Here is a 101,510-nt window from a genome sequence, read left to right on the forward strand (position 1 = left end):
GTCCATTACCAACTCCTGGAGTCCACCCAAACCCACATGTTCTGTCAATTCTTTCAGTCACGTTTCTCCCATTTGGTAGTCTATTTCCTTGGTAAGCAGGTGTAATTCATAATGAAGGAATGCGTCAGAAGGTTAAGATAGATTTTCTGTTTGAATTCCCATTACAACCAAACATGTTTGCAGATCAAAAAGATGTTTAAACTAGTGACACAGGTCAACATATAATTAAATTCCAACACAGGCCCATAGAGACAGTTCTTTGGAAATTGTTGTTAGGGAATCTGACGTGTTGGGTCATTCCTCTGAACTGTTCTCCAAACTATACTGTCCCCCAAACTTTCAGAGGTGTTTCAGCTATGAATAATTTGGAGTATCATTTCCATTAGCCATGGAATGATTAAAAAGGTCCTTAGACTGAAGATAGCTTAATAATTCATTTAAGGTTCTTTGCCTTTGTTATATATCAAAGAAGCTACTGAGCTCCCTAATTGAAGACACCATAATTTATTAGTCTGGGACCATCTGCTCTTACAAGTCTATTTCCCCACATAGGACTAGCACCAAAGTCCTAAGGAACTAAGGTAGAATGAGTATTAACTGATGCCAAGGGTTGGATTTTCCTGTTTCCACAGGATATCAGGTAATAAGATTCATGGCAGACAGAGTCAAGGAGTTAAACATAAATGTTACAAAATTACAGGAAATGCTCGTTTTAGTATAACTAGATCCTCTCCAAAGGGGAACTGTATATCTTGATATTTTCTCAATCCCCTCACTCTTAGGCTCTATTTTATTTACAATGAATAACTGCTCATTGTTACCGACTCTGATCAAGGAACATCTAAGGACTAGTATCTGAGGCCAGACTGGATTAAGGCTTGGACTCATGCCTTGTCTGAAGAATCCCTGTTTTTGTGAAATTCCACCCAGAAAACATTTTCAATGGCTCTTTTGTACTTAAAGAGGAATTAAAACACTTTGGTAAATAAATATGGCCATATTTGAAGTCAGTAGCAATGACGAAACCATAAAAGCACCTTCAAACAAACTCTTAATTGTTAACTTTCAAACTTAAAAAAAATCCTGTAACATGGAGGAAAGCAGTAAACGGCCTTTTAGCGCTTCTCTGCGAAAGGCCACATCCCAAGAGTAGTATCTTTGACTTTCATTTCATCACGCCGCAAGTATCACTTCACAGTTTCATTACATTATCTCTACAACTGAATACCAACATTGCATAGTACACCTGACTCAGGGCTTCTTGCCACAGTTCAGTTCTTTGAATAAAATCAATCAAAAATATAATTAACATCTGCATTCATTCAGTGTGAATAATATAGAAATTACACTAACAAACTTGTTAGAATTAACACACTCAAGTGAACATTGTTTCTTTAGAAAAGTCATCATGAGAACCTATATTTATACCAAAATTGGGAGCATGTGTTTGGAATGTGAGCCCCCAGTATTCTTGCCTGGAGAATCCCCATGGACAGAGGAGCCTGGCTGGCTACAGCCCATAGGGTCACAAAGAATCGGACATGACTGAAGCGACTTAGCATGCACACACAGTGGGGAGGAGAGAGGGAGAGAGAGAGAAACTGATTGCAAGGTGGGGGGAATACAAGCAACTGCCTGTCTTTGGATGTTGATTCTTGCCTATAATTTCCATACCTGGACATTCAGATAATTACTATGGTTCCCTGGTGGGGGCCACAAGTTCTCTAACTTCCCATTCCAAATCCTAATATGAATTCAACTTTGGAAGGAATTGCTTTGGGAAACTAACATGTTACCAAGATCTACAGCAGACAATTCCTCCCATGACTCAGAGCCCATCCCTGCCTTAGGAGTTCCTACCAGCTAAATAGGTCTCTGATGGCCTTTCTGTGGAAATGTCTTCTCTTACATCTAGCCCACTTTAACTCCTTTCTCTCCACCTGAAGATCTGCCCTCATGAAACAAGATTCAGACAACTTTATGAACACTTGGGATTTGGGGTTTAGGTTGATATTGTTATTCAGTTACACTGTGGACTAAGAGAAATTCTGAATTGACAATGAAGTGACATCACAATCACTACTTCAAATAACTTATTTTCCAAAGGTCAGTTGACCAAGGAGCCTACTGAAAATGAAGGATATCTGAATGTGTTGCATTCCTGCAGAGATGCAGTATTCAAAACAACTATGCTAACCTCAGAACAAACAGAAAAGTAAAGTAAGTGCCTTATCACTGAGTGAGCACTCTTGTTGGTCGAATGATTCATGTAGAGACCAAAGGGCTGTAAGTGAAACTACTGAACAATTGCTTTGATTTTCTTTTCTTTTCTGTCATTTCCAAACTAGGTAGCCTTTTTTTTTTTTTCCAATTTACTTATTTATTTTAATTGGAGGCTAATTACTTTACAATATTGTAATGGTTTTTGCCATACATTGACATGAATCAGCCATCAGCCCTGGGTTTTCTTTGAAGGAATGATGCTAAAGCTGAAACTCCAGTACTTTGGCCACCTCATGCAAAGAGTTGACTCATTGGAAAAGACTCTGATGCTGGGAGGGATTGGGGGCAAGAGGAGAAGGGGATGACAGAGGATGAGATGGCTGGATGGCATCACTGACTCGATGGACGTGAGTCTGAGTGAACTCTGGGAGTTGGTGATGGATAGGAATGCCTGGTGTGCTGCGATTCATGGGGTTGCAAAGAGTGGGACACAACTGAGCGACTGAACTGAACTGAGGACATGGAAGCAACCTAGATGTCCATTGGTAGACGAATAGATAAGAAAGCTGTGGTACATATACACAATGGAATATTACTCAGCTATTAAAAAGAATGCATTTGAATCAGTTCTAATGAGGTGGATGAAACTGGAGCCTATTATACAGAGTGAAGTAAGTCAGAAAGAAAAACACCAATTCAGTATATTAACACATATATATGGAATTTAGAAAGATGGTAACAATGACCCTATATGCGAGATAGCAAAAGAGACACAGATATAAACAACTAGGTAGCCTTTTAATGAAAAGAATTTAGAAACTGACTACCCTCTACTTTTGGGAACCACTGTTTACATGACGAGAGTTGACATTTTAACTCTGCTGACACTTTAAATTCAAAAATAAAAACAATTTAAGTGCAATGTACTTATCTCTACATCAACAAACAAAACATGGGGATTTAACTGAATCTTAGTGAATCGAGTTCATGATAATCAAGAGTATTAGGGGACACAGGGCATTGAAGTTCTAGTACCAGATTTTATCAACCAGTAGCTATTAACAAGGCCATGATTTCTCACATGTAACTTAATTGCCAAGATCCCTTCTAGTTTATATTCTATATTTTTAATAATAGTTATACAGCAATATGATATAGCACAACTTTAGGAAATTCAAAGGTTGGCAGGTCTTAATTTTCCCAATCTTAGCTGTTTTATGTGCCTTCACTAACCAATAAAAGGCACAAAATCTTGAATTTATGGATGGCATACTTTGGGGCTATAATTGGTACTTCTCTTTCTCCAGGATAATTCTTTTTGTTCTCTTTTGACACCATCCATGGGTTTTCTCCTTGCTGCCTTGTCAACATCCTAGCAACTGTCACTTTTTCCAGTATCTCCACCTTTTCCATTTTTGTCTTTTCAGCCAAAGAACACACATTTTCTGATTAAATCAACAGCTTCTGTAACATTTATTCTTTTGACTGTTTCTGTAAATGCTCCTACTCAGACTGTTTGGACAGTTTAACAGTTTAGAGTTCTACCAGTTTTCTGTAATTATGTAAGAAATAGTTTTTGACCATCTACATATGCCAGGCATCTGACAGTTCTTTATCAACCTGGCAAAGAATTCTTTCAATGTGTTCCATCATTAAAGTGGAGAAGCAGCAGATATGACACCAAAACCACAGGCAACAAAAACAAAAGTACACAAGTGGGACACACCAAACTAAGAAGCTGCTACACATCAAAGCAAACAACAGAATGGAAAAGCAACCTATGGTAGAAGAGAAAATATTTGCAAACCATGTGTAGATAAGAAACTCTTATAACTCAGTAGTAAAATAAACAACCTGATCAAAAAATGGGCTAAGCACTTTAACAGATATTTCTCTAAAGACGACATACAGATGGCCAGCAAGTATAGGAAAAAATGTTCACTCTCACTAATCATCAGGGAAATGCAAATCAAAACCACAATGATATATCATTTCACACCTGTCAGGCTGCTATTATAAAAAATGAAAGATGACAAAGTATTAACAAGGAGGTGGAGAAGCTAGAACCCTTGCCCACTCGAGGTGGGAATGTACAATGGTGCAACCATTATGGAAAGCAAAACTATCGTGTGATCCAGTAATCCCAATTCTGAGTATTTATCAAAAGGAACTGAAATCAGAATCTTGAAGAGATATTGGCACTTCCTTGTTCACTACAGCACTATTCACAAGTAACTGGAACACCTGTATATCCAAGATAAATGGATACACACACACACATGCATACACACTGGAATACTATTCAGCCTTAAAAAAAGAAGGAAATCCTGCAATGTGCTACAACATGGATGAACCTTCAGGACATTATACTAAATGAAGTATGCAAGTCACAGAAAGACAAATACTGATGAATCTACTTATATGAAGGAATGGCACTACTTCCTGAATGTGAATTTCTCTGGTTGCAGAACCAGAAATGATGACAAGTTTTTGCAACAGTGGATATATCGTTACCTTCCAGGCAGCTGCATGGATCGTAATACCCCTTATTGAATAACCTACTGAACATCTTTGCACTAATTTGTGACTCACCTTTAGCAAGTTTACAGGCCTTCATTAAAACTATTCATGTACTCATTACACTGCTGGTTCTCTTATTCTGTTACTAATATCAAATTCTTTTGCTTTTGTTCTAAAAATTTTTATTATTGACGTTTAATATCCTTTATTTTTATAAGCCATCTTAAATCATTTTTGAAAAATTGCTTAAAGTTGATTAAAAGGGGGAAGCGGTCAGCAAAATGTGGTGGCTGTATACATAAGTACTGAGCAAGACTTCTAAGTTCCAAATTTTGACTCCTCTAATTATGAGACATGTGACTCTTGGGCAAATTACAAGACACTGTTATGCCTGGTTCTACTGTAAAAATGGAGATATACAGATGTGGAAAACGAACTTATGGTTACAGGGGTAAGGGGGGAGAGAGATAAATTGGGAGACTGGGACTGACACATACACAGTATTATGTATAAAACAGCTAACTAATAAGTCCCTACTGTATAGAACAGGGAGCTCTACTCAATATTCTGTAATGACTTATATGGGGAAAAAGTGGATATGTATGAGTGGATCTGTGTGTGTGTGTGTGTGTGTGTGTGTGTGTGTGTATATATAAAAAACTGATTCATCTTGTTGTACAGCAGAAATACATCATTGTAAATCAAATATACTCCACAAAAAAAAAAAAAAAAAAAAAGACGATAGTTCCTATTTCCTAAGGTTGTTTTGAGTTTTAACAAACATCAATAAGATACTTAGAATGATGCATTTAGAACAGTGCTAGGCACACAGCAAATGCTCATATGTTAGCTGTGAGGTTTAACATACATAGCTGGGCTAACAATCTAACATCACTCTAAACAAACCAGTGTTTCCAACATAGCATCTAACAGGATGTTTGGACATAATATTTTACAATGATTACTAAAAAAACTCTTTTTATCTTCTTTACTGCACTTTCTGATAATATTATCAAATACAGACATATTTCCTTAAGGGAAGCTGGATATTAAAATCTGGACTTATAAAATAGGTTCAAGAATACTTTGTTTTCTGTTAATATTTAAATATTCAAATTAAAAAACAAAACACCACTGTGCTCTACCGGTGCCCGGAAGGATTTGAAGTAGCAAAACATTAAGCTTCAATAAAACTGAGAACCTTTTTTAAAAAAAAAGGCTAGAGCTAAGGACAAAGGTATATATGAATAAGGGAGAAAAACTGTATCAGAACATGCTGGCTAAAGGAAGCTACTGTGGTTGAAAACAGAACTGCGTTTCCTCAGAGGGCAGCCAAAGCAAAGACAGAGGTACCCCTACTCTCTGTTTTAATGAAAGGAAGCTGGCCCTTAACCAGGAGGAATACTTTGTTGTTTCTAAGCTAGCATGGGATACATGGGGATCACTGGTCATGATAATTAGGGACTCTTGACAGTAGTTCGAAAGACAAAAGCAGAGATGGTTTCAGTAAATATCTTAAGAGAAGCCTCCATTGAATGTCCCAGACTGAGTTCCACAACCAGTACCCCCTCCCACACAAACTGTTCTCTACTTCACTAACCGACAATTTAATCCTTCTAGTAGTTACTCATGCTAATTAAACCAAGTTGTCCTTGACTCCTATCCATTCTTTCATACCCCTTATCTGACCTGCCAGCAAATATTGAAAGCTCTGTCTTCAAAATATACCCAGATTCTGCTTACTTTTCAAACCAGCTCCATTGCATCCACTTTGACCTAAGTCACCATCATTTCCCCCCAGGATTACTGCAACAGTAATCCTAACTGGTTTCCCTGCTCCACTTCAGTCTTCTTGAATCCTATTAAAATCTAAGTGTGAGCATGTTATTCCCCTGCTCAAAATCCTCCCATGGGCCCCCATCTCATTCAGAATAAAAGCCAGAAGTCTCAGGAGGCACTCCGAGATCTAGTTCATCCCCAGGCCCCACTCCACCGTTGCTTTACCTCCTGGATCTAACCTGTTCCTCTTCTCCCCGTTCTTACCCACATGGTCACACTGGCCTCTTGCCTGTTACAGAATAACTTCAAGCAAGCTCCTGCGTCAGGACCCTTGCACTCGGTGTTCCTTCTGCCTAAACGCTCTTCTCCTAAGTAGCCACTTCAGATCTTAACTCAAATATTAACTTTCCAGTGGAGTTCTTGCCCTCCTATTTAATACTGTAAACACTCCACACACTCACACAAATCACACATGACATCTGTATCTCCCTTTTCTGCATTATTTGTCCCTTCAGCACTGCAATCTATCATACTGTAATTTTACATTATCTTGTTCTTTTCCATCTTTCTCACTAAAACACAAACCGCACGAAGGCAGGGTTTTGGTTTTTGTCTTTCCCTGCTATATCACCCAGTGTTAGAACAGGGCTTGGTGCACAGTGGATATTCAAATACCTGTTCTAAGAATGTGGGAGTAAAATTCTGAGGGCATGATCGTCGAGTATGCTTGTACAGGAGTAATTCTGAAAGTGGGAGTGGGAGATAGAATAATACAGTTGGGTTATGTAGTGTTTTAGGGATCCGATTTGCTACAGGGTTAATGCTTAGAACATAAAAACCAAAGAATGGATCACAGATCCTTCAGTTAACTTAAGATGATCATTTGGGATGAGGGGCCAACATGTTACATTTATTTTATAAAGTTTAAAGATAAATTACATTTATAAAGTTTAATTATGGATGGACTTCCACGGGTGCCCTCAGTCTGTGTCAGAAGGTCATGCATCACGCATGGTTTCTGGGGCACTCTTCTGAAGGAAGAGTGGAGTGGGAGTACTCATGTTAGATGTGATTCTATGTTTACATGAGTATTTATTTCTATCCTGCCTCACAAGTACTAGAAGATTTTTATATGATGAAAGTAAGCAATCACAGCTTGAAGAAGATAACCTGGTAGAGAACTCCTCTTTCTAGATATTTACCCTATCTTGCTTCATGACCCCAACATTTTAGATAAAGGGGAAATTTAATTCCCTGTATGGATTAAGGAGGGCTTCCCTGGTGGCCCAAAAGGTAAAGAATCTACCTGCCTGTAATGTAGGAGACTCAGATTCAATTCCTGGGTTGGGATGATCCCTTGGAGAAGGGAATGGCAACCCACTCCAGTAATCTTGCCCAGAAATCCCATGAACAGAGGGCGCCTGGTGGGCTACGGGCCACAGCATTGCAAAGAGTCAGACATAGTCAAGATTTAATCTTAATCAAACACAGATTTAGATATTAAGATCACTCTGATAAAAGAACTGAGCCATTCAGACTATCTTTCTTGAGAATGCATTTAGGACACCTAAACACAACTTTTTTCTTTTTGGTCAGAATACTGACATTCCCTTAATACAACTGAGTAAGTAAAAGTATTCCATTAGTCACTGGCAAAATGTCTAATAATTAAACTGCTTGAATAATTAAGATGCTTGAACAGAAAAACATATGACTAATGACTTAAATTATCTAAGTTTTCATAAGTTTAATTTGATAGAAAATGAACCAGATTTTTCCCAATTGATAGGAGGAAGTTCAGACACCTCAGGAAGAACATGAACCTTTTATGATTACTGAGGAACTGCTTAAACAGTCTAGTTATGCAACTTACTAAGAACTATCTCTCTAGCAGGGTTTAACTTAGAAAAAGGCCACAATTACTCAACCACTAAAGAAGCTCCTCTATTATCAGGGAAGAGATACTTTCCTAAGAGAACCAGAGAATAAAGAGTTACATGACATGCAAACTCCTCACCTATTTCAAGTGAATATTTTTGGAGTGTGCATTGGTTTTGTCCACAAGTTTTCATTTCTGGTTTCCCAGTCTAAGTTATGGAAAAATGAACTCACAGAAACAAATTCAAGTATCTATTTTGAAAAGTATTTACTTAGTTTGAATAAATTAATTGCAAATAAAAATTAGCTACAATATATAGCCTGAATAGAAATGACTAGAACAAATACAACACAGGACTTGATTTCCTTGCATTAGTCACAAAGCATGTGACAATCTAGAAAACTTCAAAATCAATTGTATTTCTTTGAAAAAGGAGTAACAGCAGTTACTGGTACATCACAACTAGTCAACTTATAATACAAGTTTCCTGACATGCATTTCCTGAGTGAACCCAAATGATCATTTTTTTAAAACAAGGAAATTTTGACAAGTTGAAGTAAAGTAAAATAGTTCATGGCTTCTAAGCAACAGGTTTTGTTTTTTAAAAACCAAAAGAAAATTCAGAACAGTATCATAACAGGATAAATTAAAGCTATGCTACCACATACAAAATCTTGCTATAGTCAATTAAATATAATACAACTTTTTGAACTAAAGGAAAGCAAATCAAAAGATTAAAAAAATGATTCTGTCTAACCTAAAAGTGTACTGATTTTGACAAGTGTCACAAAGGGTTTGCTGTAGTGCAGCTGTCTATACTTTCCTTGTGGGTATTAAAAAAAAAACAACGGGTGGGTGGGGGAAAGGGAGAGAAAATGTTTTCTTCATTCTGAAGCAAAGAACTTCCTGGAATTAGAGAATAAACTGACCATGCAAGTATGTCCCTCCATTTGGCTGTCACTGGTGCTCACCTGCCAACCAAATACTTCCTTGAGTCACACTGTGGCAAATGTCCTTTTAGGATTCAAACCCACAGTTAAGGCTGGTCTGTTAAAATTTAAAAAAAGAAAAACAAAGGAGCACTGTTGTCATTCAACCCTTCAAATCTTTCTACATTTCTTAACACCTGAATAAGTCCAAATACAGGATAGTTAATTCAGCATTCTTTTTCTAAAGGCAAATCAAGTCACTCTCCTTTCTTGTTAATTTATGCTTTTTCTCATGGGAATGATTTTTTTTCTAGAAACAGTGAACAGATGAACCACAGTTTATATCTAAAAAATAAACTTGCCAAATGTTGCTGATACTAAAAACAGATTGGTTATTGTGGGAGAAAAATAGATTATCTAGATTAAATTGCATTTTCAAAGGAGCATATAAAATGTTTCTTAGCATTAAGTTTTTGTTATAGTACTATACTCGGAAGAAACATTAAGGAAAAAATTCTTTCCCAATTATCTTTAATGTGGTTAAAAACAAACACCTCTTACGTAATGGTAATTAATATGAATTTGTTTTTACAAAGTATTCTAATTTACCAAATTTCATATTTAGATGGGGTGGGGAGAGAGTCTCTCCTGTCCTTCTTCCTAACTCTGCAAATCCTTGAGCTACGCTTGCTAAACTACCATTCCCACCAGGAGAGTGAGACCATCGTTACCATGCTACTCTATCAGGAACATTCTAAGATATTTTCTATAATAAAGATAAATAGAAAAAAGTTAATATACATGTTGCTGTATTTTACAATTTTGCAACAAACTGTAAACTAACATAGTTTGAACCAACAGTACCCTCAGTTATACAAAACAATTTTTCAACACTGAGGATGGGTGATTCAAAAACACTAAAAGGAAGGCATCAAATTAGACTATGTCTTTTTCTCCTCAAAATATATTTTCAAAACTCAGAAATCAGAAGTCTGGTACTTTCGAAAATTCCTTTGCTTGAGTTTCCCAGATTTTTGCTCAGAAATTGCTACTATTTATTACAAATGTTTAAAAAAATTCTTCATCTTAATGCAAACGACCAGAGCAGAAAAACTGTGACGTGGACAACAGGTTGGAAAGCCCAGATCACTTAGCTTATAAATGTGTAATGTAGTCCTGGAGGACAACTGTCTGTTAGTCTAGAGGTCCTTGGAAAATAAGTCTGATGTAGCCTTGTTCACCAGCCAACTGATGTGCACAGAAGGGACAGGCGGCATGAAAAGTGTGAGTACCGTGAGGAAGCGGGATCTGGGACCAATAGGCAGTTGTCTTTTCTGAACACACATGCCCACATGGGCTGAATGCATGGGTTGGAGGGCCGGCGTCCACATAAAATCCAGCTTCACATCCAAGCCACAGAGGGACATAGGGACCAACAGACCTACACATGGGACACTCCCGATCTTTTCCGTCACGTTCTTCCTTATTCCCCCAGTTATGATAGCCATGCACGTGGCCGCAGTGTAGGTACACCCACGGTTGTTTCTCATCAACGACGTCTTTTCTCTTCATGCTGGGAAATGCTAGTGTGTTGAACCCGACAGGGCACTGAGGTCGAGCTGCATTGATTTCCTGTCTTAAAGCTTCTAAATGCTTCACGGTAGGAGTGTGGGAAAGGCCTTCTGCAGTACGCCACAGCAATGTTGCGCCACAGAGATCAATTAATGAGCCATCTTGTAACTGATTGGTTTCAATTTCCACCTAGAGGAAACAAGAATCAAAAAACACACATTCACCAGGGAGTTTTGGATTTTTACTTCAGAGTTTTGGTTTTACAAGCTCCTTACTCAAGAATCGAGATTTCCTCTGGTTGTTTATTGAAGAAACTTGAATGGCAGTCATGAAAAATACAGGTTTCAAAATCAAGGATAAAATATTGAACAGTAACATATCTTTTCAGAGTTATAGTAAATAAAATTTATGATTAAACCATCTGACTAATCAGTTAGCTTAGTATTTCCAATTTGGTAAATATCTTGGTCAAAGATTTACAGATACAAGTAGAAAATACACAGAGTGTTGTTTAAATTGGGAAAGCTTAGGTTGTAAAATATATTAACAAAATATAAAAAAAATACATTTTTAGAATGTCTTCATTGAAAAACTAGGATACTACCCTCCTCGTATAGCATTTGGAACTCAGAGCTTGATAGCCACACTTTGTACTTTGTATCAGCAAAAGATTTAATAGTTTTGGGGAATATGTAATGCATTCAGTCCAACTCACCCCATGAAGTCTACTGTAATTAAGTAAGAAGTTTACATCTTAGTACTCACCATTTTCCCTCTCTGCTGAGCTGATCTGGTTTCACGCAGGCTGAACACATTTCCACACACTGATATTTCTCTCCATATTCCAGGTTTGGAGTCTTCTGTGAACCCATTGCGTGGATGCATAACAAGAACGCCATTAGTGGTCAGGCCATCCATCTGTCCATCTGATGTCTTCCATTTGGCAGCCTTCTCCTAGCAGGAAAAATAGCTTCTGTTTATTTGTAAACTGGGAAACTGAAGTGGTTGTGAAAGGCAACATTTAGGAAAAAAGCTTTTTACCCCAAGAAAGATGTTTTTTGATGAGTCAAATCCTGCAGCATAAATCCGTGCTGTAAAGGGAGGATTCCGTTCACATATGATTCTACAGGCAAATCTTGATATGGTGCTCTGCACTGACTGTGTATCAGAATTACTTTGACTTCCAGGAACTGTGTCAGTTACTACAAAATCAATGGGACTTTCAGTCGACCGGCCAATCTAAGAGAAAAAGAAATATCTATAAAACTATTGAAAGGAACACAGCGGAAAATTCACTCAAAGACTCAAAAAGTAAGGTGAAATCATCAAGCCTCTGAAATTTCTAAAGCCCAAACTTATTACACTTAACTCTGGGGGTATCTATACCCTTGAAAACCAATCTCTCAGATTTCCTCTGATGTAGTAATCACTTAGAGCATAGAATTAAGTAGGAACTTGCTACCCAGAATATAGGAAACCCTCAGAGAATGAAGAGTTTAGGATGGCTGAGATTTCTAAGTGGGTGCAGATTTTAATTTTAACCCCTTGGGATAGAAATATGTCTACCACATATTACTCTAGTTTCCTTAACAGAACATAATGAACATAAAAGTAAATCTTCTATGATGACTCCAGGACATTACACTATGAATACTGTTTATATTAAGCTGAAGTGCAGTGACGTCTTTGGGTGCTATAAAGGTGTAGAAGAACACTGATCCCTATGTTAAAACCTTACACAGCCGTGCTTGAGGTCTTATGTCTACTTCACAGATTTTCTCCTGTCTTTTCTGTCAGGCTGTCAACTCTCATTTCTTGCTGATGGGTATACTTGTTTCTGCAGCGTACTCCTCCTTGAACCAGCTACTCTGAATTCTGCTATGGGTTGAGAAATCAGATAACTGAACTTCAAAGAACAGTATTTCAAAAGGTTCTTGGTGATGGCCTAAGGGAGTCTCTAGGGAGTTAGAGAAAAGGAATTTCAGTACATGGACTCTGTGGCATTTATTTTATATGTCTAAATGTCTTTTCTGTTTTCTTCCTAGTTCTTGGCCATAGTTTAAAGACAAGTTTCCTTGAACAGAGTTCTGCTGGATGAGGTGTCAGTGAAGTAAAAACATCTTCAAATGTACTAGCTAGTAAATTAATTAATTTCATTTTGAAAGATGAAAGTTGAAAAAATGAAATTGGTGGAAAAGACGTCAAAAGTGACAATTATCACAGGGTATTAAACATTTAGAAATCAGTTCATTAATGTATTTGTTATAAAGTAGTATCATAGGACTTCCCTGGTGGTTCGGTGGTTAAGAACCCGCCTACCAATGCAGGGGACAGGTCTGACCCTTGGTCTGGGAGGATCCCACGTGTCATGGGACAACTAAGTCCAAGCACTGTAACTACTGAAGCCCCCGAGCCTAGAGCCTGTGATCTGTCAAAGAGAGGCCACCACAATGAGAAGCCTGCTCACTGTAACAGAGCTGCCCACACTCACTGCAACTAGAGAAAGCTTGCTCGCAGCAATGAACACCCAGCACAGCCAAAAATAAATAACACTGAATAAGTAGCATCATAAAAAATAAAGAAAGTTGATCTTGAGAAAAACTACTGACCCTTTACAAAGATGACAACTCTTACGTTGTTCTTTGCCTAGTTGAGCTTTAAGAATTCCTTTTATCAACACACTTTCAGATAAAACTCTAGTGTTTTTATCCTGCCACTAAGTACAAAGACTTATTTATTTAGTCTGGATAGTTTTAGGGGGAAATTTATTGATTAAAAAAATGTAACATTTGGATGTTCCTTTCTTTATTTCTAAGAATACGATATCTAAAAAATATTGTCTTAAACCTTTGGAACTAAAAATATTTCCACTATTCTAAAAAATTCAGCATTCCATTAAGAGGGTTGAGTGTAAAGTGACTTTAAAGAAATATTTTGTTACTGACTACAGCAAAGACATCTCCAGCCCTTTTTATCTTCATTTTATCTCATAAAGTTAAGAAAAACTGTAAAGTCATTGGGACAATAATTATAAGAACAACATTATTAGGCACTTTATAGCCCATTTAAGTTTGTTTCAAAAAAGCCCAAGGCTTTACAAAAACCCAATATTAAGAGAAACGATGTCATGAATATCAAGAATCTTGCTTATGTCTTTAAGGTTTGGCTTTTCTGTCACTGATTTATAAAACCATCAGTACTGGATTGGTACAAAGAATGAGAGAAATAAAAACTTACTATACCATTAGCTTTGAGCAAATATGTGCTGAGAAGAAAGTTTGACTTCACATATATGATATGAATAATTAGAAACTGTACTTTTAGTTGCCTAGAGAGGGAAAGTGAGAAGTAATAGCAAAAAAGATCATAAATGTGTATAAAATATCCCTTGGTTTCTTTTTTGGATAATTATTCTTACAGCTACCAATACTAGCAGCTAAGTGTTTACCAGGTACCTGGCACAGTTCTGAGTACTTCAGAGGGACTAACATATTTAAGCTTCCCAACAGTCATCTGAAGGAAGTTTTATTATCTCACTTTATAAGAGGAAACTGATGCAGAGAGTGGCTAAGTAATGTTTACCAGAAATTCTGATATCAGAGCCCATCTCTTACCCATGCTATGTGGACTTCTAGACATGGGGTTTAGAAATCAACATATATTTTAATGAAATGCATTAAGTGTGATAACCTTTAAGCTGACCACAGCGAAAGTCAATTACAACAGGTTTTTAACTTTTGTTTTTTAAGAAAAAAAGTTTAGATGTTATATATAATACCTGAAACATATCAGTGTTGCTGTCATGAGTATATTCAACCACTACTGTCTGTGCTCGAGACAAGGTGTATGATATGCTATGCTGGTCCTTATTGCTTATTGCCTAAGAAAAAAAAAGATTAATAGCAAAAATTAGCAGGTACATCAATCTAAATAGATAACCATAATAGATAATAGATAAACCTTTTTTTCAAAAAAAAAAAAAAAAAAAAGAGGGAGCTGTGCTCATTATACTATAACAATGTAATTGGAAAAAGAATCTGAGAAAGAAGAGATACATATAAATGTATAACTGAATCACCCTGTTGTGCACCCAACACTAACACACTGTATTGGAGTATATGTACTCCAACATAAAACAAAAGTTAAAAAAAAATACCACTATACTGCTTCAAGGGTAAGTCAACTATTTTATAATTACAAAAGAAAACATCTCATGTCACTGCTAGTATTCATTTCACCTATACACAGACATATAAAAATATACGTTAATACATAATCAAGGACATCATTGCTGCTATTTTGAATAAAATATGTTTGATCAATTGCAAATAAGAAAAATAGAGGTTTTTATTCTTTCGTTAAAAAACGGTAATCTGTTTATTACATATGTGACATATTTTCCCCCTGAAATTCAGAGATTAATAACTTGCATAACCTTTTGCTGTGACAGTGGTTTCTTAGAGTGAGTGGAATGTAGACGAATTCAGGCAGACCTCATTTTATTATGCTTCACAGATACTGAATTTTTTATAAATTGAAGATTTGTGGCAACCCTGCATTGTCAGATAATGGTTAGCATTTAGCATTAAAAGTACTTTAAAATTAAGGGCTTTCCTGGTGGCTCAATGGTGGGAAATTCCATGGAGAGGGGAGCGTAGTAGGCTACAGTTGATGAGGTCGCAAGAGTTGGACACAACTGAGTAACTTTCACGATGCTATTACTGCACACTTAGTGTGCTCAGTCACTCAGTCGTACCCAACTCTTTGTGACCGATGGACTGTAGCCCACCTGCTCCTCTATCCATGGGATTCTCCAGGCAAGAATACTGGAGTGGGTTGCCATTCCCTTCTTCTGGGGATCTTCCCGACCCAAGGATCGAACCCAGGTCTCCTATAATGCAGGTGGATTCTTTACCATATAAGCCACCAGGGAAGCCTGTACACTTAGGAGACCACAGCATAGTGCAAACATAACTTTTATATATATATTAGGAAATGAAACCAGTTGTGATTTGCTTTATTGTAGTGGTCTGAAACTGATCCCAAAATATATCTGAGGTCTATCTATGCACTGAAGCAATTACAGGGTAAAAACATAAGTTCACTGAATTAAAAAAATTGTAAAATCTGAGTCTCCATTATAAGTATTTCAAGTTATAAGATACTTAAAGGAGAAAATACAAAATCTTGCAAGATAAGAGGAATCTTCTTTAATAACTCAAAGAGGTTTAAAGTTAACAAATAAGCAGAGTTAACTGGTTTTCCTAGCCCCTCTGTGACTTTATAGATGGCAAGTATTTGCCATATGCTAGGCTAGATACAGAAAAATTCATAGAATGATTAAACATACCAAAAGAAATGGATATAATGCTTATGACTGTATTATTGACATATGCCAAACTAAAAACATTGCTAAAAAGAACTTCTCAGTTTTGTTTTCAGGCGTTTTCTATGCATATGAGTTGATGATAATATCAGAGGGGGAAAAACCTGCACAGAGGAAGTGGAAAAAGCTTGTGTAAAAGAAACACAGAAGACACAGAAGAATGATTATATGCAGCAAAGAGGCTAAATGAAAAAAAAACTTTCGTAATTAGAACTTTGGTATTATGAAATTTTACTTGGTTTCAATTGGTAGCTAACCTGTAATATAAAGTCTTCATAGTTTTAAGATAATTAAGACTGTGAAATTTTCAAATATACAAAAAGAATATATAAACACCTGGGTACTAACTACCCAACTTTTATCATTCTTACTAATACCATTTCTGCTTCTGATATTTTAAAAGAAATTGAACTGCAGATATAATGAAGGCTGCTTACATGTCCTTCCCTACTCCTGTCTCTGTAGAGGAACTGAACCTCAAGAGTACAGTTTAGGTCACTCCCACGCACTTTAACAGGCTTTACTACACACTGATGCATTCATAAACATGACAAAATGGTTTTAAAGATTTAAAAATCTGTAATTACTTTATCTCAACATTAAGCAGCTGACTTTTCAATCAAATAATTTTTTAGTACTTTGGCCATTAATTCTTAATGGCTAAAGGGATTTAAAAACACAGGTTTGTGTACTTTGAGATTATAAGCTGGTTTTTTTTTTTTAACTATGAGATCTACTCTGATTGAGAATACAGAGCTGTGTCAAGTTAAATTCTCACTGGATTGGAAGTCAGGGTTTAAGCACTCATCCCAGATGACTGCTAGACTAAACAGTTAGTTTTCTTCCTGACCTCATTACACACTCCTCCAAAATTGAAAAAGCAGAAAGTCAATCTTTGATCCCTAAGATTCTTGCTGCCTAGTAAAGATGAAAAGGAGCCAGCAATGAAACATGAGGAGTATGACAGTAAAAATATGAAGAGAAGTACACAACAGGAAATTACAGAAGTAAGACTTAGAAAGATTTTCCCTAGGATAGTAGTTCTTAACCAGAGGTGATGTCAGCTGTGTAAGGGGCGTTTGGTGGCTGTGTTTGCTGGCCATCACAATGATTTGAGGGCTGAAATGGCATTCAGTGGGAAGGGACCAAGAGTATTAGGTTGGTGCAAAAGTAATGGTTGTTCTGCATTGTTGAACTCTGCCTTTAATATTGGAATAAATTCCTAAATAAATGTGGCTATGTTATTATACATCATTTTAATGTGCATTTCTCACTTTATTTTTTTTGCTAATGACTTATTACTTGTTGTTTATATTTATTTTAGACTATAGAAATGATGCTAGATAAAAAGCAAATTTGAGCAATTTTTTATTCGAGTTCAAAACGGATCATTAGGTAGCAGAGACAACTTGTAACATCAACAATGCATCTGGCCCAGGAACTGCTAATGAACATACAGTGCAGTGGTGGTTCAAGAAGTTTTGCAAAGGAGACGAGCGCCTTGAAGATGAGGAGTGCAGTGGTTATCGGAAGTTGACAGTGACCAACTGAGAGCATCACTGAGGCTGATCCTCTTACAACTACACAAGAAATTGCCAAAGAATTCAACATCGACCATTCTATGGTCATTTGAAGCAAATTAGAAGGGTAAAAAATCTTGATAAGTGGGTGCCTAATGAGCTGACTGCAAATCAAAAAAATCATTTTGAAGTGACATCCTCTCTTATTCTACACAACAACAAACCATTTTTCAACCAGATTGTGACATGTGACGAAAAGTGGATTTTATACAACAACCGGCAATGATCAACTCAGTGGCTGGACTGAGAAGAAGCCCAGAGCACTTCTCAAAGCCAGACTTGCACCAAAAAAATGTCATGGTCACTGTTTGGTGGCCTGCTGCCCATCTGATCCACTATAGCTTTCAGAATTTCGGTGAAACCATTACCTCTGAGAAGTATGTTCAGCAAATCAATGAGATGCACCAAAAACTGCAACACCTGTAGCCGGCAATGGTCAACAGCAAGGGCCCAATTCCTCTCCATGACAATGCCCGACCACACACCGCACAAACAATACTTCAAAAGTTAAATGAATTGGGCTACGAAGTTTTGTCTCATCCACCATATTCATTTGATCTCTTGCCAACCAACTACCACTTCTTCAAGCATCTTGACAACTTTTTGCAGGGAAAACACTTTCACAACCAGGAGGCGGCAGAAAATGCTTTCCAAGAGTTCATGGAATCCTGAAGCACAGATTTTTATGCTACAGGAATAAACAAAATTATTTCTCATTGGCAAAAATGTGTTGACTGTAATAGTTCCTATTTTGATTAATATAAATATGTATTTGAGCGTACTTATAATGATTTAAAATGCACGGTCGGAAACTGTAATTACTTTTGCACCAAGTGGAGAGTGAAAAAGTTGGCTTAAAGCTCAACATTCAGAAAAGGAAGATCATGGCATCTGGTCCCATCACTTCATGGGAAATAGATGGGGAAACAGTGGAAACAGTGTCAGACTTTATTTTTTTGGGCTCTAAAATCACTGCAGAAGGTGACTGCAGCCATGAAATTAAAAGACGCTTACTCCTTGGAAGGAAAGTTATGTCCAACCTAGATAGCATATTCAAAAGCAGAGACATTACTTTGCCAACAAAGGTCCGTCTAGTCAAGGCTATGGTTTTTCCTGTGGTCATGTATGGATGTGAGAGTTGGACTGTGAAGAAAGCAGAGCACCGAAGAAGTGATGCTTTTGAACTGTGGTGTTGGAGAAGACTCTTGAGAGTCCCTTGGACTGCAAAGAGATCCAACCAGTCCATTCTGAAGGAGATCAGCCCTGGATTTCTTTGGAAGGAATGATGCTAAAGCTGAAACTCCAGTACTTTGGCCACCTCATGCGAAGAGTTGACTCATTGGAAAAGACTCTGATGCTGGGAGGGATTGGGGGCAGGAGGAGAAGGGGACGACAGAGGATGAGATGGCTGGATGGCATCATTGACTCGAAGGACGTGAGTCTGAGTGAACTCTGGGAGTTGGTGATGGACAGGGAGGCCTGTCGTGCTGCGATTCATGGGGTTGCAAAGAGTCGGACACGACTGAGTGACTGAACTGAACTGAATATTAAATATCCTGCAACGTGGGACAGTCCTGCATAAAGAAGAATTGGCACACCCAAAATGCCAAGAGCACTTCAGTGGGGAAATACTGGAAAGAAGTTCCTCAGATCAATAAACCTTTCACCCTACCACCTGCTTAGTATTTATCAGCACATCTCTTCTTTGCAAAAGAACAGAAGAAACACGTAAAAAAAACTGTCATTTTTCTACATTCTCTGGCTCTTAAGTAGTAAGAGAAGACTCCTTGAGGACTCTTGCTTAGACACCACACTGGATATAAAACAAAGCCAAAAGTCTAGGGACTGCAAATATAACTTAAAACAAGGCACTGTATACCAATTTCTCTCTCATTTATTTTTAACCTACAAAAATATACCTCAGATGGTGTAATATTAATGTACATTCTGGGGTTGCTTAAAGATATAGGTACTTCCAGATGTAAAGAACTCTTTGTAATGTTTATTCATTCACCACAGTATCAAATTTAATCTGTGTTATAAAACTGGAAGTAGAATACATAGGAAATTTAAGATCTGAAATGTCCCCTTATTGTCTATCACTCTAGGAAAAGCCCAAGTGTCCTGAAATGGTGGCCTAGCTTCTGGAAATTTTGGTTGGGAATAAAAACGAGGTTCAGTTCAGTTCAGTCGCTCAGTCGTGTCCAACTCTTTGCGACCCCATGAATCGCAGCACGCCAGGCCTCCCTGTCCATCACCAACTCCCAGAGTTCACCCAGCCTCACGTCCATCAAGTCAGCAGTGCCATCCAGCCATCTCATCCTCTGTCGTCCCCTTCTCCTCCTGCCCCCAATCCCTCCCAGCATCAGAGTCTTTTCCAATTAGTCAACTTTTCGCATGAGGTGAAGCATGAAATAGGCCAGGAGACTGAGAAGTTGTGTTACAGACACAATTGGGTATTTGCTTTCACAGCTTTGATTTGATTTAATAATTAATGAAGATCTACTGTATTTAAGGCACTATGCTACAAAGCTGTGGGGGTCATAAAATAAAAAATAAAAATAAGAGCATCCATAAAATCTTTGATAAAGACCACTTAGTTAAAAAAATGATCTCATCCAAACATGTTTCTAGGCCCTGAATACATATATTCTGTACCACGCTCCTTGCCCAGCTCAGGGAGGTCCCTCGAGTAATAGCGGGAACGCACTACATCTCAGGGCAGTTCCACAATTCCAAATTTTAGATGAAGCCCTGTCCCCCCTCCACCCCAACTTTTTTTTTTAATGACAAAAAAGGAATTATTTCCTTCTAATGGATTATTTCCTTCTCATGGATCCCAGTGTGTCATAAAAAAAAAAAGTCCTATGCCCTTTTAGACGGCATTTCTTTAGATATCCTATCTCCCAAGTGTCTTCTCCCATCCAAACAAAAGGAAACTTCTGGTATACAATGTGAAAGGTCTGCTAGAGAACATGAACAGCATATATAAGTCTTTCAATTTCTCCAAGTTAATTTACTTAGTTTTTGTTTGTGTTACCTTTGCAGCCTGAGGAGTACAAGCAACATGCACAGTGCTGGGCTTCACCCCATTTGCCTTAGGTCTTTTAAACAAAGCAAATCTACTTTTCCTCCTTCCTCTATCGCCGTTTGGAAGAGACCCATTATACCTGATGGGGGAGAAAAAAGTTTAGATGATCTCATGAAAGAACCACACAATTCTAAAACAAATGCTTTACTTTGTCTTAGAGGATCAGCCACTGATTAATTATCTATTAGTAGATTATAAGTGTCTGGAATTAACTTTTAGCGACTGCTGATCCCCAGACCAGCTGCCTGAGTGTGAAACAAAAAAGATTTTTTTCTGTTTACGTCTGAAGTCACAGAGAAGTACCTTTTGGATTACACACAGATTTAAATTACTTGTATTTTTCTTCCCTCTTTTATTTAAGATAATCAAGAGCTGATTAATGGCATATCTGACTTCTTATGACTCATTCTATTTTTTTTAAAGGTGAATGTTTGCATGTGGTAATACAACCTTTAAAAGTACATATTTAAACAAATATGACTTGTTTAAAATAGAATCTCCTTTAATTATGAACCAAACACTTTATAAATAACTGAACTTTTTAAATTAGGAATTTTTAGACTTGTTTGTTAGTCTCAGCTACTGGCTGGTACACATTCACGTTAAGTCAGTAAACCTGTCCAACTGAGCATAACTAACTGGCCGTTAAACACGTTTGTTGCTCACATCTTATGACCATTTCTCCATGATAACATAAACACGCTCTAAAGGTAAGCAAGTGAGCGAGGAGTGAACCAATAGGAAAAGGTTCAAAACAAACATCTGGGTGTTAACTATGTACTAGGCACTAGTGGGTTCTAGTTCACAAATCACTTATTTTATCCATTCTCTCATAAAAACTGCAAGACCAGTATCACTTGCCACTGTTATAGGTTAGGAATTAAGTTATTCTTCAGAGGAACTGAGTCCCTCCATTATTTTCTGAAGGTCACGCAAGTGACACTGGCAAAGCTAGAACTGGAATCTGGGTGCTTGCTGTGCTTTTTTTCATTCTTTACTGCTTCGCTGAGGCATGAACAGTAGCTTAATAATACTCTCTCCTCACGTACTGTCCCCTTATTGCACGACAAAAACCTTTGGTGTGATGGTTTCTTGTTTATAGCTGGTTAATCTGGGGGGAAACTGAGGCAAGGAACGGGTACAGTTTTGAGGGTGGAGGAGACTGTGCTTATAAAATGGCCTACACTAGTGGCTGACAAGGAAGGGAAGGGAGTTTACTCAAAGGCTGTCAGATAGAGAAATTACACTGAACAACCTTTATAAAATGTAAAACACACTGATTCTTCTGGCAAAAGCCCCTGCTAACCTTGCTAAAGGTTCATGGTAGTGTCCCTCAGCTAACACATATTGGATTTTGCTGCTTGGGATTGTGCTGCCCCCAGTCTCACACACTGAGGGCTCCTCACTGCCCCTTACTACTGTCTGCCAGAGCCCGCCTCCTTCCTCTTCTGGACATATGCTCTCTATTCCTACACTGTGTTCCTGTAGCTCAGAGCTCTTTTCCAAATAGCACCAGCACAAAACTGACCACCTTATCCAGCTTGATTTCTCCTTCTAAAATGCTGAGAAGCAGCATTGTTTGCATTTTAATACATCAAGTGCCAGGTACAGAGACAACCATTTTATAAGGTTAACTGAGAAACTGCTGGGCTAAAAGAGCCAGTTTAAACCATATACTAAATTTCAAATTCTAAGTCTTCAGATGACTCAAATTTCCTGCTGAAGAATTTAACTTTGAATAGCTTTGGTGGTTAAAAATCTGTTATTAACACATCAAAATCTATGTGATTTTAAATTGTAATATTGTAGTTCCTATATTAAGTTTATAATCTTTTAAATTGTTTTTGAGAAAACAACATTTTCTTTAATCTCAAGGAACCTTAGTTGATCTTGTTTGTCATTTTACAGAAGAGGAAACTAAGGCCCAAAATGGTTAAGTGACTTGCCTAAGGCCACACAGCTAGCAGTGTTGGAAAAAGTACTGGAATTCAGGATTCCTGGCTTCCAGTTAAGCTCAGTAACACCATATTATTTCCCCAGTTTTTCTTACTTTCTTATCTGAAACAATGGCCACAGTCTCAGTTAAAGAAGAATTTGCACCAACCTGATTCTAAAATATGTTGTAAATGTCTAGAATTGTTTTTCAGGCAGGACAGAAACAGTAGGGAGAAAGTAAATTTTACAACGTCTAGCTTCTGAGATCTCTAAGAAACAGACTAACATTGTGTCTCCATTTTGACACTGTGGCAAGTTTAGACTGGATAAACTGCAATAATGGAATCATTTATTCCTCAATCATAAGACTGTATGAGTTGAATGGATGAGATTACTTTTGAAGCAAACAAGTAGCAATGTCCTGGGCTTCAAAATCATCATATTGTCATGTCTATACAACTCTTTTAAGTACAGGACCAAAAGCACAAAGCAGCATCTGTCTCAGAGGGCAAAGGAACAAATAAACACTAACCTACATGAAATGACCTAAGCAGAGGGGAGATTGTGGGTACAGTCAGCTGAGGCAAATTTTCTAAAAGAAGGCATAGGGAAGACAAATGGACTGGCTATGTGACTTTAGACAAGTACATTTTTCACTTCATCTTTAAGAAGGTTTGTCCTTTCTAGGGGTGAGGGTGAGGCAGAGTTTATGGAGCATTTGAGTACTTACCAAGGATGACATAAAAATGAGAATTAAAAGAATTTCTTAATTTGGTAATATAACTCTGTAGCTTTAAATACTCTTTGGAAATAGGCAGGATATAAATTCTAAAAAAAAGTGCATTTAACCAAGATTTTCAAGTTACCATATATCATTCAATTTTATGCTCATCAGATGGAGAAGTCTTACCCTAAGACAATGAGTTCACCATATTTTACTGGTGCTTTGGATGGATGATTTTCTTGATCAGGAGAAAACATGAGCTTGGCTGTCTTTCTCAAATCTTTGTTCACTGGTCAGGAGCCTTGGGACACCTTTTGCATTATTTCCTAGAGGGGAAAAGTTTTCATTAATAATTTGAACAATGAATTTCAGTTTAAGTAAAGATGTTCTTTTCTAAAAGTCCTTGTGAGCACAATATTATGAAAATTATCACATAATATATAAAGTGTACGACATTTCCCCCAATAATGGTTGTAGAGTTGATATAACTGTTTAAACACATTAAAATGTAAATTTAGGAATGTTAACTTTACATTAAAAATGTAAATTCCAGTTCCAGGACGATGAGGAAGACATTATTTTCCCCATGATTTATGCTAATTATAACCCCAAACCCTGAACATTATATATAAAGCAGAAGACGACTCTAAAAAGTAGAGAGAAGGCAGAACAGCTAGGGGCCTTGGGGCCCATGGAACGACTTTGTGGCAAGTTCTTTGGGTTTTCTTTTTGCCTAATATCAATACATCCCAGATCTGAAGCTCAAGAATCTAGCAACCTGGAAATGCCAACTGGCAGAGAGAAAAACAAACACCTGACAAAATGCTGCTCTCTCTGGTGAAAAGAACAAGAAAACACAGCCTTAGCAAGACAGAAAACTTTTGACAATAACTGCTCCACTGCAGCCAGCACCACAGAAAACACTGTGACCCCACCATCGCACTCACCTGCAAGAGCTGAGCGGTGAGCCCGGACATCCACCTCAGGAGGCCATAATGAGGCGGCCCGACCTCCCCCTGGGCCTACCCTTGCCAGAAGCAGTGTCAGAACAGGCCAAGTAGGGAGCCAGCACAACCACCCTGTTGGCTGGCAACATGCCCCCTCCTCTGCCCGAGTGGTGTCAGTGGAGAGCGCAGGGAGCCTGGGGTTCCATCCCAGTTCGGCAGGATCTTCTTCCGTCAGGGGTCAGTGGAGGCCGAGCAGGGAACCTGGACTTCTATGTCCACCTAGTAGCAGTAAGAAGGCTCCCCGTACTCCCCTGACAGAGCAATGTGAGGAAAAGTCGGTGAAAATAGAAGGTCTGGATGATATTCAGAGTGTCCGAACATACAACGAAAATGTCCAGCTTTCAAAAGAAAGCCACTTACTATATAAAGTACAAGACAGAATTAAAACAATGCAAACAGATAATCAACAGATGCCAGAAGTTTAGATGACAGAGACGTGAGAATTATCTAACAAAGATTTTAAATCATTCATGATAAAAAATTTCAGTAATCAATTACAAACAAGTTTGCGGCAAAGAGACAAACGAAAAATAGTCTCCACAAAGAAAGAGAAGATATGTAAAGTTCACTGGATGGGCTCAACCCAGAATGGAAGGTATGTAGGAAAGGAATGAGCTGGAAGACAGAAAGTACCCAGTCTGAACACAGACAGGAAATTAGACTGGAAAAAAACAGGAAGGAGCCTCATGGACCTGTGGGGCTACAAAACGGCCCATTTAATAACATTAGGATCACTGGAGTTCAGAATGAAAGGAGAAAGAACGGAGCTGAAAAAGCACTCAAACAATGACTGAAATGCAACAAATGTGAAAAGGGGAACAAAACCACAGATTCAGGAAGCTGAACAAACTCCACATACGATACAACCAAAGAAATCTATGCCAAGACACATGGTAATTAAACTTCTGACTTAAAGGCAAAGAAATTTTCTTGAAAGCAGCCAGAGAAGAACTAAACCTTACCTATAGGGGGAAAACAATGAATTTCTCACCAGAAACTACAGAAGACAGAAGCAAGTGGCCTATTTTTTTCAGGTGCTGAAAGAAAGTAACTATCAACCAGATTCCAGCAAGAATGGAAAGAAAAATTAAGACATTCTCAGGTGAGGAAAAATTAAGAGAATCTGTCACCAGCAGAACTACTCTAATAGAATGGCTAGCAGGAATTCCCTAAACAGAAAATACATTTTTTAAAAAATAGTAACTTGGAACACCAGAAAAGAACAAAGAACGTGGTAGTAAAATCAAGACTTATGTTCACACAAACCTGTACATAAATGTTTATAGCAGCTTTATGCGTAGTAGCCAAAACCTTGAATTAATCCAGATGTTCTCTACTGAGTGGATGATTAACCTGTGGTACATCCATACTACGGAATAGTTCTCAGCAATAAAAAGGAATAAACTACTGGTACATGAAACATCATGGACAAATCTTTAGAGAATTATGCTGAATATAAAAATCTAAGCTCAAAAGGTTACATATATGATTTCTTTTATATAACGCTCTTGAAATGACAAAATTACAGGAACAGAAATCAGATAAGTGGCTCTGCCAAAGGTTAAACTGGGGGTGGGAGCAGGGGGGAAGTGAATGCGACTACAAAAAAGCAACAGGAAGGCACCACAGTGGTGATGGAAATGGGCTGTAGCCTTATCAGTGTCAGTATTCTATAAAACCGGAATATTGTGATATTGTGCTCCAGTTTCACAACTATAGTTGCATATAACAAGATCATCTGATCTACACTATGTCGTATATCAATATATGAATGTCTATTCCCTTTACTTCTCCCCTAAAGAAGCATTCCACTTTAAAAAGCTTAGATTTAACCAGGGGTTTTAAATGAACTCTTCTTAGACAATTAACGTACTGCCATCTAAACATGAAAACACTGCTGTGGCACACTTCTGACCAAGAACAGTAAGAATTAAAACTTCAATAACATGAATTAATTAAATTTAAAATTTAAATTAAGTTTTAATAACACTGTCCTGATTCAGATTCCTTTTTAGAGTTACTTTCTATTTTTAGGAAGTGGGGGTTTTTCATTTATAGCAGCAAAACATTTCCTTAAAAAGAACTTATTTAAAGAAGTCAATTTCAACAGTATTAAATAGGATTAGTAAGCACATAGATATGGCAAAAATCTGAAAATGATACATAAATGCCCATATTTGGCTGACACTAATTTTTAGCATGGCTAACAAGTATTAACCTATGTTATAGTTCTAGTTCTCTTTGAATAAACCAATCTGTTTCCTCATCTCTAAAAATGAAGGGACTAAAGTAAAATGAAGAGAACGTTGGAGGTGAAAATACATGAGAAACCATCTGGTCCTAACATAAGAATTTACAAGTAATGTGCATACAGCACTATAGATTTAGTCCTATTGCCCCTATAGCAAAACAAGAACTAATTCTAGCTTTGACAAGGAATAAGAGTAGGGCTGGCATATACTCACCATTCTTTATTTTCTAGAGCCTCTGGCCAAATTAGCCAAGAAAAACAATATGTTCCCAATTATTCTTATTTTGGTTAGATTTCTTAGAGGGTCTAATTTGAGATATTTATCAGATATCAAAATTTCAATCACAGGAACACATTGAAACTTGGTTTCTATTTCTGTATCTAACAATCAAAATCTCTAATAAGATACTTTAGTAGTAATGGTTATTTACGATCTTAAACAAAGCCCAGCAGCTAGATAGCAACTCTTGCATTCACTCTGTGTAGATAATCTGTGTTTTAAAAATCTGAATAATACACAGAATTCTTCGAAATCAATTCCTGAAGTCATACTCCTGAGAACACGACATGCGTATGTACGGAAGTGTATTCTAATACCTCAATCACAGACAGCACCTGGTGGTTTTAAGTTACGTTAGCTGGTCTGACCCCATATATTCAGTCCCATCCCAAAGTGACCTAGCAAAAAAAATAAGAAATAGCACCATTAAGTCTATATGAGACTGGAAAAAATGATAGAGAAAATCTTGCTAAGACAACAAGGCTGTTTCCTATAATAGCTATTACTTTGAAGTCTGCTTGATCTGTGAAAATGAAGCATGCTGTTCTCATCAGCGGAGACCTTTCTAAGCTGAACAAAATTTAAAAGAAATACATTCTGGAACGCTATTTGTGTGTGGGGGGGGGAGGGCAGGAAAAGATGAATAATTCGCCATAAAATACGTTTCTTAAGAGTCTTATTAATTTGACTGATAAAACATTCTAATCATTTGTTCTTTAAAGGCCAGTGAAATACAATTGTTTTCTTATCAAGTGTTTGCAAAGGAAAACACTTTCTAATATGTAATCGTCAGTTTTACCTTAAGAAGGAAAACTGGGGAACCAATCTTGGTCCAAATTGCTCCTTTAACATAACATTTTTCTTTTTCACACTGCACACAGCCTTTTTGCTTTCTACCTACTAAACACAAGTACAAAATTCCTGTCCTGAAAAATAAAAAGAAGCAAAACAAACACTAAGCGAGGGACAAAACAGACCTTAGGAATGTGTTTACATAATCTTTTGAACACTCCTATTTTGGTGGGCAAGAGAGTAGGCATAAGGGATGCTGGGTGGAGGGGAGGAGGGAGGAAAATGTTTTAAAACATGAAAATGTTATAATTTTTTTATGGTGAAAAATATAATGTGGATTGCATATGTTATCTCTGATGAAACAGAATTCCATCTACACCAGCGTTCCCCTGTGGTTGATTTCAAAAGGATGATTCAAACAAAAGGAACTCTTTTCTTATGCTTGTGGTGGAGCCATTTTGTGAAAACAAATTAGCTGATGATTGGAGGGTGGTAAACTTGCAGCAGTTTCTTGCTAAGAGTGAAAAGCTAATCATCATCTTCCTTCTTTTACCATCAGCAGGATTAATAAGCAGCATTTTTCCATAAATGGAGAAAGGAGATAGGCAAAATAATGGTGTCAGCTGTAGGAGGATGAGGTTACTACTTTTCTTTCTGTTGGTGTCTTTTGGCTTCTCAGTAGAGCACTCAAAGAAGTGAAGGCCATGCTCCCCTTCTCAAGATACAGGGCACTTCTGGACAAACTCCCAGCCCTGCTTTTTAGGGTGGCCAAATGACATGCTGATAGTCTATCAGCTACAGTGATAACATATTTTCATCCTGATGGGAAAGCAATTAACATCTTTCCCACAGATAGTGACTGTTCCCCTAAACTCGGGTTTCTCAACCCTGGCACTACTGACATTTTGACATGGGGAGTGGAGCGGGGAGATGGCCTGCACATTGTCAGAGGTTCAGAAGCACCCCTGAGAATGTCTCACCTTCCCACACTCCATCCCCCAACTTCCTTCCCACCCTTCGCCCTCAGAACCACTGAGAACAAACTGGAGATAACAATTTTTTTTAGGAGGAATTTCCCCTATTTTTGTCATAGTACTTAGTACACAGTAAGGTATTTAATAAACATTTGCTTACTACCATAATCATACTGATGTCTTAAAATTTTTTTATTTTTTTGGGCCACACCTCACAGCACGCAGGATCTTAGTCCCCTGACCAGGGATCAAACCCATGTCTCCTGCATTGGGAGTGTGAGTCTTAACCACCTGTCTTAAAGAGTTATTACTAAGCCTTGTAATAGGGAGAGCAATGGCTTTGAAGCTGCCGTTTCAGTATTTCATTAGACTTGATAAGAGTGGCTGGAATGAGAATGGGAGAACTATCATCTTATCTTGATGGCGATTAATTATTAATATTTCTGTGCATTAAAATATTTAATATTTAGCAACCTCTCTCAACCTTCCTTCTTTCTTGACGGAAAGAAACTGGAGTTGGGGTAGCCAAAGAAGTAGCTATAAGGCCAGTGCTTGGTAGCCTGACATTTTGTTGTTGCTTAGTTGCTCAGTTGTGTCTGACTCTGCAACCCCATGGACTGCAGCCTGCCAGGCTCCTCTGTCCATGGGATTTCCCAGGCAAGGATACTGGAGTGGGTTGCCATTTCCTTCTCCAGGGGATCTTCTCAACCCAAGAATCAAACTCATACCTCCTGCATTGGCAGATGGATTCTTTACCACTAAACCACCAGGGAAGCCCAGCCTGAGGTTTAGAGAAAGGCTAATCTGTGGAGGCCAGATAAGGAAATATCTTCTTGACCTAGGGGACCCAAACTCAGAGAAACTAAAAGCAGGCTTTGAAAAGCATAGGGGAATGCTTTTAAATCAAAAGGCATATCAATATCAATTGGAATCAAACTTAGATTAAGGTCTATCTTGCACTTGCACAGAAAGTTAATCAGCAAAGTGCTTTCTCACAGGATTAGGTTATTTGATCCTCACAACAGCCCTGTGAATTAGAGATGTCTTATTAACTCCATTTTCCAGACAGGGAACAGAAGTTGTCAGTCAGAAAGGCCAGTGACTGGTTCAAGACCAAACAGGTACTATGTGACAGAGCTAGAACTGAAACCTGTATATTAAACAAACACACATTAACTAATCTAATTTCTATCACAACTGTATCAAGTATAGTTATTTATCTCCACTTGATAAATGAGAAGACTGATGCTCCTAGAAGTTAAGCAGTAGTTCAGGTTTTTTGATACCACTGATCACACCCCAAACAAGGCTGGGTAGGGTTGATTCCTAAATATTAATAAGAGTAAGAGGCCATTAGGGGGCCATTTAGGAAAAGAGACTGTAAAGTAAAATAAACTCTAGACAAGTTACACTCCAGCAGAGACTAATAGCAACTATGCAATTATGACTAGGGCTTTTGGACATTATTTGAAATTTTGTCACTTCCTCAAAGCTCACTGTATTTGTCAACCCTGTTGCCTGGTAGTGACCAACAATAAAAACATCAGTAAATAAAGTGGACTTTGCTTTTTTAAAAAAATGAGGAGGGGAGAAAGGAATCAAAGGGGAAAAGCATGGTATTACACTAAGACAAATTCCTGGCACCATGAGGAAGAAAAACACATATATGAGAAGACAGCCCAGGGGCAGGTTTCATGCACTCCCAGAAAAGTGACAGCCAAGAGAAAACTGCAGGGCAGTATTCCTGACGGGGGTGGGGGTTTAAATACAACCTGTCCACCCCACCCCAAAATGATCACTTAACTCCCCACGTCTAGAAAATGTATTGTAAAGGACACAACTAAGGACTCTTTTTTTTTTTTTTTTTTTTTTTTTAAATTGTGTCTGCCCATGCTTGGCCTGTATTCAACTCTTTTAGCTTACCAAAGTGCCTAAAATGATAATATGCTTCTCAGGAAAGCAAGACCAGAAATTCCCCTAGATTTCACCACTAAAGTCTTGAAGAAAATTTTGCAGAATGCAGCAAATTCAGTGGGATTAGACAGTAATTCAGAACAAAAAACATCTGATACAATTATACTCATTGTAAACGCTATAGTTTCTTCAAGTCAGCAGGCAACCCATGCCTCTGCTACCCTTTTTTCTTAGTGTCCAACACTTTCCGGGTTCTGTGCCAAGCACTGTTCTACATACTTTACATAAAACAACTGATTTAATCCCAGAACAACCTTGTGAGGTTCAACAGATAAGAAAACCAAGGTTACAATTCAAACTCAAACCAGTACTCTGGATCAGCTGAAACAACTGAGTTTAAAATGAAAAGTAAATGGGGGGTGGGGAGGAGAGAACTGCACTGGGAAACTAAACAAGCAAGAAAACCCTCCAACTCTTCCCCTATAATGTATTTAATAGTGAGAGTTTATATAAATGCTACTGCTCTAATACAGGACAAACTTCTATAATATTGACCAACCATCTGAAGTTTCTAGTAATTCAATCATTTTAAAGCTGAGTTCAAAAGTCCCTTGGATAAAATTTAAACTTGAAAAAAAAAAATGAATGAATGGATTTTTCTCAATCACTTTAAATCTATACCATCCTATGAAATTAAAAAATGGAATATGGAGTCCATGTTCCACAAAAAGCATTGTGTAATGATTATTTTGGACAGTTAGATTGCTCCCAGAAATAGAATAACCTCGGTTTTCTCTAGTCCTTGTTTTTATTAAAACACTGACCAAATTACACACATTTTAAAAAGGCCAATAACAGTCTCAAGTATCTCCTCCAAGATACTTATTGATTATGAAGTAGAAAACAGTAACTTACAGTGGGCGAAACCTGGCAGACACCAGCTTAACTAACTGATCAAGGTTAACATCTGCAATAAAATGTTTCGATATTGTGTATTCCCTGATTATGATGTATGAAAGCCACATCACTTTTGTGCTATGTTGCCAGAAAATGTGTAACCTCGATCTAATCAGGAGAACATATCAGACCAACCCAAACTGACAGTCTACAAAATAACTCTCAGCACTCTCAGTGCTAAGATCATGAAAGACAAGGAAAGGCTGCGAAACTCCCAGGTTGGAGATGAAGGAGATGAAGCAACTACACAGGATCAAGAATTGGATCCTGGAACAGAAAAAAGGACAGTGGAAAACTGAAATTTGAATATGGCCTATAGTTTAGTGAATAGGGATATTTTATTAATGTCAGTTTCCTGGTCTTGATAAATATACTCTGGTTATACAGATTGCTAACACTGTAAAAGACCCTGATGCTGGGAGGGATTGGGGGCAGGAGGAGAAGGGGGCGACAGAGGATGAGATGGCTGGATGGCATCACTGACTTGATGGATGTGAGTTTAAATGAACTCCAGGAGTTGGCGATGGACAGGGAGGCCTGACGTGCTGTGATTCATGGGGTCACAAAGAGTCGGACACAACTGAGCAACTGAACTGAACATTAGAGGAAATAAAGGGTGTATGTAAACTCACTGAATTATTTTTCCGATTTTTCTCAAAGGCTAGATTTCAAAATAAAAAGTAAAAAAAGAGAAGACAATAAAAATGGAAAACAAAATGTAATAAAAATTTTAAAACAAAAAATTTAATATACAAATGAATTCAAGATTTAAAGTTTGCTTTCTTTCAGCCCTCTCACAACCTAAATGTGTTAAGAGTTTCACTTATGCTGGGCCTGTCAAGTCACAGCGTCTGGTATCCCGTCCTATCTCTGATGTGAAGCTGCCCCATTCACAGCCTCTTTAGCGAGGAAAGTTGTTACTACCAAGTGTGGCCATTCATTGGACTGAGTGATAATAACTGAACCTCAGTGATGTATCCACACACTGATCTAAATTTGGCAGAATCATGCTTTATGGTTTTTTTTTTTTTCAAAGTTATGACATAAGAGCAACTTTACTACTGAATGCTCTAGGAGGTTTCATTAGAAAACACTTTGTATATGGAATTATATCATAGCTTTTGATTTAATGCTATACTATACAATGACCTTAAACAGGATTTTAGTTTGAGTTCTGAAGAATTTATAAAAGGGAATAGAAAGAAGGATGGGAGAAAGAAGAGTTAGGAAGCAGCAGCCCTGGGTGATTTTTGACACATTTCATTTAGAATAAAATCCTGAAAAGCCAGAAAGTCAAATACTTTCCTAAATTATTCATTAATTATTTCATTGTGGATACTATTCTCTTCCAACAAGAGGAGGCACTTGCAAAGGACTAAGCTATGACAGGCTTCTCTAAGGCCAGCCCTAAGAACTCTGGCCCTTGATAGTCATGAGGGCTGGACCCAGGGTCTTCCATGAATTCTCAAAACTACAAACCAGTCCTGTAACATACAATTCCCCAAAATGGGGACAACATTTTCCTCACCGCATAGGATTTGTCACCGGATCTAAATGAGAACAAAGCCGCATTGGGATTTGTTCTGTTGGGTCATCTCCTTGATTCACTCAAGTCACAGAATTTTGAGTCTCTTAAAATTAGTCACACTGTGAGAGTTAAACCAGCGATTTTCAAGGTCTTAATGTAATGTTAAAAAAAAAAATCAAGTATTTGTAAAATGTATTCAGTTAGGCTAGATAATACTTGGTAATCTAAATAATATATCTAATAATATAAAGTTGGCCTTGATAATACTTAATTTAAGGTAATGCTGCCTTATCACTTAATATTTGTTTTCTGAGATGCATCTTTATTTCTCAGTATTTAAACATGTTTATGGTCTGCTCTTTGTTGATAACTCTGATACCATATATAAAGTTCTAGTTTTCTACTGCTCATAACACATAACAGGCCCTGAAATTAAAAATCTCAAAGATCATAAACATTTGTTTAGATACTGAGAAATAAAGATGCATCTCTGAGAAAACAAATATTAAGTGATAAGGCAGCATTACCATAAATTATTATCAAGGCCAACTTTGTATTATTAGTTTTAAGGTTGAATGCTATATAAATGTTTTGCTTCTCAGTAGTGGAAAAAACTACATCTAAATCAAATTAGATTTAGTGTATGTACTTCCTGCTTTTGATGCTTTCGAATTACGGTGCTGGAGAAGACTTCTAAGAATCCTTTGGACAGCAAGCAGACCAAACCAGTCAATCCTAAAGGAAAATCAACCCTGAATATTCATTGGAGGACTGATGCTGAAGCTGAAGCTCCAGTGTTTTGGTCACCTGTTGTGAAGAGCTGACACACTGGAAAATACTCTGATGCTGGGAAAGACTGAGGGCAGAAGAAGGGCGTGACAGGGGAGAAAATGGTTGGATGGCATCACTAACTCAATGGACATAAGAGTTCGAGCAAACTCTGGGAGATAGTGAAGGACAGGGAAGCCTGGAGTGTTGCAGTCCATGGGGTCGCAAAGAGCAGGACAAAACCTAGTGAATGAACAACAACAATTTCCTGCTCTTACAGGGAGTTGACTTTAACTCTTTTATAGTTTCACAATTTCATTATAAGCTCTATTAAAAAGGAATGGGAAAAGAAAATGTGGTTGAAAATTCAAATAACAACTAAATCTCCAATATTTCTTCTAACAGTAAAGTCAGCTACCCACAGAGAGAAGTCATTATTAAAAGATGATGACTATTATAATCTCACTAATGAACAAAAATTTCATCTTATGATTTCTCTGTGGTTCATGAAAAGTTCTCAAAAGTAACAGCATCTGATCTTTCTTTGACCAAACCATGTTTTCCCCATAACTTTTTATAGCAGTAAGTTAGAGACACTGTGTGTGGGAGGCTAAGAACATCTATTTTTTAGCAGAGTGAATATTTTAAATAACCCGGTATGGTGTTCCTAATTCTTTTCATTAGAAAAATAATACATACATGTAGCCGGGATATTTCTACAAATTTCCTCTTTCCACTCTGATTACCCAAGTAGGTAACTTATTAAGATCAATTTTTCTTCCTAATCTGCAACTTTTTTCTTGTCTTCTGCTGTATACATACCCAAGAGAGTGTATACTCCCCTCTCACAGATTAGAAAATCTGATAAAAAATGAACACACACTTCTAGGCAGCATGTTGGTATTCTAGCAAACATTCAGTTTTTAACAAAATTAAAAAAAGAAAATCTTGGTTATACCTTTTCTTTAAAAGAAAATAAAATGCTTCCCAAAAGAACACTGCTGGGAACTTAAAACTGTTCATTTTTTAGCAGGAGCCTCACCCCCTCTTAATCAGTCAGCAGATCTAGAATTATTAAATCTCCTCCTACCACATTATAGAACAATAACAAAGCATTCAGGTAGAAACATTATCTAAAATTCTTATAAAGCAAAACTCTCAATATTTAAAAAAATCCTATAAATTTCCCCTGCTGCTGCTGCTAAGTCACTTCAGTCGTGTCCGACTCTGTGCGACCCCATAGACGGCAGCGCACCAGGCTCCCCCATCCCTGGGATTCTCCAGGCAAGAACACTGGAGTGGGTTGCCATTTCCTTCTCCAATGCATGAAAGTGAAAAGTGAAAGTGAAGTCGCTCAGACATTGTCTGACTCGTAGAGACCCCACGGACTGCAGCCCACCAGGCTCCTTCATCCATGGGATTCTCCAGGCAAGAGTACTGAAGTGGGGTGCCATTGCCTTCTCCGAAATTTCCCCTACCTTGTAAAAATGTTTAAATAGTAAATTGTAGTTATCTCAAAGGCCTAATCTCTTTGAGAGGACCTCGGGAGGCTTACGGTGAAAAAGCTAAATTCTGGATAAGCATTAAACAGCTAACCAAAGTACGATGACAGTGCCATCATTCTGGCTACCAAACAATTCCCTTCATAGAGCAATGTAATTCTCAAATTTAATAGTTCAAAAGAAAACAATGAACAACACTGAATTCCAAAGTATGTTAAAAACTAAATACTGTAGCTTCAAAGAAAAAAACTAAATACTGTAGCCTGGATTGGAAAAACACTGCAAATGAAGAATTTTTAGTTTTCTGCTGACCAATAGTCAACAGGTAGTAAATCTCTGTAGTTATTTCTCTAAGAGTAATGAGAGGTTAAAATTAATAGCATAAACCTCCCTAAAAACACAAAATTCTTGGAGCCTGATATTTATTCAACCTTTTTCCCAAGAGGGAAGAAAATATAATTTATACATATTTCTAAAATCAAATGTGAAAAAATTAAGTATAAACCATCTGATGATTCCAATCATTCCTTTTGCAACCCTACCTTTAATCTGAAGCACTGACAATGTGACACTTAAAATTAAGCCATAGAACATCTACGTCTTTCTTCCTTTGCTATCACCACAAGCTAGATAAACAACCTTCTCACCAGATGATAAAAGCCAGATAGTACTAAAGCATCCTCCAGTTACCCTTGGAATCACACACATAAAAGCAGTCTGTTCAGTGTTCTTTCACTTAAGCACCTCATAATGTGTGTGGGTGGCCCTGTGTTAGGGAAAACAGGTAAACACTATGTAATTCTAGATTCTATTGGCTGAGTTGAGAATTCACTTCTCCCCTCTCCTCCGTAAGGAAGTCTGTATCCCCAAAGAGAAGAAACGGAAGTAGAGGAAAGCACTCAACAATTTTTAACACAGACTGAATTTCAAGTTATGGAACATGGTACTTCAAAAGGGAGCATTCTATTTTTTAAAAGGCTAACTGAATTGACTACCTAAAGGCTCTCTAAAAATGTTGGAGATATAAAATTTTGAACTATCTTTTCATAATAAAGTAATAGCCTATTTTAACGGATTTAGTATAATACTTAATCTGTTAAGAAACACTCTACTTAAAAAAACAGAAGAATCAATACCATTCATATGCAAAGAAAGATGGCTCTTTTAGAACTATCCAACGAAGCAGATTTTTTTGGTTTTGTTACAAAAAACTACATTATCCCAGGCATAAGAACAGGTGAGCATTCAATCACATTTCCAATTGATGATGCATATTTCCAGATTTATACTTTAAAAATAGATTCACTGGGTGCTCATGATCATGGAGAAATGATACCAGTACTCAGAGCAAGTTGGGGTTGTGTAAGTTTCACCAAACAGGCACCTTACTTACTGACTTCAGCAGCTTTTAGATCCTCCTTGTAAGCTTTATTTGAAGAGTTACTGCCTGCTTGTCCAAATTTCCCTGCATCTTTTCTTAAGAAATGTGTTTTCTTATGGTGAAGGGTTATACATGGAACCTGTTATTCCTCTATACAGCCAAAAATAAACCCGCTCTGTGCTTAATTACATTTCAGGTTGTTTTTTTTAAGCATGCTAAATTAAGTTACAAGAGCAAATTATGGTCCATACCTGTTCAATAAGCTGCACGTGCAAACTATCTATACTCTCACCCATTAAATTGTTGTTCAGCTTGAGTCTAGGGAGCAAATACTCTTATAGAAAAATATTTGGTAGCCCTAATATCTACCAAATAATAGATACCCTAGTATCTACCAAATAGTAGTAAATCAGTATATCTAATATCTACCTAATATCTACCATCTACCTAATATCTACCAAATAATATGTTGTCACAAAATGAACTCTCTTCTAGCTTATAGCTACAAGTCTACTTCTGTTGCTACCCAGCATTCCATAACTGTGCCATATCCCCTGCAGCTATTCTTGAGCAAATCTGCATAATGTTTATTTTGCTCATTATGCTGGCAGCAGGCCCACTTAGGTTACTGTGAACGTAAATCTGCTCAGGTAGTCTGCTTTTGTCTAAGGTAGACACATGCTCAGTCCAGGAAACCTATTTGTCAAAGTAATCTGGGCATACTCTAACATTTTGCTGTTTGGTGACCCTGCCACGTCATGTGATTCCAGGCTGATGAAACTGCTCAAGAAGCCGGACGTGGCCGGTCCAATGCTCATACTAAACAGAACGTAGTTGTGACTGACTATGCCTTAAACTTGATGCCACAACAAAACTTGAGGATCTGCCATTCTTCAGACCAGTATACTGACTCTCTTATTAACCTGGGGAGTGTATTTCTTGCTCACCTCCTAAGGCAATCAAATATATCAATAGCTCATACACTGTCATCATGACTTATCTTATAATGATTAAAAACAGACCATCAGGAGTATAAAAATTCCTTACGTATTTCAAGCTCAGTGTTTATACCAAATAATCTGAAGGGATATATTTTTCTTAAAGAGCTCCAAGAAAACACTGAAGACAAAACCTCCTATTTATTGAGAATGAGCAGTTTTAAAATGGGACAAAGACCCATATTCATAAGGGAAAAGGGCTAGAATTAAATTTTTAAGCTTTTCTTTCCCAATCTGAATTGACTAGTTACTTGGGTTTGCTTTTTTTTCAAGAACTTTTTTTGCTTTTCACATGTGGTTTATTTTTTATTTACAATGATGTCTGATTCAGTAATATCTCGTTGTTTGTTGTTTAGTTGCTAAGTCGTGTCTGACCCCTGCAACCCCATGGACTGTAGGCCTGCCAGGCTCCTGTGTCCATGGGATTTTCCAGGCAAGAATACTGGAGTGGGTTGCCATTTCCTTCTGCAGGGGATCTTTCTGACCCAGGGACTGAATTCGCAACTCCTCATTGCAGGCGGATTCTTTCATTATTGAACCACTGGGGAAGCCCAGTCAAATACAAAAACAAAACATTAAGTAGTTTTGCTAACTGGTAGGAATCAAAGTTACCAAACTCTGGCAAATGGACCTTAACCGCAATAACCTTTCCCCACCCTTCTTCCGAATCTGCCTTGGCTTACAGGTGTCAAACTTCCTTGTCTTCACCTGTAATATCTGAACTTCTGGGACTTATCTCAGTTGGGCTGGGGTTTTGTTTTTTTTTTTTGAGACCAATGATAAACTTTCAGTACCCTGAAAACTTAAAAATTAATCCAAAAGAAAAATAAACAAAACAAAGTGCACTTACCTCACAACATCTATGCCTTTTCAGATGTTTCTTTTCTTATGTCTTATTTTTCTTATCTGTTGTAGTTTAGGTTTTTATTCCACCTTTGAACACGACTTCCTTCTGAGAGCCTGTTGATCCTCTAATGGTCTCTGAATACTTCTGAGGATGCAGTCAAGGACTCTTTCCTCCTAGGTCCTTTACCTCTAGCCACACCCACAGCAAGTGCGTAAACTATTTCATCCTTTAGTTCCACCTCACTGGTGACACGTATGTCCTGTTCCTCTAACCCATAAGGCAAATTCACATAGATGGCCTTGGCTAGTCCACAGTAAGCTTTTACCGAATATCTACATGTGCCCAGGTTTTTACTTGCCGAATGCACCTAACTCTAATCCTTTTGAAGAAAAGGTATTTGAGGTCTAAGATTTTTCAACAAGGCATAATTCTTCATTGTTAGGGACAAGAAGAAGAAGACAATAACAAAAATATCACTGGTATTACTATATCATATAACCACACTGTAAAGCTGGAAAGAACCTTAAAGAATATCCTATCAGCTTATTCAATATTCAATTCCCTCATTTTACAGATGAGAAAAATCTGTATCTAGAGAGGGTAAGGTATTTGATTAAGTCACAGTACTGGGAAATAGATGGGAAAACAGTGGAAACAGTGTCAGACTTTATTTTGGGGGGCTCCAAAATCACTACAGATGGTGACTGCAGCCATGAAATTAAAAGACGCTTACTCCTTGGAAGGAAAGTTATGACCAACCTAGATAGCATATTCAAAAGCAGAGACATTACTTTGCCAACAAAGGTCCGTCTAGTCAAGGCTATGGTTTTCCCAGTAGTCATGTATGGATGTGAGAGTTGGACTGTGAAGAAGGCTAAGCCCTGAAGAATTGATGCTTCTGAACTGTGGTGTTGGAGAAGACCCTTGAGAGTTCCTTAGACTGCAAGGAGATCCAATCAGTCCATTCTAAAGGAGATCAGTCCTGGGTGTTTTTTGGAAGGAATGACGCTGAAGCTGAAACTCCAGTACTTTGGCCACCTCATGCGAAGAGTTGACTCATTGGAAAAGACTCTGATGCTGGGAGGGACTGGGGGCAGGAGGAGAAGGTGACGACAGAGGATGAGATGGCTGGATGGCATCACTGACTCGATGGACATGAGTTTGAGTGAACTCCAGGAGTTGGTGATGGACAGGGAGGCCTGGCGTGCTGCGATTCATGGGGTCGCAAAGAGTCAGACACAACTGAGGGACTGAACTGAACTGAACTAAGTAGTGGAGCCAGTTAATAGATCTTTTCACTTCTACTAGGTTGTTTCATTAGTTTTGGAGGCAATACCACAATACTAAAGAAAAGAGCAGTCAGCTGACAAGTGACTCATACCCTGTACCATAGTATTATCTATCGTGTGAGATGGCCAAATATTGACCTTTAGCTCTATTCTTTTCTGTGTGCTGTTACTTTATACCATAAAGAAAAAGCTGAAAATTAGACAAATAAAAGTTTGATGATATGCGTACCATGGAGATTTCTTTAAAAAACATATAAATGATCAATAATTACATACAAAAAAATGCTCAATATCAACAGCCATTCAGTCAGTTCAGTCGCTCAGTCGTGTCCAACTCCTTGCGACCCCATGAATCGCAGCACGCCAGGCCTCCCTGTCCGTCACCAACTCCCGGGGTTCACTCAGACTCACGTCCATCGAGTCAGTGATGCCATCCAGCCATCTCATCCTCTGTCGTCACCTTCTCCTCCTGCCCCCAATCCCTCCCAGCATCAGAGTCTTTTCCAATGCGTCAACTCTTCACATGAGGTGGCCAAAGTACTGGAGTTTCAGCTTCAGCATCATTCCTTCCAAAGAAATCCCAGGGCTGATCTCCTTCAGAATGGACTGGCTGGATCTCCTTGCAGTCCAAGGAACTCTCAAGAGTCTTCTCCAACACCACAGCCATTAGGGAAAGGTAAATCAAAATCTGAATAATGAGACATTTCACACCCACTAGGATGGCTGTAATCAAAAAGAAATATTGTCAAGGATGTGGAAAATTCAAAATTCCCAACCACTGCTGGTATGAAAGTAAAATAGGGCAGTCACTTTGGAAAACAGTCTGTCAGCTCCTTAAAAGATTAAACACAAAGTTACCATTTGACCCAGGAATTCCACTCCTGGTATATATTCAAAAGAAATGAAAACACATATTCAAACAAAGATCTGTGCACAAATGTTCACAGTAGTATTGTCCATAATAGCCAAAAAGTGGAAATAAGCCAGATGTCCATCAACTGACAAATGGATAAATAAAATGTGGCACATCCATACAATTGATTGTTATTTGGCAATAAAAAGGAATAAAATACTGATACATGCCACAACATAGGTGACCTCTGAAAACCCTATGCTAAGTGAAAGAAGCCAACCAGAAAGGATCACATATTATATAATTCCATTTATTTGAAATGTCCAGAGTAGGCAAATCCAGAAATAGAACTATGATTAGTGGTTGCCTAGGGCTGGGATGGGGACCGGCAGAGGGGGGGTTGGGAATGGGAACTTGAGGGGGCAATGGTTAAATGCCATGAGGTTTCTTTTTCAGGTGATAAAAATCTTCTAAAATTGTAATAATGGTTATACAACTCTATGACTACACTAAAAAACCACTGAAGTATACACTTTACATTTCAAATGCATGGTATATAAATTATATCTCAATTAAACTATTATATTATTAAAGAAACAAAGCATTTCCACATCCAAAAAAAAAAATGCCATAGACTCTAGATCACTGGATGCTGGCATGCATGTGGAATTCAAGTACTAATCTTGAACTTACTACTTCTTGAACCAAAGACACTGAGGGAAACAATCATTTGAACATTCTACAAGATATATAGGTTTTCACAAACAGAGCTGAAGACTTTCCCAAACCAATTGATTTTTCTACAAAAATCACAAAATTCACAGTCAGGCTTGGAATTTTTAATTTTATATCATTTCAATCTACCTTTTACTGTAGACATTTTTGTTTGGTTTTGCTGACATCTTATATCACCTTGAATAAATACGAGTGAAGGGTGTTCCCCTAAGACCAACTCATCAATTCTCTGATAAAAACTGAGTGTCCAAGAATTCAATTCAATTCTGACACTATCCACCTGGAGGAGTTAGCACAAATCCCACAAGTTAAAGGACTCAGTCCCATAAAAGAGCCCCACTTCAGCACTTACAATGCCAGCTGCAAATCTCAGGCAACCATTTAATTCTGCCATAAATCGGGGGTTCCCATGACTACCTCTTCATGTTCCCTAACTTACTAGTATGGCTCACGCAACTCAGGAGAAAATTTAACTTACATTTACCAGTTTATTATAAAGGGAAGTGTTATTTAAATATTTTGAGTATTAAATAGCTTATAGTCTCATTTGGCTAAATAGCTGAAAACAGAAAACTAATAAGATCTAGGTTACCAGATGATGGTATCTCTCCACAGCAGGATTATAAAGAGCCACCCTTCTCCCAATCCTCTAGATTCCACTAAATACCTATTAATGATTTCCTCTACTAACAACAGCAATTGTGGGCTTCCCTGCACTTTAATTAGCTTAGATGTTTGAGTAATTTTTAAACTGAGGCCTATGGTCTCCTTACTTTTAATTTTATACATCTGGAATCACATCTAGAGTCCAATAATACAATTACAATCCCAACAAATAGTATTGAGCATCTACTATCATGCCAGAAGCAATAAGAATATTCAAACTAATGCAAAAGGTATGATTCCCTATACCACTACTCATTTACTCACAGTTTGGAGGGGAAAAGGTGTAAATCAATCAGTTCAACCCCAAACAGGTACCATATTAAAGCAAAAGGAAATAGATAATGTAACACTTCAAGGAAAAGTATTACCATGTTGGTGGAAGAGCACCCAGGGAAAGGTTCATAGAAGGAGAGGTACTTGAGTTGGGCCCCGAGAGACAGACTAGATTTTGCTAAGTGGGGAAAAATCATTTCTGGTGGAAGAAACAATGAGCATCAAGATTTAAAAAAAAAAAACAAAAACACACCTTTCCTGAGTACTGTGTGCTCAGGAAAGGTTAGGTTCCCAGGAACTGAAAGGTCAAGAAGAGCCTGATACAGCAGGCCTTAAGAGTCTGGGTAAAGAGATTGAACTTTTCTCTGGTGTTAGTCAAAAGTCTTTAAGGAAGGCTTTCAGAAAGGGAAGAAAACAACTTTATGTATTACCTACTATATAGCAGATAAGAATTTTACATGTGTTAAACCCAATCTTTATAACTGTCTATGACAGATGAGGAAATTAGGCTAAATTATGTGCTCATGGTCATTCAGAAACTAAGCGGCAAAAGTTGAGATCTGAATTTAAACATACATCCTACCACTCTATCTGGCAAAATTCAATCAATCAAGCCAGGGCCAAAAGATGCCTGGCCACAATGTCCATGATCAAATTTGATATTATGTCAAATTAGTTTTTTAGTCTGCTTATTACTACATTATGGTAAATGGGTTTTTGCCAAATTTGAGTAGACTGATGGGATAGCTTGATCTAAAAATATAGGCTGGAGTAGACACATAAAGGGCTTACCAGGTGGTGCTAGTGGCAAAGAACCTGCCTGCCACTGTTCGAGATGTAAGAGACAGATGCGGGTCTGATCCCCAGATCAGGAAGATCTCCTGGAGAAAGGAATGCCTACCCACTCCAGTATTCATGCCTAGAGAATCCCATGGACAGAGGAGCCTGGTGGGGCATAGCCCATAGGATCACAGAGAGTCAGACACGACTGAAGCTACTTAGCATGAGACACATCATTTTGGGGATTCCTGAGAAGTCATCTTGAAGAAAGAGTTATCTTTCTAACAGATTAAACTAATTAAGAGATCTGAAGACGAAGAGGGAAATATATGCCAACGCATTATGACGAAATGGATGACATAAGCCATAGAAAGCCCACAAAGACACAAGCCGCATGGCTCCTTATTCTAGTTACCGAGTCTCTTCACATTTGTTTTGATAATTTTTTACTCTTTATTTATGAAAATCTATATTGATGAATACAGAAGGCTGGTGGGCTCCCTGAGCATTTGTGTATGTTACTATTCAATTTCTCCCAGGTGAACGGTCTTCCCTAAGGAAGGGGAAAGACCCTGGGATCACCATACAGGAATGGGTTTGTACCTGTCCTTTTCCTCAGGTCCATGGGTCAAGAACAAACCAGCACCGTGCAAATGTGAGATCATTTGCATACATGTTTCTGGAAGACACATATGTAAATAAAAATCTGTATATAAAGCTGACAGTTATTGGGGTTATAAAGAATCAGACACAACTAAAGTGACTTAGCCAGCATATACAGCTGAAGGATGCTTATTAAGCTATTTAAAACTAGCCAGGCCAAAACTGATCAAAAAGAATGTCTGATGTTGGATAGGGTTTTCATATTTTTAGGTTACTGAGAACCAGGACAACCTGACTACGGTTGAGCTTACCTATGAGGATGAGGAGCTGGGTTGGGTAAGATTGGAAGGAAGCTAAAGAAATCACTTGTCAGTTACGATCTTTAATATTTGTGCAATAAAATATAAAACCTCAGTATAAAAAATTCAGTTTCTGCATAAAGAAAAAGTATGACAATTATTACTGATTCCACTTTACATCTTGACAACAAAGAAAATCTCTTCACACTGTATTTTTTCAATCATGGATAGATTACCAAGACCAGAAAAAAACATTCTCTTAAAGCATATTGCAAAAGCCCAGGCTGTGACACAACCCCTGCTTATATTTATTAAACAGTAACAACAAAACATGGGAAGACAAAAGCATAAAACTCATCCAAGCCCAAGCCATTAGGAGCTGGTTTGAAAAGTTTTCAAAGACCATGATTCTGTATAAACTTGTTGGGAGACTATGTTTTAGTAGATTATGGCCATCACAGCAATGTTTCCTAAACAATGCTAAGTAAGTCAGGTTATTAACACTGCTGAATTGGAAGCAGATGCCTTCTGGAACTTTGTTGTGTTAAAAGTATATTCATAGAGCACCAGGCTGAGCTCCCTGCACTACACAGCAACTTCCCCCCAGCTGTCTGTTTTACATGTGGTAATGTAAGGCAACGGCACCCCACACCAGTGCTCTTGCCTGGAGAATCCCATGGACGGAGGAGCCTGGAAGGCTGCAGTCCATGGGGTCGCTGAGGGTTGGACACGACTGAGCGGCTTCACTTTCCCTTTTCTGCATTGGAGAAGGAAACGGCAACCCACTCCAGTGTTCTTGCCTGGAGAATCCCAGGGACGGGGGAGCCTGGTGGGCTGCCGTCTATGGGGTCGCACAGAGTGGGACATGACGAAGTGACTTAGTAGTAGTAATGTATGTATTTCGATGCCACTCTCTCAATTTTTCCCACCCTCTCCTTCCCAGCTCAGCCTGGTGCTCAGTGACAACCCAGAGTGGGGAATGGGGTGGGATGTGGGAGGGAGGTTCAAGAGGAAAGGGACATGGGTACACCTACGCTGATTCATGTTGATGTTCGGCAGAAACCAACACAACATTGTAAAGCAATTACCCTCTAATTAAAAATAAGTTTAAAAAACTTAAAACAACATTGAACTCTTTCTTAAAAAAAAAAAAAAGATTTATTTATTTTTAACTGCGCTGAGTCTTCGTTGCTGTGGGCTTTGTCTAGTTGCAGAGACTGGGCAACTCCTTGCTGTGGTGCCCAGGCTTCTCACAGTGAGGGCTTCTCTCGCTGCTGAGCACAGGCTTCCGTAGTTGTGGCGCCATGTAGCATCTTCCCAGATCAGGGATCAAACCTGTGGCCCCTGCAGTGGCAGGAGGACTCTTAACCATTGTACCACCAGGGAAGTCTCCTAACTATCTTTCTTGAACTTTATTTCCAATCAGATTTTGACTGCAACAATTGCAGTTTTGCTAACCATAGTTCTTTTCCTTGTTGTCAAAGGCATTTTGTACCCGAAACTGAAACTAACCCGGAAAATCAAGGTTGTTGCCTCAGCTAACCATTTGAAAGTCAGAATTTAGCTTCCTTTTTAACTACATTCGTTAGGAATGACCACTAGACAAGAAGAAATCTATTTCTCAAACCAGTTCTCCACCTTAGTTTACTGACTTTTTTCCAACCAGTCATCTCAGATAAAACCAGATTCTTTCCAACCATATCATTTAGAATCCATATTCTATATATATCAGACACCTGAAAAGAAGGAATGCTGTTAAATTGAGTTCCCTTTTAAGTAATTTCAGTTCAAGCTAAGACTGTATAGATGAAAAATATCCGTTTTCTTTACATTCAAAAACTGAAAACCTATTTGTATCAAAACTGAGATACAAAGGTGTGTGCCTTATGGTAGGTGGTGGTGGGGAGAGTATTGTTTTAAAGCCCAGCAAAATAATACTGTCTTATATGGATATTTCTAAAACTGCAATTAGTTCAGTTTATGAAGTGCCTACTATGGGTTGGGTACTGTAAGATAAATTATAGATACAAAGACAATTGAGAAATATTTTAAAGAAGTCCTTAAAATTAGGGAAAACTCCTTTTCCCCCTAGAATTCTTCTGAGATTTCCTACTTTTAACCATTTAATGGTCTTACAAGCAAATAAACCTATACACGATACACTTCTGTGCATTTCAGGCTAAGTGATCAGATTCCAAATGTACTTTTTAAAAGTACTGTATACATTTTAATTGCCACCAACACTTCTTTATCTTTCTTCTCCCAATACAGAGTATCTTTTTATCGGACCTCAAAAATTTCCTACAATTTTACCTTTTAGTCTTTATCTAAAATTTCCTAAAACTTAACCTTTTCAACCTTTTAACCTAAAATTTACAGGCTGAGTTGAATATGATATCTATAATGAGTTTTTAAAAAATTCTTAATTTGCTTCTGCTGTTATCTTTGCTTGTCCTCATTATGCTTCCTGCCCTTATTGGAGTTTTATTGTAGAGTATATATATTTAAATTTCCACACATATCTTTGAATTTCATACAGTTCACTATTCTTAAGGAGAAGCTTCACTACTGATATTTTCACATATTAACACTGGTCAAAACATTGAGTTTTATGTACATTAACATGATTATTTGTCATAATAGAAGTACTGCTCTTTCTCTTAGAAAGCCGTGACACAGACATAAAATTTGCTCTTTGGATCTATACATTTGGAGGGCTTTAAGTGTTTTTGGTTTTGTTTTTACCTTAGACCATGCAGCATTTGGTCTATCACTGTGTTTACTGAGCCAAGTAACTACAAAGACAAATAGCAAAGCTTCCTATTCATTTCACTAAATCAATCAGGTTATTCACACATTTATTGAACACTCGCCAAAAAGCTCTTTTTTTAGTATCAATAAAAAGTAACCTTATAATAAAGGTTTATTTTGTTTTGGGGGAAAAAAAAGCCAGGGTTCTCAAATTCACTGTTACTTTGCAACTCTTGATTCACTTGCCTTCAATATTGTGTAGGTGGAGGAAGGAAATCAAGACATTCAGAACAAAATGTGAAGTCAAGGGAAATTTTTAGACAGCAAATAAATTGTGAAAATGACTTAAACTTACTATCAGAACAATCTTTTGTAGAGAAACATAAATGCAGGCACTTTAATATATACCCCTGACATTCAGTGAAAAAAATACTAGGTTCAGAAGACCATAAATTCTGATCTTATTTGTTTAAACTACTCTGGGCTTTTTCTCATATAATTCAATAAATGCAATTAAAATCATAATCGAACTGGCTTTGTCTAATAGCTCATGAAATATATTATTCCCTTTTTTGTTATTATGAAAATGTTCTTCAGTAAATATTTAGACTATTTACAAATTTTCTAAGACCACTCATTTAATGTCACACTGTACTGTGGAAAATCTACCTTAAATGTACCATCCTATATTTGTGAAATGCACTATTATCTATATAAAAACCAAGTAAATAGATACACTGCTGATTCTATAAGATATAGAATACAGTCTACAACTGCTAATATTGGTGATCCATATAGTCACAGGGATTTCTTTAATAATGACTCTAATGTTAGATTAATTTGTAGCTCAGAGGATAAAGCATCTGCCTGCAATGCAGGAGACCCGGGTTTGATCCCTGGGTTGGGAAGATCCCCTGAAGGAAATGGCAACCCACTCCAGTATTCTTGCCTGGAGAATCCCATGGACAGAGGAGCCTGGCAGGCTACAGTCCACGGGGTCAGATAGAGTCGGACACGACTGAGTGACTTCACTTCAAAGCAATATAAGTACTATTTTTTTTTTAATTGAAGGATAATTGCTTTATAGAATTTTGTTGTTTTCTGTCATGTACTATTAAGTTTTGATTCAAATCATTGATTATCTACAGAGAAACAATGTAATTTTTGTGAGAAATGATTCTCAAATTTTTATTTACACTAGGAAGAGCTATTGTGGTGGCTGAAACAGAAAGGTCCCCAAACTGATGTGTCCCAATAAGCTCCATTACTTCAATTTTTAAGTTTTAAACCCTGTGTCTTCTGAATTCACTGTACTTCAAATTCTTTCCAACTTCTTCCAGATATAAAGTGCCGTGGCTGTCCCTTTCTATGTCACATATACCACATATTTTTGACAAAAATGAAACTGAATATATGACAAATGCTCAGTAAACAGTAACTGCTTTAATGTTTTCACTATTTAGTTGAAAAGAAATTCTGTTAATGGTTCAAGACCCATTTTGATATTCCTTTTCCAATCACGGAACTTTTCCTTATCCCCTGAACTCTTATTCTTATAAAACCTTTGCATTATAGGTATGTATGAGCTTATGCTATCTCCTATTAAAGCTGAAAACTCCCAAGATAAAAAATGTTTTGCTCATTCTGCAGCACTTAATAATAAAGCACAAGATGATGTTAAATATACGTTTACGTTAGATCCTTTGGAGTCTTCCTTTTATTTTGGTGGATAAAACATAAATATTTCTATGATGTCAAGAAATTTAAAAGAAAAAACTAATATTTCCTAGAGACTACAGAATATTAAAGCTCTATGGGGATGGATATATTCATTCATATACATATTAATGTAACATAAGAACTAGAAGCAGTATCTAAATGATTGTATTAGAGACTGAAATGTAAATACCACTTCATATTTTTACTTCATTATTTTACCACTTCATATTTTTGATGTTAAAAAGCAAGAGTAATCCTACAATATCATTTTTTCAATAAGAATCTAGTTTTCATTTTCAGACTAAAATCAGTCATAGAAATCAGTATGTGATGCTTTTACTAGTGTCCCTTATAACCCCTTACTCCTCCCTCCTCTCTCTAAGGCCCTCAGTGTCCAGGAGAATCTTTGATTTTATGGTTCTTTATGAACTTCTTGGTCCAAGAGCCCAGTCTGCTTAAGGCATTCTTCTTCTTCTTCTTCTTCTGAAGTTGCTCAGTCGTGTCCGACTTTTTGTGACCCCACGGACTGTAGCCCACCAGGCTTCTCCGTCCATGGGATTCTCCAGGCAAGAATACTGGAGTGGGTTGCCATTTCCTTCTCCAGGGGATATTCCCAACCCAGGGATCCAACCCAGGTCTCCTGCATTGGAGGCAGACGCTTTAACCTCTGAGCCACCAGGAAGTGTTAACCTAGAAAAAGATGTTAATCCATAAAGACAATGCATTATCTCACAAGAACTAGCTATCAACAAATTGGATTAATACAGCTAATAGGAAAATTAGTAGTATGGTATTTGTTATAACAGCACCAAATTTTAAATTTTGATACATTCTCAAAGCTCTTCGAGGTGAAAATTCCAGCAATTCCCATTTACATACTGCTTTAAAATAGTAATTTAGAAGTGAAATCACACAAATTTCAAATTAGCACTAAATATTATATTAAAAAATAATCAAACTGATCTTTGCTAGTTGAGTGCTAACTCTTAAAATGGGAAAGATACTACAAAGTACATCTATTTTCCACTGCCCAACAATCAATCAATCACCCTTCAGGTGGTATAATGATATCTTCATTCCCCTTTTGTAAATACATATAGTTTATGTGTGTCTGATGTAGCTGACTAACCCTCAAACTCAAAAGCTGGGTACATGGCTCTGCCCCAGACAATCTGAACTTCACATTCCCTTGGCCACAAGGGCAGTGGACGAGTATGAATCCATGAGATACAGTAAGACTTTTGCTGGGACTTCTAGGGAAAAAAGATAGTTAATTTTTTCAGATTAAGGATTTAGGGGCTGAATGGACTAAAGTTATCTTTTGCTCATGCATGGCTGGAGAATAAAGTTAACACTGAGGAAGCAATACTAAGAAACATATAGAAACTGAGTCTTGATGACTTTGAGCCATGGGTGGAGCTATTCTTGATGCTACACCTATCCTGGACCAGTTTACATAAACCCTTATAAATTATCCCCCCAGCTGGCCCCCACTTAAGCCAGTTTCAATGGAGTTTTCTGTCACAATAGAGTCTTAGCTGATATTATAACCATTTTAAGTATTTCCCCAAAGTAAATACACTAGGTCATAGAATTCAGTTCCCCAAACAAGTAAAAACAGACTCTTCCCCATAGATGATTCTGATTTTTCAAAGTCTACTCCTTTTCAAGAACCTCCTACCCTACCTCCCTATTAAGTTCAAAGGCTATGAAAGACTCTGTATCTTCTGCCTTTATACTGTCTAAAAACAAAGTTAAAAAAAAAATTACTGCAAAGGAATAAAAATAAAAAATCAACAGTGGGAAAAAGGAAATAAGTAATGGTGGGGACGGGGGTACAAATCCACTATAGAAACTGTAAATAATAACCAGATAACTAAATCTAGAATATAATATAAAGATATCATCCTGCTAAAATCAAAGTTCTTATTCAAAAAGCAGCTGATAAAATTCAAAGGAAAATTCTTTGGGAAATTGAAGTATCTTAGACATCTGAAAACAAACAAATCACTACATAATTTCAAGAGGTTAATCAAAATCATAGAAAGTATTAATTTTAAGCATACTATGTGGATACAACATGTTACTGAGCCTCCAAATCATTCTGAAAATTTCAGCTAGAGAGAATTTAACAGAATAAGTAAAAGACAACTAAAGTCACTTAAGAGTAATACAGAATTAGGACTTCCACTTTCTAGGGATTTTGGTGACTTAACTGCTAACAAGAAAAGGGAAAAAACAAAAATACACATGAAATAAAATGGAATCAAGATGTATATCCTTGTGTTTCTCATATCTTGGTGGTGGATTAGTCACTAAGTTATGTCCGACTCTTGCCTACATAGACTGTAGCCCACAAGGCTTCTAAGTCCGTGGGATTCTCCAGGCAAGAATACTGGAGTGGGTTGCCATTTCCTTCTCCAAGAGATGTTCCTGACCCAGGGATCGAACTTGGATCTCCTGCATTGCAGGCAGATTCTTTACTGATTGAGCTACCAGGGAAGCTCTCTCATATCTTACTGAAGTGAAATTTTACCTGCATATTTTAGATCTTCTATATTTCAAACACCAGGTGTGAGTGTTGAAGTGAATTATAATTCTCTTATGATCACAATGAGACCATTAATTTAGAGTCTGTGTGCAAAAGGATGAGATAAATTCTTATTGGTTGAGATGAAGTGAAACAGAGTGGTTAAGAGAGTTCTGGAGTCAGACTGTCTATGCTGATGCCTGACACTGTCATTTAATAGGTGTGAGACTTGAACCAACTCCACTGAGGCTCAGTTTATTCTCCTGTAAACCTAAGATAACTAATAAGTAATAATCTTAACATGTATGCAGTGCTTATCATAAGTACCAGGCATATTTTTCAAAGACTTTTATATATTAATTCTTTAATTACTTCTTAAGAGATGTTAATGTTCTTAAGAGACAAATAATAATATCATCTCTGTTTCACAGAGAAGGAAACTGAGACCCAGATCAGTAAATTACTTATAAATAATACAGTGTATTAACTTTTAATCTAACATTACCTATATTACCTATATTACTTCAATGAGTTGTTATGAGAAAGAAACAAAGTGCCTAGTACAAAGCAGCAGCTCAATAAAGGTTTACTGTTACAGTTCTGATTGTCAACTTCTATTTACTTTAATATTTATTTTGTCAATTATTTTAAAATGATTATTTTAGTACACAAACTATTTCCTGCTAAAGAGAACTTCGGGGGAAATTGGCTGGAAATTAACTTTTTTGAAGGGTAATAACTCATTCTTCAAAAACTTCTACAGTCTAGTATTCTTCAGGTTCCCATTAGTTTGAGCACGAGAATCTGAGTTACATTTGAGACATCAATGGAAAACAACTGTATATATAAGTCTGGAGCTTGGGATGGAAATAAAGACCTGGAAATCTTCAACATACAAAAGCAATTACCTAGGAAGAGTACAGAATAAGAGAAGAAAACCTAATCTAAGACTAAGCCTTGTGGAATTCAAAATTTAGGATTCTACAAGATCAGCAGCAGCTTCTGAAAGACATTAAAAAAGCAACAGCATTCAGTGCTAGCGTAAGGTACATGGTGTCCCGGAAGTGAAGAGAATGTTTCAAAAAGCAGGAAGTATCAACAATATCAAATGCTGCTGAGAAGTCAGGTTAGATAAACGGTGGAGAAGTGTCACTGGATTTAGCAATCCAGAGATGGTAAGTGATCTCCACAGCTTTTTTCTCCTCTACAAAACCAAATCAGGATGCCAATAAGAAAAAACACAGCTTCTGAGTTTTGAGCACCTACTGAACACTTAACACTGTGCTGAGGGCTTTACATATAATTTCTACTCCTTTCAACAACCCTATCTGGAAGGTATTCCAAGCTTTGAGAGGTAAACCGAGTCAACTACATAAGGCTGCTAATCAGTGAGGCAGGAATTTGAATCCAATTTTCTTCAAATCAAAGCCTCTTTCTGTTCTATTACATTACCATACTAACTTGAATGACTGACCACCTATGAAGTTGGTTCTGGAAAAAGAAAAACAGCAAAACTAAAGAAGCTGTTAGCCTGAGAAAACAGGGAATGAGTCTAGGAAAACAAGAGGGTTCAAAAAAAACAAGTTTAATGGATGATGTGAAACAGGTGGAAAGAAAGAAGTAAAAATTTAAAGATCCAGCGCAAAGAGCCTCATACCATCACAGCACTTTCATAAACCAAACTCAGGTCCTTGGCATACAGTAGTAGCACATCTGGGAGACTGTTAAAAATGCAAAATCTCAAGGTCCATCCAGACTTACTAAATCAGGATATGCACTTAATTATGACCCCTAGATAATTCACACACTGTATTAATGCCCAAGAAGCCCTGTTCTGTTATCATTACATAGATGAAGATACTAACCAGGTTAAAAAGTTTGCAGAGCTAGAACTCAGGCCTCTTCTCTCTCAATTTAGGATATGTTCTGCTTCGTTACGTGCCCTCCAAACAGACACAACATTTCTATGAACTTCACTAACCTGAGGTTTTTGCCACAGAAACACTTAGGAGTTAAAATGACTCAATCAAGTTATCATTGACCATTGTGACTTGTTCCACTTCACTTGGAAATTTAAGTGTACCTGTGAATTTTCTCCAATCATTTTTTCTTAATAGTGTAACATACCTTAGTCCATTCGGGTTGCTATAACAGAATACCATAGACTGGATGGCTTATCAACAACAGAGATTTATTTCTCACAGTTCTGGAGACAAAGAAGTACAAGACTAAAGCACTGGCAGATCTGATGTCAGGTGAGGGCCCACCTGACATTTCCTCATTCACAAATCTTTTTGCTCTGTCCTCACATGATAGAAGGAGAAGGCGATGGCACCCCACTCCAGTACTCTTGCCTGGAAAATCCCATGGATGGAGGAGCCTGGTAGGCTGCAGTCCATGGGGTCACTAAGAGTCAGACACAACTGAGCGACTTCACTTTCACTTTTCACTTTCATGCACTGGAGAAGGAAATGGCAACCCACTCCAGTGTCCTTGCCTGGAGAATCCCAGGGATGGTGGAGCCTGTTGGGCTGCTGGTCTGTGGGGTCGCACAGAGTCAGACACCACTGAAGCGACTTAGCAGGAGCAGCAGCAGCAGCACATGATAGAAGGAGCGAGAAATCCCTCCAGGGTCATTTACAATGTACCGATCTCACTCAGGAGGGCTCTGCCCTCATGACCTAAATACATCCCAAGGGCCCTACCTCCAAACACTGTCATATTGTGGATGAGGTCTCTACACATGCATTTTGGGCAGGTATAAACATCAGTCTACAGTCCTGTGTGAAATCTACACATGCTATCCCTGACTACAAAGAATAAGAATGCTTCAATGTACCTAGTGAGTTTCAACCCTGACGCTCATGTGAAAAAAGACAGTACAGACTGGGAGAGGGAGATGGCCTATGGGAAGTCATGGAATCATGGAGTTAGAAGGGACCTTATAAGGCTGAGATGACAGATTTCATCTAGAATGCCAACCATATAGGTGCTGACAGTGCTGTACCAAAAAGGAGTCTAGGGCCATTTGGGGGTTAGCTATCAGCTTTATCTGCCATGGGTTGGTTCCAAAGAGGGCTCTCATCGAGTTCCTGACCTTCCTTGTAAAGAAAAGGAAGCCAAGACATTAAGTGAAATACGTGAGGTACATCCCAAATAAATGGACCAGAACTCTACGTCTCTTGACTCCTGAATTAAGAGACGTTCTTATCCTGAACCATACTGCTTCTCCTTTTGGATACATTTATTAAAAATAGTAAATCATTTTCATGTAGTAGATAATAAAAATCAAACCAATTAAAAGTTAACTGGGAATAAACAAGTCCTTGAAATTTACAAGTCCTATGATAAAGACTTAGATGAAAGTACATTCAAAGATTTAAATGAAGCCCACAACCTCTAAGTTGTATCACTGTGATCCATGAATGATCTCTGACTCAGATTGTTTTCTGACAATTTTACTTCATGGTGAGTGTTTCCATGTGACAATTCTTCTTTAGAATTTAGCCATGATGACTCAGGGCACCTAGGTGCTATGAAGGCGCTTTCAATTTAAGAGGTAGGAGGAGAATGAGGGGGCATACTGAATTGTTAACAGCCTACTCAGCTTGGAAAAGTAGCAAATCCTTTTTGGAAGCCATTTAAAAGACAGCCTCAGGAGGCAAATTCTGGTGAAAGCCTTAAAAAGACTGGTCTTTAAGAGCTCAACTATCTGCAGATAAACTAGTGTGCCATTTTTAAAAGTGATACAATCAAGAAGCTTCAGAAAATGGGATTTACTTTCTGTTGAGGAAGTGTCCATGACAAATTTAAAAAGATCTGGGACCACTGACATCACAGATCTGCTCTCTGCCGATCAGTTTAAGAGTCTACCTCAAAATTCACAGCCTTTTAGTAACCTGACAGGACTAATTCAGAGACTGAATCTTCCTACTTTAAACAAAAATTACAGTAAAGCAGTAAGTAAATTTGAAAAGCTTTCAGATACATGAAGTCTGTCTATAGGACGGTGGTTTCTAATTAGCAGCTCGTACTTTATAAAAGACACACAATTCACACATTTTCTCATGAATGATAAACTTAACTAGTTTTGTAATTTGGGTGTTTTAGTTCTTTGGTACATTTAAAGTATGCTGGTGAGAGACAATCTGAAGAAAAATCCATTATGTTAACTGTAGTCTAAAATTAAAGAAAATAAGCTTTCAGTGTTTCCAGTACATGCAGTTCATTAAATCTGGTGTAAACCCACAGGAACACTAAGTACTGTGGATAGTATCTGCCAAGAACCAGGAGTACAACTCTAAGGTTCTGAAGAACCACACACCTCCAATTGTTTTCGCTTATCATTAAAAAGTAAAATTAAACTGAACTGTGCCTTCTGAAGATTAAGGCAACTGATAGATACCTTGAACACTACAACTAGCAGAAAAATCAGGGCCAGTCACCTTATAATTCACTCTATGGATGGAAGAAGTTTTAAAGGACTTCATCACATTACTGATCTTTTTCTCCTTTCCTCTCCACTGTCAAAAAACAGCTCAACAGAAGTCCAGACAGTTTTTCCCCAAGGCTTATTTATGATTAACTATTATTACAGTGAAGTTCTTGATTGATTGACATTTTCAGAAAAGACAACAACATACACCAAAAGCTGAAAACAGCTTTTGAAAATCCACTAGGCTAGCTGAGGTATAGATTGTGGATGGATGCAGGATTAACTCATGAGGCTGAGTTTATTACTATTTCCTACATTACTCAGTTCAAAAAGTATTCCATCCTATTAGGTTAGTTATCTCTGAGTGCCAGCTGATACAACATACTATCTCTCCATTAGAACACACACCATAAAAATGGCCAAAAAAAGATAAAAAGAAGCTAACTAGGTGACACACAGGAAAAGTACTACACTTGCTATCTACATGTCACTTCTTTTAGGCCCTTAATTCATTCCAAATCTACTTTATAAGTATAAAAAATGGCAGAAAAAAAATGTGGAAGAGCAATGGGTTCTACTAAAGCTAGCGAAGGAAGAAAAACAGAGCCAGCCAGTGGCAGAGTGGAGAGATCAGCGTGAAACAGAGATGAAGTCAGAGATGGAATATGAGTATTTGCAAAGCACAAGGTGAATAGAATAACCTGGAACCTGATGCTGCAACCATCAACAGAGCTTAAGTAATAGACTGAATTTTCATACAACTCTATAAACTATTGTTAATCACCATCATCATTATTCACTCCAAATGAAATATAGGCTTTATCATGGTCATAATGTTCAAGTCAATGTGAAATATAACATGGCCCTTTTGCAAAGCAACTTTTTTCCTTAAAAGAGAAGCTGTATTCTTATCACTACTCTCTACTGCATTTATAAGTTTGAATCTTAGCTCATTAGGTCACGGACACTTAAGTAGATCCAAGTTACTAGGGCTTTCTGGTCATGGTTACTATTTTCTGAGACATGATTTTTTTCTTTCCTTCTTTCTCCTGCTCTCTCCCTTTTCCCTCTTTCTCTTTCTCCTCCTTCATAAGTTATTTATTCCACAAAAAATGGAAATGAGAAAACAGCTTCATAATCCTACCACCAAATCAAAAGACTACCTGTTAATAGTCACCTCTTAGAATTTCAAAGTCCTTTCCGAAAAACTACCACCACTTTTATTTCATAGGTGAATCAAAGACAGTTTGTTAAAGACTTCCAGAGTTAGTGGAAAGCCCCAAAATTAAACATGGCCTATGTTCCATGCTCAAAGAATAGTGTTTAAAACACATTAAATAATCCAGCCAAGCAGCTTAATCCTAATAGTATGTGCAGTATATGAAGAAAGGATCTGGCTATCTACCTATCTATCCACCAAAAGGACAAAAACTCTTGAGTGAATTAAAGAACTAGATACCTAACAATTTTCTGAAAAACAGGAATCTTGGTTAAAGTATTTCTTATACAGTTACGTATTTATGTGCTTAGTGGTCACTGTTAGTAATCTACTATATAATAAAATTTCATAATTTCTACTTAATTCCATTAATTTCTATGTTTGTTGCTATTGTTCAGTTGCTAAGTCATGTCTGACTCTTTGCGAACCAATGGACTGTAGCACACCGGGTTTCCCTGTCCGTATCTCATGGAGTTTGCTCAAACTTATATCCATTGAGTTTGGTGATGCTATCTAGCCATCTTATCCTCTGCCACCCTCTTCTCCATTTGCCTTCACTCTTTCCCAGCATGGGGGTCTCTTCCAATGAGTCGGCTCTTCCCGTCAGATGGTCAAAGTATTGGAGCCTCAGCTTCAGCTTCATTCCTTCAGGGTTGATTTCCTTTGGGATTGACTAGTTTGACCTCCTTGCAGAGATCTACATATCATATTTTTGGTTAAAGAAAGTATTGTGCCTTCTTATTATGCATAATTGACTGGAAAAAGGATGTTTTCTTTATTCAATGTTACTAAAAAGCATTCAAATGTTAAGTTTCTCAGGTTGAAAAACATTCCTATTAAAAAAAATGAACTAGTATAAAAATTTTCAAAACTAATAATCTTTACATCTACATTGTCCTATAAGTAGATAACTAAAAAAACTCCTATTGATGGAGTTTTTTTTGAGGGAAGGGGAGCTTTCAAATACTTGGAGGATAGGGGGGGTCTGATTTTTCTGTAATTTTAATAAAGATTTAAAAAGAGCTCTTCGTGGGAAATCAGCATGTTCTTAAAACATCTACTAATCTGAGATTTGAAACATGAACGTAAGAAGACCTGAAAGCCAGATTCCTAACACTAAATGCATGCTAGTCTTTCAATTCCAAATGTATGCCATAGCAACAAGAAAGTTATACAGTTTCATTATGATGATAAATGCCATCTCTTCCATTTTGGATCAATGACACAAAACTTACCAGCAATGACTGTTTCAAATACTTAAGTATTAAGAAATATGCATGGTCTTGTGTGTATATGTTATGTGTTTTCATGTATGAGACAGAACTTAAATATCCAAATGAGTATAGTCTCTTCCATGTTAGTCATTCTCACAGGTTATATCCTTATTCTAAATGATGCTACAACTGTCTAGGACATTATTAAAACTCCTCTTCAGTCTATGAGTAGATCTGATTTTCAGAAACAATCATGGCCTTCTCAGAGTAGATCTAATATTCACAAATAGCCTGAAGTTATTTCCTATTTTCTTTCTGTTAAAATCCTTTCTGAGTCATATCTGATAAATAAAATGAGATACCATGTAGCTAATACCCCCTTTTTCCTTAAAAACAAGGAGTAAATAGAAAGTTATGAGCTATTTTCATGTGTGGCTCTTAAACTGGCTTAGAAGGCAATTTTTTTAAAGTTCCAAAAATATTTGAGTAATGCTAGTATTGTTGATGGAGAAGGAAATGGCAACCCACTCCAGTACTCCAGTACTCTTACCTAGAGTGTCCTGTGGATGGAGGAGCATGGTGGGCTGCCATCTATGGGGTTGCAGAGAGTCAGACACAACTGAAGCAACTTAGCATGCATGCATACTTTGGAGAAGGAAATGGCAACCCACTCCAATATTCTTGCCTGGAGAATCTCAGGGACGAAGGAGCCTGGTGGGCTGCCATCTACAGGGTCGCAGAGTTGGACATGACTGAAGTGACTTAGCAGCAGCAGCAGCAGTATTGTTGAAATAAGTGCAGAGCTTCCAGGGTGGCTAAAGACTTATTTTAGATAAGTGTATAAAATAAATATCCTTACTCTAAAGGAAGGATGGACAACCAAGTCCTATACTAGTTGGTCTCCTTTACCCTCCATTTACATTTCTGACTGCTGCTGCTGCTGCTAAGTTGCTTCAGTCGTGCCTGACTCTTTGCCACCCTAAAGACTATAGCCCACCAGACACTTCTGTCCATGGGATTCTCTAGGCAAGAATATTGAAGTGGGTTGCCATGCCCTCCTCCAGGGCATCTCCCTGACCCAGGGACTGAAACCATGTCTCTTAAGTCTCCTGCATTGGCAGGTGGGTTCTTTACCACTAGGGCCACCTGGGAAGCCCCGTATTTCTGACTATCCCCTGCTATTCTCTCTCACTCTAACCCAGAAACACTAGTTTTCTTGTAATTTCTTGCCTTCCAATCAAACTTCAACCTCAGGGTCACTATAATTGCTCTTCCCTCCACCTGGAATGTCCTGCCCCAAAGTTAGCTCCAAGGCTTTTGCTCTCAACTCCTTCAGGTTTTTACTCAGATAATTACTACCTCCACACTCCCATCCCATATATCCCCTCTTCTCCCTTTCTGCTTTGTGTGTGTGTGTGTAAAACTGTTAATTACAGAAATTTTCAAACATACACGAAGTAGAAAGTAAGAAATCTCATGTATCCATTATCCAGTTTCAACAACTTTCAATACGTGGCCAATACAGTTTCATCTATGCTCCTCTCCCTTTCCAATTATTTTAAAGTAAAAACTTCGGATATCATTTTAATTCAGAAGTATATATCTCCAAAAGGTAAGGCTCTTGTTTTAAAACTACATTACATGTTCAATACTTTATACCCTAAAAACTAACAATTCCTTTTTATCAAATATCCCAATGTCCAAATTTCCCAAATTTTTCATCAATGTCTTTTACAGTTAGTTTGCTCAAAGCCGGATCTAAGGACCATACAATGCATTTGATGGATATGACCCTTGAGTTGCTTTTAAAGTTATATTACCCCTCCCTCTCTGATTTCTTGCTATTTATTTCTTAAAAGAATCCAGGTCATTTGTCATTAAAACACAAAATATTTTACTTGTTTATTTTATTGTCTGTGTCCCTACTAAAATGTAAACACCATAAGGCAGAGATTTTAGTTTGTGTGCTATTAGCATTTAGACCAATGCCTGACACATAAAAGGCATCCAAAAAACACTAAATGAATGTTTGGCATTCATGCCAAAAGTGCACAGCAGAAATTGCTAATCACAGCACTCTGTCCTGCTGAGCCTGAACCAGGACTCCATGTTTTCTACATGGCACTCTAGGCAGTCACCACCAGGCAATCAGATTTGGTACCCAAGTTGAAATCTACTAGCTATATCCGCCACCTTTAAAGTAAGTAAATTTCTTATTTCCAAAATAGATTCAACGAACCTTGTATTTTGAAATTTAGCTGAAGCTTAGCATAATAAATTACTGACTGTATTTCTTGTCAAGTATGTTTCAATATTTCTTAGCTCATTTTAGACAATTTAGAAGGAAAAGCAAATTGTAGCCAAAAAATTAATAGGAAAAACGGCAGAACATGGTGGGAAACTAAGCGGGGGTACTACATATTTTTAGAAGTAGCAACATCCCGAGAGGTACATTATAAAATAAAAGATCAGCAATAAACACCTCAAAAAGGAAGGAAGGAAGTAAATTACACGTGTATTCAATTAAAAACTTTTTTTTTTTAACTACATGGATGGTCACGATTAACTGGGGGATGACAAATGTCAGGATTTTCTCATAGGCACCAGCAACATATTCTATTTTCTGTAAATGGTATTTTGAAGTGCAAAAAAGTATTACAGGGGTGATACAAGGAGTAATTGTAGGACTCTATTTCTCTGAAATGGAGTTTATCGTAGCAAAATATCTAAAACATGTACAACATTCTGAAAAAAATAACCAGGTCTTCTTAGACTCATTTGCAATTCAGTTCTTTTAAAGTACCTGATGAAGCTCTTTCCCTTTGAGTTTATTTCTGAAGAAAGCTATGCTAATTGAAGGGCTTCAATCAGATGTTCATGTTTCAATTAGTTACCTCTATTCAAAATGAAATAAATTCTTTGACTCAAGAAATCTTGTGCTTTCTCTTTATCTCGCAAATTCATTCAGCAAAAACAAAAACTATGTAAGACCTACTACGTGCAATTATTTTCAACCTCTGGAACGAACAATTATTAGAATTGCTCTTTTGAGAGAATATATATATATATATCTAAAAGCTAGTGGTACAACCTGAAATTATATCTAGTTCTTTCAGTGTCCAGTATTTCTTGCATTGAGGTTCCTACACATTAGTCTGGGGGAAACTGTTCTCTAACAGAGGTCGAACTCCAACAAAGAAAAACAATAAACCCCCCTTACCATGTGTGTAAAAAAAAAAAAACAAAACCTCCCAACAACTCAAATCCCTTGAAGGAATGATTTCTATTTACATTTCCTATGTGATATATTTAGAGAGAATCTGGAAAACAAGGCTAGTGATCTATAAACAGAAAGTGCTAAGTGGAATTCACTGTTTACTGACTTTAGCTAGAATTTTGTCCCTTACATACTGTTGCCGGGAATCTGTATTATTGTACTCTTTAAAAATATCTTCATCAGGTTTCCTTCATTCTACCGATTTTCTTTCTTCTTTCTACTGGCTTTTAAATTTTTTTATTCTCCTCAATTAAAAGACACAAATGCAACTTCATGGAACAGCATGATTTTTCCAAAGAAACTTCTAGCACCACCTCTCAGTGCCATCATGTGCTTGTCATTATGTTTTCATATATACAATTACAACAGATGTAACAAAATAATCCATATAAGTTTTCCTGATTCAATAAATATGAGAAAAGGTCTCTACTGATGTGCCATGATAAGGCATATTATGTGAGAATGTTAGTTTTCAAAGTCTTCCAGATTAAAATCTCTTCTTAGCTACAGAAGCTTCTGTCTGTAAACAGTTCTTCACAGAGCATGACTACTACAGTCCTTATCATCTGACCTACTGGACAACCACAATAAGCATATTCTGAATTCACAGAACTCTTCATATAGAAGTGACATTTTGACAACCTGAAAGGAAGCTGAAACAAAGACGGATGGAAGCACATTTCCGCCTCCCCGTGAAACTTGGCTCAGCAGCAGTTAGCATACTAGACTCAGTTCCCTGCCCTGTACTTTTTCAGTCATTTCCTTTAAGGGGTTCCAAAGAAACTAGGAAAACCTGCAATGCCCGACTTTTGACAGTCAACACTAACTGCTGCCTTTGGACTCCAGTGACTGAGCAGACATTGTGTTAGTAGCTTTCTTAAAGTATAAATAAATGCCTTTGGTAAATCTGGGTTGTAAATGCTGCAGAAAAAGTTCAACTTAACCAACTGTAAGGTCACTTCAATGAAAATATTAAGGAGAGCACAGATTTCTCCCTGCCCCCAAATCTTCCACAAAGAGACAATTCCCAGGATCTCTTTTTCTTTTTTAAAGTCAATAAATACCACTATTATATGACAGCACTTTGGTATTATTAATAAAAATCTAGGTGACAGTTTTCTCTTTAAAAGTCTTAAATTTATTAGATTTAGTATTATAACCACTACACTACATGCATCTTTCCATACACTTAACTGTTCTATTTTCCAACTGTTTTAAAGTCAAGATCTCTTTCAAGATACTACAGAAAGAGAACAGGTTAGAAGACTGGGGGAAAATATCAAAATAAGAACATCTTTCCCTTTTCTGATGGAATCACCAGAATCTAAAATCTAGGGGAAACTATAAAATACAAAATTAAATTGAAAAGAGTTGCAGATAAGAAAAAGTCTTGTTACTACAGTTCTGATCATTATTCACCTCAGAAATAATGCTTGATTTAAATTTGCAGTACCTTCTAGTTTGGGTCAACTACCAAAATAAACTTGTCCTCAGAATTATCTTCCTCCACAAGAGGTTGTTGGTGCGAGTGAAAAACATAAGGAATTTGTATGCTGTATTTGTACAAGAAGGACAATGTTTTGAAAGATATAAATCTGATCACTCTGAGAAAACATTTTCTCTTTGTTAGTTACAAAGAAAACGCCATAAATTGAAACAAGAACCGGAGAAACTGAACCTTCTCCACAATTCAAAAATTTAAATTCACACTACTATGCAAAGTAAATAACAACAAAAACACTCTAACCTTGCTGCTCAATTATGAAGGTAACACATACACAATGTAGAAAAAGACAAAGCCAGTTCTTAAACAAAAGATCAGCTGCTATGAAAACAAAATAACATTCTGCAGACTAAGAGAAGTACACCGTCTTTGAACCAAAACAAATAGATGACCTTTTCGTATATTTAAACCTTCAGTTCTTAGCACAACCAGCACCTTATGGATAAAGCGCTCACTCAATTATCTGATGACTAAACGATGGGAAGGCTGTTGGTGCTATTAAAACCAAGACACATTTCCTTGTGTGCAGTGATTAAAATCTGTGAAGCCTACGTTGAAAAGTCTCTGTCCTCCCACCCCCATCACTGCTCGTCTGCCTTGTAAGAAATCTACATGTACAAAAAATAAAAGTAGATGGGTGAGGTGAGTTTATGATGACAGTATTTTCCCCACTCCGGGCATTTTTCAAGAGACTTTTGAGGTTTTAAAATTCAAATACTATGTAAGAAGAGTTATTGTTTGAACTAACTAACAAGTACCTCGACCTCTTTTAGACTTTAGTTAGCCTGTAAGTAAAAGGAACATCTTTAACTTTTCCACGGGGCATTGGAGAACGAGTTCTTACTCATAAATGCTTTCAGGTCTTCAGACACCAGGTGCGCTGGAGGAGCACGCGTATCCAGCAATTAGAGAGCTCTTCTGAACCTCAGTTTACCCACTTACAGAAACGGGCTTATTAACTTGTTTCGTCGGGGCCCCGGAGGTGTAATTAATTAATGTTTTTAAGTGCTCTGAGATCCAAAGATGAAAGGAAACGCAAGGGACACGCAGAGATGATGACAATAATCATAATAAAAAGAATGACTAACTTGGAAGTCTGTGTTATGTAAGGAGAGGAAAAAGAAGTTACCAGTTTCGCACAAACAAAAGAAAAGCCCACCACCCCTTTTGTTTCCCTTTGGTTTCGGTCTCGCTCCCAGCCCCCGCGGAGCTCCCCTCCGGCAGCTGGCGACCCTGCGCCGGGCGCGGGGCTCGGACTTGGCCACCCTCGCGCCCGCTCCCAGGCAGAGGGGGAGGGCGCGCCGGGCAGGCTCCTGACAAAGGCGCTTCCTCCTGCGAGGGCGCGGGATGCCGGCGCCGCAAACTCCGCTCCCGGCCGCCTCCGGCGCGGGGGCGCGCAGGCGGGCGGGGAGAGCCCGCTGCCGGCCGGCCGCCCCGGTAAGCCGCTGAGGAAGTTGCGCGCCTACCTGGCCCGCACCCCTCGGCGGCCCCGCCGCGACCCCTCCTGCGGCCACACTCACCGGACAATTGCTGGTGGCCGGAATCCCAGCACGACCCCGAGACCCGGAGCGAGGGGGGAGAAGTGTGCGTGCGCGGGCAGCGCGAGCAGACAGCCCGGCGTTCCGCCGCCGCCTTGCTCGCCAGCCGGCCGAGCCCAGCGAGGGGAAGTTGGCCGCGGAGCCGAACGCTGGAGAAGCCGCGGGCGGAGGAAGAGCCACGGGATCCGCCTTGTGATGCGCTCCGGGAGGGCTCGAGGCAAATCCGAACGCGCGGCGAGGCTGGTCCTGCTGCTGGAGGCGGCGGCGCCCCCCGACGGTTCCACCGCCTCTGGGTCTCTGACCCACGCTCGGAGGGAGGGGAGGGGACTAGCGGGAGGGCGGGACTGGAGGGAGGGGACAGGGCCGGGCCACAGCGGGAGGCGGTGCGGCGGCGCCGAGCGGTCTCTTGGGAGTTGTAGTTCTCTTCAAGAAAAAAGATGTACATTGTTGTTGAGGACGCGTCTGCGTTCGCTCTGCACTGCGCATGCTCGGGAGGGAGGCTCGGCCCTACTGTTACTATGGTCACCGACACACTAAGGAAGGGAACGTGTTAAGCGAGGCTGCTGACTGAACAAGGCCCTCCTTGTATTATGGTACTGTTAGGGATCCCACTTTTGGCTAGTCCTTTTACTTCGCTCCACCCCCAGCTTCTAGCCTCATCACGCCAAGTGCCCAGTGAAATCTGACTTCCTTACCATATCTCCTTGGTCTTCCCTGCTGCTTAATTTTATCCCATAAATTCGGGATCACAAATACCCATTTCCCTCCCCTCCCGCAAATGTAGACTCTCTGCCTTAAATTTAAGGTTCTTTGTTTGTTTGTTTTTTAACCTAAGACTTGTAGAAAGGTGTTAGTCATTCAGTCATGTCGGATTCCTTGTGACCCCAAGGACTGTAGCCCCTCAGGCTCCTTGGCATTCTCCAGGCAAGAATACTGGATTGGGTAGCCTGTCCCTTCTCCAGGGGATCTTCCTGACCCAGAGGTGGAATCCAGGGCTTCTGCATTACAGATTCTTTACCATCTGAGCCACCAGTTGCTTCCGATATCTTAATTAATTAGGTTATAAAAGGGTTAGGAACATCACCACTGTCAAGAGTCCCATCATTTCTTCACGCAGTCACATCCAACTTTAAGGCCAGCAAAGGTAAAGCTCAAGGTTAAGATCACTATATCTTACTTCATCCATGTTAAAAAATTTCTTAAATTTTAAGGCCTACAATTTTCAAGAAATACAAATTTTATAAAGTAGAAGTTCAAAAGATAAGTGGAAAGTTGAAAATTGTTTGCTGTATGTACATTGACCAACTTTCATTTGGCAATAAGAGAAGTCTGAACCAAGGTCTGAGTATGCTTTTGGGCTGGTCAGCTAAGTCTATGCCCATGTGGGACAGCCAGGTGTGAAGAGATGGTGGAGGAGGTCAGTGCAAAGGCAGGACATGTTACTGGATTCCAGAGAACTAAAGGCAACCTGTCCCAAGATCTTTTGTTTTCCTTCTCTGCCTACCTAGAACCCCATACTCTGGAAGAAAAGGACTAATGTTTAGAAATCAGAAACACAGGAAAAGCTGCGGTTTTCAGGTAGAGAGTTTCAAGGTCAAGGATCCTTGTGTTTGCAGACCCCATAATTAATATTCAAAAAACAGTTATTGAGTATAGTATGTCTCAGGTACTTCTTCAGTTCCCAGAAATAGAGATACAGGAGTGTAAAAGAAATATTTATTGTTTTCAAAGTGCTTACTGTGCAGAGGAAAAGCCAGGTAAATAAACAAACTGCAATAAATACCTTAGTAGAAAAGTTTACCAGATGATTTGGTACACACCTACCCCAGACTCAGATAAGGTCAGGAAATGCTTCAAAGAACATTTAAACTTGAGGATGACTAGGAGTCAGTGTGTCTGTGTTCTTTGGTGGAGGAAGGAAAAGGGAGAAGTAAGTGAGAGCATTGTGGGCAGGGTTAGGGCAGCAAGAGTAAAATGCTAGAAGTGTGAGATCAAAGAATATTTTGGTCCAGTAAAGAATTCATCATAGCTGGTGGTAGGATGGGGTTAAAGAGAATGGCTAGAGAAGAGAGGAAAAGGTAAAGGAGACAGATTGTGACGAATCTCGTATAATATGCAAAGAATGCAGGCTTTTCTAGAAGCAATGGAAAGTTGTGCCAGGATTGGAAGCAAATTTTAGTAAGATGTACATTTTATAAATGCATTTTATTCATTTAAAAAAAGATGAGAGCCTGAACTGGCACTGGCAGTGGCAGGAGACAGAACTGAGGGAAATCAGACACTATTTAAGTAAAAGAATTACTAGAACCTAGTGAGTAAATTACCTGTGATAGGGAGTGAAGGATGAAGAAAAGTTATCAGTTATGATGCTTTGGATTGCAAGCAGCAAAAATTCCAACTCTAACTAGCTTAACCAATAAACCAACAGTCATTTGTCTAGATATGAGGTCCAGTGAAAAGATGGGCTACAGGGCTGAATGATCCAACAGCTCAGTGATGTCATTAAGGACATGCTTCTTTCTTGTTTCATTGTTCTTCCTTAGTAATGGCACCCCACTCCAGTACTCTTGCCTGGAAAATCCCATGGACGGAGGATCCTGGAGGGCTGTAGTCCATGGGGTCGCTAAGAGTCGGACACGACTGAGCAACTTCACTTTCACTTTTCACTTTCATACATTGGAGGAGGAAATGGCAACCCACTCCAGTGTTCTTGCCTGGAGAATCCCAGGGACGGGGGAGCCTGGTGGGCTGCCGTCTATGGGGTCACACAGAGTCCGACACAACTGAAGCGACTTAGCAGCAGCAGCAGCAGCAGCAGTGTTGGCTTTATAGTTGCCAACAATTCTTGTGGCTGTGAGTTTCACCATCTAGGTCCAAAAAGAGAAGATTAGGAAGTCATTTTTGTAAACTCTTTCTAAAACTCTTTTAGAAAGGAGAGAAAGCTCCTTTCTTAGAAGTCTCACCAATTGATTCATGGTGACCAGGGGATGCATGAGTCTAGTTATCTTAGGATAGAGAAATATATCCTGCCTCTAGATCCAAAGCTGTGATGAGAAGGTGTGGATATCCCAATGAAAATTGAGGTGATAACCTAGAAAAAACACCTACTACATGGAAGGAAAAGGATAATGACTCCCAGATGTTTGGCTTGTATGACTATGAGCAAGTAATGCCATTCATTGAGTTAGGGAATATAAGACATTGAGCAGCTTTTGAGGGGGAATTTGATGAGTTTCATTTGGGGTATACTGAGTTTGAGATGGCTCTGAATCTAGGTGGAGAAGTGGAGTGGGCAGTTATATACATGATTCTACTGCCCTGAAGAGATATCTGGACAGTAGAAGATCAAATTGGAGTATACCATCATATAGATGGTAACTGAAATTTTAGAAGTGGGTGAGATCCACTTCCAGGGAGAGAGGCCAGGGAGAGAATGCACAGCAGAAAAGAAGTCACTAATAGCATCCAGGAGTCTCAGAGCCAATAATAGCATAAAGGCAGCTTCATGCTCTTCTTGCCTACTTTTTAAGTGCTGGGAACATCAGCACTTAAGATGCCTGGGAACTAGCGAGAACACTAAGTCATACAAAGTAGGAAAACATAATCTATAAGCAGGAAAAAAGTCAGTCAATAAACAAATCTAGAAATTACAGAGATGGCAGAATTAGCAGTAAAAATATTAAAACAATTATTGCAAATATGTTTTATATGCTGATACAGAGAAATTAAAGGTATAAAAATGGAATTTCTAGAGAAACAGCAATTAAGAAAAGTAAAACAGAGAGCCTCAATGATCTGTGGGATAATATCAAGTATTCTAGTATACATATATATAGATGAGAGGAGGGTGAGAAGGGTGATAGAAAAATTATTTGAAGTAATATAACTGATATTATTTTTGTATTTGATGAAAATTACGAGACAAGAAGCTCAGTGAGCCCTCAGCAGGATAAACACACACATTCCCACGTACTCACAAAAACCACTGCAAAAGACACCATTAAATTGTTGAAAACTTGTGATAAGAAAATATTAAAAGCAGCCAGTGGGGGATAAAAGATTATGTATAGAAAAAAAATTTCAGTAAACTTCTAATTAAAAACTATGCAAGTCAGAAGACAATGAAAGGGCGTTTTTAAAGTGCTGAAAGAAAAAAGTCTGTCACATAGAATCCTATATTTAGAGAAGATATCTTTCATAAATGAAGGCTAAAGAAAACAAATGCTGAGAAAATGTTGCCAGCAGAACTGCATTATAAAAAATGTTAAAGCAAATTCTTTGGCATAGAAAAATAGTACTATATAGAAACTTGGATTTATACTAAAGAATGAAAAGTGTCAGAAATGGAAACTATATGCGTTAGTATAAAAGATTTTTCCCTTCACTTAAAAAAATTCTAAAAGATAATAGACTATTTAAAGCAAAATTTATATAACATAACATAACATATATGGAAGTAAAATGTTTGACCACAATAACTATTTGAATTCAAAGGGTGGAAGCAGGAAATGGAATTACATTGTTAGAATTTACATCATATGTAAAGTGTTATACTATTACTTGAAGGTGTGTGCTTAGCGCTTCAGTCATGTCCAACTCTCTATGACCCTATGGACCATGGCCTGCGAGGCTCCTCTGTCCATGGGATTCTCCAGGCAAGAATACTGGAGTGGGTTGCCATTTCCTTCTCCAAATCTGATGTGAGACAAGCCAAAACGACCACCACAATTTAATTGAAGGCAAATTGTGATAAATTAAAACTGTATATTCTAAACCTTAGAACAGCCATAAAAAAAAAAAAACCAGGTATAGCTAATAAGCCAATAGTAAGCAGGTAATAAATAATAACAGTATAGCTAATAGAAACAAAAATATAAATGAAACCTGTGTCCCTAAGGACCATGGAAAAGACATGCAGCTCTGGACTTTCTACCTCTTGACTTCTTTTAAGTGAGAGAAATAAACTTCTGTTTTCTTTAAAGGCATAGTTTTTTGTAGTCTGCGCTATGTACAGCTGAAGCTAATCAGAACAGCCACAAGCCTAAAGTAATTTCATCAAGTAAAGTGTGTTTCCCAGAATCAGGCAGACCCACATATTGCTCAGAATTTGGCCGCATGGCCAATAAATTCAACATATGTTTTGGGGTCATGTATTTGTCACTAGAATTCCAAGGACAGTTCATCTCTTGTATGAGTATCATTTATTACTATCAATTCAATCAGTTTATTCTTGAAGGAAAAGATACATGTAAATTGCTTAGTGTAGTCCTTGGAATACAGTAAATGCTCAGTAAATATCTGTTACTTTGAAACAGAGCCACAATAACAAGGTAGATGTACCACCACTTAGACCCATGTGGGGTTTGTGCTCCAATGCCAGATGTAGAAAATCGAGGTGGCATTCATTTATTTGTCAAAATCTCTGAATCTCTTTTTGAAATTTACCCACCACAGTTCTATTGTGTTCTTCAAAATCTGAAGTCCTTTGAGTAGAGGACATTTGAGTCACGGAAGATGCGTTCACCTCCAACTGCCACCTACTTGGTCCAATTATCTAGTCTAATACATACATTTCCTTGACCAAAGCAGCTATCCTTTGGTTGAAAATCTACAGTTCCAAATTTGTTATATTCAGATATCTAGTCATTTTAGTGAATCCTAAGAAACTAATAGGGCTTCCCTGGTAGCTCAGCTGGTAAAGAATCCATCTGCAATGCAAAGGAGACCTGGTTCAATTCTTGGGATTGGGAGGATCCCCTGGAGAAGGAATAGGCTACCCACTCCAGTATTCTTGCCCGAAGAATCCCATAGACAGAGGAGCCTGGTGGGCAATAGTCCATAGGGTCACAAAGAGCTGGACACGACTGAGCAACTAAGCATATACAAGGGACTAATAAGTTATATTACTGGGATCCCTTGAATTCTAAAAAGTTTTTCATCTTGGAAAATTGCTTAGTAAATTTCAATATTTCCTCTACCTTATGACTATACGAAAGTCAGCTAAAACTATGTTTCTACTCTCCCCCAGGCAAATATAAAAATGGTATTTAGGATGTGAACATAAGGAAAAATCACATTATTGGCACCTGTCTCTAAAACATCATGCAATAAACCTAATTTACTAGTAAATGATGCAGAGGAAATTAGACACACTCAGCTTTTCTTATGACTTGAAATATTACAAGCTTATATTTCTCCTTACATTGGAAATTTTTCATTTCCTGCAAATGAATATATCTTTTTATGTTTAATCCAAATTTCTCATATTTTATACTGATAAATGATTACATACTGTTAGTTCACATACACTAAAAGTTATTTTTTGTTTCTAAAAATTTAGGCAAACTTCCCTTTAGGATCAGGAAAACCCTAGACTGCATATTTAACTCTTGCTGAGGTTCTTGGATTTGAGAGTAATAACGTATGTGTGTGTGCGTGTATGTATGTGTGTTCATTTCAATATTCAGATAATAAATAAGTTCTCTCTCAAAACTCCTACCTTCTAACATTTCTCCCCCAAATAAAATTATTCTCTTCTAATGTCCTCAAAAATCTCCAAATAGCTCATAGTCAACATGGAACATGTTCCTATTTTAAACCCGTGAATGACACACAATTTGAAGGCCTGGGCTTTCACTCAAAAGATTTGTAGGCCCCAAATGTTGGTTCTGACATTTTAGATATATGTGGAAAATGTCAAAGACAAGCTAGTTAAGATTTTAATGTTTTAAAGGAGTATGTTTGTACATCAAAGAATGCAGTCTATATATTAGTATTAGTCCAACCAACATGTATGCCAGCAGTTACTTTGGGACTGTAAAAATTACTGAATAATGAAAGGAGTGGAAAACTCATGAAGGGAAGATTTAGATTGTGTTTCCATCCATATTAATTTATTTAATCATGGAATAATTACTTGTATTGATATCTTCATACCTCAAATTTCATGCATTTATTCTTTCACCACATATTTATTGAGCATCTACTATGGTGCCAGGCTATGGACACAAAGATTAATTAGCATTTTATCAACCCTCAAAAAGCTTTTAATCAAGTGTATAGATAAGTGCAATGAGATTTTATAGGCACTTTTTTAGAAGGATGTTTAGGAAGTAGTGAGACTATAGATAGGGAATAATTTCTCATGAGAATGCAGTCAGAAAACACTTCAAAGAAGAGGTGGTAGTTGGGTTGAGTCCTGATAAATGAGTAGGTGCTTATCAGATAAGCAAGGACATTTCAGTATAACTGATACTCTAGAAAAGATATGGAAAAATGAAATAGCAGGTCTCTGAGTTTGAGTCCCCCCTTCCCCTGACACAGCGGTTTGTTTGTTTGTTTTTTTCTGGCAGCAGGAATTCCTCTTTATTTCTCTCAAGTTCAGCTATGTATTTCATTTTTTGCTTCTGTTATACTTATGTAGAATGTCTATGTATTTGTATCAGAAAAGGTGGCTCCAATTAGCTGTCTGTAATGATGTAGGAACTTATTTTTCATTCTTTTAGAAAACTATTTTAAACACTTAGCCATATCCCAAAACTTTTAAGAACACATCTGTCTTTCTAAAATACCATTTCATTAGTGTTCAAAGTGTCTTCCCTGGTGGTTCAGAGGGTGAAGCATCTGCCTGCAATGTGGGAGACCTGGGTTCGATCCCCTGGTGGGGAAGATCCCCTGGAGAAGGAAATAGCAACCCACTCCAGTACTCTGGAAAACCCCATGGACAGAGAAGCCTGGTAGGCTACAGTCCATGGAGTCGCAAAGAGTCGGACATGACTGAGCGACTTCACTTCACTTCTTCAGTGTTCAAAGTGGTTCAGCGGCTAAGATTCCATGCTCCCAACACAGGGGGCCTGGGGTTCCATCCCTGTTCAGGAAACTAGATCCCACATGCTGCAACTAAGACCAGCACAACCAAATAAATAAAACAAATTTTTTTTTTTTTTAAGAAACATGTTGACTTTTAAACATTACAGTCTTGAGTAGTAGAATAGAAAGTCTTAGGAGGCCATGGGAGGGTGGGGAGAAGGTTCTGGGTAAACATATTTAAATTTGCTAAGTTATAAAACTGTAAACTCATGATACTTGCTTCAACACTCCCTATTTCATCCTCCCAACTAGGTAGATGCCCCATAACCCAATCTTCCCTGTTTACTTCATCTAGTTCTCTGAGCTACTTTAATAAATAAAATAGGAAGTTACTCCCTAAACTCCTCAGTTTTTTGTTTTCTGTTTGTCTGTCTTTATCTCTTTGTAGGCCTAAATACAGGAATGGTGAACTTTGCCAATAGAAATTTTCTACTTGAGTTCTGCCTCTCTGAGAATTGATTTCTTACAACTACCTTTCTTGAACTGGTACCCCCTTAATATTTCCTCAAGTAGTTCCTCCATGCAGTTTCACATCCTGCTTTAATCATCTGTGTCTCCTCCTGCTTGTCCTGCCTCCATAGTTACCTCTCAGAGATCAGTTTCTTCACAACCCCACTTCACTGTGTCACTGTGCAAAACTGCCAGCCTCCCAATCTGAGTCACCCGATGCCCCTTTCTAGTGTTACCAGCCCAGGCTCCTGTCCCCAGCCTGCCCCGTCTCTTCTCAGGTAGAATCAGCATCACACGTTAGTAGAGATCCAGTTCCACCCATTTGACTAGACTTAGCCAGCCTGGAGTTTTTCAATTTGTGAGAGTACTTATAAAAAATGTATTATTTGAAAATCTTTTTATTACAGAAAATTTCAAGTATACAGAATGGCAGAGAATAGTCTGATGAACCCCATGTATCTATCCAACATCCAGGTTCAACAATTTTCAACTCCTGGTCAAACCCGTTTTATCTCTACCTCTACTATACTAGTTTATTTCAAAACAACCCCCAGATGACATATAATTTCATTTGTATCCCTCTTACAAAGTATCTTTACTTTAAGAACATAACTATAATGCAATTATTACCTGAAAATACCATCCCTCAGATACTTCCCTAACCTCCTCAAACACCCAGACAGTTTTTATGAATTGAGATTTAAAAAAGAATATATGTGCTATTGGTTGCTATATCTCTTAAGTCTCTCTTCATAGAAAAAAAACAAAAACTTGTATTTTGAAAATTTCCAAACATATGCAAAATAAGCAGAAAAATATAAGTACTCAACACCCAGCTTCAATAATGATCAACAGTCTGTCATTCTTGTACCACCTATACCTCCATCCACTCTCCAATTTCCATTCAATCGTTTGAGGTAAAATGTCTATATATTTAAATATACAAATCCTAGTGGTACAATTTTGACAAATGGATATACGAATATACCCAACACCTCTGTCATTACTACACGCTTGTGCTCAGCCATGCCTGACTGCAACCCCGTGGACTGTAGCCATGGCTCCTCTGTTCATGCGATTTCCCAGGCAAAATGACTGGAGTGGGTTGCCGTTTCCTACTCTGGGGGATCTTCCCGACACAGAGATCAAATCCTCATCTCCTGCATGTCCTGCATTGGCAGGCAGATTCTTTACCACTAGTGCCACCTGGGAAGCGCTTATCATCACACAGGACATTTCTGTCTCCCTAGATGGTTCTCTTTTGCTTCTTACTTCTTCACTAGCAACAACTTCGATTTTTTTTAAAAAAAATCTTAGATTAAAGAGTCAGGCCCTAGTGAGGACAAGATTCCAGCCCTAGTGAGGACCAGAGTCAGGACATAGTGAGGCCCATAGTCAGGTTGTCTTGAGGACAAGAATCAGGGCCCAGTGAGGACCAGTCAGGCCCTAATGAGGATGACAATCAGGTCCCAGTGAGGCAAAGAGTCCGGCCGTAGTGAGGTCCAGAGTCAGGTTTCAGAGAAGACCAGAGTCAGGCCATAGAGAGGACCAGAGTCAGGGCACAGTGAGGCACAATGTCAGTTTCCAGTGAGGACAAGAGTCAGGCCCCAGTGAGGCACGGAGTCAGCCATAGTATGGCAAAGAGTCAGGCCCTAGAGGACAGAGTCAGACCGTGATCTAGATGAGAGTCAGGCTGTGGTGAGGATGAGAATCAGGCCAAAGTGAGGACTAGAGTCAGGCCCTTGTGAAGACCAAAGTCAAGATATAGTGAGGACCGTAGTCAGGCCATAGTGGTGACTAGAGTCAGAGCCCAGTGAAGACCAGAGTTAGGTCCCAGTGAGGCAAAGAGTCAGGCAGACTCTTTGTTGTGAGGCAAAGAGTCAAGAGTTAGGTCCCAGTGAGGCAAAGAGTCAGGCCATTGTGAGGCAAAGAGAGGACCAGATTCGGTCTATAGTGAGGACCAGAGTCAGGCTATAGTGACTTATAATAGTCTTGGAAAATTATATTATTTTATGTTCAGCATCTTCTCGGTATAATGTCTATGAAATTCATCCTTATTATTGGATTAGTTTGTTATAATTGCTCTTATTGTCACACATGTTTATCTTTTCTCTTGTTGGACATATGGTGAATGCAAGGTTTTAGCTATGGAGAATAAAGCTGCTAAGAACATTCTTACATAAAACTACCAATGGTTAAGTCTTAAGTAGCATGTCTCTTATAAAGTTGCTGTGAACAGTAAACTAGCAAATACTGAATGATTACTCTGAAAGGAAACACAAGGTAAGTTTCTGAGAGTGTCTGGTCCCAACATTTTAGTCAACTGATCAGTACATAACCATGTTTTATGTGCACTTCTTCTTAAAGACACCTTATTTAATATGTACTGTTGATCCATTAACATTGAACTCACAGTCAACAGCACTATAACTCAAGCCAAATGAAGCTTCAGTTCAGTTCAGTCACTCAGTCATGTCTGACTCTAACCCCATGGAAAGCAGCACTCCAGGCTTCCCTGTCCATCAGCAACTCCCAGCATTTGCTCAAACTCATGTCCATCAACTTGGTGATGCCATCCAACTATCTTATCCTCTGTCTTCCTCTTCTCCTCCTGCCTTCAATCTTTCCCAGTATCAGGGTCTTTTCAAATGAGTCAGTTCTTTGCATCAGGTGGCCAAAGTATTGGAGTTTCAGCTTCAGCATCAGTCCTTCCAATGAATATTCAGGACTGATTTCCTTTAGGATGGACTGGGCTGGATCTCCTTGCAGTCCAAGGGACTCTCAAGAGTCTTCTGCAACACCACAGTTCAAAACCATCAATTCTTCGGCACTCAGGTTTTTTTATAGTCCAACTCTCACATCCATACATGGCTACTGGAAAAACCATAGCTTTGACTAGACGGACCTTTGTTGACATTAATGAAGCTTACCTAACACATATTTTCTCCAAAGAAAACATCACAATTTTCTTGTGCTTAGGAACATTAGACAGCACCTCAGTACTACATTTGTGGGCCATTTTAAACAAAATCACCAATGAAAAGCACAAAAATGTGAACAATTTGGCACTAAATGGACCACAAAAAGGACACTGATTGACAGTGTGAGAGTTGAAAGAAGAAGGCAGAGCATTGCCTCACTCAGTCGTAGCTAGGAATGTGAGCACTTAGTGACTCAAATTTTGCCTGCTTTTCATATGGTCACAAATGATCTGCAAAGTCACTATGAGTATTGATCTGAGGGTTCAAGTAAATTTTAGCAAGTAGATAAATTCATAAATATGTACTCCACAAATAATAAGGATCGACTGGATGTGTAAAACAGGGTTCTCATCTCTTCCCAATGCCTAGAATTGGGGCAAAAAAAAAAAAAAGAAAAAGAAGTGGTGCTGGAAAAATATTATGTATTTTTAAGGAAAGCAACTTGGCTAATAAGATTATCATTACTATAGACATCTACATTTTAGTTTCTGACTGGACAGATTTCATAATATTTAGGAAAACTGTGAACAGTAATTCTTACCTCTTAGAAGATTAGAATTCAAGAAAGTGCTGTCACTCAGAAGTAGTTTTACTGATTGAAGAGAAAGGTAAAAGGATTTCAGTAAAAGGAGTCAGTAAAAAAAAATCTTGTCTGTACACATAAAATAGTAGGATTGATATAAAATAAGATAATAAGCCCTTGTAACTGCAGGTTCATTTGAACTTTTATTTACTCCTTTTCTAATTTTCATTGTTCAGTTAGAACAGTTATGAGATGATTTTACTATCCAGAGCAATTTGTTGCTATTCACTCCTCAACCGTAGCTATCTACCCTCATCTTTTACTGTCCAATTCCAAATCCCAACAGATAGTAATACACTGGAGGTTTAGACTGGGCTAGGGGTTGCAGACAACTAGATGATACATAATAAGAAAATCAGAACAGGTCAAGTTACTCTGAGGACAAATCCTCATATAAAGCCATGAGAGTCACAAGTGGTCTGATTAGTGACCCTCTGTAATGTTAAATTTGGAGTCAGACCTGAGATTTGGGAATGGTCTTCAATGAATCATTGTTGCGTCTCACCTTCCCCCTTAGAAAAATACCTGCTATGTTGCAATCACTGAGCATTTGCCAAATGCTTTCTGGGATGCTCTAATCCTTCTAGGAATACCCCCTCCTTCAAGCTCTTATCTGCTCTGTAGGAAAGTTTTTGAATTTCCAGACTCCAGCCTGTTGCCCCTAGATCCTGGCCAACCAACCTAACAAGTGTGTGGTTCAAGTGGTCCCCTCAATCACATGGATAACCAAATATGTCCAGGGAACAGAAGAGAATTATCACGTTAGTAATAACATGTGCCTGATTAGAGCTTGTGTGTAACTTCACACAGAGGGAAGAAACTAGCATTAGAATTCTACTGATGTTATGATCAATGTCAAATAGTGTCTTGATTGATAAGCATAAAAAGGAACACAGGAAAAACCTTGTTTTATAGGTACAGAGTAGTGAGATTGAGTAATAGAAATAATCAATAGTAGTGAGATTGAAAATAAGCGACTTAGCAGCAGCAAGTATAAAAAAATTTCTACTAATAAAGATTATGAGCTTTAGTATAATTTTTAAACCTTTCCCCCTCCTTTCTTTTTAAAGCCACTTAGAAATTTTACACTTACCTCTGGGTGAGTGGGTCCTATTTTGATTGCTGAATAAATGATCTCAAGATAATTGGAATTTTTGTCTTTTAAGTCTTTGAGATAACCTATCTTTTTTTTCTTACTGTTATTTTAATCCATTTTCTCTGTTTTATTTACAGTGATAGATTTGACGTTTCATATAAGTTAACCAGTTTGTATGTGTTCTCACGTATAAATGTTTGCCTTTTATTCGTGCGTGACCAATCGTGTCAATAGCCAAGGTGACAATTCAGCATGTCATTAGTAAAAATTCACAGCAGTTGTATTTCTAAATCTTAACACCAAACTAGTTTAAATATCGAATAGAACAGTCAAATATTTACATTACGTATTCCATTTCTTTGTGTTTAAGTATCATCTATTTGTCTTCAACTCTGTTTTGTCTAATCTTCCAGTTGAATAATTCATTGTAATTTGGAAGTGGTGATAAAAAATGAGGGTAGATGCCTATTGCTAAGGAGTGAAGAGCAACCAATTGTTTAGAAGAGCAAAAGAAATCACTTATGTGGTATACACAGATGGTTCAATTAACTCTGCTGCTGCTGCTAAGTCACTTCAGTCGCGTCCGACTCTGTGCGACCCCATAGACGGCAGCCCACCAGGCTCCCCCTTCCCTGGGATTCTCCAGGCAAGAACACTGGAGTGGGTTGCCATTTCCTTCTCCAATATATGAAAGTGGAAAGTGAAAGTGAAGTCGCTCAGTCGTATCTGACTCTTAGCGACCCCATGGACTGCAGCCTTCCAGGCTCCATGGGATTTTCCAGGCAAGAGTGTTGGAGTGGGGTGCCATAACTTGATTATTTCATTTCCGGGGGCACAGAACATTAGAAACAGTAAGTTTTTGCCCCAGTCTTTACAGACCTTAACATATATTGTGTATTTACCATGGGTGAGGGATAGTTATAGAAATAGCTAATTTCTATTAGCTATTAAAATTTCCAAGTGGCTTTAAAAAGAAAGGATCCTAGGTGGTATGTATTATTAGAATCTGCCTGCAATGCAGGAGACCGGGGTTCAATTTCTGGGTCGGGAAGCCCCTGGAGAAGGAACTGGCAACCCACTCCAGTATTCTTGCCTAGAGAATCCCCATGGACAGAGGAAGCTGGCAGGCTACAGTCCACGGGGTCGCAAGAGTTGGACATGACTTAGCGACTAAACCACCACCACCACCATGTATTATGAGTCCCCTCATTTCACAGACAAGAAACAGTTGGAGAGAAGTTGATAAACTTGCCCAGAATCACACAATAGAAACAGATAGGGTCAGAATTCAAAGACAAGTGTTGTTTTACCAGAGACCACACTGTCACAGTTCTTGGGGCAGGCATACAGTGATGAACAGGTCTGAGGAAGTTCCTGCTGTCACAATCTACGGGGACAAGCCCATGTAAGAGAAGAAAGCTGGGAGGAGCAAGAAACTGACACACAGCAGGACAAGGAAGGAGGCTGAGGACTGGGGACCACCAGACCCTTTACAGTTATGATGTAACTCTCTCTTTGCAACCATTCTGCAAGTTAGAGTAAGTACTTTGCAGATGGAGAAATTGAAACTGTAAATAGCTAAACAAATTTCCCCCAATTGTATAATTCATTAATAGTGGACCTGGGATTGGAATCCATGTCTGCATGACATGAAAGCTTAATTCCTTGCTCCTACACATCACTTGTTGTTGTTGCTGCTGTTCAGTTGTTCAGTCACGTCCAACTCTTTGCAAGTATGCCAGGCTTGTCACTACTCTAACAAAACACTGCAAGCCCAGGAGCACAGACACCATTCAGTCTAGTCCACTTCGTACAAAAGGAGACAGTCCTGTACATACTACACCAGGCTGTGAGGGACTTGTGCGAGGCGTAAAATGGTTAAACGTAAAAGTGGGACAATAATGAATGTGTAAAATTGATACCTGAACAATCAAGAACCAGTTACATTATGCTGATTACTCTGTTTAAGAAAATGTATAGCATATTTTTTAAAATCTAAAAATAGACATGGTGAAAATAAATTTGTAGATTTAAAGAGATGAACTTGAGTGTCTGGAAAGTTTTTGGAATACTTCTTTTCTAATGAAATCAGATAAATAAAGTTTTCTATGTTGGGAAACAGTACAAATAGACAGATGAAATAAAGGTTAACACAATTTTGTCTCACAGGGTCCAACAAAAATAGTCCCAACACTTTAATACCAAGTTGGATTATGTGTTAACACTGAATGATTCAGCATCTAAAAAGTGTTTCTACAAGTTAAATGAGAGATTATAATTAAGGGAATTAAAGCTTTTAGAAAAGTAAAATAATTGGATTTCCCCTCAACCATACTTTCATGAGAAAAAAGGACATTGGGTATTCTTCAAAGACTTCTGAATTTAAAATTCAGGTATTCAGCGCCAAGTAAATAGGGGATTTACATTAGAGAACAATATTCATGGCATGTATTAATGCAATCTTTAACTCTGTTTCCTACACTGTCCCATGTATGGCGCTGTATTGATGATTGTCTTGTAATGATAATGTACGTTCTGAACTACAAAAAGGCAAAAAAGTTAAAAACTATAATCAGTGTAATTTGGGAGTAATACATTTGCTTCTGTCTTTTAAAAGTTAGCCAACTGTTGCTTAACTAATACATTTCCGATAACACAAATATTAGAAGATTTTATTCTCAGGCCTATTCAAGGGAGCATTTGAAAAAAAATTATAGAAAGTAGTTCTAGAAATATAAAAAATTATAATTTTTCCATGGCATATTAGTTGTATTGACCTGAATGCTCTTTTAAAGTCCTATGTCCTGCTTAGGTGTTTGATGTATTTTTTATGAAAAAAATTTAATAATTTAAAAATAGCTACGAAGAATTTTTCAGTTGGCTAATGATCATAGACAACACTCAAACGAACAAAAATACTACTTGTTACTGAGTAGCTTTAACATTTTACTGCGTTGCAAGAAAACAATGTGTGGGAGATAATTACTTAATTTCGACCTATATATTTGTGTGCTCAAAAGTGCACTTCAAAAACATAATCACAAATAAGGGTTATGTTTTGTTCAAGCCCTCTTGCTAATTGTGGGGGATTTTCCAAAAAGATCAAAGAAATGGATTTAGTTTAAAGTACAAGAGAAAGAAAAACATTTTCTTCCTGTGCTTTCACATGGTGGAAGGAAGATGTGTAGCTACAACTACTTTCTGTAAAATTTCCAAGACAGTTCCAGTGTTAACATTCCCTTTTGAAACTATGCTAAGCCATTCACTTTGATTTTTGTTTCAAAATATTTGGACACCATAGAGGGTAAGGTCTAATATTTTTAGGAAAATCTTACTTTTACTTTGATTCCTAATAATATTTATGAATAGCAAAGAGTTTGTAAATATAGGTCCTACACTCATTTAGATACTTAGAACATTTAATTAATAAAAAAATTAATGATTTTGAGTAGGTCTTTCTTTTGATGGACTTCTGAAATTTTATGAAATATGATTTGAGTTTATAACAACAAAGAGAGATCTACTTATAACTTTCTCATGTCAAAAATGCTCTGAAAGGTCTTTCTTCCAGCCTTGGTATAAATATATATATAGTGCATATATACTAATTAATCTGTATGTTAGAAAGTGTCCATTGTCTATTATTAGGACAGCATTTCAACATGTAAGATGATATATTTCTCAAACATTTACTATAATTATATCTTCCAGGGAATTATTTAAATGTTGAATGGACTGCAAGGAGATCCAACCAGTCCATCCTAAAGGAGATCAGTCCTGAGTGTTCATTGGAAGGACTGATGTTGAAGCTGAAACTCCAATACTTAGGCCACTTGATACGAAGAACTGACTCACTTGAAAAGACCCTGTTGCTGGGAAAGATTGAAGGCAGGAGGAGAAGGGGACAAAAGAGGATGAGATAGTTGGATAGCATCACTGATTCAATGGACATGAGTTTGAGTAAACTCTGGGAGCTGGTGACGAACAAGGAGGCCTGGCGAGCTGCAGTCCATGGGGTTGCAAAAGAGTCGGACATGACTGAGCAACTGAACTGAACTGAACTGATGATAGACTTTGTCAAAGCAACAATTGAGCAATTGGCCCAGAATGATACTTCACACACTTAGAAGAGGCTCTGAGAGTAGTTCAAAAAAATAAAATCAGCCACTGTTTTCACTGTTTCCCCAACTATTTGCCATAAAGTGATGGGACCAGATGCCATGATCTTAGTTTTCTGAATGTCAAGCTTTAAAGCCAACTTTTTCACTCTCCTCTTTTACTTTCATCAACAGGCTCTTTAGTTCTTCTTCACTTTCTGCCAGAGTAGAGACTCATTAAAAGAATGTGATGTCCTATTTTCTTCCCCTTTAAAGGAAAGGGAGCATTTTAGCAGAAATATAAAGGCAGAGCATACCTATTTCTTGTTTATTAAAGATAAGGTTGAAAGGGAAGCTTACCTCCACCTGCTTGACATCTTCTCAGAAAAGACTCATCTTTACTTTCCTTTCATTTTTCTCCTCACAGTTTTTAGTTGGTTCACATGTTCCAGACCTCAGGAGACAATGTCATCTTTCATTTTTAATGTGGCATGTCCTCAATTTCCTAATGACCATGCACACATAATGGGTGTAATATTTGTGGCTCCTAAGACACACCTGTCTTTGTGTCATACTTATTACATATATCTTGTGTAACAATTATGACATACTTTTCACATCTCAAATAAAGATTTAAAAAATTTTTTGAGATAATCCATATGGATGTCTCTTAAAAATTATACATATATATATATGCATGTATATACACAGAAATTTATGTATTAGTGTCATTATTATGACTCATAGTATGACCCCAAAGGTATTTTTTAATGACAAAATCATACACATGTAGCAAAGAAGGAAGCTCTTAAACCATCTACATAATCACATAGAATGGATCTAAAAGCTGCCACAGAAACCTCAGGACTCAACTCAAGACTGAGGACTGGAAATGAGAGAGCATTTCTGTTTATATTTGATTTCCTGGCTCCATGTCTTTATATAACTAAGAAATGATATGAATTCACATAATCATGGCCAAAAGCCAAATCTTCTACAAGCACTGGTGAATGTATGTTTATGTTCATGAATAGATATATTAAAGATTTCTATCTTTTTAATTCATAAACTTTTGTGTCTAAACAGAAAAAAATACAACACAATGTTTGACTAAAAATATGTGGATTAAATGTGGTGCTTCTAAACAGAAGCCCTGTCTTTTTCACTCTGGAGAAAATTTGTTCTTTTCCTTAACTAATTTTTCCCCTTTGATTCAAGGGACACTGTGACTTGACAATATTTTCCTTGTAGGCATTTTAAATAATACTATAAAATAACATATGCTGCTGCTACTCCTAAGTTGTTTTAGTCGTGGCCAACTCTGTGCAACCCCAGAGATGGCAGCCCACCAGGCTCCCCTGTCCCTGGGATTCTCCAGGCAAGAACACTGGAGTGGGTTGCCATTTCCTTCTCCAATGCATGAGAGTGAAAAGTGAAAGTAAAGTCGCTCAGTCGTGTCCGAAATTAATTAAATAGGGAAATATTTAAGAATAAAACTTTTAGATTATGCTCTTGAAATTTAGATAATACTCGTCCTTGAAATTTTAATGAGCTTCAAAATTTGTAAATGTTTTGCCCTTTCTTAAATATCATCCAACATGTAATTGAAAAATAAAAACTTATATATTACAATATTATTGTGTCTATTCATCATATATGATGCACTACTCTACGTGATTGACCAATTTAATCTGAAAGTGATATGAGGCCACTAGTATCTGCTTATGACAGTTACAGCAAGATGGATGCAACTAGAGATTATCATACTAAGTGAAGTAGGTCAGAAAGAGAAAGACAAATGCCATATGATATTGCATTTGTGGAATCTAAAATATGACACAAATGAATCTATGAAACAGAAACAGAATCAGAGACATAGAGAATAGACTGGCGGCTACCAAGCGGGAAGGAGATGGGAGAGGGTTGGATTGGGAGTTGAGGATTAGTAGATGCAAACTGTATATATAGAGTGGGATAAACAGTACAGTCCTACTGTATAGCACAGGGAACTATATTCAATCAGTTCAGTTCAGTCGCTCAGTCATGTCCAACTCTTTGCGACCCCATGGACTGCAGCACACCAAGCCTCCCTGTCCATCACCAGCTCCTGGAGTTTACTCAAACTCATGTCCATTGAGTCAGTGATGCCATCCAACCATCTCATCCTCTGTCATCCCCTTCACCTCCCGCCTTTAATCTTTCCCAGCATCAGGGTCTTTTCCAATGAGTCAGTTCTTTGCATCAGGTGGCCAAAGGATTGGAGTTTCAGCTTCAGCATCAGTCCTTCCAATAAATATTCAGGACTGATTTCCTTTAGGATGGACTGGTTGGATCTCCTTGCAGTCCAAGGGACTCTCAAGAGTCTTCTCCAATACCACAGTTCAAAAGCATCAATTCTTCGGCACTTAGCTTTCTTTATAGTCCAACTCTCACATCCATACACGACTACTGGAAAAACCATAGCTTTGACTAGACAGACCTTTGTTGGCAAAGTAATGTCTCTGCTTTTTATATGCTATCTAGGTTGGTCATAAGTTTCCTTTCAAGGAGTAAGCGTCTTTTAATTTCATGGCTGCAGTCACCATCTGCAGTGATTTTGGAGCCCCCCAAAATAAAGTCTGACACTGTTTCCACTGTTTCCCCATCTATTTCCCATGAAGTGATGGGACCAGATGCCATGATCTTTGTTTTCTGAATGTTGAGTTTTAAGCCAACTTTTTCACTCTCCTTTTTCACTTTTGTCAAGAGGCTCTTTAGTTCTTCTTCACTTTCTGCCATAAGGGTGGTGTCATCTGCATAACTGAGGTTATTGATATTTCTCCTGGCAATCTTGATTCCAGCGTGTGCTTCATCCAGCCCAATATCCTGTGATAAACCACAAAGGAAAAGAATATGAAAAAAAAAGTATATATATGTATATGTATGTATAACTGAGTAACTTTCAGTTTGGTCACTCTGTCGTGTCCAACTCTTTGTGACCCCATGGACTGCAGCATGCCAGGCCTCCCAGTCCATTTGCCTCCTGCTAACTCCCGGTGTTTACTCAAACTCATGTCCATTGAGTGGGTGATGCCATCCAGCCATCTCATCCTCTGTCGTCCCCTTCTCCTCCTGCCTTCAATCTTTCCCAACATCAGGGTCTTATCAAATGAGTCAGTTCTTCACATCAGGTGGCCAAAGTGTTGGCGTTTCAGCTTCAGCATCAGTCCTTCCAATGAATATTCAGGACTGATTTCCTTTAGGATGGACTGGTTGGAAATACTTAACACATATTGTAATTCAACTATACTTCAATGAAAAATATTAATAAATTTAAAAAATAAAGACAGTCACAACTTAGCACATTGGTGGTTTACTAAATTTTCCCAACGTAAGTTAATTATCTGGGCAGAGTAAGACCTTTGGCCACCCTTCAGGGTCAAAATTCCCTCTCTAGTTATGTCATTCAACCTCCCTCAGTATTCACCAGTAAGAGTCAGCAGCAGCTTACATAGCCCCTATTTCACCATAATTCGGTCTTGCTAAGCTCACAGCACAGCTTCTCTTTGCTGTATCTTTGAAATCTCCAGAATGCCTCTCTACTGGCTCTCACCTAAAAATGCCTCCCCCATCCACAACTCTCCTTTAACTCTCACCCTCTCTCCTTTTCTTCCCTTTCAGGCTTCCTGAGAGAGGGTTACATTCAGTCCCTCCACTTTCTCATCTCTCATTCCCTCCTTTATTCTCACTCCCTTTTACTTTTAGTAAAATACACATAACATAAAATTTGCCATTTTAACTATTTCCAGTGCACAGTTCCATGGCATTAAGTACATTCATATTATTATACCACCATCATCACTATTGTCTCCAGAACTTTTTCATCTTTCCAAACTAAAACTCTATACCCACTAAATAATAATTCTCTATTCCCCCTCCTCTACCATGAGCTCCTGGCAACCGGCATTCCACTTGCTCTTTGTTGAGTTTGACAGCTCTGGGTACCTCACACAAGGGGAGTCATACAGTATTTGTACTTTGGTGGCTGATATTTCACTTGGCATAACGTCTTCAAGGTTCAGCCCTGTTTCCCTTTGTCTTTTTTCCGATCCTATCTTCTTCATATCATCAAAATGTTCCTTGCCGACGTCACCAGCAATCCCCTCTTTACTGTTCTGGAAAATTGTGTGTCTTAACTATTCAAAAGCATTCAGCTGCCCTTGGCATTTCTTAAAACTCTCCTCTCTTTTCACTTCTAAGACATTCCTCTCTCCTGTGACATTTCTAGCATTTATTTGTAAGTTCCCTTCCATTTTAAACACTGTTTTTCTTTTGTGTGTACATTTAGAGCAGGTACATGTACATGTACATTTTACAGCGTCCTCACTGGGTGATCTCACCCATTCCCGTGGCTTCTGCTGCCATCCACATGGATCCATCCACATGTGGATTCTGACTCTATCTCCAGCCTGGATTTCTCTCCTGAGCTCTGGAGGTGTGCAAACTTCTGTAGCTGGAGCCTGCCCCATGAAGGCACCATGGACAATATGTTCAAAACTGAACTTAGCACTTTTACCTCCAGATTTATAGCAACAAATGGATGGAAGCATCCTCCAAGACATTCTTGACTTTTTAATTTTCCCTACCCATATCATTTCAGTTCAAGAAATCATTGATGTCTTACAGTTTCCTCAGTTTTGTTCACTGACAATTTCTGGAATATCCATTCTCACTGCTACTGTTACTAGTCAGTTCAAGTATTCTTCTCTCTCGGTTCACCATCACAGTGCCCTGCTTCACTTCCTTCGGTTTCTTCCTCATCTAATACATTCACCTGTTGCCAGAATGATATCTTTACAAAGCAAATCTGATTATATCACTCTCGGAATAAAAATTTTCAATACCTTTCCATTGTCTTCAGGAAGGAGTCCATACTCCTTAGCACAACACGTCATGTTCTACGTTTGAACCTCAGCATTTATGACTTTCCTTAGACTTTTGTAGAAATGAATCTTCATTTATACAGACATGACAAACCACCCTGAATGCGCTCTTCCCAGGCTGCTATGTCTTTGTACCTGCCCTTCCCCTGGACAACAATTGCTGTCCTTAAAGACTCAGCTCCAGGGTCACCTCCAGAAAACCTTCCCTGGAGGTTGTTGTAGGGATGAAATAGTGTGCCACTTGGATTCCTCTGCCTCCTCAGGACAAAAGCACTCACGCTTCTAACTGCTGAGAGTGTTAGTAGCAGTTCAGATCCCTGCTATATTTCATTTTGGAGATTACCTTGAGTTGAAGAGCTACTTACTAAAGGTCATGCCTTCCTTCCTTGGGGCAGCCCATTTGCAATGACTAGTCACAGAAGTAGACAGAGGCATAAAGGCCTGGTCCCACTGCCCCCATTGGGACAGTGCTGTGGGCCATTTCAGCCCCATAGTCCTCTCTTGGAAAGACTGAGGACTTTGTCACAAATGTATCACAGCTCAATTTATTCTTTCCCCCAGTTCACCTTCTTTCACTTCTTCCTACAGGTGTCAATCATGACTGCAAGTCTTCTGCACATAAATCTCCATCGTTGACTCTGCTTCACAGGAAACCGCATGGTAGCACTGGGTTACGGCTCTCGACACCACTTGCTTATTTCTAGTGTGACTCTTATCCCATCATTGTTTACTTGTGGAGCTATGCCTAAATATAGTCAGCAGCTTGAGAACAGGGATTTTCAATCTTGTCTTTTCATCCTCACTTCCTTTTTCTCCTCAGTCATTAAATCTTTTTGAATAAGTGAATGCATAAATGAATGCATGAGGTCATCATCTTGAAAAGCCTTGGGGGCTTTCCTAAAATCAATTCAATCCTTCCCGTGTCTTATTTCTTCTAGGAATAGCCCCAGAAAATCTGGAACATTTCTCCTAGAATGTATTTTAAGTTTGCTGCTGCTTCTGCTTCATGAAATTGTGAAAGCATAGATTTGGAAATCTGGATTTAGAAGCCTGGATTGAATTCTCAGTTATCATAGCTGTGTGACTTTGGGAAAATCATATAACCTCTTCATATAACTGCTTGTAAAATTATATAACCTCTTCTTCTTGGTTTTGCCAGCTGGAAGACAGTAATAGCTGTCCACTGATATGGGGTTTTGGTAAATAAATGAGATAATGTCTGTGTGAAGTGATGGACATAGTAGATACTCAGGAAAATTTAAGCCTCTTTTTCTTTTTAGATTGAACTTACTCTTTTTACAATAATTTGCAAAGAAATAAATTACAGCCATTTATTTCTGAGATGATCTCATTAGCTATCATTATCTTTTCCCTCCCCCTTACTACATGGCAAAAATCCATCATCCTCTGCTCCTATTCTTATTTTGGAAGGAAAAAAAAAGCTGCTGAAAGCATCTACTCAACAGTCCAAGTCCCTGCTTGCTGTAAGTTTTGCTATTTATCATGAGGCATCAAATTTGCTAGTGGCAGGAGGTGTGGCTAGGTGCATTGAGAGTGAATCAAAGGTGAGTAAATGACATGAACATAACACTGCTTGATGGGTTTCAGTGAAGCAAAGGAGGAGCTAAAATGATTAAGGCACCAAGGAAAGACTATAGGTTTGGTACAAGGTATCCTATATTTAAGTACCCAATTTACCCATGTTTCCATTTTTCTTCTCAGTACTTGGAAAATCCCATTTGTCAGCTTCCTTGAAGTTGAATGGATCATGTGATAAGCTCTGGCCAATAGATGTTAGCAGAAGCAATAGATCATATGTAAGAAGAAGAATTTAAAAACGAGGGATTAGTTTTCAGCTAGAAGTCTGGAATGTTGAAGGACTTATGCTCTAGACATAAGCATAGAGCTTATGCTTACGTCTCCTAAAATCTGGAGCAGATTCTGTACAAAGTGAAATAATTTGTTATGTTAAACTACTGAGATGCTCCTGTTCCTTGTTACCACCACTAAACTCAGCCAATTCTGACAAATGTACTGCAGTGCAGGAAAACTCAGGATAAACCCAAATAAGCAAAACATCTCAGGAAAAACAGGAACCATGGCCAGCTGCCTCAGAAAATAGAACTGGGAGGTTATTTAGTATCCTTGTCAATCTTTGCTGTTCCACCACTGACTTAGCTTCTCCCTTTGAATCTGCTCCTCCTTTCTGTGTCCATCTCCTTCTCCCACTTCCAATTGACAGCTGTCTTTCTTGGCATCAGTGCATCTCTGCATCATTTGTCCTTCAAAGAGATAGAACTCTCAGTTGCTCCAATCTGGACATGGATCAGGAAGTGCTTCCCCGGTAGCTCAGTGGTAAAGAGTCCACCTGCGAGAAGACACAAAATCAATCCCTGAACTGGAAATATCCTATGTGCCACGGAGCAACTAAGCCTGGGTGCCACAATTATTGAGCCTGTGCTCTAGAGCCTGGGAACCGCAACTAAGCCATTATGCACTACAGCCCGTGCTCCACAATGACAGAAGCCACCACAATAAAAAGCCCACACACCAGAACTAGAGAAAAGTCTGCACAGCAGTGAACACTCAACACGGCCAAAGAAATTAAATAAATAAATAAAAAGAAAGTGCTCTTGAGCCAGATTACTTCACAGACTGCTACAAATAGTAGTCTACAAATTGGTTTTCCTTGAGTCAGATGTCCTCCCCTGGTCCAGTGAACAAAAACCATGAAACTAGGTCATGAGCTATAAAACATGGTCATCCATGCTTAAGGAGAAGTTTGGGATCTCCCCTGACCTTCACACCCCTACCTTTCCCTCATCAGGAACTGTAGTTTGGAGTGCCACTGGATAGTGCTATAGATATGGTAGGCACCATGTTAACTTGCCCAGTAAACCAGGATACATCTCTCTCAGGTAAGTGAGAGACAGGCTCTTACTCCATTGCTGTGGGCGTAGAACTGGTTGCACAGGTACTTTGGCCTTGATCTGCAAATTGACCTGTGACCTGTGACAGGACAGAATTTTTGTTGAGCTAATGATACTTCCCAGATGAGACGGGAAAAGTGGATCCAATACAGGGTCAAATGCAGGAGATTTCTGGCCTCTTATTAATAGATTTCTTTCTTTCTTTCTTTCATTGATCAAGAACTAAGTATTTCACTCTGAGAATTTTTTTAGTTCATAAGAGACACAAAAGGTGACAGTTTTAGGGTAGTGCAATACTCAATGATTTAAAAATGGCTTTAATATCGAAATATAAATTAAGGACCATTTCACTTCACTCTGGGCATTCAGTTAACTTATAAATGTGAAATAAGACCTTCTCTCTGCTGTTAACATCAGTCTCCTATGACATTCTTTCTTAAATATTCTTTTTAATATGTGGTAATCTTTGCTTGGACTATATTTATTTACCTTCTTAAAATGCTTTTTCCATTTTTAACTCTACTCTTTAAGTCAACCCCTGTTGTTTAACTTTCCCCTAAGGCACCCTCTTAGCCTTCCCAAAATTCTCTACTTTCCCATTCAAATGGTTTCAACTCCCTAACTGCCCTCAGTTTATCCCCAGTTAAAATTCCTATTGCCTCTGAGGTGATCTTGTGTTGGGCTTAGTTGCTCAGCCATGTCCGACTCTTTGCAACCACATGGATTGTAGCCCGCCAGGCTCCTCTGTCCATGGGATTCTCCAGGCAAGAATACTGTAGTGGGATGTTATGCCTTCCTCCAGGGCATCTTCCCAACCCAGGGATTGAGTCCAGGTCTCCTGCATTGCAGGTGGGTTCTTTACTGTCTAAACCACCAGGAAAGCCCAAGAATACTGGAATGGGAAGCCTATCCCTTCTCCAGGGGAACTTCGCGACCCAGGAATCGAACCAGTGTCTCCCTCATTGCAGGTGGATTCTTTACCAGCTGAGCTACCAGGGAAGCCCCAAGGTGAATTTAGTTGGGATTAAAAGGAAATAAGCCAATTCAATTACTACACATTAAGATAAGGAATACGTCAAGGCTATATATTGTCACCCTGCTTATTTAACTTTTATGCAGAGTACATCATGAGAAATGCTGGGCTGAAAGAAGCACAAGCTGGAATCAAGATTGCCAGGAGAAATATCAATAACCTCAGATATGCAGATGACACCACCCTTATGGCAGAAAGTGAAGAGGAACTAAAAAGCCTCTTGATGAAAGTGAAAGAGGAGAGTGAAAAAGTTGGCTTAAAGCTCAACATTCAGAAAACGAAGATCATGGCATCTGGTCCCATCACTTCATGGGAAATAGTTGGGGAAACAGTGGAAACAGTGTCAGACTTTATTTTGGGGGGCTCCAAAATCACTGCAGATGGTGACTGCAGCCATGAAATTAAAAGACGCTTACTCCTTGAAAGGAAACTTATGACCAACCTAGATAGCATATTCAAAAGCAGAGACATTACTTTGCCAACAAAGGTCCATCTAGTCAAGGCTATGGTTTTTCCAGTGGTCATATATGGATGTGAGAGTTGGACTGTGAAGAAAGCTGAGTGCTGAAGAATTGATGCTTTTGAACTGCGGTGATGGAGAAGACTCTTGAGAGTCCCTTGGACTGCAAGGAGATCCAACCAGTCCATTCTGAAGATCAGTCCTGGGTGTTCATTGGAAGGACTGATGCTGAGGCTGAAACTCCAATACTTTGGCCACCTCATGAGAAGAGTTGACTCATTGGAAAAGATGAGTCTGATGCTGGGAGGGATGGGGGGCAGGCGGAGAAGGGGACGACAGAGGATGAGATGGCTGGATGGCATCACCGACCTGATGCACATGAGTTTGTGTGAACTCTGGGAGTTGGTGATGGACAGGGAGGCCTGGCATGCTGCAATTTGTAGGGTTGCAAAGAGTTGGACATGACTGAGCGACTGAACTGAACTGAAGATAAGAATTTCTGGTAGTTAAGGGACAAAATAAAAACACTGTAGAAAAGTGTTTTGATCAGAGATGCCTTCCTACGGTTCTTTAAATTATTGCAATAGGTCCTTTGTGCTTCCTTTTGACTCTACAAACAGAATAGAGGCTTTGACATCAGCTCTCGGTCAGAGGTAACGAATGACACAGGATATGGATGGTGGATTTAATATTTTTTGAGAAACCATGACCACATTTCAGTCACATAAGAGGCTATCATTTATAAAATGCATCCTTTTTTCATCAATGTTAAGTTGTGAAAAAGGTGTGCTGTAAATTCTACTGAAATATGGTAAATGGTAGACATGGGGTTGGTATACAGTGGGGAAGCTGCAGTGAGGGCGTGGCGTGTGTTGATCTTTAACTGAGACCAGATTCAGCTTCCAGTCCTCTTTCTTTTTAGCTGTGTGACCCAGGGCAAAGCATTTCATTTCTTTGAGCCTGAGCATCCTCATCTGAAAAATGGGGATAAAAATAGCTATAGGGTTATTAGATGCTTTATGTAAGATATTGTACATGAAAGATCCTGACACATGGCAGGTTCTCAGTGGGTGTGAGCTGAATGTGAATCTGCCTTTTAAACACCTTATAAACTCAGGAAAGAGATTCCAGTCCTACCGAGGTTCGATAGAGACTGGAATGAATTCTCTGGCTGGAAGAGAAAAGACCTCAGCTTTGGGTACCCTACCTCCTTTGTACCATTGTTGGTTAGATAGTGGTTTACTTGTTGTCTGTTCCTTCATTTATTCCTTCACTCAGTCATTATTTTTTGGGTTCCTACTTTTTGTCAGACATTGGGAGAAAATGATAAATAAGACATGGTGATCTCCGTGGATCACTGAACTTAGTAGAGAAATAATGGCATGTAAGCAAATAAGCAAGAAATGTTAAACAACCTTTTTTTATTTTTAATCTGCACCCTTTCCACTAAAGAAAGAGTTTAAAAAAAAAAACAAAACCAAAACCAAGGTAGAATCCCAATGTCTTTTATGACTTGTAAAATGTTGTTGAAGCATGGGTGATCTAAATTAAACTCTATCACAGAAACAAATTTGCCTTCTTCAACTTTTTTCTCCTGTTAAGTTGAATTTGACTTTGGCATCAGGACACATTTTGTTTTCCTTCTGCTCTCACATTCTGCATCTGTTACCTTCTCTGTCAGGCAAGTAGAGAGAGTAAATCCTCAGGCAAGAAACAATAAGTAAGCCACACATCTAGAATCCGAAACAAAATTGGTAGGCATGATTTTAGCTCTTCCTGTTTTCACAGTGCTTTGCATATGGAATACTGTATTATAGGACTTTTAGTTTTGGTGAGGCAGTATGGCACAGTGGGGAAAATACAGGTATAGGAATCAGTGTAAGTTTAAATGTTGGCTTTATCATTTGTTAGTTGTGTGGGCAAGTCATTTAACCTCACCAACTCTCAGTTTCCTAATTTGTAAAAATGAGTGATAATAATACTTAAAGGATTATAGTAATGAAAATATATGCTTACATGTAGTAGGTCTTTAAATATAACTTACTATTGTCAGTTATATTGACACAACATATGACATATATTGTGTCATATGCTGTTAATAGACAGCATACAACACAAAAGAAAATATTTTCTCAGCCCTTGGATAATTGTATAAAATATTCAAACAAATTAATATAAATTGTGTATATTAGGGGCAGAATCTGACCTCATTATATTAAACAGGCAAGTAGTTATTAAAATTTTCCTAACCTGGGACATCTACTGGGGAAAAGTCATTATAAGCTGTAAACTCCTAGCTAGAGTGGTCAACCCTGAAAACTGGGCTGAGTACAGGTTGGAGCCAGTTCTCTAGGTGGGAATGTGGAGTGGGGAATTGCTCTACCCATTAGAGGGCAGTTCATATATTTGGAGTTCTTTGGTAAGGAAGAGTTATTTCTTATTCATTTAGTCATTCGTATGGACTTGTGTTTCTTTTATATTTTAGGTAATAATCTAGTGCTATGTTATTTATCTTGCTATTCAAATTGTTCTGGCTTTGACCATGGGGAATCCTTTCAGGTTGGTTCTTGTGCCCCTGTGATACACCTACATCCTTTTTTTGAGCACTACTTTCTTTCTGGGACTATAACATGCTTTGGGCTCATCTTATATTTTCTCTGCCCCAGCTCTAGAATCAGCCATCTCTCCAAGGAGCCCTGGTTCCTTTGATTGGGAAATGGCTTTTGGCAATCAAGATCTGGTGATAGGTGTGCTCACCCAAAATTTTCTGAGCATTTTCTATGCATCTGGCACTGTTCTGGGCACTGGAGATAGCAAGAGCAAAGGTCTTTGACCTCAAGGAATTTACATTCTAATGAATCATGAAAATTAAAGATGATACTCTGAACAAAAAGTCCAGAAGAATACTTGGCTTATAAAAAGTGCTCAAAAATGTTAGTAATTCCTTCCCTCCCTCTCTCCTTCACTATACTCACTCTACAATTGTTCAAATTCCTTTCTTAGGGATTGGAGCAAACTGGACTATGCTGTGGGTTGGAGTTCCATCTAGGATTGGTATAGGGATTGTTTCTAGAGCTGGGGTACATAGCACATGTGCTCTGCAAAGCACATTTGAAGTGTCCCTAAGAAGGCAAATCAAAGCCTGTAACAAAGGATTAATATCTAACCCCAACCCAAGGGGCACAACACAAACTATCGAGGAGATGAGTCAAAAGCTCAGAATTTCAGTTGATCAAAACCAAGTATGGAAGGAGAGTAGGAGTTGAATCAAGTAGAAAATGTCTCAAGTGAAACCTGTGAATGAGGTAGTGGAGTTGGGTCTTTATTGGATGTTACCTCTATGGTATAGGAGCACCTTACCTGCTTATAAACCCAGACAAGGCAAACACACTTGATCTTTGAATGTCCCTATGTTTTGTTCCCTCCCTCATATTTCCTGTTCGTTGGTCCCTGTTTGTCTTGCCATGTATTCCAGAGTTCAGGTAAAAGTCCACAGAGGAGTCATCTGGAGGAGCTCTTAGGGCAAGCATAATGTTGACACCATGCTGGCCATACTGTCATCCAGAGGCACAATGCAGGGACTGGAGAATAAGTTGCTAATAGCTGCCCCCAGAATCGAGGCTTAGTTAGGGAATACGACATCTCTCAGCTCTCTGCCTTTGTGTTCAGGTACTCTTTGGTGCTGGATGAACTGAGAAGTTGCTACTTTGGAGTGTCTGTGTTGAGGAGTGGGAACCCAGGGTCTCACCAGGAAATGTGAACAGGAGAGCCAGATGTCAGCACCAGGTTGGTGGTAAGCAGAGTCCTGTCTGGGGCTACAGATAAGAAAATAACCCAGGAGGCCAGAATCTGGGTGAGCTGAGAACTGGTAGGGAAAAGAAGTAGGAGAGGGGGCATACAGAGTGGTGCAGGACCAAGGCTGAAGGTTAGGGCTCCACGTGTCCAGTTACCTGTGCTGATGGCTACAGAGGGGTTGGGCTTAATGGGATAAAGGTTCTTTTCCAGGTCCTGCCCAAAAACTCCAAGAGACCAACGTTTTTCCTTTTCAGTGATAGTAAATAATGAATAATTATTTATTATAATGATAATTAAGTATAAGATAATTAGCAACCATATTTTTTATAATCATACATGATAAATGTTTAATATTTACTTTCAGATACCATTCTGAGGCTGTGGTAACCTCTTATGAGGCAGAACTCACCAAAATCTAGTGAACAAATCCAGAAGAAAGGTTGTGGTGGTTTAGTCATTAAGTCATATCCAACTCTTGCAACTCCATGGACTGTGGCCCACCAGCTCCTCTGTCCGTGGGGTTTCCCAGTCAAGAACACTGGAGTGGGTTGCCATTTCTTTCTCAAGAGGATCTTCATGACCGAGGGATTGAACCCATGTTTCCTGCATTGCAGGCAGATTCTTTAACAACTGATCCACCAGGGAAGTTCCTAGAAGAGAGGGGCTTTTAAATAATGGCATTTTAAGCAGTGCTTTGGGAGAAGGCAATAGCATCCCACTCCAGTACTCTTGCCTGGAAAATTCCATGGACAGAGGAGCCTGGAACGCTGAGGGTTGCTGAGGGTCTGACATGACTGAGCGACTTCACTTTCACTTTTTACTTTCATGCATTGGAGAAGGAAATGGCAACCCACTCCAGTGTTCTTGCCTGGAGAATCCCAGGGACAGGGGAGCCTAGTGGGCTGCCGTCTATGGGGTCGCACAGAGTCAGACATGACTGAAGTGACTTAGCAGCAGCAGCAGCAGCAGCAAGCAGTGCTTTGAGTTGAGTCTGCTCTTCTCGACCTCACCTTGGAATAAGAAGAGAGCAATGGGTTGTCATAGCAAATATGGTGTCCGCTTATCCCTTTTTAATCTGGCCCTTGACTAGAGGGTGTGGCATCATGGAGCTGCGAGGGAGGACAAGGCCTAAAGGAGAGAAGGGAAGGGATGGTTTGGGGCAAGAGGACCTCTTCTGTCTATCCTCTCATAAAACCCATTGTCCTGGCAGAGTGTTGCCAAAGCATAGAGATCAATGATTAAAATGCAAGTCAGAAACGCTGCACGGGCAGATGGTGGGAATGAGAGGATTTGTCCTTAGAGTCAGGTACAGTGTCCTCCCACCTGCGTGAACATCAGGACCTTTGAAGATCACTTTCTGTACTCAGAGTCTTAGCTGCTTCAAAGTGGAAAAGAAAATTCAATAAGATTTTTAACTAATTTCTATGCCTCCTTGGCAGCTGTCATATTATACATAGTAAATATCTGGGGTAAACCAAGTAGTCACATGGAAAAAGATTTTTCACACCTCTATTTTGGAATTATGTGCAAAGTTTGCTGCATCCCTCATGCTGAATATCACATAGTTAAATTGATAATTACCCCAGTTGAACATGATGATCTGAAATTAAATTATCAGTCATTGTTCTGTTGCTTAAAAATATTTGCTTTCTCAACTCATGGACAAGATCTGTAATAAAGGTGGCTGGCTTACAAGTTGATATTTACCACTGACATGCAAGGTTCTAAAAAAATGATTAACAGGCTAAAAAAGAAAAGTGAACAATTTGAGAAATTACTAGGTTCTCTGTTACAAAAAAGCAAAACAAACCTTTTATGAAAGGTTCAGTTTCTAATAGAAAGGTGAAAACTGAAAGGGCTTTTGCTTCCTCAGCAATTGAACGCTGGAACTCAGCAGTCCTCTGGCATATATTAGCTATGCTTAAAATTCCCCCTTTGTGCTAAAAAGGAAGTATTGGTAATTCCCTGGAAGTCCACTAATTAGGACTTGGTACTTTCGCTGCAAGGGCCCGGCCTTCTATCCCTGGTCAGGGAACTAAGATCCTGCAAGCCTCACGCTGCAGTGTGGCCAAAAAACACAAACAAAAACAAATAAAATAACTCGCTATCCTGTCCCCCTTTATTTTTGATTCCTTACCACTGTCCCCTCCTTCTTCCTATCTAGTTATCATTGTTTCTTTTCTCCTTATTTATAACTTTCAAGTCTTGCCTCTTTTCTTTCTTCCCTATCTCCTTCTTCCTCGTCTCCCTCTTCAAGGCAATGCTGCACAGTGGTCATTAAAAGCATGGGCTTTGGAAGCAGACTAAGGCTTCCAAATCCGGCTCCACCAGACACTGAGGGGCTTTGGGTAAGCTGCTTTATCTTGCCATGTCGCTACAACTGTGTATCAGTCAAGGTTCATTTAGGGAAGTAGAACCGCTAATGTGGGAGGCACCGAGGAAGTGAAGGTCTGAAAGGGGGAGTTGAAAGGTCAGAGGGTCCGAATGGGTCTCCAAGTAGAGAGCTGATGGAGAAATCTATGAGGAACTACTGCCTCGAAAGGTTTGCATTCAAACGTCTGGTGATGTTGAGTTTGACCAGGAAGACCAGAGGTCTCCGCAGGATGTGGAGTGGAGACGAGTGGATAGCTGGAACCCACTGGTACTTCTATGTCTGCCCGTTGTTGCATCTAACCAAGATGACCTTCAGAATAATGGCTACTGCTTCATTCTGCCTTTCAAATCTCAGGAAAATTCCACTTTTGGCCAAATCAAACCCAGAATCACATAGAGAAGAGGATTCTGGGGAACTTAGGTCTAGTTGGACCGGGTTTGTTTTTTTTTTTTAGTACAAACCACCAGGTGAATGATTTTCAAAATGCAGTTATTAAGAGTTCATAACTCATGGAGATGTGAAAAGTAAATGGGACTTGAAACATGTAAAAAAAGCGCTTATCACAGCATCTAAAACACTGTAAGAACCCCACCAAATGTCATTTCTTCTTTGTTTTCAATCCTTTTTCTCTTATGTTTCATCCTTTACCTAAGCACTATGACCAAATTTCTTTGTCATTAACATTACACCATCAGTGTTTAGGATAATCAGTAAATGATGTGGCAAGTGTAACAACAAAATAGATACTATTTATTGAGTACTTACTATGTGACCTTTTTATGCATCAACAGGCATGATGCTAATAACAACCCTACAATCCAGCTGCCATCATCATTTGATGAGGAAATGATGAGGACATTGAAGTAGAGAGATTATTACTTGCCCCAAATAGCACACGATTTAGACACAGTACCAGTTGAGAGCCGAGTCATGGAAGCCCATTTTAAATACTCTGTTTTCATTAAGGGTGAGAGTACCACCTCCAGGAAGAGGTACTTTCTAAAGGTATTTAGAAATACAGCACCTTCAAAACTAACAAACGGCCTCAGAACTCCTTTCTTGTTGTTATTGTTTCACACAAAATTTGGACGGATTATAAATCTTCTCTCCATGGTTTGGACTATAAAGCTAGTGGTCAGAAAGAACTCGGTATTTGGCCATGTTAGGCAAAGCAGCCTGAATCAAGCCAACAAGTGTTGAGGTGTTTGGGGAGGGAACTGGAGGAAAGCTGGAGAAAGGTTAAAGTTAGTTTATAATTAGATATAATTTTGCAACCTAAAACTCGAAAAACTTGCTCCAAAAGGACTGCCTTGCCTTCTTAAAGCATGGCCTTGTGACTTTTACTGGAATGCAAAGTTTGTCAAGTTATTCCAGCCAGTAACTCTCTCCCCAATCTGCCCCAAACACAATCTGCCCCCTAAAGCAGAAACTCTAAATTTGCAACCCCATGGATTATACTCAATGGGCTTCTGGAGTTTTTTAAACTTTTTTTTTCAAAAATTCAAATATTTTTGGGTGGAGCTTATCACAGTTCCCACTCATCTCTATTTTCTGTCATACAGCCTTATTTACTTCACTCAACAATGTTACATGCCTTGACTTACAAGGCATTTGAGTTCCCAAAACTTGCAATGGTCTCTAGAAGCACAGATTTCAAAGGGATTATCTGGTTTTGGATTTCCACACAGAAATCAGCAGAGATGAGGCACATGGACCTTCCCAATTCTATTTTTCTACTCATTTGGTCCCTCACCACCCAACATATTCCTTAAAGTTCTTCATGGATGAACTTGTTGTGCAACATTCTGACAACCCCTAGGTTTACCTTTTAAGAAGCAAGGTCTGAATTGCTCAAGAGCCAAGTGGAGAAATCATACATTTGTAACTTTGCCAAGTGTGACATGCATTTCGCAAAAGAAAAACCTCAAAATATAAGGGCTAAGTACTGAAAGAGTGAAGCAGAAAATCTAACCATGTTCCTAAGTAGACACAGGCGTGATCCATTCCTGCAAATACACTTGAAAAAGGGTTACTGGTGTATTTTCTTAGTTTGTTGGGCTTGAAGTTTTAAAGTGTGCTGTTAAGGAAATACTTGATTTCCCATGGTTTGGGACACCTGTGACCTGAAAACTTGAAGGTACTAGAATATGATAAATGATAATGTTTCAGCTATATTGACAAGCATGTTTGGCATTGAGGTGGTTACCTGTCAAAAACAGTGCTGGTATTCGTCACTTCTATTAACAGTCTCTGAAACTTAGGATGTGAAAATGATGGTTTGGTAAAATGTATTTGGTTCAAAAGCTGGTTTGGACATTTTATGATACAGATTGACAAGTATGTGATATGTAACTTAAAACATGTGGGTGCAGTTAAGGTAACCATAGTATTTACTGAATAGAGTCTTTTGTGTTTTTATAGAGATGTGGATAAAAATAGGATGAAGTAGAGTCTAGTTTGCTAAAAGAAGACCCAAAACTTTGCTTTTTATTACAAGAGACAAGCCTCCTAGGGATTTGCATCTGCAAATGTCTCCTGGTATCTTTGGTTTCCTGGTTTGTACACCTGAATCTGAGCACCTTATCATCTTTACCATTCTCTTTAAAGGAGAGAAGTAAAAATCTATGTCTCTATTTTTAAAAATTAAAGTTTTATATATGTGAACATAGATATTTTCTTGGTAGATTAATGGAACTCAATAGACTTCTCTGATTTGTGTCTTAGAAGGCATTTAAATGAGGCTGAACATCTAAGGGCCTAGGATGTAGAACACTTGAATTTTTATTCTAGATTATAATACTACTCAGCTGTGGGTGTGACTGGGCACCTGCTTTCTATACAATGTGACCAGTGGATTGAGTGCCTGCTAAGTCACTTCAGTCATGTCCAACTCTTTTCTACCCTATGGACTGTAGCCAGCCAGGCTTCTCTGTCCATGGGATTATCAAGGCAAGAGTACTCAATGGGTTGCCATTTCCTCCTCCAGGGCATTTTCCTGACCCAGGGATCAAACTCGCGTCTCCTGCATTGCAGGAGGATTCTTTACTGCTGAGCCACCAGGGATGCCCTGACCAGTGGGTTAGACAGTTCCTAAAGCTTCCTCATGGGACTTTCCTGGTGGCTCAGTGGTCAAGAATCCTCTCGCAATGAAGGTGATGTGGCTTCAATCCCTGGATGGGGAAGATCTCCTGGAGAAAGAAATGGCAACCCACTCCAGTATTCTTGCTTGGGAAATCCCCATGGACAGAGAAGACTGGTGGGCTACATACAGACTATGGGGTTGCAAAAAGAGCTGGACATAACTTAGTCACTAAACAGCAAACTTAACTAGCCACATGTGTTTAGTGGCTATTATATTGGACAGTGCTGTTCCAAAGTGTTACAGATAAAGCCTCTTGGAGCAATATCTTTAGTTCACAAATCTATTCATGTACACATTTTATGTATTTTTACATTCATTAATTCAACAAATATTCTTTGAGCACCTTCTTTGTTTCAGGTACTGAGAATATGATGAGCACCTTCATCGGGCTTATATTGTCTCATGGAATAGATGAAAACCAATCAAACAATCACACAGCTGGTGGGAATTAGGAGAATGCAATGGTTGTAAGATTATCCCATGTGGCTGATTTCTGTGAGGAAATCCAGGCTTTTCAACCTCTTTAAAGGCTTCTGATTTCTCTCAAGGGAGTGACCTCTGACCTGGGATCTGAAAACTGGCCCTTTGAAAGGGATAGATTTTATCAGTTGACACTACAGAGATCAAGCAGGGTTGGTAGAAACAAATTTAGATAATTATCAGACTGACTACTCATGTAAACAAAATCACTGTTGCTCTTTAGAAAGAAGAAGAATATCAGGAGCCTGGTGGCTTAAAAGAATTAAAACTGTCAAAACCGAAAGTAGAACAGTTGATCATGGGGTATCCAGGGAGTTTCCAAGTCATTCTATCTTATGGTATATAAAGGCACAGACTCTCGTAAGTGCTGCATTCTCTTTTATTGAAATAAGTTGTAGAACACACACAAGCACACCTGGGTATAATTAAGAAGTAAGATGTTAGATAAATTACCTTTCCTTAAAGAAATATTTTGATCTTCTTGGAAACCTATACCTCTACTGAATACTAACTAAGTTTATGATATAGACAAACTATGTCTCATGAAACAGCACTGATCTCTTCCATCTAAATATTTCCTAGCGCCCTAGAATGGTCATCTGTGAAGGTTCAGGAAATAAAATGATCCAAAGGAGCATAAATAGTCATCAGAATCTAGTTTGCATGTTAGAATTCCAATCTCCTTGGAAGTTCTAGCTGGTAATCTAAATTAACCATGAAATGATATATGATAATTTGAAAATAATTACGTACTCTTAAATGAGACGCCACTAAAGAACAGAAGCACAACATTAAA

The 101,510-nt window shown here is 38.4% G+C and overlaps 1 protein-coding gene across 1 annotated transcript; it reads right to left on the bottom strand.

Moving 5' to 3' along the window:
- Positions 1–8,651: 8,651 nt before the first annotated feature.
- Positions 8,652–64,617, bottom strand: PELI1 (pellino E3 ubiquitin protein ligase 1). Its single transcript, XM_006064787.4, has 7 exons — positions 64,485–64,617; positions 23,805–23,944; positions 20,909–21,038; positions 14,681–14,782; positions 11,944–12,141; positions 11,668–11,856; positions 8,652–11,091 (listed from the first exon to the last, which is right to left on the bottom strand). The coding sequence occupies exons 2-7, from the start codon at positions 23,873–23,875 to the stop codon at positions 10,525–10,527; spliced, it is 1,257 nt and encodes a 418-aa protein (XP_006064849.1). The 5' UTR covers positions 23,876–23,944; positions 64,485–64,617; the 3' UTR covers positions 8,652–10,524.
- Between the last annotated feature and the right edge of the window lie 36,893 nt (positions 64,618–101,510).

Source organism: Bubalus bubalis, chromosome 12, assembly GCF_019923935.1.
Source record: "Bubalus bubalis isolate 160015118507 breed Murrah chromosome 12, NDDB_SH_1, whole genome shotgun sequence".
In the NCBI taxonomy this organism is placed as follows: domain Eukaryota; kingdom Metazoa; phylum Chordata; class Mammalia; order Artiodactyla; family Bovidae; genus Bubalus; species Bubalus bubalis.

Coding starts and splice junctions, on each gene's coding strand:
- PELI1 (XM_006064787.4), bottom strand. CDS start 23,875: ATGTTTTCTCCTGATCAAGAAAATCATCCATCCAAAGCACCAGTAAAA. Junction 14,783..20,908: donor GTACTCCTCAGGCTGCAAAG/GTAACACAAACA, acceptor TTTTTTTCTTAG/GCAATAAGCAATAAGGACCA. Junction 11,857..11,943: donor CAAAAAACATCTTTCTTGGG/GTAAAAAGCTTT, acceptor TTTTCCTGCTAG/GAGAAGGCTGCCAAATGGAA.